Here is a 144179-nt window from a genome sequence, read left to right as displayed (position 1 = left end):
GGGGAAAATTATCAATAACTGTATTAGTGCAATATTTCTAATAGAACAATCGAAATCTTTGAATTAATGACTGGCTGTTTTTAAGTAGAATACGACAGAGTTGGATTAAAAATCTACTGTAAAAAGTGAAAATTGTAAGCACAATTGCCTATGGTTAAATAAAAAAAAAATCTGTTTTGTAACCTCACTTTTTACACAGCTTCTGGGATTCAGAAAAAAGGTACCCGAACAGATATTAAATGTGGCTCTCTTTCTCCCATACCATCCTTGAATTTCTGCAAGTTGTAGCCAATAGAAAAAAATCTTCCACAGGCAGATTGCAATGAACATGTATTTTCTCTAAGTCCAGAGAATGGTAGTAGCGGTGGGAGAAAGGACACAAGGAATAAAAACATTAGCATGATGGCCTTTTCCTATTTTTTTATATTTTTAAATTTTTTCTTTATTATTATTTGCAATTTATTCACTTTGTATCTGGGCTATAACTCCCTCCTTCATCTCCTCCCTGTCCTACCCTCCCTCCCTCTTTCCCCCTTACTTCCCCTCTACCCCTAGTCCACTGATAGGGGAGATCCTCCTACCCTACTATAAACCTAGCCTATCAGTTCTCATCAGGACTCTCTGGATCCTCTTTCTCTGTGGCCTGATTAGGCCACCTGGCCAGGGGGAGGTGATCAAAGAGCCACCCACTGAGTCACCTCAGAGATAGCCCCTGCTCTCCTTACTAGGGAACCCACATGGAGACTGAGCTGCCCATGGGCTTCATCTGATCCCAAGGGGGTCTAGGTCCACTCCATGCATGGTCCTTGGTTGATTATCTGTCTCTGCAGGAACCCCTGGCCCAGATTTTTTTTCTCTCTCTTGGCCTTCTTGTGGAGCTCCTATCACCTCCAGGTCTTTCTCTCTCCCCTTTCTTCCATAAGATTCCCTGCACTCTGCCCAAAGTTTGGCTATGAGTCTCAGCATCTGCTTCGATACCCTATTGGTTAGAATCTTTCAGATGCTCTCTGTGGAAGGCTCCTGTCTTGCTTCCTGTCATCTCCTACTTTTGATGTTTGCCCTTCTGTATGAGGATTAAGCATCTTCCCTAGGGTCCTCCTTGTTGTTTAGCTTATTTAGGACTATAGATTTCATTATGTTTATCCTATATTATAAGTCTGGTATCCACTTATAAGTGAGTATATACCATGTGTGTCTTTCTGCTTCTGGGTTAGCTCACTCAGGATAATCTTTTCTAGTTTCACCCATTTGCCTGCAAATTTCATGATTTCCTTGTTTTTAGTTGCTGAGTAGTATTCCAGTATATGTACTACAATTTCTGTATCCATTCTTCAGTTGAGAGACATCTGGGTTGTTCCCAGATCCTGGCTATTACAAATAAAGCTGCTATGAACATAGTTGAGTGCATGAAGGCTTTTATTACCTCTCCACCAATCAAAATAGTATCTATACACATCACATGTTTATGGGCATTACTTTATAAAATAATTCTTTAATATTATACTCCAATAATACATGTAAAGAATGAGGTGAAGATAAAACGAAAGGCAGTTCTGCTCTATCCTCCTACATATTGCTGAATAGTTTTCATTACCACATGAAGACTATGACTTCCTTAGAGATCAACTGTACAAAGGAAGGCAATGGTTAGTCACATACATACTAACTTATATGAAATGATCTCTACTTCCAGTACTGTGTAAATGTGATCATTTGAGCCCCTTTTAAGATTTTTTAGTACTTTCATGTTTCCTATTTTTTATATCAAAAAAATTTCAAAGCCCTAGAAAAATTTTTGAATATAGAAATTCAACTATTCTAGAGTATTGGTTTGCATTATTTAGAAAGCAGGATTTCTTAAAACTTTCGAGAAGAGAAAGAGAGAGAATCAAGAACACAAGATACAAAGTTAACAAACTGTAACTAATATTTTAAAAATTAAAATTAAAAAATGAATAAATAAGAAATCACATTGATTGTCTTAATCTGGGTTCTATTGCTATGAAGAGACACCATCAACACAGCAACTCTTTTTTTTTTAAAGCACTTAGTGGGGCTGGCTTACAGTCAGAGGTTTCGTTTGTTGCCATCCTGGCAGGAAGTATGGCAGCATGCAGGCAGCTATGGTCCAGGAGTGGAGCTGAAAGGACAGGAGCTCATCCGCAGACAGTGGAAGGAACACTGTGTACCACACTTGGCATAGCTTGAGAAATTTTTTATTATTTATTTATTTATTTATTTATTTATTTTTATCAGTTACATTTTATTAACTCTGTATCCCAGCCATGTCCCGATCCCTCATTCCCTCCCAGTCCCTCCCTCCCTCCCTCATCTCCACCGTGCCCCTTTCCAAGTCCACTGATAGGGGGGACCTCCTCCCCATTCATCTGATCCTGTTTTATCAGGTATCTTCAGGTCTGGCTGCAAAGCCCTCCTCTGTGGCCTAACAGGACTGCTCCTCCCTTCGGGGGTGGGAAGACCAAAGAGCCAGTCATTGAGTTCCTGTTAGAAATAGTCCCTGTTCCCCTCACTTTGGGAAACCAATTGGTTACTGAGCTACCACAGGCTACATCTGAGTGGAGGTTCTAGGTTATATCCATACATGGTCCTTGGTTGAATGTCAGTCTCAGAAAAGACCCTGTGCCCAGATATATTTGGTCCTTGTGGAGCTCCTATCCTTTCCCCATCAGACTAACTCCCCTTCTTTCTTATGATTCCCTGTACTCTGCCAAAGGTTTGGTCATGAGTCTTTGCTTTGAAAACACTGCTAGTTAGAGTCTTTCAGATGCGCTCAGTAGACTCCTGTCATATGTTCAATGCACATCCCATCTGTCTTTCTAAATGAGGATTGATCATCCTACCCTATGTCCGCTCAATTGATTATGTTTTAATATTAATTACAGTTTATTCACTTTGTATCCCAGATGTAGCCCCCCTTTCTTATTCCTTCCCAATTCCACCTTCCGTCCCTTATCTCCTCCCATGCCCATCTCCCAAGACAAGCCCATCCCCAGTGACACACTGCCTACCACAAGGCCATACCTCATAATCCCTGTAAAGTACCGCCATTCCATAATGACCAAACATTCAAATATATGAGCCTATGGGGCCATTATTACCCAAACCACCACATCTACATATTGGTCAATTTTCTAATAGCTTTATCACAAACCTGAACTTCTCAAGTAAATATGGGTCACCAGGGGAATTTTCTTCCAAGGGACGTTTTCTCTGTGGGAAACACACAGGATTCCATTTCCAAACTATAATGGCTGATATTCAAATCACTTAACAAAACACATTAAAATATAAATTGAACCATGACTAAGTTTTAGATTAATCTCTTATGTCTGTTGATGGGTTCATTTCACTCAGTTGCTTTACCCACCATCTTTTAAATCATGAAGTCACTAGACAGAGAAAACTACATTATCCTTATCTACTGACTTTTCAGTGAAACTAAAGCCAGATGACAATGAGTTGATGATGACCATGAGTTACACACGCCTCAACTGATTCCTGCCTGCCTGTACCAGTTCAAATTACTTCACTCTTTCTGAGTTTTCTCATTCACAAATTAGAGATATTAGCCTGGCAGTGGTGGCACATGACTTTAATACCAATGCTTAGGCGGCAGTGGCAGGCAGATCTCTGAGCTGGAGGCAAGCTTGGTCTACAGATTGAATTTCAAGACAGCCTGTCTCAAAAAAACAAAAACAAACAAAACACAGAAAAAACCAAACTAACAAAAACCCAAACAAAAACACTGCCACCAACAACAAAAAACAAATTAGCGATATTAATAGTAGTTATACATAAGAATTTCTGTCATGTTAATGTACATGTCCATTCATGTTTAAAGGGAAAAATTATTTTAAAAAAAGACAAGACATATAAGGAAAACAGGGATGAAGACACCCCTCAAAATGTATAAACCTAGTAACAACAGAACTAACAAAAAGTGATGGTGAATTCTTTCAACGATTCTTAGCACTTGGAGGAAACTCAGCAAAAAATAAAAATTCATTAGCATCCCAACCTTCCCTAACGTTCTAGTCATGTGTAGCATGAAACCTTGAGTAGTAGCTAAGTCTCCATCTATAATTCTTAGATGTGTAATGAATCCTTGAGATGTTAAGCTACATCTTCCTAAAACAATTTCTATTGTCTCTGGGGTTTGTGAACTCCAGCAGGTATTTTACAGTATGGAATTTTTGGTGATAGTGTGAGATTTTTTTTACTTATGGCTAAGTCTAGGGCAGCACTTTCTTCTGTAATATGCTTTAGACCTCTGATACCTAGTTTAGTTTTCTCTAGTTCTGTATATTGCTGACAGGAGACATCTGGCTCCTGTTATTTGTTGCCAGGGTACAAGCAAACCCCCTTACAAAGTTTCATATATTTAGATGATTATCTCCAAGGAAGTTTCTCTTCAGTAAGAAGTTACTCTGAATATCTCTTGCTAATCTGTATCCATAAGTCCAGTGTTTACCCTTAAAACACCTTCTACAAATCCTGGAAGACTGAGGTCTTTTAGAGAAAGTTCTAGTTATGCCTTGCCAACAATCCCTTTTCAAATGACCAGTGTCCTACAATTAAAACAGCAGACATTTTGATATCTAAGATTATTGCATATTGCTTGTCCAGTTACATATTAAATAGGGTCTATATCAGCAGTAGTTCCAATCCAGATTGAGCTTTTAAGGGTTTAAGAACTTTTTTTTTACACTCTGCATTTGCATTTTCAAAAGCTAAATTTTTAATTAATACCCATCTCATATCTTGATCTGATAGTGCTCTGTCCACAGTGGATGTTAATCTAAGAGATCAGTAAAAGTCTTTCTGAGGCTTTGTATAATCATTGTGAGTGGCATAAACCTTTTTCTTATTCCTCCACCTTATTCCAGGCTCTTAAGCTACTAGAGAAAGAGACAGATAGACAGAGAGAGAGAGAGAGAGAGAGAGAGAGAGAGAGAGAGAGAGAGCTTTGCCAGTTGTCTCTTGATTCAGTAAAGTCTACAAAATTAATTTATTACAACTACTTAACTTTAGATTTGTATTTGGAAAGAAGGAATTGGCCTGAGTAACCTATTTATGAATACAAAATAAAATTAAATGTCATGTTCTACCTTTGATAGTGGGAGGTTTGGATTTGGTTCTATTGTTCTATTTCTACTATTTTGATGATACCCCTGAGAGTTAGAAAAATTAGGTTCTATTATTAATCACTCACATCAGCTTTTATTTAATAATTTCTCTCTTAAATTTTCATGGCTTTCTAAGGCCAGAAAATCCAAAACTATCAAAACTATATATAAACCAAATCATTGTAGAATGGCTTTAATGCCCATCTTTGCATTTCACTCAGTCTTCCTACCAACATTTGGTGTTATATATGGGGCTCAGGGCACTGGCTGCTTAATCCTCTGTACATTCTGTTTTCTAGGAAAACTCTGAGCCCCATCAGCTTGTTCCCACTGGCAGCTACTCACTTGGACTTCATACAATATTGAATTACATGATTCAGTCACACTCTGGAATTGATGCTACCATAGATTCTATGAAGTTTTACTGTCCTTTTTTTTTTTTTTTTTCACTTGTTTCAGGGAAGGAAGAGAAATGCATTATCTTTGTACCAACAATTTTAAATCAATATTTTCCTTGTTTTATTTTAAGAAAGTTTTTGTTCTGTTTTGCCTTTTGCTCTCTGATTTTGTTTTATTTCCCTCCTGCAAATGAGCTAGTAACAGGAGGAAGAACATTATATTGAATCGCACTCTGCTGCAAATCTAACTTCTCGTTTGAACTGTTTTATTGATTGTATTCATTTTTTAGAGAGATGATATAATAAAATAATTAATGTCCTAAACTTCTCTACCTAATATAATTCTGACTTTTATTATTTTGTACATTTTGTACAAAAATTTAGCAATAATATTTAACTTCCTTAGCCCTCAGTTCTTATTCAAAAATTGGAATATAAATGACATCATCACATAAGATGCTTATGACACTAGAGTGAGTTAAGGCTTATAAATGTCATGCTTGAAAAAAAATCCTTTAGTACATACAAAATTCCCAGTGAATTTAACTTCAGTTTTTATCAGAATCATTTTCTGTACTTACAGGCTTGAGCATTCTTTACTTAATATACATTATCTAGTAAAGGCTTAATATAAAAGATATAGGAGTTAATATAATCATTACTACTTTATTGGTCACAAAACTGAGTCTTAAAAAAAGGTAGTTCTAGAAGTTAGAGAGTGGGATTTCATAGTTTAACTGGGGCCTCTCGGTGTCCAAAGATTGGGCTCAGTATCACTATCCAGAAAGTGTAAAAAAACTAAACCATAAAAAGATGATCTATTTGTTGGTTGATTGGTTACCTCCAAAGCATAACTTTCTTAAAATAAATAACTAATTTATTCCTAAGTATGTACCATCTTATTCTTGATAATTAGGTTGTGATATTCTTTGGACACTATCAAAAGTAACATGGCAATGTCATTAAAATATCATCTGGTTAAATTAATTTGTTTGTCAAAAATATCAATTCGTCAATAAACATATACCTTCATGTGAGATTTTTATTGAATCACCCTAATGTATATACATATATATGTGTGTGTGTGTGTATGTACACATATATGTATATTCTTTGAATTTTAGTAATTGACATGTATTCATATGTATAACTATATATACATTCACATACATATGTATGTATATATTTCAATTACTCAAATTCAAAGAATGTTTTTCTCTATCCTCTTCTTTCTCAATATCATGAACTCTCTAGGCCACAACATACTTTATTTAAAAGGTATATAAGTGATGAAAGTATAGAGATAAAAATATTTATAAAGGTAAAAGTTAAAGCATAAACAAATCTAAATCAAACAATAGCTTCTGAAGCTTCTGTAAAGCAAAAGACACTATCCTCAGAACAAAATGACAGCCTACAGACTGGGAAAGGATCTTTGCCAACCCTATATCTGACAGAGGGCTGATATCCAGCATATATAAAGAACTAAAGAGGTTAAAAAGCAATAAATCAAGCAATCCAATTAAAAAACTGGGGTACGGAAGTAAACAGAGAATTCTCTGTAGAGGAATATAGAATGGCAGAGAAACACTTAAAGAGATGCTCAACATCCTTAGCCATCAGGGAAATGCAAATCAAAACGACCCTGAGATTTCACCTTATGCCCATCAGGATGGCTAAGATGAATAATTCAAGTGACAACACATGCTGGAGAGGTTGTGGAGAAAGGGAAACCCTCCTCCATTGCTGGTGGGAATGTAAACTGGTACAACCACTTTGGAAGTGAATCTGGTGCTTTCTCAGACAATTAGGAATAGTGCTTCCTCAAGATCCAGCTATACCATTCCTGGGCATATACCCAAAATTGTTCAAGTACACAACAAGGACATTTGCTCAACCATGTTTGTAGCAGCTTTATTTGTAATAGCCATAACCTGGAAACAACCCTCAACAGAGGAATGTCCCTCAACAGAGGAATGGATACAGAAACTGTGGTATTTTTACACAATGGAACACTACTCAGCAATCAAAAAACGAGGAAATCGTGAAATTTGCAAGCAAATGGTGGGATCTAGAAAAGATCATTCTGAGTGAGGTATCCCAGAAGGAGAAAGACACACATGATATATAATCACTTGTATAGTCCTATAAGATATGATAAACATAATGAAATCTATACACCTAAAGAAATAAACAAGAAAGAGGACCCGGGATAAGATGATCAAACCTCACTTAGAAAGACAAATGGGAGGTGCATTGGACATAGGAGAAAACAAGTAACAGTAACAAGACAGAAGCCTACCACAGGGGGCCACTGAAAGACTCTACCTAGCAGTGTATCAAAGCAGATGCTGAGACCCATAACCAAGCCTTTGGCAGAGTGCAGGGAATCATATGAAAGAAGGGGGAGTTTGTATGACGTGGAGAGGATAGGAGCTCCACAAGGACCAAATATATGTGGGCACAGAGGTCTTTTCTGAGACTGTCACTCCACCAAGGACCATGTATGGATATAACCTAAAACCTCTGCTTGGATGTAGCCCATGGTAGCTCAGTAACCAATTAGTTTCCCATAGTAAGGGGAACAGGGACTATTTCTGACAGGAACTCAATGGCAGGCTCTTTGACCTCTCCACCCCCCAAGGGAGGAGCAGTTCTGCTAGGCCACAGAGGAGGACTTTGAAGCCAGTCCTGAAGATACCTGATAAACCAGGATGAGATGAAAGGGAAGGAGGTCCTCCCCAATCAGTGGATTTGGAAAGGGGCAGGGAGGAGATGAGAAAGGGAGGGAGGGATTGGGAGGGAATGAGGAAGTGGGATACTGCTGGGAGACAGAATTAATACAATGTAACTAATAATAAAAAAAGAAAAAAGAAAAAAGAATAAAGAAATTTATATACTACTTCAAATAAAAAACCAATAGCTTCTGATATTTAAAAAAGGCTATATACTTTTAACTTCACTGTTTCTGTTTGTGAATACACAAATAATTTCATTGCTCAAGCAATTAAAAACTAGCATATATATATATTTATATATCCTAGTCATATATATATCCTATGTCATTAACATTCCTTAAAACATGTTCTTCATAAAAATAAAAGCCCATTTTTGAAATATGCCATTATTTATTTTCTGAATATTTCATAATCATTTTACAGTTATACCTCTTAATATCTTTACCCTCAAAATAAGGCTACAATGTGTATGATATTTTTGTAAATTTCTGTGTGAAGTTCTAATTATGTCCTTGTCTCAAGCTACTAGGATTCACTAGCAATGATATTATAGTACAGGAGGTCTTGGTATATTTTAGTAAGTTAACCAGTATCGTTTCAACTTCTATATCGTTAATTATATATTTACCTTCACTGGACATTGTTACGTTGAGAATATTTGCTCTTTGCAGGGGATCTTTGCATACAGTCTCTTTACACATTGCACCATTGAGAATACTTCTCATTGTGACATCTGTACACGAAAGTGGAGCTTCCGTTCACCAATTTAAAACCTTCTGAGATACCACCTTCAACCAGGAACTTGCTCAAACACAGCAGGTGGATTTACATTTTCATCCTGTGCTGTGTCTTCCTCCCCTTGCCCTCCTAGTGCTCTTGTACAGACTTCAAGAAGTCTTCGTTTGCTTAGCTGTTAAGATCTTGAGTATTTCCATTCTGCATTGTAAGGAAAGGTGAAATTTTTATGACTATAATGCTTTTCAAAATAAATGTTCCATAAATTACAACAGTATGAATTAAGCTAAGGGATATACTCATTTATAATTTTTTTTTTACAATATCTGCCATGACTAAGATGTCATTTAAATGTTTTCCCCAGTGGTTGATTCTTCTGGATGTTTGACTCTTGGTGTGACAATAATAAAACCAGGTGGAAGGTTTTCAGTTCATTGGAGTCACTACATTCAGAAGACATCATTATAGTTGTTTTTTTTTTTTTTGTTTGTTTGTTTGTTTGTTTGTTTTAAGGACATCAGTCACTTAAAAAAAATGTGACCTGCATAAACCTCTCTTCTGTATAAAGCGCTCATCCTTTGATATTTTATGATAGCAACAGAAAACGTAGTAAGATCTCCAAGAAGAAAGTATATTTATAGAAACTCTATAGGCAAACTCCATTGAGGCCCAGGACACACACAATTAGTATTTCTAAACTAACACTGCAATAAAATGAGAAACTGCAAGTTTTGAGGGATTCAGGGTAACAAAAAATTTCCTTTTAGTTAAAGTCTGTAAGAAAGCTATGATTTTGTGCATCAAATATTTAAGCATTTGTGGTGTCCTCTGTACTAGAGGAAAGGAGTTCTAGATTCAAAATATACTTGCCAGTGTTCTGAGATCTCACTGTTCTGTTCCTGCCACCTTAGCTGTATGTCTCATTGCCTCCCACACATATGCAGCAGAAAAAGCAATAACTATATGGATGATAACTCATTCGACGTGATACAAACTTAGGAAGTGATTTATAAGTAAAAGGAAGACAAAAAGAAGGATTAACTCCAGATCCCCTTTTATAAAAGTTGAATACTTCAATGAAAGGTCCTTATAAAATAATATCAACAATTGCTTCTTTGTAGCAGAAACCTCTGAGGAAGAAATCATAGTCTCACTTGTAGGGGTGATTCATTTAATGGTTCTAAAAACAACCCCATATTCCCAAATGATTTAATTTCTTATATTCTCAACCAAGATAATATAATTTTGTACTTTTCTTTTTTGAAACTTTGCAAAATCTTCTCAACCAATTGAATATTGTTTAATCTTTTTTTTTATTTCAAAACAGGGTTTCTTTGTGTAGCCTAACTGTCCTGGCCTCACTTTATATACCAGGCTGGTCTGGAATTCACAGAGATCCACCTGCCTCTGCCTCCCCAGGTGTTGGGATTACAGGTGCGGGCCAAAGCACCTGGTCAAGAATGTTGCATCTTACTAGCTTAAGAAGAAAGAAAAAAATGCAAGGAAGTCTAAGGCAGCTGTCAAGGTTCTATTGTGGGCAATTAATTACAAATTTCAAAGATTCTAAGCATATACTAATCTTATTCTGATATAGAAAGGAGATACAAAAGTTAATTTTCATATTTCATTCAGTTTGTTACAAAGATACATAGAGTATTTGAGTGCCACATTCAATGTTTGTATGTTTATAATAATGTAATTTTTTATTTATTATGGTTAATCTTGGTTGTCCCCTTGACACACCCAAGTAGAGGGAACCTCTTCAGCCTGTATCAGATTGGTCTGAGGGACACTTTTTTTTGATTGATGATTTATACAAGAGGTACGAGTCAGCTGGGAGTAGTACCACTTCTAGGTAGATGGGCCTGAATGTATAAAAAGAGAGCTTAATGTGAACTTAGGAGCAAGCCAGTATAATAAATTCCTGCACTGTCTCTACTTCAGTTCCTGTCTCCATGTTCCTGCCTTGAGCTCTTGCTGTGGCTTCCCTGGATAATGGACTGTCGCATGTAAGCTGAAATAAATCCTTTCCTGCCCAAGTCGCTTCAGGTTGTGATGTTTATCACAGCAACAGAAACCAAACTCTAACCCCATTCTAGGAAATGTGAAAAAAAAAATGAAAGAACACCAAATGAATATACCTAGTTTCAAAACAAAATCTAACATGATCTTGTGTGGCTCCAATGAAGATAAGTATCTTCTGGTATCCTGAATAAGGGGGAAGGACCGTAAACCAGTGCAATACTTCCACCCAAAAGCATGCTAACGGATGTTCTTAACCAAAACATAAAGTAACGTCTTTCCAATACAATTTAAGACGCAAACTAACTTCCAAAATTGTTTGCAATAGATAATTAACTTTATCTACAAATGACAAACAAAGTGAAATAGCATGCATTACTGAAAGGTCATGATTTGGTAAGCCCAAGGTGTTCTTAATTCAGTGCCCAATTAATGGCTGTGAATTTTATGTTTGATGTGAGAGATAGTATGCTAAGTACATAGTAATTCAATTGAAATGTTTATTGTATACTCTACATTACTCATTATAAAATTAAATGTCTTATAGTTTACTTGGAAAGAGAAACAGGTAAATTAATACATGTAGGCTGTGTGGAAAGTGCAAAGCTTAGGTAAATAGAACGTTATAATGAGCTGTGCTGTCCTGAGAATTTCCTGTTGAAATTAAATAGTTGAAATATATGTAAATGCCAAGTATCTGATGCTGAGCCTTACAGTCAAACTTCGGTCAGAGCACAGGGAGGCTTATGGAAGAAAAGGGGAATAGAAGGATCCAGAAGGGACAGGAGCTCCACAAGGGGACCAACAAAGCTACAAGTTCTTACCCGGGGACCCCTGCACCAACCAACAACCATGCATGGAGAAGACCTAGATGCCCTGCTCATATATAGCTTACAGGCTGCTCAGTCTCCATGTGGATATTCGTGTAAGGGGAGCAGGGGCTGCCTCTGTCATGAACTCACTTGCCTGCTCTTTGATCAGTTCCCCCTCGCTATATAGCCTTGCCAGGCTACAGAAGAAGAGGATGCAAGCAGTCCTAATGAAACTTGATAAGTTAAAGTCAGATGGCAGGGGAGAACTCCCACTTTTAGTGGATGAGCAGAAGGAGAAGGGGGAAGAGGGAGGGAGGGTAGGACTTGGATGAGAGGGGGAGGGGGCTACAATCAGGATATAAAATGAATAAATTGTAAAAAAAATTTAAAAATAAATAAATATGTAGTAATACAGAAATATGGATCAAAGCAATCTTCCAAGAAGATCCAGAATTGTGAGTGCATTGCATATCAAATAATAGAATATTCAGGAAGCATATTAAGAAAGAAAACTCTAGTTTGACTGACAATTTGACAGTACAATTCTTCATGGCTGGGAAGTATTACAGGATATTAGATCAGATTGTGAATCCCAAGATTATGTTGTTTACTGGAGAAACCTATTTCTAGTTGTGGTGGGGCTCAGCCTTATCACATACCTTTAACTTTCTGCTTGAATATTATAAACAGGATTAAATAAAGTTAACCATAGTTCAAGAGCAGAGCAAACAACCAGTTGACAGGAAGTGAACATAGTGAAAAAACACAGAGTGTAAGAGGAAGTTAGAAGGGTGGATAGAGAGGCACACAAAGTAGAAGGAAGGGACATTTAGTATGAAGATTTTTAAAAACAGTGTGGGGAAGGAGCATGCCTTCTTTTGGGACATCGACTTAGGAGGAAGGTCAGATGGGCGTTTTCTCTGCCTCCCTGAACTAGCAGGTTTTCCCACAGGGGGAAAAATGTTTGATGAAGTAAAGAAAATTTTGCCTTGGTGGGGATTACAAATTTCTCCTGAAAAAAAAAAATACAAAGAGGAAATTTTATTATCTGGGATATACAATAGGTTTACAGAAAATTTGACCAGTACAAATCAGGAGAGATCAATTATAAACTCTGAATAATTTTCAAAACTTACTGGGAGATATTAACCGGCTATGGTCCACAATTAGATTAATTACTCAAGAGCTAAGTAACTTGTTTCAAACCTTACAAGGTAATAAAGACTTAAATAGTCCAAGAAAATTATCATCTGAGCCTGAGAAAGAATTGGCTCTGGTAGAAAAGAAATTACAGGATGTGCATGTGGATTGCCTAAATCCAAAGCTTAATTGTATTTTAGTTATTTTGCTACTACTTGTTCTCCCACAGGAATTCTTATGCAGAGAGAAGATAATATCCTAGAATGGGTATTTTTAGCACACAAGCAGACTAAAAAAATTAAATACCTATATAGAAAAAGTTTCTGAATTGATCCCAAAAGGAAAAATGAGCAATTGTCAATTAGCAGGACTAGACCCAGTAGAAACTGTGGTACCCTTTATTAATGTTGAAATTGCCTCATTACAGAAAGAAAATGAACATTGGCAAAGAGCTTTTAATAATTTTGGGGGAGAGATTAACAACAAAATATCCCCCAAAGGAAGAGACTGCAGTTTATAAAAAGAACTAATTGGATTCTCTCTTTCTCTCTTGTATAGTAAAAAGAACACCAATTTCTGGAGCCCCTACATTCTATTCTGATGCAAAGAAATCAGGAAAGTCAAATTATAAGTCAAGAAAAATATGTAAAGTGGCTCAAAGCCTTTATAATTCAGTTAAAAATTGAATGCCATTCTTATGGTATTGTTAGATTTCCCTGAATCTTTAAATATAGTTATGGACTCTCAATATGCAGAAAGAACTTTTTTACATAATAAAACCACTGAACTTATTCTAGATGATTCAGACTTAACTTCACTATTCATTCAACTACAAGAAGTAATCAGAAATAGAAATTATCCATTTTATATATATATATATATATATATATATATAATGTATAAAATGGATTTATATATACATATAAATACATATCAGATCCCATACAGGTATACCAGGCCCTCCGACACAAGATAATGACAAAATTGATCAGCTATAGGGAACGTGCTAGAACCTTCAGTTTCATCAGAAACATTATGTTAACAGCCAAAATTTGAAGACAGATTTTTCTACTACTTGGAAATAAGCCAAGGAAATTATAAGAAAATACCCTACTTGTTCTTTTTATAACAAAATTCTGTTATCTGCAGAATGTAAACCAAAAGATACCCAAAGAAATGAAATATGGCAAATGATATGCTTCATTTGGTACAGTTTGTAAAGTTAAAGTATGTGCACTATACCATAAATACATATTCAGAATTTCGATGGGCAACTAATTCACATTCTGAAAAGGCTGGCTCTGTAATTACACATTTATTAGAACTTATAGCTATTGTGGGGATACCTACACATAAGACTGACAGTGCCCTAGTATTTATCTCTAGTAAGATGAAACAGGTTAATTGCATATTACAACATAAAAAATATTATAGATATATCCCACAATCCTACAGGACAAGCAGTTATAGGAAGATCTAATGCGCTTTAAAAGACATGTTTAATAAACAGAAAGGGGTAATAAAAACCCCCAGAGACAGATTATATAATGTCTTATTAACTTCACATTTTTAAATGCTAGTGAGAAAAAAACAACAGGTGCAAAGAGAAATTGGATGCAGGCGGGTCTCTGTGTGTTCGAGGCCAGCCTGGTCTACAAAGTGAGTCCAGGAAAGTCAAGGCTACACAGAGAAACCCTGTCTCAAAAAGACACACACAGAGAGAGAGAGAGAGAGAGAGAGAGAGAGAGAGAGAGAGAGAAAATGATTGAGAGAGAGAGAAATTAGGAGGAAGAACTGCTAAATTAAGTCACTCTCTGATTTTAAAGATGTGAAAGTGGGACATACATTATCTGGGAGAAGAGGTTTTGCCTTTGTTTCCATAGGAGAGGAGAAGTTATGGCTATCAAAATTGATAAAGATTAGATTTGAACAAGAGAGATCTCCTGAATATGGAGAGGCGATAGTTCATTAGACAGCTTGGTCATCAGGCCAAACAAACTTATAAAAACAAACAAATGCCTTTCATTTGATAAGGCATATAAAAATAAAAGAATAATAACATTTTTGAATGATAATTTACCAAGAGCTTGCCTTGCTGGCATGAAATGAAAAATGACTTTTCTTAAACCACGTGTCTTAATTCTATCTTCAAATGTTAGACTGTAAATTCCTAAGTGGCCAACCCCATCTTGGACATAAACGTTTAAAAAAAGAATGTTTTGTTTTTTGGTATTAAAAATACAGTTTTTAATATCTGTCGTTTTTGATTAATTCTGAATTTGTTCTCTGGAAAATTTTACTAATATTCTAGTCTTAATTAAACATGATGCCAATTTCTCCACTATTTCATTGTTTTCAGGCATTTTTGTCTGTCTTGCCTGTATGAGCTACATACAATGAAAAGATATTTAAAATGTTTTAAGTAAATTCAAAGGGTTACTACAGTTCAGACTTGTTTTCTAAATCTCTAGAGTTGGAATGATTTGTAACTAATATTTGAGCAGGGCAGCGGAAGCCCAGGCCTTTAATCCCAGCAGAGACAGGGAGATCTCTGTAAGGTAGTTGTTTCCTTTTTTTTAATTTTTAATTTTTTATTTTATTATTAGTTACATTTTATTAACTCTGTATTCCAGCTATATCCACTCCCTCATTCCCTACCAATCCCACTCTCCGTCCCTCATCTCCTCACTGCCCCTTTCCAAGTCCACTGATTGGGGAGGACCTCCTCCCCTTTCATCTGACCCTGTTTTATCAGGTATCTTCAGGACTGGCTTCAAAGTCCTCCTCTGTGGCCTAGCAGGACTGCTCCTCCCTTGGGGGGTGGGGAGGTCAAAGAGCCTGCCATTGAGTTCCTATCAGAAATAGTCCCTGTTCCCCTTACTATAGGAAACCAATTGGTTACTGAGCTACCATGGGTTTCATCTGAGCAGAGGTTCTAGATTATATCCATTCATGGTCCTTGGTGGAGTGTCAATCTCAGAAAAGACCCTGTGCCCAGATACATTTGGTCCTTGTGGAGCATTTATCCTCTCCACGTCATACTAATTCGTCCTTCTTTCATATGATTCCCCGAACTCTGCCGAAGGCTTGGTTATGAGTCTTAATATCTGCTTTGATACCCTGCTAGGTAGAGTCTTTCAGAGGCCCTCTGCGGTAGGCTCCTGTCCTGTTACTTGATTTCTCCTACATCCAATGCACCTCCCATTTGTCTTTCTAAGTGAGAATTGATCATCTTACCCCGGGTCCTCTTTCTTGTTTATCTTCTTTAGGTGTATCGATTTCAGTATGTTTATCATATCTTATAGGTCTATATAAGTGATTATATACCATGTGTGTCTTTCTCCTTCTGGGATACCTCACTCAGAATGATCTTTTCTGATCCCACTATTTGCCTGCAAATTTCATGATTTCCTCGTTTTTTTTTTGTTTTTTTTTTTTTTTCAATGCAGTTTATTCAGGAACCTTGAACAATCATCTGACCCTGGGGAAAGCCAGCCCACAGCTTAAATAGCCTCTGGGTAGCCAACCCCAGCGTGCCATGTGGGCAATGCAGATAGGTCCACATACATGGAAGCAAGCCAGATCCTTGGCCTTGGCCTTAGCCAAATGTGGAGTTGTTGGTGACAGAGAGCACTCACCATCGGGAAGGTGGAAGGCGGAAACCAGCTCCATCTTTAAGGCGCAGCATTACGCAGCTCTCTGCAGTTCCCCCTTTTTGTTTTAGATGCATCAGGCAAGAGGAGAGGTCTGATCTCTGATATTAGAAATAAATTGGGACTTTGTACTGATGTTCATTTAGGTGTCATCCACCCAAAGAGCATCAGACCTGTCCGATTTCCTCGTTTTGATTGCTGAGTAGTATTCTATTGTGTAAAAATACCACAGTTTCTGTATCCATTCCTTCGTTGAGGGACATCTGGGTTGTTTCCAGGTTCTGGCTATTACAAATAAAGCTGCTACAAACATGGTTGAGCAAATGTCCTTGTTGTGTACTTGGGCAAATATTGGGTATATGCCTAGGACTGGTATAGCTGGGTCTTCAGAAAGCACTATTACTAATTGTCTGAGAAAGTGCCACTTAATAAAGTGAAAAAGAGTCTACCAACATTTGCTTGTAGGCTTCTATTGCAAACACTTTTCATCTACAGGGAATTAATATCTCTCTTTGAGAAACAAATCTGGACATTTTACAAGGCATGGAGAACCTTACACTCATTTCCAGTCACACGATGTCATAAAAGCGCCTCTTACAATGAGGCTTGGATTCATTTGAAGGCGTAGTTCTTCACATTCTTAGCCATGGCAGGAAAGGCCTTACAGTGGAAATGGTACCTAGCTGAATTCTTTGTGACTAGGATATGGTAGCAAAGGGCTCTGTGCCTTCCTGCACTGAGGAAATAGCTCAATTGCCTATAACCCCCATCCCTGGATTGTTCATCCCTCCCTCAAATGAGGCACCTATTGAACTGTGGAGACCAACGGAATGGTCACAATATTTGGCTTACACATGGTTTTCTGACGCTTCATCAACCACTGACAGAAATAAAACTAAGGGAAAATGGCAGCCTATAGAGCAGGGCATGGAATGGCCAATAATGGGGAAAGAACCAAAAAATCAGGGCAGCACTCTTGGCTATAAGACAGACAACTTTGACAGGAAAAGGAAAATCTCTATCTTCTCCAGTTCATGGTGCATGTATAATGGTGTAGTTATGTGGTTATCAAAACAGAAAATCATGAATGGGAAGATAAATGGCAAAGATATCTGAGTGGAAATGGCAAAACCTAGCAAAACTTTCAAAAGCCGTCTATGAATGGGGTACAGGGGCTTGTCTGAGACTGATTCTCCAACCAAGAACCATTCGTGGATATAATCTAGAACCCCTTCTCAGACGTAGCCCATGGAAGCTCAGTCTCCAAGTGGGTACCCTAGTAAGAGGGGAACAGGGATTGTCTCTGACATGAACTCAGTGGCTAGCTCTCTTCCCCTATGGGAGGAACAGCCTAGCTAAGCCACAGAGGACATTGAAGCCAGTCCTGGTGAGATCTGATAAACTAGGGACAGATGGAAGAGGAGGAGGACCACCCCTATCAGTGGACTTAGAGAGGGGCAGGGAGGAGATGAGGGAGGAAGAGTGGGATTGGGATGAAATGAGCAAGAGGGCTACAGCTGGGATACAAAGTAAATAAACTGTAATTAATATAAAAAATAAAAATTTAATTAAAAATTAAAATTAATCAAAGACATGAAATTTTATGTAGCTCATACCAACAAGATAGAAAAAAAATCTGAAAATAATAAGATAGTGTGAAAATTGGCATCATGTTTAAGACTAGAATATTAAAATTTGCCAGGGAACAAATTCAGAATAAATCAGCATTGAAAACTTGAAAGTTTACCCTTCACACTAAAAACTAAGGGAGAATGGAGAAACAAATTAAACCAGGACAACCCTATGAGAATAACTATTGAAAGGAATCCATAGCCAGGTGGTGGTTCACACTTTTAATCCAAGCACATTAGAGGCAGAGGCAGGCACATAAAAATTATGTGATTTATCCTATATTATTTCTAATATCCACTTATAAGTGAGTATGTACTATGTGTGTCTTTCTGCTTTTGGGATACCTCACTCAGGATGATCTTTATTAATAGTTCTATCCATTTGCCTGGAAATTTCATGGTTTTCTTGTTTTTAATTGCTAAGTAGTATTCCACTGTGTAACTGTACCACAATTTCTGTATCCATTCCTCCATTGAGGGACATATGAGTTGTTTCCAGATTCTGGCTATTACAAATAAAGCTGCTATGAACATGGTTGAGGAAAGGTCCTTGTTGTGTACTTGAGCATATTTTGGATATATGCCTAGGAGTGGTATAGCTGGATCTTTAGGTAGTACTATTACTAATTGTCAGAGAAAGTGCCAGATTGATTTCTAAAGTACACCTAAAGAAGCTAAGCAAGAAGGAGGACCCAGGGTAAGATGATCAATCCATACTCAGAAAGCCAAATAGGACAGACATCAGAAGAGGGAAAAAATAGGGAACAGGATAGGAGCCTACCACAGAGGGCCTCTGAAAGAATCTACCCAGCAGGGTATCAAAGCAGATGCTAAGGCCCATAACCAAATTTTGGGCAGAGTGCAGGGAATCTTATAAAAGAAGCGGGAGATGGAAAGACCTGGAGGGGATAGGAACTCCACAAGGAGAGCAACAGACCAAAATATCTGGGCACAGGGGTCTTTTCTGAGACTGATATTCCAACCAAGGACCATTCATGGAGATAATCTAGACCCCCTGCACAGATGTAGGCCATGGCAGTTCATTCTCCAAGTGGGTTCCCTAGTAAGGGGAACAGGGACTATCTGTGACATAAACTCAGCGACTGGCTCTTTGTTCACCTCCCTTTGAGGGGGGAGCAGCCTTACCAGGCCACAGAGGAAGACAATGCAGCCAGTCCTGATGAGATCTGATAGGCTAGGGTCAGATGAAAAGGAAAGAGAACCAACCCTATCAGTGGACTTGGAGAGGGGCATGGGAGGAGATGAGGGAGGGAGGGAGGGAGGGAGGGAGGGAGGGAGGGAGGGAGGGAGGGAGGGAGAGTGGGATTGGGAGAGAATGAAGGAGGGGGCTCTAGCTAGGATACAACTATAAGTGAATAAACTATAATTAATATAAAAATTTTAAATTAAAAAATTATGGAATTTAAATTTAAAAGCTGATTGCAAAAGGCAGTCTAAAATCCAAAGTGAATGTCCTTTGTGATCTAAAAACAAACATACTTAAACCTTGAATTTATATATAAAACAAAAGGGGGAATATAGGTATATTCATTCATATCTTCTAAGGTATATTTAGTTTAAAAATTTCAAGTCTTAAAGGTAAATGTCCATAGTCATGAAGTAGACTAATGCTACTACTCAGATTACTTTTTTTAAAAAAGTCAGTCCAGAACCTTGTCTTGTAGAATGAATGATATCATCTAAATTTAGGGTAGGTCTTCCCACATCAACACAGACTGGAAACCCCCTCACAGCTGTTCCTAGAAGTTTGTTGCCTGTATGATTCTAGATCCTGTCAGGTTGACATTTAACATTAACTATCTTAGAAGCATTGCCAGTAGCTTCATATAGTCAAAGACCATTCCAGGGAGCAGATGATGAAGTTAAAGACTCAACAAGTGGCCAAGTGTTGAATAACCTTGTTAGCCACTCCTGAAATATTTTTGGGAGATAAATGTTTGCTCTGGTTTATTCTTAGAAAGACCATGGTAGAGATCAAGGAAGTGCAACAAAAACCCAAGTGTTTCATTATAAGCCTGTAATGGAATCCACAAAAGAAGAGAGGGGAATTGATCTGTGGAAGAAGCACTGGAATATTAGTTGGGTTTTTTATTGCTGTGGTAAAACACTGTGACCAAAAGCAATTTGGGAAGAAAAAGATTCATTTGAAATACAAAGCCAGGGTCATAGTCCCTTGAGAGAAGCCAAGGCAGGAACTGAAGCAGAGTCAATGGAGGAATGTGTTGTGCCTAATGCCTCGGTCACCCTGCTTTCTTATATTATTCAGGACCATGTTATGAAGAGTAGCACTGCTTGAAGTGAGCTGTGCCCTCCCAAGTCATTAATAAAGTAAATGCCCTACAAACTTGCTAGAGGCCAATATTATGGAGGTATTTTTTCAGTTAATAATTCCTCTGCCCAGGTATGTCGAGGTTTGTGCCAAGTGAACAAAACCAACCAGCACAGATATGGATAGGAGAAAACTGATTAAAAAAAAAAACTAAAAATCACTTTAAAATATTCTACTAATAAATATTGGATTTATAGCATAAGGGAAAAAGAACAAATACAAAAGAATCTAAACCAATTACCAAGATTTTCGTTTAGTAAGTAAATTCGTCTAGATTTATTCCCTTATCAATGTGGGAAAAATACAACAGGTTTAGCACCTTAAAGATGACTTAATTTAGATCTTGAAGATGGAATGACAGACATGTTAAGGAGGATTTCCACAAAGGATCTGAGTACCTGAGAACAGGGAAGCAGTTTTGATAGCCCTTACATTACTAATAATGAAGACATGGATTTACACAAGATAAGCAGTATAAGCAAGAATTCCTATAACTTTTCAAATGCCAGTCATAAATGATAGATGTATATAAAACCTAAAACCATATTACTTAGACACTGGGAAAGAGACTCAAAGGTACGGTGTCAATAAGAAAGCCGTAAGAATTCTCTTGTGGGTAAAACTGTGAGGAAGAATGTGCTGCCACAATAAGAACCCGCAGTCTCTAGAAGGGGCTTTGGGATCATGCCACCTCTAGAGGTGGCAGAAGGCAGTAGATAGGGTACACCTTGAAGGGGAAACTATTAAACTGAAAAGATTGAGGAGTTCGTGAAATATTTACACATTTTTACTCTGTCCATACGGCAAAGCACAGAAAAGCTGTACTCCAAGTAAAATATCAAGAGATAAACTTTTAACAGAGGTCGATGTGTGATACATATAAGCTAACCACCTCAGCAGCAAAGTTGTAAAGACAGGGTAAAATGAAAAGCTGCTAAACCTGAGAGATTTTTATAGGCAAGGCACCAGAAAAGGCCTACTGTGGGTTCTCAGCTCAAACCACAGACAACCTTCCTAGAAAGGGAAACAATCCAAGGATGTCTGATAGATAAACAGTGCTTCCAGCTCCTTTTGTAGACAGGCCAGTGACATCACCTTCATGCACGAAGTATGACAGACTTAACACCAAATCCCCAGAGGCAAAAGCCAACAGGCCTTGGAAGGCTGAAAGACAGGAGCTGATATGGCCAATATAGAGCCAGAAGTTGGAGCATCAAGCCATAGATGTCAAATGTAAGGCTGTAAAATGTGATAGGTTTGTCTTGTTGAGATGACCTTGGAAGGATCTCAGTCTTCTAAATCCCTCTCTTGCCTGTCTTTTGGGATGGGAATGCCAAACCCATACCTGCGATACCATTCCAATTTTTGAGACGGATTACATCTTTTACAGTTTCAAAGGCCTGTGAATGAAGAGTAATTGGCCACATGAGAAACTTGTACTCACAGTCTCACACATGAATGGTTTAGATAATGAAGCAAGGGGATGCTATTCGTTTAATACTGTTAAATATTGCTAAATATTGTTTAAGATATTTTATACCTAGTGTTGATACTGGATTGGGTAAGACTTTGGAGCATGCTGGAATGAGATGGCCTGTTTTGCACAAGTAAAGGACATGAATCAGGAAAAAAATATACCACTGTAGACAGAATTGAGGCCCTCTTCCTCCCCTGAAATCTATGCTGAAGTTCCCCAGTACCCGTGAATACAATCTTTTTTTTAAGCTTTTGCAAAAAAAGACAGTTAATATGAGATATATAGGTCAAAGACTGACCTTATTCAAATGAATGTCTGAATTAATAAAAAAGGAAAATGTGAGCATTTTATTAAAATTTTATTAAAACCAGAAGAGAGATAAGAAAAGAATAAAATCACATCTGAGAGTGTGGGTATGGGTTTCTCAAAAGAGACTAAAAGCAAGAGAGAGATGCCTGGTAAAGGAAGAAGAAATGCACATGGAGGCATTGACTTCTCCAAGAGTCTCGGTTCATTTGAAGACATTGTGTAATGGTATGCAATGACAGAATTGAAATCTGAAGTAATCTTCCTACAAGCGTAGAGCATCAAACACTGTGCAGAGGAGTGAGAGACAGGCATGCAGCCAAGTCTCCCCAAAGAGAGAAAAAAAGGGCTTTGCCCATTCTATGATTTCAGACTTCAGCCTTTCCAACTATGAAAGAATACATTTCTGTTATTTTAAGCCACTTAGTTCATGGTTGCTGGTCAGGAGGAAATTAATTTAAATGTCAGGCATGACTGTTATAGGAATATAAAGAAAATGAACAGTGTAACATCACTAGTAGATTTAATGTGCAAATATTTGATAGGAAAGTGCAATTGTCAAAAAGTAGTAAGTGCTTAATATTTAGAGTGAGGAGTACATAAGCAGAAATGCCAAATGTACATATCTTGATAAAGAAATCCACTTAAGGACAAAAGTAGCGATGATAGTGTTTTAAAAGGAGTTTTGTTCAAGAAAGTTCTACCTGGGTAAATAATATCAGATACTTTTCAAAAGCAAAGAGAAAAGACAACAAAGGATGAGATGCTTAGGAGAAAAAAAAATGGTTGTTGAAAAAAAAGTAAAAATACAAATAATAGGACTTAGGTGAAGCAATAACTGTCCAAAATAGTAGAAGACAAAAAATGTACATGTAGGTGTGAAATTTCTTAGATGAGCATGTTTAATTTTATAAAATAAAGTGGAAGCTTAACATAAATGGAAAATGGAAGGAAAGAGTCAAGGAACATTTGAAGTTTATAATTAAGAATCTAATGTTAGCACAGGTGGAGAGACTGATATAGAACAAGAATTATTTTTCTTTTTATTGAAATAGGGTTTTTTTTCACACACTATATTCTGATTATGGTTTTCCTCCCCCAACTCTTTCTAGTTCCTCCCTCTTCCCCTCCCATCTAGATCCACACCCTTTTGCTTTCTGTCTCTCCTTAGAAAACAAACATCTAAGAAATAATAATAAATTAAAATATGATAAAACAAAAACAAACAAATTGGAATTGGGACAACATAAACAGAAGAAAAAGAGCCAAAGAAAAAGCACAAGAAACTTATATAGACACAGAGATACACATAAGACATAAGAATCCCATAAAACCATAGACCCGGAAACTGTAATATATACACAAAGGACCTATAGGGTTAAAAACAATTCCCTGACTTAACACTGTGAGATAAGGAACCTCTGAAGATGCCATTGAGTTCATTAGTTCACTGTTGTCTATCTATCTATCACTGGGCATGGGCCTACCCTTAAGAATGATTTCTTTCCCCAGTGAGACTCCCTTGGAAAAAACTAAGTTTTCGTTTGCAAGTGGTTGTCAATTGGAGATAGCTATTGCGGTAGGGATGGAGATGTGTGTCTACTTCTCTCAGCTCTAGGACCCTATCTGATGTAGACCCATGCAGGCCCTTGCTGACTCCATTTCTGTAAGTTCATATGCGTGTTAGATCTTTAGTGTCCGGAATACCTTTATTCCTTGGTGACCTCCCCTTCCTCTAAACTGGTACACACTTTCCGCCTCCTCTTCTGCAGAGTTGTCTGAGCCTGGAGGGGAGGAATTGATGCAGCTATCCTATCCCATTAGGATAATGTGAGCATTCCAAGTGCTCTCGGTCTCTGCACATCGTTCCATTGTGGGTATCTTGTTTTTGAGGAGGAAGCTTCTCTGACGATGGTCTAGCACTATAACAGGATGTTATCAGAATCCATGTAATTACTATGTTTCTTTAGCAGAGCAGCAACGTTTGGTTTTACCTTACCTCCATAGCCTATCTAGTCTCAAGTTCTTGGCTACCCAAATAGGGTCAGGCATGGGCCCTAGCTCACAAAGTGGTCCAGAAATCAAATGAGATATTGGTTTGTTACTCCCACGCTCTTTGTGCCACTATTGCCTCAGCATATCTTTCAGGCAGGTCACCATGTAGATTGATGGGTTTGGAGCTGGGTTAGTGTTTATGTTTCCCCTTTGGTAGCATGCAGAGTACTCTCCACTACCAGAAACTGAACAATGGTCCAGAGAGGTGAAGGCACCAGCTCAGCTTCTCCATATTCAATGAGTTGTACAGCTGTATTCAGCAACAGGGCCCTATCATCAGTTTGGGAAGAGTCGACAACAGCCTTGGAAACAGTCTGGACTGGACCCCTTTGGTCAACAGTTGACTGGATGTAATCCATTCCTGGTACTGGAAGCTTCATTTGGTGACAACAGATGTTCAGCTGGGGCTCTGTCTCCCTCGTACTTGTTTCTTTCATTTAGATTGCCTTCATATATGTATATTTTAGGAACCTTCTACTGTATTACGTTTCCACACTACCCCTCAAGTGGACCTCAGTTTTAGTTGTTCCTCTCCATATTCTCTCCCTCACTCTCTTTTTTGCTCTCCATCTCTGTTTCGTCTTGCCATCCCAGTACCTGCTTCTCATCCATTCATAACATCTCATCTATTTTCCCTTCCTAGGAAGACCCATCTCTCCTGCCTAGTCCTTTCCTTATGCCTACCCTCCATGGTTATACAAACTGTAGCTTGCTTATCAATAATTTAACAGCTACTATCTACATATAAGTGAATACATACTGTGTTGTCTTTCTGGGTCTGGGCTACCTCCATCAGGATGATTTTCCCTAGTTCCATTGAGTTGTCTGCATGTTTTCTAAATAGCTGATACATATAATTAGAGCAAGAATTTCACCTGTCTGCACAATGGAATGGAATTGGATCGATTAACTGGCTATCTTCATTGCTATTCTACTGCTGTGATAGGACACCATGGCGAAGGCAACTTACAGAAGAAAGAGTTTATTTGGGGAATATGTTCCCAGAGGGATAGGTCCATAATGGCCAGGTCATAAAGCAATGGATATGGAGATGGGAGCTGAGCTGAGCACTACGGGCTCCCATTTTGAAATGCAAACATGAAACCGAGAGAGAGAGAGAGAGAGAGAGAGAGAGAGAGAGAGAGAGAGAGAGAGAGGCACTGTAAAGAGTGAGAGCCATGGCTTTGGAAGCCTTAAAGCCTGACTCTGGTAGCCCAGTTCCTCCAGCAATGTATGAGATGTTCAGCGGGGCTCTGTCCGTAAGACTATGGAAACATAGCACTCACACCAACACATTGGCTACCATCAGTATTCACTAGCTCGATGCAAGGGAGCCAGAATTCAAAAACTGAAAGTGAATTGGTATCATTGCAAAGCAATTCTGATGAAATAGCAAAGAAAGTTGTGTAAATTGGGGACCAAAACATAATGAGAATCTGAAATTGATACGATAAAAAAATTTTCAACATAGAGGAAATGAAAATACTGAAAAGGAATTGTATGCAAAAGCTGCCAAATATAAGGTTATTAACAGAGACATGAATCTGGAATTTAGATAAATTCTTCTTTCCAAACAGCAGTTTTTCCACTAGCCAGCAGCATTGCCCAAAATACTATCTTATTATGCTTAATTTGGGAGGACGAGCTAAAATAAAAATTCACATATAAAGTATATGACTCTATGTCCACTAATACAGAAAATAATAATACAGGAAAATATTTTGTTAACAAATAGCTAGAGCCCATTTCCATTGTCCATCCTAAGCGAAAATGTGGCCAGCAAATAACGTGGAGTAGAAATATACTCTAGATATGTTACTTCATATTAAAATGCATAGATGCTCTTGACCATTAGCAGTAAGTAGTAAATATTCACATAAATGATGGAGTTTTATTTTACTTTTGTAATTAAATCATTTTAGTTTGCTGACATTTAAAAGCTATTAACACTTCAAGCCATGCTCTCGCACACCCCAGCTATCCAACATCCCCACATATTGCCATGGTTTGTGGTATAACACTTGCATACACACTCAAAGGTTTTTAATCACAAGCCCTGGTTCATATAGTTTGTTTCTGATGTTCTACCACCTACTGTGTTTCTATTCCTTCTTCAAAGGCTACAACTTTTGAAGTTCTTGAGAAGAGAAGGAAAAACGTATTTTAAAAACAGGTGAGTGAAAATACAAAAAAAACAAACCAGGCCAGTGGGTTCAGGTAACAGCAGGACTCAGGATCTGAAGCCACTCTGCGTTTCCAAAATTCCTTTAATCAGAAAATCATCCTCAGCCATAAGCTTTATTTTTCATATATATATGTATATATATATATGCCCTGTATAAATGTATGTATATGACATTTTGTATTTTAAGAACTTGTTCCATCCTCACAAACTAATATATTAAGGTTAGTTGAAAGAATCCTAAGAATACCTGTGGTTTTAACATCCTTCCACGTTGTTAAATATTACAGTATTTGTCTGTCTTCCTTTGTCTGTCTTAGAGGAAAATACCCTGCTAGCCCACAGGCCCCATCATCGCTGGCCACGTTCATGCTGCATTCCCTGTACCTGTCATGGCAGGTGGGAGGAGATGTTTGCATCTGAATCCTCCCAGAGAAGTTTTGCCTGAGAGCTCTCCAGTCAACTTCCTGTGATGTCCGAGTAAGCACAGACCACAGTCTGTGGTTTCTGCTCCACAAAGCACTCCACCGGCTTGCACCAAGCTCCGAAGTCAGGTCAGCGGGTCTGCTTGGAGAGTAGTGTTTAAGTCCTGAGCACAAGTGTCTGGAGCCACGTCAGCACAAGCGGACACGCACACTGTTCACCGGTGCACTTGACCCGGGGCAAAGAGACCTTCGCAGCAGCATCTGTTTGGTTTAGGAACTTTTACATTCCTGGTTTACATTCTGAATGCTGGCACATTCTAATCTGAGAGGTGAGAGGTGTGGATCGGGCTGAGGAGACGTAAAGAGAAGGAAAGGGAGCAGATTTCCAGTGACAAGGGTTAGGAGAGGAAAGAAAATGGACAGACGCTGAAAGAGGGAGCAAGAAGAGGAATCGCAGGCCGAAAGTATAAACAGGATCCAAATGTTGAATTATATCCCAAAGCCAGCAACACAGAAGTAAAGTTGGCTAGAGCATTCCTACATAGTCCCCCAAATTTACCTGTCACCTTGCCTTCTACTCACCGGTGAACTGTCTGTTGTTTTAGGAAAATGGATCTCACTGTAAAACCCTGAAAACAAAAACCCTAAAGTTAAAAAAGGGAAGACAGTATTAGAAAGATCTTGATTACAGGGAGAACGCTCGTCTTTCCTGGGCTCTCAGCCTGTTGGCAGTTGCCTGGAGAGAAGAGAATGAATGAAACCCAGAGTGTGGGCTAGAGAAGGGAAGGGCAGGAGCTTGCTGGGGGGTGGGGGGAGGGGGTGTGCAGGGAGGTGGTTGTTCGTCAGTCTTGCTACCCACGACGACGTCACCGAGGCTGGGGACTCCTGGAGACTATAAAGCGCGCCTTCAGCGCAGATCTCAGCTGCTGCCTGGGAGCGCCTCCCTGGCCAGACCCAAGCTAAGAGAGTCTCCGGCGGAGCAGCAAACTCCCAAGACAAAGTGAGGCTACCGCTCCACGCCCTCTGCCCCCTCGGAGCATCCCAGGGGGCGGTGCTCCCCCGACCTGCTACCAACAGTACCCGAGACCACCGTGCCCAGGGGACCAAGAACTTCGGGGGAGCCGGCTCTCGCTGCAGGGGAGCGTGGCAGGTCCCGGGCTGCAGGTGCTGACCATGGCCTCGGTCCCCACCGCCGAGAGCGAGAGCTGGACTGACGGGGCGGCGGGAGTGGGGACCCAGGTAGGAAACCTGAGCTCCGCGCTGGGGGTCACTGAGTGGTTTGCGCTGCAGGCTGGCAACTTCTCCTCGGCGCTGGGGGTGCCCGTGACATCCCCGACACCGTCCCAGGCCAGGGCCAACCTCACGAACCAGTTCGTGCAGCCGTCCTGGCGGATCGCGCTCTGGTCGCTGGCCTATGGCTTGGTGGTGGCTGTGGCGGTCTTCGGAAACCTCATCGTCATCTGGATCATCCTGGCCCACAAGCGCATGAGGACCGTCACCAACTATTTCCTAGTAAACCTGGCTTTCTCCGACGCCTCCATGGCTGCCTTCAACACCTTGGTCAATTTCATCTACGCTCTTCACGGCGAGTGGTACTTTGGCGCCAACTACTGCCGCTTCCAGAACTTCTTCCCCATCACAGCGGTGTTCGCCAGCATCTACTCTATGACAGCCATCGCGGTGGACAGGTGAGGGGAGAAAGGAAGACCGGGGTGTGTGTGTGGGGGGGGGGGGGGAGACCAGGCTACAAAAGAAATGACGACTTCAGGGTTTTAAAGGCGTTGGAACTATGGACCAGTTTCTGCTCCCACGACCTCTCCCACCCCAGCCCTGACTCCCTGGGATAGGGCATCTAGAGAGACAGCAGAAGGCAAAGGACTGCTGTGAAAATCTCTCATTCCCAGAAGGCAATCGGCTAGAATGACTGAACTATTATTTAGAGTTTGTGTTCCATGGAAGATTTTTTTTTTTTTTTTGGCCTTCTTTTTCTTTGTTGTTCAGTCACAATGCTGGCAAAAAAACAAAAAAAAAAAAAAAAAAAAAAAAAAAAAAAAAAAACACTAAGAGTTGCCCTTCTTTCTGGAATCCTGGTCTTAATCAGTCTCTGCTCTCTAAACCTGACCCAAAGCCAGCATTCCCCTGCCCTCCCTGCCAGGGTGCAACAGAAGCAGCAAGCTTGTCTGTTTCTACTGTGTTCCTGGTTAGATTTAATATCTAGCAATCCATGATCCATGGAAGACCCCTGTGCATGGGACACTACTTCATGTAGATAGATAGATAGATAGATAGATAGATAGATAGATAGATAGATAGATAATATCTATATATAGAGAGAGATGAAGTAATGCATCTTATTTTGTAACCACTTATTTTTTAAGTGTAATGTTTTATATTTTCGGATATTATATATATATATATATATATATATATATATATATAGAGAGAGAGAGAGAGAGAGAGAGAGAGAGAGAGAGATGTTCCTCACCTAAAGTGGAAGTTCTGAACTACTTAAACAATTAAAAGCTTATGAACCTCAAATATTTGTTACTATATTCAAGTCATTCACGTTTATATAAATCCTCCATGCATTTGCTTTCTCTCAGAGAACACTAAGAAATGTATATGCTTGTGGAAGCACTGATGAATCCTTATCTGTTCGTGAAAGGCGATTACATTTAAATTCAGTATTATAATAAACACGATCAGAACATAGCTGGGTAATTCTGCATTCAGCCTAGAGACTGACACTTGCATAGGGCTTAATGCCTACTTTAGCAGTCTCAAGGGTCTGGCAAAAGATTGCTTTTTTACATTAACAAAGTTATTACAAAGTCAAAAGGACTAACTAAATATTCGTAATTCTTATGCTCAGCTATAATTATAGAAAAATACTTGCTTTCTTGAAATATTGAACAAAGGGGATTGAACAGTATAAAGCTATAGAAACAGTTCACATGTCAGGCCCACAATGCTCAAAAGATGGAGCAATAACTGGATTAGATGTCTCTAACTAGGGTAAGCAAGTGCAGAGACCCCACTTTAAAGGGCTACACTGCTGTCCACTCTAGCTCTGACCTTGTGCACATTTCTGCTGGGGATAAACTTGAATGCAAAGACTAAACAAAATCAGGCCAAAGCTTGAAAAAGTGAAATTTCCCTTCAACCTTGCCCCACACAGCCAGAAACAAACGCTTCCTTAGGTTTGCAGATTGCCCTGTGCTATTTTTCCCAGCTTCTTTTTAAACAAATTTCTCCCATGTGAGTTTTTAATGTTGTGCTGGGTAAACAGTGTTCTCATATAATTCCAAAATGTGATCATAATCTTCTTGAAGTGTTAACAAGGCAACAAACAATTTGATGGAAATTCTAGTGTGAGTAAAATTAGTTTCTGAGGAGGAAACAACTTACTTTTCCAGTTTTGTCTGGTCAACATTTCTGATATGGCTTTGGAGTTATCTTACCTGTTAAAGATGATCTATTTCATTATACTGAGTGCTTTGAAATAACGTGGCTTTATTACTTAGCCTTTCTCATTTTTTTTTCATAGAAGACGTCATAAAACTAACTAAATAAAACTTACACAGCATACATTCTGCTATGAAATTGAACTGAACTCAGTTCATGTATTGCAAATCTCTTTTGTTTAAACTGTTATTTAAAAGAATATACTTATTTGAGCAGAATATACTTATTTGTTTACAAACCATGTATGTGGGAAAAACCCTATTTCACATATTTTTTTAGCTCAAAGAGTACAACAGTTAGTAAAATTCTTTGTCCCTCCTCCATGTACCCTTTCAACAATGATGTCAAACACAGAAAAAAAAAAAAAAAAAGCTGACCCTGTAGTGTTTGCGGCTCTGTCATAAATTAAGCTTTGCAATATTAGTCCTTCTGAGGTTGCAAGAGCATCATGCCTTTTCAGACTACGGTTACATGGACCTACTGCAGAACCACCAATATGTTCTCACAGAATGTACACTTGTCCATATAGTTAATGTTTGATTAAATAGCCGTAAAATTAAATCGTCTGTGAGTGGCTCTCGTTAATAAAGAAATATGTCACTAGGCATATCCAACCAGTGGCCACCAGGCTTCACACATCTCAGGACAGCTGCTTATGAGGCTCCACACTTTTGTAGACGACAGTCGACAAACATCTCATGACCACATGAGAGGCGGAGTGCCCCGACGTAAATGAAACACTTGTTGTCTCATGGTAAATGTTCTCCTCCCTAATACAATGCCAACAGGTTTATCTGCTCCCACTCTGAAGGGAAAGAACATTCACTTCAATTCATCTCTTTACCTAAATTAAGAGACCCCCTGAGTATACACGGAGAATAAGCTTTGATTCAGTCATGTGACCTCCTGTCAACTGCAGCAAATGTTTTCAAGGCCCCTGGTGACCCTCAGAAAACTCAGGCTTACAGAGGGTTACTTCCTTAATAGGCAATTTATAGGAATGTTCACACATTTATTCAATAAAAAAGCAGGCATCTCTTTGAAACACATTCTGTGCTAACAGAATTTATTGTGTTACATTTCCACTCTGTAAATAACTCCACCAAAAACTTGAATGTGAGATCACAGGTTTTAGCTCTCTACTGACCTGTGGAACTTGCTACGTTATTAAAAATCCCTGAAAGCCTGTTTTGTTGCCTGAAAGGCCACTTATCTGTCATCATTGCATCTTGATACCCAGACCCCAAACTTGAGGTACACTTACTTGCCAAGTTACATTTCTCCAAATTTCCATTTCTGATATAAAACAGTTGGCTATAACACATGTCTTTAAGGTGCCAAACCTTTTCCGAGATCATGCCGAGCAGCCAAGACTCAGACCACGTTGGTCTGATGCAGGCTACGCTCCTCTGAGCCTCCATGCTGTCATGCCTGGTACGTTAAAGCACATTGGCCTTCAGGACGGTTAGAATCCAGCACTTGTTTCTGCCCCATGTGTCGCAGGAAAGCACGTGACAAAGTTCTTTGTTACCTGTGTTTTCAGCCGAGAGTGTAAGAGGTAGAAATTTACTAATATAACAGTTATTGTAATAAAATGTGATTTCCGTTTATTTAGTGGATCCAGCACTTGATTTAGGGAAATGAACAAGCAATAAATATTTTCTTCCATTTTCTAGGCATGTATTTTGAAATTAAGTTAGAAATTCCAGGAAGTTTTATTAATACAGTAAAGGATTTTCTCTGGGTACATAGCCTTGTGTGATCTCAATATTCAAGTAAGTTTATAAAATTCAATTCACTGTCTCTTCCTGATAAACCTTAATAATATAATTTCATATATTTCATGTAGCTGTCCAAAAACAAAGTCAAAGAATAGTTTCTATTCTTTAGGCTCAGAGACAACCAAAATTCATATTTATTGAAAGGAATGCTTAAATGAACCAGGAAACAGTGTTTACCAAAATAAGTGAAAAATGAATCTATTTGCTCTCTTCTGCTTTTAAAAGTGAGCGTCTGTTTTACTCTATCATAAATTGTTTTACAAACTGTTACATAAATAAATTCATCCAAATTATTCATAAAGCATTTAGGGAGGGCTTTTAAGATAAATTAAACGAAAAGCCATATTGGAAAAGAGTGAAGAGTTGGTCTAAAGCTAACTCTGAGGGTATGATAAATTTTACATTATTGCTAAAAATAATACAGGTTTAATATTTTTTGTAAATATTTCTAGAAATCTTTTTGTTTGTCTGAGTTGAAAGCCCTGAGCCTGATTTACTCTAGTCTGAGGAAAGATACTCTCTATGCAGTTACAGTTCTTTATCATGATTCCAGTAACATGTGAAACAGTGTTTCGTCTTAGTCCATAAGACAAATTTGATGATGTCAATATAAGATCAAACACTTAATATCACCAAATTATTTATAAAATATTTATTAAAGCTATGTTTTTGGGAAATAATACTTTTTTGGAAATATCATAACCTTTGACTCTCTTGTAGTTCTTTTTTAAAGATTTCAAAAAATTCTTTTTGTATCTAAAAATTATTGGTCTATAATAGTTAATGGTAAAAGTTCTGTTACAGTGCCAATTTTTTTAAAGATTTATTTTAGTGTGTGTGTGAGAATGTGTGTGTGTGTGTGTGTGTGTGTGTGTGTGTATGCATGTTACAAGTGTGCACAAGGGCATGCAGGTGCTCACAAAGGCGAGAGGCACTGAATCATTGCCAGGTTCTGGGAACTGAACTAACTCACTAAGCACTCAACTGCTGAGCCATCTCATCAACCCTGTCAATGCCAATTTTTTGCCTTTTTTTCTTTATTGTTATTATTATTATTATTATTAACTATAATTTATTCATTTTGTATCCCAGCTATAGACCCCTCTCTCATCTCTCATCTCCCAGTCCCACCTTTCCTCCTTCTTACCCCACTATGTCCTTCCCTTAGTCCACTGATTGGGGAGGTCCTCATTCACTACTATCTGACCCTAGCCTATCAGGTCTCATCAGGACTGTCCACATCCTCTTTTTCTGTGGCCTAGGAAGGCCACCTCACCAGGGGGAGGTGAGCAAAGAACAGGCAACCAAGTTCATGCCAGTGACTGTCCCTGCTCTCCTTCCTAGGGAACCTACAGGGAGAGAGAGTTGCCCATGGGCTACATCTGAGCAAGAGGTCTAGGTCCTGTCCAAGCAGGACCCTTGACTCATCAGTCTCTGCAGGCCCCCTGGGCTCAGATTTTTTGGTTCTGTTGCTCTCATTCTGGAGCTTCTGTCCCCTCCTATCCTCCCCCTTCTTCCATAAGATTCCTTGCACTCTGCCCAAAGTTTGGCTATGAGTCTCAGCATTTGCTTACCCTGGTAGAGTCTTTCAGAAGTCCTCTGTGGTAGGCTCCTGTCCTGTTCCCTGTTTTCTCCTACTTCAGATGTCTATCCTGTTTTCCCTCCTGAATGAGGATTAAGCATCTTCCCTAGGGTACATTTACACAAAATAATACTACTCAGTAATTAAAAACAAGGAAATCATGAAATTTGCAGGCAAATGGTGGGAACTAGAAAGATCATACTGAATGAGGTAACCCAGAAACAGAAAGACACAAATGGTACATACTCACTGCTAAGGGGATATTAGCCATGTAATATAGGATAAACATATTAAAATCTGTAGTCCTAAAGGAGCTAAACATCAATGCCAATTCTTATAAAACTAATAATGAGTACATAACAAGAGCAATAAATGCATGTTTATTCATTAAATTAACATGTAAGGTCAGCACAACTAAGCTACATTCAGAGGTGTGTTATATAATGAGGAGACCTCCAGTTGATACCGAGATTATGCTAACAGTAGCCGGTAGCATACATCCCCGGATAACGAGTGGTAAATAGGTACTGCTGAGGCATTGGTGGCATAGCTGCCCTCCAACAGACACAGCTTCCAAAACAAGCCCTTAATGCACAACACATGATGCCAGTCTAACTCAAATGGAAAAGGAAAAGAGACAAATAGAACATTTCACAAAAGAAGAAATTATATATATATATATATATATATATATATAACAAGCATCAATCATATTCATTACTTACATTCAAATTTTTCATTTTCTTGTCAGCTACTTTGCCCGTTGAGCCCCTCAAACCTGGTTTCCTTTCTTATTTCTACTGAAGTGCCATAAACTCGGCCGCAGCGAGCATGTCCGTTCTCTCACCTTCTGGACCATTCAGCAGGGCTCATCTCGGGGCTCCCATCAGCAGCTTGCCCCTCAGGTTCCAGCTCATCTGGCCCCTTTCTTGTGCCCTGACTGCTTCTCTGAAACTCCACCCATGTGTGACAACTACATTTTAGGCTCTTCAGTTGAAATACTGAGCCTGTTTTTGTTGTTGTTGTTCTGTGTTTTGTTTTGTTTTTCTTGTTTGTTCAAAAGCTATCTCATCCAAACCAGAGCTTACATTTACACTTTGGAACAAAGTGGAAGTTTTTGTTGTCTTGTTTGTTTGTTTGTTGTTTTATCTATAACTAGTTTTCTTCAGATTATAAGTGACATACAGATACCATGCAACTATAGAAAAATTAAAGTTAGTTAAAGATTGAGAGTAGATAAAAATACTGTATGTGTAAACAAACATATGTAAATACACACACATCTGTATTTATACAAGCATAAAACATGAGTGGGATAATGCAACACTGGCAGTTGGGGCAAAAGGTTCTAATTTCTTGAGAAACTTCACTATCAAATATTCCTTTGTCATTCAGCCTCAGATTTGAGGCTTGTTTGGTGTTCTAATGACCTACATTTCTAATGACCTACATTGCCATATACAAAAGGAAACCAATTAGTGACATGGCTGACACTGTCCATTCACACAGCACATGTGAATTAAGTGCTGAAGAATGTGTGATACTCGGTTTTGAGGAATGCACTGTAAGGGCCAAAAAGATACTATCTATTACCAAATTTTTCATCAATATAAAAACAAATTCTCAAATGGGATGTGCACTGGACGTAGGAGAAAACAAGTAACAGGACAGGAGCCTACCACAGAGGGCCTCTGAAAGACTCTACCTAGCAGTGTATCAAAGCAGATACTGAGACCCATAACCAAGCCTTCGGCAGAGTGCAGGGAATCATATGAAAGAAGGGGGAGTTTGTATGATGTGGAGGGGATTAAGAGCTCCACAAGGACCAAATATATCTGAGCACAGGGGTCTTTTCTGAGACTGACACTCCACCAAGGACCATGTATGGATATAACCTAGAACCTCTGCTCGGATGTAGCCCTTGGTAGCTCAGTAACCAATTGGTTCCCCATAGTAAGGGGAACAGGGACTATTTCTGACAGGAACTTAATGGCAGGCTCTTTGACCTCCCCACCCTCCCAAGGGAGGAGCAGTCCTGCTAGACCACAGAGGAGGACTTTGCAGCCAGTCCTGAAGATACCTGATAAAACAGGATCAGATGAAAGGGAAGGAGGACCTTCCCAATCAGTGGACTTGGAAAGGGGCAGGGAGGAGATGAGGGAGTGAGGGAGGGATTGGGAGAGAATAAGGGAGCGGGATACAGCTGGGATAGAGAGTTAATAAAATGTAACTAATAATAATAATAATAAAGAATTAAAAAAAAATTCTCCTGGACCCAGCTCTTACCTCTCACTTGGGAGAGCGGGCACTGTACCTCACCTGGCCTGAGCACAGTAGAGCTGGCCGTGATGGCAGGGACATGGATGAGCCAGGCCCTAAAGCATGAAAGCAGGAGATCTGGCTCTGCCCCTCACCAGCTGTGGCACTGGATAGACCAAGCAGAGCGGGAGGACTCATGCAGTGGTGTGGGTGCAGGAGAGCTTGCAGGCTGACCAGTTCAGATACCTCTCAGGCCCAGATCCAGGGCTTTGAATGGGCCCACCCCAAACTCTACCCCATCAGTCAGTTGCTGGAGTGCATGAAGGGGCCAAAACTACAGGATCTCCACGACACAAGGCCACAATAGGATATCCAAGAGGAGTTCCAGTGAGTCTCCTGTATTGATAGCAGAAACCAAAGACCTCGCACCAGACCAAGGACTCAGAGCAACGAGTATTTGCAAAGAAATGTGGACAAAAAGGCGTACTGTGGGACACACTGACACATGCAGCTTCCACAGTGAGTCTCCTCTGCTGTGTGTGTGGAGGGGGAAGGTTATAAAGGTAGAGGGCAGGCACGATGGGATGGAGAGATGAGTTGGATTAGGAGGGGCGCATGATCATAAATATATATATATATATATATATATATATATATATATATATAAAGTTTTGTTTTGTTTTTTAAAAAAAAAGCACATTCTCTACAGGTATTCACTATCATCTGTCTGTGTGACAAAGGCAGAACCCAATGGAAAGTTCTTGGGGCTACGTATAGTTTCTGGGTGATCTTGCCTCACCCAAGGACAAAAATACAAAAAAAAAGGATAAAATACTGTTTCCTCTGGAAGTACTTGCCTTGTCTTCAGTTTGAACACAGTATGACAAGCAGAAAAGAAATCAAAGCTGTCACGCATGGCCAAAGCTTTGAAAGTCCTCTTCACTCTGGTCCCCGTCTGTCATTCTGATGAATCCACTTTCCCCCTGTAGTATTCATATTTGTTTCCACAGTTCATTGTAAGAGTCACATTCACAGTGAAAAATAAGTGTATGCTTGCAGTGTGTGTGCGTAGTGTGTGTATATGTGTGTGTGTAGTGTGTACTGTGTGAGTGTAGTGTGTATGTGTATGTGTAGTGTGGGTAGTGTATGTGTGTTCCTTGTAACAGAATTTCACTAAACAGTCCACACTGGTGGCCTAGAACCAATGCTGTGCTAATGAAAGTGAGAGAAATGGGCGTCTTCACTTCTGTGTCCAGCCAAATTTGAGTTTTCTTTGTTTGGGAGCATGAATCCAGTTTGTGTTTCTTTATTATCCTCAAGAGTGGGACCTTTTCTGGAGTGTGGTAACCTACCAGGGCTCTCATCATTAAAGAAAACTGACCGACACTGACACCCACAATTGCCCGGGGTGCAAAGATCTGATACTGAAGAATCTGAGTCCCTACAGGGAGCATGCATCCTGTTCCTCTCCTCCAAAGGCTCATAGATCACCGTGAGACCCAGAGATGATAGACGACTATAAAGAAACAGTGTCTTCTGGACACAGTGGGGACGCTGCACATATAAACTCACAGCATAGGACTGTGAAGCACATGTCAGAGCAAATGCACACGTGGAGAGGAGAGTTGGGCACAAGTTCCCTCCACAGCAAGGAGCTGTTAACAACTGTTCACTGTTGGCAAAGAACTTGTTTTCTCAAAGAGTATAGTCCCTGATAAGTCAACCGCAGGCCAAGTGTGGATGACCACACATCCAAGAATATTTGGGCATCCCAAATTGGCTTTAATAGGAGGGATCAAGAGTGACCAAGGGTAGGAAGAGAAGGGAGTTGACTCTCGGAAGAGTTGGAGGAGGGCAAGTGAAGATGATCAAAATTTGCTGCATAAAATTCTCTAAGAACTTATTTTTAAAAGTACAGAAGAAATCTGATTTTTAAAAAAGAAAACTGATTGCACCTTTCCTAGCAGCTACAAATGCCAACAGCTCCTCAAATAGGGGTGGGGTTTCATGTCCTTTTCTTCACCTCCATGCTGGGACTTTGTCTCAAACTTGTGCAGATAGTGCATATGGTGGCAAAATTGCCGTGAGTTCATCTGTGCTGCTGCCCTATCACGTGCAGAACATTTCCTTGAAATTATCTACAGGCACTGGCTCTTATAATGTTTCCAGCCATCTTTCTCTAAACTCCCAGAGGCTTACAGGGAAAGGACAACATATATATGCCATGTAGAACTCCACTGGCTCTAATTCTTTATATGTTTACCATTGGTGGTCTCTGTTTTAATTGTCATCTGCCACACAACCCTTCTTTGATGAGAGTTGAGAGATCCTTTGACCTATGGCATAGCAATAAGTCATTGGGAGTCTTTTTATTACAAAGTGCACTTAGCAGAATCATAGCATCATAGGTTCTCTCATAGCCTATGAACTATCTAGCTGCGGGTCATTGGCTCCTTCAACAATGCCCACTAGGGGATCCGCCTCATGGGTTGGACATCAGTCACAAAGTGGTTGCTCACTCCTGGAACGGTCTTGTACTATTGCACCAGCACGCATGCCTCCTCGGCCAGTTACAGCTCACATGAGACTGATGACCATGCTTCTCTGGTGGCAAGCTTAGCAGCTGCCAGTACCATGAAAGACAGCAAGCAGGGATGAAGCCTCCAAGTGAATACCAGATGATTTCTTTAACTCTGTGACTCAAGTATATGGTTCCTTCAGCAATAGGGTCTTATCATCAGGTTTGGAGGATACCCAAAGTATTGAGAATAGCGTGTAATAACTGGGGGTATATGGGACTGCATTGACCAACAACAACAACAAAAAAAAGTAATCCATTTCTGGTGGCATGGCTTTCATTTTCTACGATGCGTTTTCTGGTTGGGATATTATCTTCCCATTGTATGGTAACTTCATTAAAACTCTTTTTATGTGTGTGTACGCACATATTTAGGAAGTTTTTACAACATTAGTTTTCTATTTTACTCTTTTTAAAAAAAATTGTTTTTATTATTTCCAATCGTGTTGTGTGTATGTGTGTCTGCGTATGGATAGGTGCTTGTGAGGCCAGAAATGTCAAATCCCCTGGATTCCCTGGGGTTAGAGAAGGTTGTAAACTACCTGATATGGATAACAGGAATCTTTAATTCAGGTGCTCTGGGGGAAGAGCAACATGTGCTGTTAACCACTGAGCAATCTTCACAGCTACATATGACTTTTTCAAAAAGCCTTTAGTGTTAATTATACGGTCCCTTATTTTTTCCTCCCATCGCATCCCAATTTAACTCTCCTAACCCATTGCCCTTAATGTTTTCTGCTACTATGTTCTATCTCCCTTCCATTTAGACAACCCGCCATGTTCCTTTATTAATTTCTTGGCTTCTAAGGGTATTCCAAATCAAGATCACAAATGAGAGGAAACATTAGGCATTTGTCTCTTTGTGTCACAATTGCTTCATTTGGAATGATTGTTTCTAGCTATATTCATCTGTGAATTTCATTTTTATTAACAGGTTAATAATATTTCATTATATAAGTGTGGCACATTTGAGCTACACATTTATCGGGTGATGGACAGCTAGGTGTTTCTAGTTCTTCACTACTGTGAATAGAACAATACTGTACATGAAAAAGCAAATATCTCTGCAATAATATATACATTCCTTTGTGTGTGTCTCCAATAGTAGTACTGTCTTATCTGGACTAAACACCATGACCAAAAGCAACTTGGAGAGGAAAGGTTTATCTTATCTTATGGCTATGTAGTCTATCATCAGGGTAGTCAGAACTCAAGGCAGGGACCTGGAGGCAAGAACTGAAACAACGACTATGGAGCAGTGCTGTTCACTGGCTTCCTCAACTCATTTTTTTGGAGCATCGGGACCACCAGGCAACACCCACACTGGACTTGGCCCTTCCACATCAATCCTCTATCAGGAAAATGGACTACAAAATTATCCACGGGCCAATCTTGCAAGGACATTTTCTCAACTGAGGTTCTTTCTTCTAAAATGACTTTAGCTTGTGTTAAGTTGACATAAAACTAGCCAGCACAGTGGCATAACTGTGTTGTAGATATATTTCTGGCTTCTTTGGGAACAATCCTACTCCTTTTCATAGTGGCTGTACCAGTGTGCAACCCCATTAACAACAAATAAGTGCTCTCCTTCCTGCACATCTGTGCCAACGATATCTATATCAGCAACATCTATTCCAGAGCCTTCTGTCACTTGTTTTTGTTTGTTTGGTTTGGCTTTATTTTTTACATTGGCCATTCTGACTAGGGAAAGGTGAAACAGCAAAGTAGTTTTAATTTGCATTATTTTGATGTGTAAAGTTGAACATTTTTTATGTGCCTCTCAGCCATTTGAAGTTCATTTTTGAGGTCTGTTTGAGTCTATGTCCTGATTTGTTGTTGTTTGTTTGTTCTAATTTGGTCATTTTTCCTTGGTGTTTGTCTTTTTAGTTTTGTATAGCCAGGATACCGACCACCTGCCATATTTGTAGCTAAAAAAGATATATGTTTCTATTCTGTAGACTGCTTCTTCTGTTGAATGATGATGTCTGCTGAACAGAGGCATTCTGGTTTCATATGGTCCCATTTTCAACTGTTTCCTTAATGTCTGGTATACCAGGATTCTATGCAGAAATTCCATTCCGGTGAAGTTCAAATGTATCCCCTACTCTATCAAATAAACAGAATCAGTTCTTATGTTAAGGACCTTGATCTGAGTTTTGTGTACATGACAGATATGAACACATTTTCATTCTTCTATACATGCCCATCCGATCTGACCAACACCTATTGTCGAAGATATTCTTTTTTCCCTAATGTGTATTGTTGGCTTCTTTGTCAAAAATCATGTGGTTATTGGTACTATGGCAACTGTGTCTGTGTTCTGTCAGTACTGTGCTGTTTTTATTACCACAGCTCTGTAGTATGACTTGGAATCAACAGTTCTCTTGATTTCTCCGATGTTTTGGATGTTGGTTTTGTTGTTGTTGTTGCCCAATTCCACTTAAGAGCATTATTTCAATTTCTGTGAAAAACTGCTCTAGAATTTTGATGGGGATTGCACTGAATCTGTAGATTGGTTTTGTGTAGGGTAACCATTTTCACAACCACTAATCCACTAGCATAAGAGGTCTTTCTGTCTTGATATCTTCTGCAATTTCTTTCTTTAGTGTCTTAAGGTTTTTATTATGTAAGTCTTTCACTCCCTTAGAATTATTCCGAGATGTTTTTGAGACTTACTGTGAAAGGGCTAATTCCTCTGATTTATCACTTGATATGTTTGCCATTTGCATATAGAAAGCCTACTGATTTTGTGTGCTATTTTTTTATTCTGCTACTTTGCTGAAAGTAGTTTATCAGTTATTGTAGTTTTCTGGAGTCCTTAGAAGACTTTCTCTAGAGAATTAAATACTTTGCAAATATGGATAATTTGACTTATTTTCATATTTGTATTCCTTTCATCCATTTCATTTGTCTTATTGTTCCAGGTACAACATTAAGCACTATGTTGAACAGGAATTGAATGAGTGGACATCCTAGTCCAATTTCTGGTTTTTGTGGAAATGCTTTGAGTTTTTCTCTCCATTTAGTATGCTGCTGTCTGTGAGTTTGTCCTCTGTTGCCTTTATTATGCTGAGATGTTCTCACATATCCCTGGTTTCTCCAGGATGTTTTTTTGAAAAAAGGATGTGGGATTTTAGACATAAGTACAACTTCCAGCCTCATAGTAAAGTTCTGTAGGCTTAAAAGATCTTCTCCTCTGATCTTCAGAAGTTTGTAGGAGTCTCTCTGAATTCTGTAGGTGGTCATAGTGTCAGATTTGACCCTGTCTTGGTTCCAGAAAATTGGTAGATATTGTGACTGAGAAGCAGGCGGGAAAATTGATCCAAGTAACCTATCTGGGTTTCTGGTTTAGACTCTACTCAGTGTCTGTGTTAAGAGTGTTGGTGAGTAATAGAACTTTTTCTTTTCTTATGTATACATTTCTTTATTTCAAAAACATGTTTAAGGCAAATGTAACTTTTATAAGCAATAGATTATTTTTCCACACATTTACAAAGAACTGAATGTTTGCATGCCTCTTTTCATTCATTCAGCAATGACACTGACTTTAAGCATGACCCTTACAACAGAGACTATGTGTGTCCATTCCTACACACTTCTGAAATCATGTCAATAAAATAAGTAATGACATTGTGTAATATTTTAATTTATTCTTATATAGATATAGCTTAACTGTTGCCTTATTAATTTTTACAGGAAAGCAGACTAAAGAATTAAGGAAAAAAACCCTTCTTAACTAAAAATCCAATATGGCATTCTAAAATGAATAGATTTGTTCACATACATGTCACAACATTGTCACGGTCATTGTCATCATCACTATCACCATCATCCTCTCAGCAAACTTACTGCTCATAACGTACAAATTTCATGTTTACTAGTTTTATTATCCTGCTTTCTGCGTCCTTTGACTGCTAATTGGTATTATTTCTCATTTTGTTTCTCAGTTTGTTTTGTACACTCCACTAAACTCACCCAACGTGGTAGCTTATATCTTTCATCCCTTACGCTGAGAGGTTGAGGGAGGAGGACCATGATTCCCAGATCAGCAATGGCTATCCTGAGACTGAAGACATCCTCTGCTATAATGATACATCTAAACCAACTTCACACACACACACACACACACACACACACACACACACACACACACACACACAAATCCAGTTAAAACTCATTTTGATTGATGTCAAAAAAATCCAGACTGCTTAATGCACGAATAACATCATCAACATTGTCATTTCATAGAATAGTTTCATCTTCACAAAAGAACTACCCTCCATCCCTTTGTATTCACACCCTCAGCCTTTCCTAAATTCTGGCAGTGACTAATCCATCCTCCATCGCTTGGTCCTTCTGTGAAAAGTTCTTATTAACATAAGCATTCAGGGTGTGATCTTTGAGACTGGGTACTTTTGCTCACGAGAACACCTCTGGTATTATCTAACGGGCTGAGTAGTTCACAAGGCTGTTTACATTTTCTTCTCTATTGCATCCCATTGTGCAGTACTTACGGTTTCCTAATTTTACCGAGTTATAAAGAGAGCTGCTATGAGCATCTGTAGGCTTTGGTCAGCTGTCAGTTGAACAAAATGTGGGCTTTTGTTTCTGGGTCACCCATCTACACTGCCACACTGAGTCATAGGCTCTTTTTACAGAATTTGTAATAAGTCTTTTAATATTTTCTTCATTTTTAAGATTGATTTTACTTCTAGAACCTTTGAATTCCTGCATGACTTTAGGATGAGCCTTCATATTAAGGAATTGGATTGGGGAGATTTATACCGACAGTGTCATCTGTTCTGATCAATTTGGAGGATGCTGTCAGTTGAGGAATATTGAGCCTTCCAGTCCATATTCATTTCTCATGTTTCAGTTCATTCAGCTCTTCCTTAATTTCTTTCAGCAGTGCTTTGTAGACCTAGGTAAATGAGCCCTGAATTTATTGTTAATTTTTATCTTAAGTATTGGTTCTTAAGGATTGTTTTAAATGCCATTTTTCAACTCTAATTTCAGACAGTTCATAGCTGGTCTATAATTGGCAACCTTGTCCTAACGTTTTTCTTGTCTGATGTCAGTGTAGTCAGTCTGGTTCTTTATTTTTTACTCATTTATTCCAATGTTTCCATAGATTCTCTTTTTTTGTTGTTTTGCTCTCAACCCGCTAGTCTGAGTTTAATTTTTAGTTCATGTGGATTTGAGACAACATTTGATGCTACTTTTTTCAACCATCATTTAGCATTTATTTAAGGTGGATATAGTTCAGCAAATTCTCTCAGTCATGTTTATCTGAGAATTTCTTTAATTCAGCTTGCAATGTATTTTGTGTTTTAAATTCGGTTACATGCTTCTTTTTTAGTTAGTTATTTAATAAAGTACAAGGTTGAGATCAAGCTAAGTATTTTTTACATATGCCCAATTGTTTCAAAATATTTGTGAAAAGACTAGTATTTTCCATTTTATTTCCTTTTCACCTTTGTCAAAAATCAATGAGCCATATATTTGGAGGTCTATTTCTGGACTCTTGATTTTGCTCCATTGATCTTTGTCTGTACCAAATCCCACAGTCTTGATTACTGCAGCATAGACCAGGTCTTAAAATTTGAAAGTGTGATTCATTCTACTTCAATCTTGTTTGCACATATTTTTCTGTTCTACTTTTTGCCTTTTCATATTAACTTCAGAATGATTTCATATAGTTACAACAATCTCTTACCTTATAATAATTGCATTAAATCTATAGGTCAGTTTGGAGATTAACATTTTTCATGCTAAATTTTCCAAACAATATCTGTCTTCAGCATATTTAAGACTTTTTAAGACAATATTTTGGTTTTTTTTTTTTTCTCAGGGAAGTAGGTCTTGTATGTTTTGTTAAATTTTTATATAAATGTAGTTAGCTTGTGAAATGATATTTAAAGTTTTTGTTTCAAGTTGTTGATTGTTAATGTACAAATATCCTTGTTATTTTATTTACAGATCCTTGATGAACTTATTAATTCGTTTTAGGCAGAGACTTTTGTGGATTTATTTGTATCATTGAAAGCATTATTTCATGAGAAGAGAGATATTAATATTTTCTGTTGAATATATTTGTCTTCCAATCCTTATTCGTGGCTTATGTAAGTAAAGTAAGGTAATAAAATAAGGTAATAAAAGTGGACATGCTTGCCTTATTATTATAGTAAAGAAATGCGCAGTATTCTATCATTAAACATGTTATAAGATTGAAACTCTACACTCTCTATGAGGTTTAAGAGACTATTTTATGTTTTAATGTGCTGAGAGTTTATAATACATGGGTTTTTAATTTTATTGAATATGTTTTCTTTATCACTTGATGTGTTCAAATGGTTAGTTTAGGTTCAACTGATTAAATTTTTAATAAAGTACAAGCCAAATATTTTATTATTAGTATATTGTCAGGGTTCTCTAAAAGATCCCTAATATTTTCTCTAATATCTGTATCAAAAGAGGATTTGTTAGATTGGCCCACAGGATGCTGTCTAGGTAGTCTGACATTGGCAAGCTCAAACTGGAGAGACTGAGGATCTTATAGTTGCTCAGTCTACAAGGCTGGCTGTCTCATCACTTTCAATATGGCATTGAAGGCCTGAAGAATTCCTTGAGAGCTGCTGGTCTCTGGTCTATGTTGGAATTCCAAAAAAGTGGTTCTAATACTGGTGAAAGGATGCCATAGAAACAGGACATATGAGTTTGCCTGCAAGGATAAAGGCAAGCAAGTAAAAAGCAAAGTTTTCTTCTTCTATATCTTTTCATCTGGGCTATATCAAAAAAGATTTTGGGTGGCCTTTCTTGCCGCAACTATTCTGATTAAGGAACTTCCTGTCAGGTACGCCCAGCAGCTTGGATTTTGATTGACTTTAGATACAGTCAAACCTATAATAGAGATTGGTTATCAAAATTAGAAACGACAGACATGATATTGCACACATTGCTATAAACATCTGCTAAATATGCATCTTTACCTTCTGTCCTTGTATTGTTCAAGACTGATGCTGGAAAACCAGCTAGAGCCCCGGCTTCTCAGACCCACTTGGATGGACCTAAGCTACCATTTTGTCCATGTGATAGACACAGAAAAAGAAGAGTACAGAGGTGGTCCCCAGCCAGGTCATATTTTAAGTCAGGTTTAAGTTCTCATCTTGTTGAGCTACACACTGAACAAATTAGTATCTACCAAGCAGAGCTGTGTGAGGTTGGAGCTCATTTTCTTGTTGCTTCATGTTTTGTTAGTACCATGAAAGTTCAACCATGCAGCATCTAGCTTTTTGAATCTAGCCTTTTTTTTTTAACCTAGCATAACACTTGTGAGATTCATTCATGTTCTTGCAAGTATCAGTTGGCTTTTAGTGGATACAAACTACCGGTTGATGGATACATGATCTCACTTAAGAATATGAATAAAACTGGCATAAGCATTGCAGAGGCTGGAGAGATGGCTCAGTGGTTAGGAGCTCCAACTGCTTTTACAGAGGACTGGGTTCAATTCCCAGCACCAATATGGTAGCTCACAACTGTCTGCAACTCTAGCCCCAGAAGATCCAACACCCTTCCTTGGCCTGCGTGGGAGCCAGGCACACACATCATGCACATAAATACAGAGAGGCAAACACTCATACACATAAGAGAGAAATAAATAAATCTTTTAAAAAATAAGCCGATTTCTTCTTTCCTACTGAGCTTACCATCCTCTCTCCTTCCTCTTTCTCTCTTCTTCCTCCCTCCTTCCTTTCTACTGTCTTCCTCTCCTTCTCTAGTGCTTTATCCAAAATGAGATAGCCAATAACCTATGTCTTCTTAGACTTTTCCTCCACTGTAACTTAATTACCCTGTAAGCTCATCTCACTGATTTTCTTAAGAAAAGTCATAACAGGAGCTCCACAAGGACAAAATACATCAGGGCACAGGGGTCCTCTATGAGACTGTTTCTCCAACCAAGGACCATGTATGGCTATAACCTAGAATCCCTGCTCAGATATAGCCCATGGTAGCTCATATCAAAGTGGGCTTTTCTAGTAAGGGGAACAGGAACTATTTCTGACATAAACTCAATGACTGGCTCCTTTACCCCCACCCTGCCCAAGGGAAGAACATCCTTGCTAGGACATAGAGGAGGACATTGTAGCCAGTCCTGATGAGACCTGGTAAACTAGGGTCAGATGGAAGGGGAGGAGGACCTCCCCTATCAGTGGACTTGGAAAGGGACAGGGAGGAGATGAAGGAGGGAGGGTGGGATTGGAAGGGAAAGAGGGAGGGGGCTATGGCTGAGATATGAAGTAAATAACCTGTGATTAATATTAAAAAAATAAAAATTTAAAAAGTCACGAATTTGTAAATTATATGGCTTTTTATCTTAACTTCATACTATGACTGCTATTATTGTCAGCCTTTATGAAACAGTCCACAAAAATTCTTAGTCTCAAAAGAGCTAAAATTTCCACTGGTGCAAAGAATTCTGGGATAGAGTCCTGTTATATGGCTAGGAAAAAGAGAAACTTGTCATAAATAACCAGCCCCACACAAATGAAATTTAGAAGAACTGTAGGTATGGAGCCATTGAAAAACACTGTTAATCAGTGAGGCTTACTGGACCCATCCTAAAGACACTGAAAAAGGCACAGATGCATAAAGGTTGTGCTGGGTTTGTAGGATCATGACCCCTGTGATCAAGTTTATATCTAATACATCTAATCTAGTTTTAGGAAGAGCTACCTGTGGGTTTGAAGGGTTTTCTGTGTTTGGTTTGATTTTAGTACAAAGTGCTTTTTATGATATTTCTTAAAGGAGAAGACTCTGAACAGATTGAAAATCTGGCCTGCCTTGTTTTTTGTATTCTCCTAGAAGCAACTCAAAGATAAAGCCTTGATAGTTTTCATTTGGGAACTCATGCTAAAGGGTGGACACTTTCTTAGTAATGCTTACCTCCCGTGGAAAGAGGACTCTGAAGAAGGTAGAAGCAGAGAGAGAAACAAGCTCTGTAAGTGCAACGAGAGCTTCTGATAAAATGTATACCTCACCCGTCCTCACACTCCAGGAAGGCAGTGTCGTGACAGAGCCTGGGAGTCTGCTTCCCATTGAAGAAATACTTCAAAAGCGCATAAAAATTAATTGTTAGTGAAAGTGCAACATCCAAAGTGTACCCTCTCAGTTTCAGAATGGCAATTCTCACTGTGTAGAGATGTATATACCACAGAGAAAGTTGAGGTTCCCCTCTTGCTTCTCAGTTTCATTAGTAAAAGAATTTAAGGTGGACTCAAATAGAAATACAAGATAATTCCATGAGGCTTTAAAAGAAAAACATCAAGGCAGGCAAGCTGTAAAGCCTTGACTGCTGTCTAGAGGAAAAGGTGGGTGAGAAGGAAAAAAAGCTATACCATTTCAGCTGGTATGGATGTCAGCTCCATGGTGTACAAGCAGTCACATGGTAGAGAGGAAAGCTGTAGAGAAACAGTAAGGAAGCCCAAGCTGTTTGGGAAAGCATGGTTATAAAAGGGAGAGGAAGAAGGAAGGATTGCCTGCTGAACAATCCAAGCAGGCAGACACTTATGTGTCTGAAGTCCATATGCTACTGCTAATTGATTTGTTTTTTTGTCATAATGAAGCAAGTGTTGAGGAGCTAGGACTCTTCCTTAGTGGTATAATTTACTCTGAGCCTGTGTGAAAGCCTGGAATTGTCCCTAAAAAGCACACAAACACGTGTATGCTCCTATACAGAGTTGAGTTCTGAGAATAAATACTGTTTGTGGATAGAGCACATCTTTCAGGTCGGGGCGGGGGAGAGAAGAAGAGGAGGGAGAAAAAAACAAACAGAGAGAGTCATATAAATAATTAAAATTTATATTAGGGATCTATGTCTAATTTAAAAATAAATGTTGATTTATAGCTTTATTTTTTTCTGGCTCTTATCTGCTTTTAACATCAGACTAATAGGAGCCTCAAATATGAGTCGTATAGAGCCTCTAGCTTTCAGTATGCTGCACTGTGCTCATTTAGTTGTAGCTGGTCTTTGCTATTTTGTGGGCTCTTCTTCCTCTTTCCACCCTTATCCCCAAGGGGGCTACTAGAGGGGTGTAAACTGAATAAATAAATCAATTAATTTTTTAAAAGAATCAAAATTTCAGAATTCTTACTACATTTAGTGTTATTTTTCTTTGAATTTATCTCTTTCTTTAATTATTATTTATTACAATTTATTCACTTTGTATCCCAGCTGTGGCCCCCTCCCTCGTCTCCTCCCAACAGTTCACTCCCTTCATCTTCTCCTCCCTTACCCCTCCTCCAGTCCACTCCTCCCCTTCCATCTGACCCTAGTCTATCAGGTCTCATCAGGACTGTCTGTATTGTCTTCCTCTGTGGCCTGGCAAGGCTGCACTCCCTAGGGGGAGGTGTCAGAGAGCCTGCCACTGAGTTCATGTCAGAGACAGTCCCTATTCCTCTTCCTAGGGAACCAACTTGGAGACTGAATCTATGGGCTACATCTGAGCAGGGATTTTAGGTCTCATAGTGTGCAAGAGTAAAACCATCAACTTCTAGATAAATATTTAGATGTTTAATATAAACATGGTTGCTGTTTGGAGTGTGAGCATCTATAGTATTAAGGACTTTCTTCTAAAGAGCACTATCTGCTCTTCCAAAGGACCTGGGTTCAACTCTCAGCATCCACATGGCAGCTCACAACTGTTTGTAACTTCAATTCTAAGGGATTTGAAACCCTCACACCAATGTACATAAAATAAAAAATAATTTTAAACAAGTTTTAAAAAAACTTTAAAAAAAGTTAAAAAAAGAAAATATCTACAATATTCTCTGATGTTTTCAAGCACGTCTCCATAGTAATATCATTTATATGTTTAGAATTTTATGTGTTGCTTGTTCTTTGTGGGATTCCCATTGCATTAGCACCATTGTGTAATTTTCCAAAGAGTAAGCTTTCAAATTATTGATTTTATTCTACTGTTTTGTTGGACCTTTATAGATTCCCTCTCATTTGATTTCCTCTCTTTTCTCTTGCTGACTTTGCTTTTCGTTACTCTTTTCCAGTTTCTTAACCTTAAGGCCCTTTATTTAAAGGTTTTTCCTTATTTCTCCAAGACTAAACATTTGGTCCTGATTTTCATCAATGTGTTACTTTAGTTGCTCTCACCAGGTTTTATTTTTTTTCTTACCCAGTTCAACACAAGGTATTCTTTTAGATTACTCTGAGAATTTTTTGACCTATTTTGTGGCAGGCAGACTTTAAGGTATTTCTCGTTATCTCTTTCTCCTAGTCATATTCCCTTTAAAATTTACTTCTCTTAAGTGCTCACCCTCTGGTTTGCATCTGTCCAACAAGATATGGCAAATGCTATAAGATGTTATCATGATAATTATCTATCCTCACAACATGCACCTCACTAGCAGATATCTCCAGCAGTCGCCTTTATTCTAAAGAAACAAGTTCACAGGAAGCTTGTGGCCACAGGAACACAGGTGTTTTTGAGTCAGCATCCCATATGCAAATGTGCTCAAAGCTTATGAGATCTAAGTAGAACCCTTGAAGTTGTCCACAGATTTCTGAATCATAGAAATTGTGCCTTATTGAATCTGCGTTGTTGAAACTACTGAGTTGGTGACAGTTTTTGTTGTACATTCCATCAAACTGAGATATAAACTGTTGAGTTAGTGGCACTGTGTTGCACACCAACTGGGTTATAGGAGAGTTTTGTAACTCCCAAGCTTACAGATTTCCCTGTCTTGCGAAATGATCCTCCAAGCATCACAGTTGTCAAGACATCTGTGACTACCTGAAAGAAGCTTTGGATTGAATTTGTGCACTGTTGAAATTCTGATTAGAAGGAGGGATAGTAGAGGATTATGGTACCATCTCTTGAGTTTTTCATGCCCTCGCACCCAGTTGGATATAATTCAGTTCTAATTGCTTATGATATTGTGGCCATATGGTTATTTTTTAAGACTATAAAAGGTTGAATACTCCTAGTGTAACATATTACTAATGTGATTCTGGTACAAAAAAATTCTAGGATGCTAGTCTTATAAAATTATCGAATCTACAACTATGTTCAGTGTGTTATATTTGACTATGATTCTAACATATATTTCCCATACTATAATTTTTATTCTTGTCTTAGAGTGCAATCCTTCAACTGATCAAAAAATTTTATGGTCTGGGAAAGTAGCTCGGTGGCAGAGTGATTATCTTTCAATATTCTTGTTTTGATTACACACCACATATGCATGTGCACAACACAGAGAGAGAGTATACTAAAAAAAGTTGTAAAGGTTTACTATACAACTTTTCACCAAGTTACCTGACAACAGCCTTGTATATAAATATGGATAGTTAGCTTTTACTGTCTATGTGTGAGCAAGTGTGCTGTGTTATTCCTGGAAGCTTGGAAATGACAAATGCATATGTCAGAATGCATTTGTGTCATCAAGGGACCCAAGACTTTACAAAATTGATACGTGTAATAAATTTCTACTGGTATATTTAGGACATAGAAGTGAAAATGTTTTGGATAAATTTTATAACAATAAGTAAATGGAGTTGAAAGATCCCTCGATGTGTGGAAAAACAAATTTTGATGGGAAAGAACATAGAATAGTATATGCAATGTGACTCCTCTTGTATATGCAAAAACCTCCTTATTTTAACATTGCTTTATTCTCAGTTTGGCTAGTCAGTTTTTAAGTATCTTATTTCATTAGTTTGAAATGCAGACAAAATAAGGGTAACTGTTGTGCAAAATATTTTATAAGCAAGATAACAAGAAAACCAATCAATTAAAATAAAAATATAAAGGAGAAACAGAATAAACTTAGAAATGGAACTATGAAAATTACCAACAAATTAGAATCTCTTTACAACAAGTTTTCAGAAGTTTTAGAAGAAGTATCACGTAGGTGGTCATACAGAATAATTGTCAACTCTCTAATAGCTCTATTAATACTATGTGAGAATATAAATGAGCCAGTTATTCTAGACAGTTAAAAAGATCTTCACATGGTAAGAAAACAAAACTTGAAAATCTATAACTCTCATCAATAATTTCAGGTAATAGAGCAGCTAAGTAAAAGCTTCTGTGAACTGAGAAACTGGCCTCCTAATCAGGTTTCCATTCTTAGCTCCACTTTAAGGAACAGATAGAATCCTATTGTGTATATAACAATGATGACATGCTCTCTTAGTGATGATGAGAGAGCTATGTTCTTTAAGTTAATCTGGAAATTTGATGTTGAGAACAACATCAAAATATAAAATTTCCCATTTTAATATCAATATCTCAATATTCTGTATTTTAAAAGATTTGAAAATATGGCAGAATTTTCTAATTGGTCATGGAGTCACTGCCCCTCTGTCACAGCAGCCTTCATTTTATCCACAAGGGCAGAAAGAGGTTGGTCAGCAATGGTTAGCAACTTACTCAACAAGAGTGCTTATAGGCTGTGTTTGATCCATGCACCCTCCCTTCTGGGAAGGGGGAAGGTTTGGATATCAAAAGAGAATTTGTGTCAAACTGTGGCTAACTGACTAACTCAAAGTCTTCAAGTGCCTGAATATGGCATATAATTTATACTGAATACATAGGGGAACTTTATTAAGCTAATCAATCACTGTAGATCTTAATTGCTTGAAAATTTTAACCTGTAATTAACCATTAAGATAAAAACAGAAAAATATCTATGACAGTTTTTGCAATATAAACCACACAAGGAAAAGATTTGTGTATCCCCACTTGTCCCACAGTAGTCCCTAGGCACCATGAAGAGCACCCTTCATTTTTCCTCTCTCAAGCACCTGGGTTGGACACAGTCTGGCAGTATAATGTGGGCATAGTTAGACAGAAGTTAGGGAATGGTTTCAATTAAAGAATTTAAGAGAGACATAAAATAACACAGTTGCTTAGCAATATAATAATGCGCTTCTCCCTGAATGGAATTTAAGATCTTACAAATCCAACTTTATAACTCAAAACTACTCTATATGAAAAAGAAAACAACAATAAACTCATCACCACCAAAACCCTTAAGATAGTGGGATTTGCCTCAACTCCTCAATTCTTTATAGTTTGAATTTAAAAAAAAAAAAACACATATGACCTCTTACTTTCTGTTAAGAAAGAATTTTCATTATAAACCATTATTCTTTGTGTACCATAAGATTGTGTATGTTGTACCTTCATTTTCATTGAATTCTAGAAAATCTTCATTTTAGCTCTTTATTTCTTCCTTGACTAAGTGGTCATTGAGTAGAGAACTGTTGAGTTTTCATGAGTTTGTAGGCTTTCTGTTGTTTCCATTGTTGTTGAAGTACAGCTTTAATCCATAGTGATCTGATAAGATATGTGGGTTATTTCAATTTTCTTCTATATGTTGAGAATTGCTTTGCAATCCATTTTGGAAAAGGCCCCATGAAGTTCTTAAAAGAAAGTTATATTCATTTGTGTTTGGGTGGAATATTCTGTAGCTATCTGTTAGGTCCATTTAATTCATAATGTCTACTAGTTTCCTTATTTCCCTGTTTAGTTTCTGTCTCAGTGATCTGTCTGTTGGTGAGCATGGGGTGTTAAAGTCTCCCACTATTAATATGTGGGAGACTTAATTAATATATTAATGTGTGGTTTAGCTTTAGTAACGTTTCTTTCATAAATGTGTGGGTATCCTTGCTTTTGGGACATAGATGTTCAAGAATTGAGCCATCATCTTGGTAGATTTTTTTTTCTTTGATGAATATAAAGTGTCCTTCCTTATCTTTTTTGATTAATTTTTGCTGAAAGCCTATTTATGAAATAGAATGGCAACTCCAGCTTGCTACTTGGGTCCATTTGCTTGGAAACTCTTTTTCCAGTTCTTTACTCTGAATTAATATCTATCTTTGTTGCTCAGGTGTGTTTCTTGTTTGCAGTAGAATGGTGGATACTGTTTTTGCATCTACTTTGTTAGCCTGTGTCTTTTTAATTGAGGAATTAAGCCCATTGATGTTGCACAGTGCTAAGAGGAAAGTTTAGAGCACTAAGAACCTTCATAAAGAAGGTTGGAGAGATTGCGTACTAGCAACTTGACAGCACACCTGAGAGTTCTAGAACAAGAAGAATCAAACACACCCAAGAGGAATAGATGGAGGAAATAATCAAACTCAGGACTGAAATCAGTAACTTAGAAACAAAGAGAACAATACAAAGAATCAACAAACCCAAGAGCTGGTTTTTTTGAGAAAATCAACAAGATAGACAAACCCTTAGCCAAATAAGCTAAATGGCAGAGACACACTATGCAAATTATCAAAATCAGAAATTAAGCAGGAACATGACAACAGACAATAAGGAAAAACAAAGAATCATTAGTTCTTAGTTCAAAAGCCACAAAATTAAAAAAATCTAAAAAAAAAATGAACAGTTTTCTTGATAGATTACCAAAGTTAAATCAAGATCACATAAACAAATTAAATAGTGACTCCTAAAAAAATAGAAGCAGTCAATAAAAGTCTCTCAATTAAAAAAAAAAAACAAACAAAAAGTCCAGGGTCAGATGGCTTTAGAACAAAATCTTACCAGACTTCAAGAGAACAGTGAATACCAATACTCCCTAAACTATTCTACAAAATAGAAACAGAAGAAACAGTGCCAAACTCATTCTATGAATCCACCCTGATACCTAGACCACACAAGGACTCAACAAAGAAGAATTTCAGACCAATTTCCCTTATGAACATTGATGTAAAAATAATCGATAAAAGACTCAAAAATGGAATCCAAGAACATATCAAAAACATCATCCACCCTGATCAAGTAGGCTTCATCTCAAGGATGCATGGATGGTTCAAAATGCGAAAATCCATCAAAGTAATCCACTATATAAACAGAGTAAAAGAAAAAGCCACATGACCATCTCATTAGATGTTGAAAAGCCTTTGAAGAAATCCAACACCCCTTCATGTTAAAAGTCCTGGGGAGATCAGTGATATAAGCTGCATACTAAGACACAATAAAGGCAGTCAGTATGCAACAAGCCAGTAGAGAACATCAAATTAAATAGAGAGAAACTTAAAGCGATTCCACTAAAATCACAGATGGGACAAGGCTACCCACTCTTTCTGTATCTATTCAATATAGCACTTGAAATACTAGCTGGAGCAGTACAAGTAAGAAGATCAAGAGGATACAATTGGAAAGGAAGAAGTACCATTGCTATTCACAGATAATACGAGCCCCAGAATTCTACCAAGGAACTCCTACAGCTGATAAATACCTTCAGCAAAGTGTCTAGATACAAAATTAACTTAAAAAATCAGTCGTCCTCCTGTATACAAATGACGAATAGGCCGAGAAAGAAATTGGGGCTTCACAATAGCCACAAAATATAAAATACATTGGTGTAACTCTAACCAAGCAAGTGAAAGCCCTACATGATAAGGGCTTTAGATATCTGAAGAAGATATCAAAAGATGGAAAGATCTCCCATGCTTATGAATTGGTAGGTTTACCATAGTAAAAATAGCCATCTTACCAAAAAAATCTATAAACATAACACAATTTTCATCAAAACTCAAACACATTTTTTTACAGAGTAATATAGAAAAACAGAGAGGGCTTCTGAAAGGCTCTGCCCTGCAGACTATCAAAGCAGATGCTGAGACTTATGGCCAACTGTTGGGCAAAGTGCAGGGAATCTTATGAAAGAAGTGGGAAATAGAGAGACAGGAACTCTACAAGGAGAGCAACAGAACCAGATAATTTGAACACAGGGGTCTTTCCAGAGACTCATGCTCCAACCAAGTACCATGCATGGAGATAACCTAGAACCCCTGCACAGATGTAACCCATGGCAGTTCAGTGTCCAAGTGGGCTCCATAGTAATGGGAACAGGGACTGCCTCTGACATAAACTGATTGGCCTGCTCTTTGATAACCTCCCCCTGAGGGGGGAACAGCCTTACCAGGCCACAGAAGATGACAATGCAGCCACTCCTGATGAGATCTGATAGACTAATATCAGATGGAAGGAGAGGGGGACCTTCCCTATCGGTGGATTTGGGAAGTGGCATGCGTGAAGAATGGGGAAGGAAAGTGGGATTAGGAGGGGAGGAGGGAGGGGCTTATGGGGGAAACAAAGTGAATAAAGTGTAATTAATAAAAGTTAAAAAAATAAAAACATAAAAAAGAAAAACAGAAAATCCAGGATAGCTCAAACAATCCTGAACGATAAAAGAACTTCTAGAGGTATCACAATTCCTGATTTCAAGCTGTGCTACAAAGCAATAGTGATAAAAACCACATGATATTGGCATAAAAAAAAAAAACAGATAGGTTGATCAATGGAACCAACTTGAAGACCCAGAAATAAACCCACACACCCACAGACACTTGGTTTTTGACAAAGAAGCCAAAACCACACAATGGGAAAAAAAAAATCTTCAACAAATGTTGCTGATGTAGAAGACTGCAAATGATCCATATTTATCACCCCGAACAAAACTCAAGTCCAAGTGGATCAAAGACCTCAACATGGAGCAATATACACTAAATCTAATAGAAGAGAAAGTGGGGAATAGCCTTGAATGCATTGGCACAGGAGACGACTTCCTGGACACCCAAGGCTCAGACACTAAGATCAACAATTAAATAAATGGGAACTCATGAAAACAAAAAGCTTCTGTAAGGTAAAGGACACTGTCAATAGGAAAAAAAACAAAAAACAGAGCAGAAGCCAACAGACTGGGAAATAAACTTCACCAACCCTACTTCTGACAGAAGGCTGATCTCCAAAATTATAAAGAACTCAAAAAATTAGACACCAACAAACCAAATAACCCTATTAAAAATGGGGTACAGAGTTAAACAGAATTCACAACTAGAAATCTCTAATGACCAAGAAATACTTAAAGAAATGTTCAATGTCATTAGTCATCAGGAAAATGCAAATGAAATGACTCTGAGATTCCACCTTACACCCATCAGAATGGCTAAGTTAAAAAACTCAAGCGACAGCACATGCTGGCAAGGATATGGAAGAAAGGGAAACACCCCTTCATTGCTGATGGTAGTGCAAACTTGTATAACCACTTTGGAAATCAATTTGGTGGTTTCTCAGAAAATTGGGAATAGTTCTTCCTCAAGATCCAGCTGTACCACTTCTGGGCATATACCCAAAAGATTCTCCACGATACCACAAGAACGCTTGCTCAGCTATGTTCAGAGCAGCTTTATTCGTAGTATCCAGAAACTAGAAACAACCTAGAAGTTCCTCAGTTTAAGACTGGATAAAAACATGTGGTACATTTACACAATGGACTACTACTCAGCTATTAAAAACAAAGACAACATGCAATTTTTCAGGCAAATGGATCAAACTAGAAAATATCATCCTGAGTGAGGTAAGCCAGACCCAGAAAGACAAGCATAGTATGTACTCACTTATAAGCAGGTATTAGTCATAAAGTACAGGATAATCCACAGACCCAAAGAAGCTAAGTAACAAGGAGGGTCAAAGGGAGAACACTTGTATCTTCACTCAGAAAAGAAAAATAGACATTAGAGTTTGATGGAGGCAGGGAACTGTGTGGGATACAAGGTGGGGTGAGGCAGGGAAAAGGAGTGATCAAGTGAGGAGAAGACTGAGGGAAAGAGAACTTGGAAAGAAAACAGAAATTGGGGTGGGGCAGTTCTGGGATAAGGCAAAAACCTAGGACAAGGGAACTCCCAGGAATCTATGATGGTGAACCTAGCCAAGACTCCTAGCAGCAGGGGATTATGGAACCTGAACGGGCTACCTCCTACAACCAGGCAAGACTTCCAATGTAAGGATGGGGACTAATACCCACCCACAAAACCTTCGACCCAAAATCTTTTGTGCTTACAACATGCACAGGGATAAAGATGGAACAGAGATTGAGGGAATAGCCAGCCAATGACTGGCCCAACTTGAGATCCATCCCATGAGAAAGAGCCAAACCCTGACACTATTAATGATACTCTGCTATGCTTGCACACAGAAGACTAGCGTAACTGTTTTGGTGAGGATTCACCCAGCAGCTGATGGAAACAGATGCAGAGACCCACAGATAAACATTAGGCAGAGCTTGGGGAATTTTGTGGAGGAGGAGGACAAAGGAGCCAGAGAGGTCGAGAACAACACAAGAAAACCTGCAGAATTATCTAACCTTGGCCCATAAGGACACACAGAGATTGAACCACTAACCAAAGAACATACATGGGTTGGACGTAGGCCCCCTACACATATTTAATGGATGTGCAGCTTGGTTTTTACATGAGTTTCCTAACAACTGGAGCAGGGACTGTCTCTGTTGCCTGCCTTTGGATCCCTTTCCCCTAACTGGGATGCCTTGTCTAGCCTCAATAGGAGATGTGCCTAGTCCTACCGCAATTTAATATGCCAGGAAGGGTTGATATCCAAGGGAGGCCTCCCCTTTTCTGAGGAGAAAGGGAAGGGGTCATTGGGAAGGGGATTAGGAGAGAGGGAGGGACTGGAAAGAGGGGAAGCAGGGAAAACTTCGCTTGGATGTAGCAAATAAGTTGATTAAATAATGAAAAAGTAAAACATCATTCTACATAGCATAGTCCTCTAGAGCTGCCATTGCAGCTAGAATGGATTACATAAATTTAGATTACAATAATCTAGAATGAGATTACATAAATTTAAAATTTTATCTCATAAAGTTTAAAGGTATTTTATTTGACTGTTGTTAAGGAAGCAAAATTCAGCATAGAATATTCATATTCCTTAAACTCACAAGAAACTCCATACTGTGTTTGTTATTGACTATTTTTATTTACCTTTATAAAATTTTCTATACTGATATTAAATTTACATCATTATACCCCTCTCCTCCCTACAATTATCCCTATGTCCCTTCAACTCCTCAAATTCAAGCTCTCATTCTTTAATTAAAATTGCTTTACACAGATGTATAAATTATACAGAATATAGAATATATAACTACACCCTATTTCAATTCCCAGCTCTTGAAAACAAAATATAATGGCCCCCTCAGAATATTGACTATATGAATGAGAGACTGGATGAAGGCATTTTAAAATCATTTTGTCAAAATGTGTGCTCTATTCAACTTATTACTGAGACCAAGTCAGCTACAAAAACAGCTTCCACTTTTTTTAAGATTTATTAATTATGTATACAATGTTCTATCTGCATGTAGGCCAGCATGGCAGAAGAGGGCACCAGATCTCATTGTAGATGCTTGTGAGCCACCTGTAGTTACTGGGAATTGAACTCAGGACCTTTGGAGGAACAGCCATGCTCTTTATCTCTGAACCATCTCTCCAGCCACCAGCCTCCACTTTTAACCTTTATTTTGAGTTTTGATGTTTAATGACTGCTTTCATTACTTGCGCATTTAAATAAACATTTGTACCATCACAACTTAAAAACTAATATAATGGGAAATTCTACTAATAACCGTGACATTTGTGACTCTGAAATTTGCAGGCACATGTATGGATCTGGAAAAGAACATTCTGAGTGAGGCAACCCAAAATGACAAGCATGGTATACACTCACTTATCAGCAGATATTAGCCATATAATACAGGATAACTATACTACAACATGCAGAACTAAAGAAACAAAGTAACAAGGAAGACCCTAGAGAGGATGCTTAATTCTCATCCAGAAGGGCAAATAGAATAGACACTGGAAGCAGTTAAAGAGAGGGAACAGAAAGAGAGCCTACCATAAATGTCCTCTGAGAGACTCTACCTAACAGCTTATCAAAGAAGATGCTGAGACTCATAACCAAATCTTCAGTAGAGTGCAGGGAATCATATGATAAAAAGGGAGTTAGTATGACCAGGAGAGGACAGGAGCTCCACAAGGACAAAATATATCAGGGCACGGGAGTCCTCTATGAGACTGTTTCTCCAACCAAGGACCATGTATGGCTATAAGCTAGAACCCCTGCTCGGATGTAGCCCATGGCAGCTCAGTATCCAAGTGGGTTTTCCTAGTAAGGGGAACAGGAACTATTTCTGACATGAACTCAATGACTGGCTCCTTTACCATCCCCTCCCCTCCGAGGGAGAAACAGCCTTGCTAGGCCACAGAGGAGGACATTGCAGCCAGTACTGAAGATACCTGATAAGCTAGGGTCAGATGGAAGGGGAGGAGGTCCTCCCCTATCAGTGGACTTAGAAAAGGACAGGGAGATGAAGGAGGGAAGATGGGAATGGGAGGGAATGAGGAAGAGGGCTATGGCTGGGATACAAAGTAAATAACCTGCGATTAATATTAAAAAAATAAAAAGAAAACAAAAAAATAATAACTGTCCTATGAGAGACTCCACCCAGCAGGGGATCAAGGCAGATGCTGAGACTCACAGCCACACTTTGGGCAGAACTCAGGGAGTCATACGAAAGAGTGGGGAGATAGAAGGACCAGAAAGGGGACAGAAGCTCCACAAGGAGACCAACAAAGCCAACAAACCTGGGCCCAGGAGGTCCTGTACCAACCAAGGACCATGCATGGAGAGGACCTCCACCCAGATGTAGCTCATAGGCAGCTCAGTGTCCATGTGTGCCTCCCTAGTAAGGGAGCACAAGCTGTCTCTGACATGAACTCTGTTGCCTGTGCGTTGGTCACTTCCACAGGGCAAGGCGGCCTTGCCAGGCCACAGAGGAAGAGGATGCAGCCAGTCCTAATGAGACTTGATAAGCTAGAGTCACTTAGTAGGGGAGGAGGTCTCCCACTTTCTAAGGACTAGGAGAGGGAGGAAAGAAGAAGGACAGGGGATACTGGGATGAAAAGATGGAGGGGCCTACAATCAAGATGTAAAGTGAATAAATTAAAAAAATAAATTTAAATTTTAAAAGACAATATACTGGAACAACTACAGTCTGCTACTCATTTCAGAAAGAAATTTGATATGCATAGATCTATGCTAAAGAAAGTTAAGAGAATTGATTTCTTCTATACCCAATGAAATGGCAGTATCTTTAAATGTAACGTTATTTCTATTGAATCACTGAACACTAGAAGCATTTCTTGAAATTGCATAAAAGGTCTCATTAATCTTCATTTAAAAGGTGCCTTTTTAAAAGGACTCTAGATTAAAAGAAATTATACTACACCACCCCGATGAAACGGATTTAGATTGAAGGGCTAGGGGCTATATAAAAAGCACATTTCTTTTTTAACACTTAGATCAGAATTTAGCTACAAATATTTTCTTTCCATGCCAATCACAGTACCTAAGATTCATTTTAAATAAGTTACTCTTAGTTTTCATTTACATTTACCTCCATAGACCTTTTATTTGCAAATATAAAGTTAACTGTGTTTACTGTTATTTAGAATACCTTATGTTGAATCTTTACCACAGTTATGTAATCTAACTCTTTTTTTAAATTTTTAATTAATTTATTTCTTTGCTTTACATCCTGACTGCTATTTCCCATCCCTCCTTTTCTCCCAGTCCTCCCCATCCTTTTAAAAATATGTTTTATTTAGTATAATCTAAGAATTGGATAAGTGAATAACTGATTTATTTATTTTTAGATAATATTTTAACTTATTGTAAATTCATAGTAGTGTGTGTGTGTGAGAGAGAGAGAGAGTGAGAGTGTGTGTTTTAGTCAAAACTTATTGACTTTAAAATACATCACAATAGACCTGACGAGAGAGCTCAGCAGATGACACCTCTTGGAGCAAAAGCTTAATGACCTGAGTTCTGTCCCTGAAATCCACTATGGAAGGTGAGAATTCACTCTCCACAGTTATCTTCTGACCTCTACACAGTGTCATGCCACACACAAGCAAAGAAGAAGAGAAGGAGGAGGAGGAGTGAAATTTATTAAGATAACATGTATAAAATCTATTATCTCATTTCTTAACTTTTTGGAGTATTGAGGTAATTTAAAAGATATAAACTGACCTAGGAAGTCCAACTTCAGCAAAGATGTCTTGCCTCTTAGATGATGGGTCAAAGCAGAAGTTTCTGCACTCAGACATCAGAAGTTAAAATTTCCTGAGTCACTGTACATCGTTTGCAGCTGTAGATAGGTATGCAGGGTACATATGACATTGGGATTTTAGTCTAGAGCATTTACTATGGCCAGATGCAAACTGAGAGTAAGTGAAATCTATATCGCTTCAGGAAACTTCCTTACAGGATTGTGTAATCGAGTAAGCACCCGAGGACTGCATTCTTCAATGCCAAACTTTCAATGTGTAAAAAACACTTAAGGGTCAAGAAACATTATTTGAAATACTAGCAAACGAGTATAATTCTACTAGACACCTATAATAATTACGAAACAGAAAAGGCTGGCTTGTGGAGAGTAAATAAACAAGTTACATCAGAGCATTTGCTTTTCAAAAAAACCTCAAAGTAGACACAAAAGACTCCCTCAGTTAAAGCAGAAAAAAATGACAAGGAAAGATGATCAAGTCATCCAACAGAGGGCAATAGAGTCTATGTTAGAAACAGCCCCCACCTCCACTTGCCAGGCACCCCATATGAAGACCAAGCAGCCCATTGGCCACATTATGTGCAGGGCGCCTAGGTTTAAACCATGCATGCTCCTTAGTTGATGTCTCAGTCTCTGAAACCCCCCATGGGACTGGGTTAGTTGTCTCTGTTGGTCTTCTTGTGAGGCTCCTGTCCCCTCCAGGTCCTCCCATCTTTCTCCCAGCACTTCCGCAGGACCCCAGGAGCTCCACCCCATGCTTGGCTGTAAATCCCACCATCTGTCTCAATCTGCTGCTGGCTGCCTTACCTGGCCTCAGGGGATGAATATATGCTCAGTGACTTGATGTGCTTGGGAAGGTTGATATGGGGTAGGGTGTTCCCCCTTTCTGGGGAGAAAGACAGAGAAGGAGGAGGAGAGGAGGGGAGGCCTGGGAGGAGAGGAAGGAATGGTGACCTCAGAATGTAAAGTAAATAAACTAATATAAAATTTTAAAAAATTAAAAAAGAAAAAGAAAAAATAAAGATGATCTAGTATTAGAGAAGAAAAGGCAAACTGAAGATGTGAACAGACATCTGTGTCTGAAGAATGCCTACAAGAATTGTTGCATCTATAACAGAATTAAAAACTTTTCAAAGTGCTAAGGTGGCAAGCTAATCTGAATACTGAAGGAGTCTTACATACCTGTTACTTAGGAAACAACCACACTACAGACACTGGTTCATGGCAGCCTGGTGCAGAGGGGGACAGTGAGGGTGGGGGTTGCAGTGCCAGCTCGGCCAGGTGTCCAGGAGAGGCTAGTGTGCTCACCGGAAAGGTTGCAGTTCCTTTAAAGGAATATACTGCTGGCAGGTGTTAGGATACTGTATTTTTCATTTGGTCTTTTGTCTAGCAAGGTCCAGAAGAGTAGTGTTCCTCCCAAGAGCCTAAGCATGTATTTGCTCTATTCAGACTGGTGAGCAAATTACGATTGCTGGGATAAGATACAGGATAGAAAATGTTAGTGGCAGAATCATTTCCAACTGGTCTTCAGCAGTGAGAAATGTTTCTGCTCTTTGTCTCCCTTCTGCATCTTGTAATTTTGTTACTTTCATTAAGCTGTTCCCTAAATGCCTTGGTCAGAGACCAGGCTCTGTCTTTGAAGCATCCTCTCTAATCCAGAAGAAAACAGTCTCCACATAACTTACTGTCTCCAGTCTTTCACCAACCATTCTCCAACATAAACTTAGATGCCTTCTTTCCATTTCCTGTGTCTCTGTATTTCCATACTTCCCCCTTTTTATGACATCAATTATATTTAATGAGGGCCCATCCTGTCTACACTCAATATACAATATAATCATAGTTTAACCAGTCAATGGATTATCTTGGCTTTGCCTTTGTGGCATTCGCCACATTTGTAATTGATACCTAGTGAGATCATTTGATGAGCTTCTGCTGTGGTTTAGATATACTGTATGTTGCCTAGAGAATGGAGTCTTGGAAGTTCAGTTCTCAATACATGGATATCAAAGCATTCAGAACTTTTACATGTGAGCATAGCAGAGTGTGATTAGTTCAAGTCTGAGAGAGAATGATGAAATAAAAGCAGCATCTTCAATGGTTGCTTGCCATTGGCCCTGAGATCTCTTTGCTCCCAAGGTGTCCTACCACCGTGGGGCCCCACCAGGGCTTTCACTAGCTGCTAGCAATCCCATGTCTTTGAGCTCCAGCACCATAAGCTAAATAGACTTTTCTTCTTTATGAAACACCTAGATTTGGGTTATTATTTAAAGCGATAGAAAATGGATCAATTCAATATCTGTTCCACAGGCTGAAAGCAATTAAAGTGGCATTTATGTTCACCGCTATATTATCACTTTGTTCGGAATACCACTCTAGGCTTCAACCTGATATTTCATCGAATAACTTGAGTACTTATTAATAGACTAGAAAGGGCAAACCTGCCTTCTTTAAGTCCCAAGAGCTTACAGGTTGGCTCCACAAGTACAAGTGACTTCTAGTCCCAGAACACACCGTGATGCAGAAATGCAAACAGGCTCCCTGGAACTGTCTTCTGACACAAATATTATACTCACATGATACAAATAATAACAAAAAAGAAAATGCTTTAAAAGCCTTTAAAGTTTCAAGATTCCATGCCATTTTGTGAGAACACAAATTGAGTCCACATAATTCAGATGAAATGATGGTCTACCTATCAGGAAATAATTTATCTAAAGTTAGGGTAACTATACAAAACTGTGGACTTTGCTTTGACCCATCTGTGTTATAGAACCTTGGAAGTTCTCTAAGCATATAAAACCAATTGTGTAAATACCCAAATGGCATTTATAAACCTCCAGAGCCACCAAAGAAGATAGATTGTGACATAATTAAATAATACACAGTTCAGTAGTACAGCAAACTTTATTAACAAGTGTTCTTGGCTCTAGAAACACCAATAAAACCAAAACTGAAATATATTGTGATAAATACTTTGAAATTTAGAAGCAGCAGCAGCAGCGAGAACAAAAGATATCTAGACATATGAAAATTCTACTTCTTTCTGTCCCCGCATAAAAGACTGACAAAGATTTTCCACTTTTGTGCAACTATGAGTGATTTTGATAAATCTCAATTTTCTATGAAGTCCTCCTTGTGGTGAAACTTATTGATGAGATTATTTCAGGTGTTTAACATACACACAGTGAAATGCCTGGCTGTAGTTAGTACTCAGTGAGTGTTGGTAGTGTTATCTTCGCCATGAAGATCATGAGGTGTGAATTTAAAGTAACCTTCCTGAAGATACCTGATAAGCTAGGGTCAGATGAAAGGGGAGGAGGTCCTCCCCTATCAGTGGACTTAGAAAGGGGTAGGGAGAAGATGAGAGAGGGAGGGTGGGATTGGAACCAAATGAGGGAGCAGGATACAACTGGGATACAAAGTTAATAAACTGTAACTAATATTAAAAAATAAAAATTTAAATAAAAAAATAAAGTCAGCGTCTATTCCAACTTCGCATTATATTATCTTGTGTGGTCACTTTGTTTTTTTAACCTACTCTACTATTTTTATGGTCATTTCTTTTTTTTCTGTTTTTAATCTTCAGTAATGTATAACTGATATTGTTTCATATGTGTGTGACTATATATTTAATGTAAAACAATCTGATGAGTTTGAGACAATGTATTTAACCATAATACAGTTCCCATAACCAATTTGCTAAATATATCCAACACCTCCAAAATTCCGTGTGCTTTTTATGTATGTAGAGGGTTTTTTTTTTATGGAAGATGCACTTACCATGAGATCTGACCACTTAACACATTTTCAAGGTTTTTTTTAATTTTTTATTATTAATTTTTATTTTTTTATATTAGTCACAGATTATTTTACTTTGTATCCCAGCCATAGCCCCCTCCCTTATTCCCTTGAAATCCCACCCTCCCTCCCTCATCTCCTCCCTACTCCTTTCCAAGTCCACTGCTAGGGGAGGTCCTCCTCCCCTTCCATCTGACCCTAGCTTATCAGGTCTCATTAGAACTGGCTGCCATGTCCTCCTCTGTGGCCTAGAAAAACTGTTACTCCCTCGGGGGGTTGGGGGGAGATAAAGGAGCCAGTCATTGAGTTCATGTCAGAAATAGTCCCTGTTCCCCTTACTAGGGTAAACCACTTGGATGCTGAGCTACCATGGGCTACATCCGAGCAGGGGTTCTAGGTCATAACCATACATGGTCCTTGGTTGGAGACACAGTCTCAGAGAGGACCCCGTGCCCTGATATATTTTGTCCTTGTGGAGTTCCTTTTCCTCTCCCAGTCGTATTAACTCCCCTTTTTATCATATGATTCCCTGCTCTCTGCTGAAGGTTTGGTTATGAGTCTCCACATCTGCTTTGATACACTGCTAGGTAGAGTCTTTCAGAGGCCCTCTGTGGCAGGCTTCTGTCCTGTTACTTGTTTTCTCCTACTTCCCATGTCCATCCCATTTGTCTTTCTAAGTGAAGATTGATCATCTTGCTCCGGGTCCTCTTTCTTGTTTATCTTCTTTAGGTGCACATATTTTAGTTTGTTTATCCTATCTTATAGGTCTATATAAGTGAGTATATTCCATGTGTGTCTTTATGCTCCTGGGATACCTCACTCAAGACAATCTTTTCTAGATCCCACCATTTGCCTGCAAATTTCAGGATTTCCTTGTTTTTAATTGCTGAGTAGTATTCAATTGTGTAAAAGTACCACAATTTCTGTATCCATTCCTCCACTGATGGACATCTGGGATACTTGATTTTCAACAAAGAAACCAAAACCATTCAATGGAAAAAGATAGTATCTTCAACAAATGGTGCTGGTCCAACTGGATGTCTACATGCAGAAAAACGAAAATAGATCCATATTTATCACCCTGCACAAAATTAAAGTCAAAGTGGATCAAAGACCTCAACATAAAACCAGATATACTAAATCGGTTAGAAGAAAAAGTGGGGAAGAACCTGGAACTCATTGGCACAGGAGACAACTTCCTGAACAGAACTCCAAACAGCACAGGCTCTAAGAGCAACAATCAATAAATGGGAGCTCATAAAACTGAAAAGCTTCTGTAAAGCAAAGGACACTGTCATCAGAACAAAACGACAGCCTACAGACTGGGAAAGGATCTTCACCAACCCTATCTCTGACAGAGGACTGATATCCAGAATATATGAAGAACTAAAGAAGTTAAAAAGCAATAAATCAAGCAATCCAATTTAAAAATGGGGTATGGAGCTAGACAGAGAATTCTCTGTAGAGGAATATAGAATGGCAGAGAAACACCTAAAGAGATGCTCAAAGTCCTTAGCCATCAGAGAGATGCAAATCAAAACAACCCTGAGATTTCACCTTACACCAGCCAGAATGACAAAGGTTAAAAACTCAAGTGACAATACATGCTGGAGAGGTTGTGGAGAAAGGGAAGCCTCCTACACTGCTGGTGGGAATGTAAACTTGTACAACCAGATTGATTTGGAAATCAATCTGGCGCTTCCTCAGACAATTAGGATTAGTACTTCCTCAAGATCCAGCTATACCACTCCGAGGCATATACCCAAAAGAAGCTCCAGTACACAACAAGGACATTTGCTCATTTTCAAGTTTCTAATATCACTTGGTACTATAGATTCTATGTTGTTCAGCAGATATTTAGGGCATTATATCTTGCGCAAATGAAAGTTTATGCCCGTAATCGTCAACTAGCCATTTCCTTCACCCCTCCACTATCCTATCTTCTATTTCTATGAATTTAACTCTTTTAGATGCTTCATATCTGTGTAATAGTGCAGCAAAGCAAGACAATTACAGATAGACAAATACGATGTTTGTATCTAAGGTTCTTACATATCTGTTATCTATCACACATGCTAAATTAATTTTCCTTGAGGTTAATGTGGCTAATGTTAATATTAATATCAGTTCATAATTTTCAGTGTGTCTACTTAACTGAAATTTGCCTTATAACTAAATAAACAACTAACAATAAACAATTGCATTCTCCTTACTTTCAAGGTTATAAGGGTTAGTGTGTGTTTGGAGGGGTCTGGGTGTATGTCTGGGTGTGTGTACATGTGCAAACCAATATTGTAACATTTTCTTCTTCACAATATTATTCCTAAACCTGAAGTATAATCTTTGAAAATCACAAATAAATAAAATTATATTTGCAAAATACAAAATGAACCACAGTAAAAATGAAACAATATGTTTTGTTCATTGGTAGAAACATGAATTAAGTTGAATGTAAAAATAATATTTTCTCTCTAATCACTAGGCAAAATCTGGCAACTAGCCATATTTCATCCAATTGAGAGCTGAAATGGGTTTTCTGAGATGCATATTTCCTGTCTAGACTTCAGGAATAAAATTACTTTTCTTCCCCCAAATGCAAAGAGTGGGCTGCAATAACTGTGTGAGTGTGTACTTTGGGCTGCAGGTGCACATTCCCAAGCTAGGCTGTGGATGATTACGACATGAACAGCATGAATCTTCCCGGGGTTCCATAGAAACTCAACTCGTTTCGTGGATAACATGAAAGCCAAACCTCCAACCAGCTTGATCTGGCCATCTCAGTTGAATCCTGAATTTTTTTGCTGCCACAGCCTTCACATTGGGGTTCTCTATCTTTGTCAAACATCTGCATTATCCATGTTACCTAACCCTGATTTTCTATCCAGAAGTTAAGCCAGCAGACACAGAAAAGAAATGACAATTGGTGGCTGGGAATATAGCTCAGTGGCAAAGCACTTTCATGGCTAGCAGCAGCCAGGCCCATGCTTGACACTCACCATTGAGAAAGAAAGAAAAAGAAAGAAAGAAAGAAAGAAAGGAAGGAAGGAAGGAAGGAAGGAAGGAAGGAAGGAAGGAAGGAAGAGAAAGAAAGGAGGGAGGAAGGAAGGAGGAGGAAGGAAGGAAGGAAGGAAGGAAGGAAGGAAGGAAGGAAGGAAGGAAGGAGGAGGAAGGAAGGAAGGAAGGAAGGAAGGAAGGAAGGAAGGAGGAGGAAGGAAGGAAGGAAGGAAGGAAGGAAGGAAGGAAGGAAGGAAGGAAGGAGGAGGAAGGAAGGAAGGAAGGAAGGAAGGAAGGAAGGAAGGAAGGAAGGAAGGAAGAGAAAGAAAGGAGGGAGGAAGGAAGGAGGAGGAAGGAAGGAAGGAAGGAAGGAAGGAAGGAAGGAAGGAAGGAAGGAAGGAAGGAAGGAAGGAAGGAAGAGAAAGAAAGGAGGGAGGAAGGAAGGAGGAGGAAGGAAGGAAGGAAGGAAGGAAGGAAGGAAGGAAGGAAGGAAGGAAGGAAGGAAGGAAGGAAGGAAGGGAGAGTTGCTGAGGTAGCAAGCCCGTACTGCTAGGCATTCAGTAGACGCCTTTCCGTCCCGCCTCGCAGACATTCATGGATTCAGATAGTGGGCTAGGCGCAGCACCAAGTAATCAATGCTCCCACTTACATTGTTACCATTGATTCTCAGTGCACCCCGAGGGCGTGGATGTTCTTACTTCTATTTTTAAAATAATGAAGCTGCGTTTTAGATGGTTAAGCAAGTCTCAGAATAGGATTTGACCCCAGACCTGCCGATACCTGGGACAGTGCCATTATTATCTATCCACCGTGGAAAATGCTCATCAACCTGAGTGCTGAGACACATCTATTAAAGCACTTTGAGGTTTCATTTTAAATTCCAATAACGAGGGAAATTACAAAATGGTCTTGTTTATTTCACATAGGTATATGGCCATTATCGATCCTTTGAAACCCAGACTGTCTGCCACAGCCACCAAGATTGTCATTGGGAGTATTTGGATCTTGGCATTTCTACTTGCCTTCCCTCAGTGTCTTTACTCCAAAATAAAAGTCATGCCAGGCCGTACTCTGTGCTATGTGCAGTGGCCAGAAGGTCCCAAGCAACATTTCACGTAAGTTAATTCTCCTTGATGATTTTCAACTGGTCTGTCAAACGCTTAGAGAAACGGAGATTGGGAGAAAAAAAAATGCAGTTAAGACACAGTCATTCCCCCTGGGGGGGGGGGAGGCATTGATTACTTGAGGAAAGAAATGTAAAAACAAACTATGGTGTTTTGGTTTGTAAAGGTGCCAAGGTTTTCACGTGCAGATGTGATGATTTTTGTTGGGGAAGCACCAGCATTTCCTAAAGAGAGGAACAAGAGCTGGAAGCAAAGTGCCAGGGACAGCAGGGTGGTATTGACTAAGGAGCTCGATGGGTCCTGGAGCACAATGTGTTGATTGCTCCTTTAGGAGGTCTGGCTGGAGTGCAGGGAAGTCCTGGCAGGTGTATTAATTTTGCTTTGGTTTCATTTGTATGTATTTGTTCATTTCAGCCTGAATAAACCTGGACGCTAAATAAAAAAGGAAATACATATGCCGTTTGATAGAATTGAAATTTCATATTTTTATATTAATTACAGTTTGTTAACTTTGTATCCCAGCTGTAGCCCCCTCCCCCATTCCCTCCCAATCCCACTCTCCCTCCCTCATCTTCTCTATGCCCCTCTCAAAGTCTACTGATTGGGGACGTCCTCCTCCCCTTCCATCTGACCCTAGCTTGTCAGGTCTCACCAGGACTGGCTGAAATTTCGTATTTTAGACCTAAGAAAAGTAATGGAGAAAAGCAACATAATTGTGTAATTAATATTTTCTTCCAGTAAATTTCAATAAAATTGTTTTTTTTTTCCTATTTTTAAATGACATTTAAAAATAACAAATGTCGCCAACAGCTATCAATTCTTTTTGAGACATGGCTGGAGTCAAATGCATGTGCAACCATGGCAGGCCTTTGAAGCAGTTATTTTATTTAACTCTACTCTTGCAAGAGTACAGACCTTTTTCTTTCGAGAACAAAAGATAGTTTATTCTTGACCCATTAATTAATTTAAAGCTTTCAAAAGATAATAGAAACCACATAAAATGTGTGAGACTATGTATCAGCCAGAATATTGTATGTTATATTCCCATTTCTCCCTAAGGGCATCCTTATCATTTTGACAAAAACTGTGGAATCAGGACCAAATTTGGCATCCTGTCGAACTGTGTGTTTATCATGCCTGTTGCTGATATCCTTGTATGTAATTTACCGAGGTAATAAGGCCATCAGTCCCATGACTGTGGAGACACGAATGCATATGTTTTTATCTGATTTTTTTGAAATCTGCTGTGCAATAAAATACACATCATGGCTGGCTTATTTTATCTATCCTGTATCCTGACCTTTGAGGATTCCATTCAATAGTTTAGTTCAACAGTTACTAAACAGAGTACAAAGGGATGGGGATATTCAGGCTTGGTTCTACATGACAGGAATATGTATAAATTAAGAGAGGAATGTATTTATGAATTTTCATTCATAAAGCGCATTTTGGAAATGAACAATTAAAGTATTTGATGCCTGACTCTAGGTTAAATTGTTCCTAAGCTATTTGATAGGTTTATGAAATGAGGAACTAGACATAAGGTAAATAATAATAATATTAATAATAATAATAATAAAGTGTTGGCATTTGTATCATGATTTAAAACCCGATCAATTCCAAGTCCCATATATTTCATTCCAAAGGCTTCTCAACATGGGTGTGTATTTCTCTGCAGGTACCACATTATCGTCATCATCCTGGTGTACTGTTTCCCATTGCTCATCATGGGTGTCACCTACACTATAGTTGGAATTACGCTCTGGGGAGGAGAGATCCCAGGAGACACCTGTGACAAGTACCATGAGCAGCTGAAGGCTAAGCGAAAGGTATGGTCCATACAATGGACTTTGGTCCAGACTGGGCCACTTCCACAAGGGAAGAAAGAACCGACTGATGTTATTTCATATGATGTGTTTTCACATCCCACTCCAACATTTCTTTTTTTAATTAAATTTGTATTATTTTTATATTAATTATAGTTTATTTACTTTGTATCTCAGCTGTAGCCCCCTTTCTCATTCCCTCCCAATCCCACCCTCCCTCCCTCATCTCCTTTCTGCCCCTCTCTAAGTCCACTGATGGGGGAGGTCCTCCTCCCCTTCCATCTGATCCTAGCTTATCAGGTCTCTTCAGGACTGGCCACTTCAATATTTCTAAATTTGGTCTTTGTTTGGCAGGCAGGACTGTTCTTTTATGTAATCTTTGTGTTGCTGCTGGCACTCTGCAAACCTCCAGCCCTGGAAGGTTTGTGTCATCAGTCCCCGGTTGTAGCTCATTCTCAGGTACTTTACCTGAAATTGTCAACATTTTGCTCAATTGGAATCTTGCTGATTTTATTTCTGCATGTGTGGACACTTTCTATGGTGCTGGATTAGAGCACCTCTGCTATACTCTGAAATCTGCTCAAAGCTGCTTCTATCACAGCTAACATGGCTCCCTGAAAGTCAGAATACTGGAATTCTCCCCCCCCACACACACACATTTTTCTCCCTCTTCCTCTGCTCCACCTTTTTACTCCTTCCCACCTGTCCCTCCCCTCTTCTTCTCCTTTCCCTTCCCTTCTCTTTTTCTTCTTTATCTTTTGTTCTTTCCATTCATCAGCAAGTATATGTAAGGGTTGAGAATTTAAGGAGTAATATTCTTCAATTTACTAAATGAAATGAAAAAAAAATCATCTTTGATCATTCACCTTAAATACTAAAAAATCCTTAAAATATACTAGAAAACAGACTTTGTTTTTGTGTCGTTTGATGAACGTATTAGGCATTGTTATTTGTTCCATTTAGGACTGATTAATATATTCATTGAATCACTACCTACCATATGAGAGTCCCTTTAAACTTTTGTTATAATCTTAAAACATCTTACCTACTACTATGTCACTAGATCAATCCCAATTTTTAAAATATCATGTAGCAAGTGGCTCCATTTTGACACAATATCTTTTCCCTAATTATAATAAATAATGCTAAACAGTACTTATATCTAGTTAATAGACATAGCAATGTTTTATATTTAAAAAGAGAAAATAAGCAAGATCTACTTCTAACTATATACAGATATGAAATATACATATAATTTCATTTTATGGTTTTCAAAAACTCATCTTAAAAACGATGTGTAAAAACAATTAATACCAGAGGGGGAAACCCCTAAGACGCTTCAACAGTATGCTCATTTTACATGTATCTTTATTTTCTTTTAATTTTTCTATTATTATCTCTATTATTATTGTTGTCGCTGTTGTTAGAGATACCACTATGTGTCACGGGCTCTACATGAAAGGTTAGAGGAAAACGTTCAAGAAATCTAAGTCTATTATTACAGATTTTAATTTCACATTTATTTTTCACTTTTATTTTTTAACATAAAGTCTCATTGAGAACAAAACCAAGAGGAAGTTTGTTTCTTTTTCCCGTTTTCCCAATATTGGTGAAAAGACATAAATATGACCTTGATTTCACTGTCTTTGCTTTCAGAGTAGAAATATCAACCCAAACAGGAACACGACTTTTCTAAAACATTTCAGGAAAGATGACACTTAAAAGTACTGATCCATTTATATTTCTCTCAGATTTTTTACTGACTGAAATAATGTGAAATGACATCCCGGCCATGAACCAGTCACTTTGACCTTGGATTTTTTTTTAACAATTTATTCATGATTCTAACAAACAGTGTCTGCACAGAAATTCTCATTTTACCTTAATTTTAAAGAATCAATATATCTTAATTTCTTCTTGTTTTAAGAAATGGCTACTGAATTTATTTTATCTGACACACAATTGTATATGTTGTATATATGTAATATATATGTATAATAATATAATATATAACATGCATATATATTTTATGATTTATACAAGTATATACATATATACAATTATATACCTACATAATATTTGTATATTATATACCTAATAATTGTATATATGTAGTATATATTATATATAATATAAAAATAATGTGATAATGTATTATCCAATTTTTAAAATATATAGCAAATAGTTATCTCCACTTCACATATATATTTCTTTTATATATATTCATATATATTCATATTCATATATATTTCTTTTATATAGATGTAGATATATATATATATATATACTAGTATAGCTTTAAATACCATATAGTGTCTCTATTCAACACAATGGTTTCATGTTTTTTATGTCATAATATCTGCAAATCTAGCTTTAGATATTCATTTTAGTTATGGTCTATATCCCAGAGAATAAATACATCATTGATAATATTAATTATACTTGAAATAGATACAAAACTGCTGAATATAGTGGTGCAAATTAATCATGACTATTTAGGAAAACAACTCCATAAGCCACTCTGACCTAGTCTCTTAAAAATAAAAGATTGAGAAAAACACATGTGGTATGTACCCACTTATAAGTGGATTTTAGCCATATAAAACAGGATAAGCATACTACAAGGGACAGGTCCAACAGAAGATAAATAACAAGGAGGATCCAAGGGAGGATGCATAAATCTCAGTCGGAAAAAGAGATAGAATAGACAGAGGTAGTGGTTGAAGAAAAGGAACGAGCTGGGAGAGGGGGTGCAGAGAGATAAGAGGGTGAAGATCAGACCTGAGGAGAGCAGGGGTGAAAGGACAGAAGACCTGTAGAGAAAAAAGAAAGTAAGGGTTGGGGTATCTCTGTAACAAGCTGGAGACATAAGTCAGGGTAAGCTCCTGGGAGGAAATGAGAGAGATTGAAGCAAAGGCTACACTAGCAGAGGCCATAGAAACTGAAGAGGACATGCACTAACTAGACTAGTCTCCTAGTAAAGGGAGAGGAACACCAACCCATGCACAAAAACTCTGACCCCAAATTTACCCCGCCTACTAGATGTGCAGAGATAAAGGCAGAGCAGACAAAACAGAGACTGAAGGAATGCCCAGCCAATGCTGGCCCAATCAAAGACCCACCCTATGAGTGAGTGCCAACACCTTGACACTATAAATGACACTCTGCTAAGCTTGCAGACAGGAACCTGTCAGAGCTGTCCCCTGAGAGACTCTACCCAGCAGCTCCCCAACACAGATGCTGAGACTCACAGCCAAACATTGGACGATGCGTAGGGAGTCTTATAGAAAAGTGGGAGGAAAGAGAAAAGGACCTCAGGTGACAGGAGTGCCACAAGAAGACCAACAGAACCAACTAACCAGGGTCCAGAGGGGCTTGCTGAGACTGAAGCACCAACCAAGGATCATGAATGAACTGGACCTAGAACCTGCTACAAAGATGTAGAAGATGAGCAGCTTAGGCCTAATGTGGGGGTCCTCTAGTAAGGGAAGTGGGCACTGCATAGGACATGGACTTACTTGTCAGCTTTTTGATCACTTTACCCTGGCTGGCCAGGGTATAGAAGAAAAGGATATGCTCCGCCCAAATAAAACTTGATGATCTGGGGTGGATGAAAAAGGGAGCTCCCCTTTTCTGAGGAATAAGTGAGGTGGGAGGAGGGAGGAAGGAAGGCAGAGAGAGGGGGGACTGGCAGGGGAGGGGGAGAGGGATGGGGCTACAACCAGGATGTAAAGTGAATTAAAAAAATAAATTAATTTTACAAAAATAAAAGATTGACAAATCTTTACTGACTTCTAAAAACGCATATATAAGAATAAACACACCAGCTAGGCAGTAGTGGCTATACCTTAAACCTCAGCACTTGGGAGGCACAGGCAAGAGGATCTCTGTGAGTGTGAGGACGGTCTAGTCTACAAAGTGAGTTCCAGTTACCGGACAGCTGAATCTCCACAAAGATATCCTTTAAAAACAACAACAACAACAACAATAATAATAGTAGTAGTAATAAATAAACACACCTTAAATATACTTAAATAATATTAGTTAACCAGGCATGATGGCACCTCTAAACTCAACACTCAGAAAACTAATGTCAGAAGACAATGCCAGCCTGGTCTACAGTGAATCCGAAGACAGCAAGAGTTCAAAAGAAAGACTGAGGCATTCTTTTCCATAATCTGTAGAGCTGTGCTATATTGAATCCTTTGAAGAATAGCTTATACATTGTGTGGCTAAGTTTATGAGACCTAGTATGCTTAATACTTTGAATGACATGAAACTTTTAGATAAGTTGGGATTAACTACCTCTATCAGATTTTACATGTATATGAACCCCGAGTGTCATAGCACTGGCTGTTATCAGCCCCAGGTAAAAGACATTAGTCTTGGGAAGTAAATGAACAGCCTCCCTCTGAAATGACACATTGTTAACACTGTAGTGTTGAACCTGAAAACTGGTGCCTATGCTTTATGGGCCTATGGAATTTGTAGTAACTAAGAAGCATAGTAAAATCAGAAGCTACACCTATAAAGTCTCACAAACATGGCTGCCTAAACATGCACAGAGCAAGAACAATGACGATAGACACACTAAGGTGGACAGAGGAAAGCCAAAGAGGCCTCAGCCACCGAAAGAAAGAGAAATAGTCTAATTTATTATCTTATACCAAATAGCCAGCCCTATTGTATGAAAAGATACATACAAGTAACATTATAAGACTTGACAAATTGTACTTATGTACTTAGGAACGTACATGGATGCTTATATACATATAGTAACAATTAATGGAGTAAAAGGCCATAAATTTAAAACAAAGCAAGGAGGGGTATACAGGAGAGTTTGGAGTGAGTAAATGGGGGAGGAAGTTATGTAACTATGTTATAATCTCAAAAATTAAAAATAAGTAATAAAAGGAAAAAGAAACAAAAGAGAACTAAAATGCAATCTGTGTTATTGCTCCAACATTTGAATCACATATAAAAAAGCGGACTTTAATGGAAGAAAAGGAGATCTGAGCAGCACAACACATTAATAAACCTTCTGTATATTTTACAATTTCAAAGAAATGTGTATGCCTCATAACTAAATATATCTCTAATTATAGTAAATATTCTGGTTTAAAAATTTGTACATTATATATCTATGGAATTCGAATATGTAGCTTCATATATTTATATTTGTATATATATATGTGTGTATATATATATACAAATATACATATATATGTATATATACATATATATATGTATATATATAGATATATATATATATACACACACACACAAACATATATGGAAAACCCATACAATAAAAGTAGACTCAGCCAGATACAAAATACAAATATCAGACATATAACAAAATTGCTAAGGTATGGCTACATTTTTATTCTGTTTTTACTCTCAGTTCTTAGAGGCATGTGGACTATTCAGAACACTACTGTGATATTCAATTTAAAAACTAAAATGGTCAATCAGTTCATGTCAGAGACAGTCCCTGTTCCCATTACTAAGGAAACCCACTTGAACACTGAACTGCCATGGGCTACTCTTTGATCACCTCCCCCTCAGGGGGGTACAGCCTTACCAGGCCACAGAGGAAGACAATGCAGCAGTCCTGATGAGACCTGATAGGCTAGGGTCAAATAGAAGGGGAGGAGGACCTCCCCTATCAGTGGACTTGGAGAGGGGCATGCATGGAGAAGCAAGAGGAAAGGTGGTATTGGGAGGGGTGGAGGGAGGGAGCTACAGGTGGGATACAAGGTGAATAAACTGTAATTAATAAAAATAAAACGCAGTACCCAATACCAAAAAAAAAGAAGGAAATGGTATCTTTATAACGTCTCAAGGAAAATGGCTTTTGACAGCTGTCTCACATTTGTATACCTTCATTCCTCATTTGTTTGCATTTTTGCCAAAAAGTTTATTAAAATATCTGTATCGTCATTTTTCTTATTTTTTACAGTAGACATGCTTTTCTGAATGGGTTCTCTTTGTCATTGCTCTTTGGACTCTGAAAATTGTACTAATATCCTGTTATTTTAGATCATAGTAGAAAGAAGTGCTGTTGAACACCTGTATGTCTTACTCTTTAAGTATGTATAATCATATGTGTAGTTACATATAATCATATAAGTATACAGAACTAATGTAAGAGTAAATTTTTTAGGAAAATGAAGCTAAGAAGTACAACTTTTGAAGTCTCTGCCACGTATCAAAATGTCTCCAACAATGAGAAAAGACAAATACCATAAGAAGTTTAAATCAAAATTGATTTTTTTATCAAATATTTTTCATTCAGCTATTTTATGAAATGTTTTTGTTTGGACTGATGAACACTGCTGGAATATATTTGCTTCCTATCTTTGTGAAATTATGCAAATAATTTAATCCAGTAGGGAAAGATCAAACATGCAGCTGGTTCTTCTAAAACTTTTTTTTTTTTTAACTGGAAAAGAAACAAAAACAAAGCCATAAACATCTAAAGTTTCTGACAGGGCTGAATAACAGTACCACTCTGTGTTTTTAATTGCGACAATGAAGCTTAACAACAAATAGCCGTCTGAACACTCTGGCCAGCTTCCTCTGCTGTACCTTGTGCTGCACGCTGAGATCAAAGAACGTTTTGCAGTAATGCTGTGCATTGGTTGCCAGCACCGTATGTCTAAAAAAATCTAATTGACTAGTCTCCCTGCCTCCACGGCTAACAGTGGAAAAGATTGCTATTGGAAAGCCTAGAAAAGTTTCTGTGTTTCTTTCAGGTTTCCCAGTAATGCTTGAGAAGTAAAAGTGGTTTTATTCTTTATTTAAAAATAATTAAAAAGATATGGTGAATGTAGGTCTTGACTGTGCAACAATGACTTGAAAAGATTTCTTGAGATTATTCGCAGCATTTCTTATTAGGCAATTACAGGGGCAGGAAAGACAGATTCAAGTCTGAGCATCACGGATTTCTATCAAAAAATAAATCTTAATGCATGACATATATAACAATTGGCATAATTATAAATACTTCAGGATACACAGTAACTGAACACAATGTGTTCTCATGTTGGTGAATTAAAATTAAAAATATGCATAGCTAAGACATAAAAAAAAGTAGGAAATGATTTATTACCTGAAACTAGCAAGAACACAGAAGTTATTTCCAAGAAGCGAGCAAGGAAAGATGCTTGACTCTCACTCAGAAGAGGAACCACAACAGACATCTAAAGTAGATGGAGGGGGGCACTGAGGGGGAGATTGGGAATGTTTAATCCATTAGGATCTATGGGAAACTGTAATAGCTATCACTAGCAACGTCGGCCTCATATTGCTCACATTGTGTGCTCATACTGTAAAGCTTGGAATGCTTTTAAGCAGAGAATGTAAAAGAAGGAAATTTAAGAATCATTTCATAATTTAAGAAAATAGGACATATAAAGAAATTTGGAGGGTTTCCCATAAAAACCAAAGCTCGGGATTTTGTTTCTTTGTTCTGTAGTCAGTGCTTGATAGCAGTACCAAGAGAGAGGAGGCAGCATATTAGGGTCAGTAAGTGTTTTCCAGTTTTCTCTTACAGTCTTGTCAGGCTTTCTTCTTAGGCAAAGCTTTATAGCAAAAGTGGAAAGCAGTTATGAGGTACGGAATTATTTTCAGTGGTACAACTCCAATTCTTGATAAAAATATTTTGCTTACAATAAAAAAGAAAATAAATAAAATTTAAAATAAGCATAGCTAAGACATAAAAAAAAAAGTAGAGAATGATTTATTACCTGCAACCAGCAAGAACACAGAAGTTATTTCCAAAGCAATACTCTCCTTGACAAAGAAAGCATGAGGATTTATTCATGGAGATTATGTATATTTACAAAGAGGTTGGCATATTCCTAATCAGGCTCAGTTTGAAATCACGGAGCTTGAAATGCTGTGGAGGAAAGCGTACTTTAATGACTTGCTAAAGCAGAGCGTCTGCCCTTAAAAGTGCTTGCCTCATTTGGCCTGCGTCATTTTATTCCTCCTTCTTGAGCAGACCATGGATGGCTGTCATTCTTATGGCTGGTAGGGATGCTGTGTGGTGGTATGCCCTATCTGCCGGTGGCGGTGATACTTCGGGACAGGGGTACCATAGTTCTGTGATGGGCATAGTATGTTCTAGGCATACCCTACTTCTAGATGATGAGGATGCTATGTGACAGGGATACCATACTTCTGGATGACAGGAATGCTGTCTGATAGAGATACCCTGCCTCTGAATGTCAGGCATACTGTGTGGTAGGGATACTCTACTTCTGGGTGATAAGGATAGTATATGACAGCGATACCCTGCCTCTGGAATGCTGTGAGATATGGATGCCCTGCCTCTGGATGATGGGATGCTCTGTGATAGGGATGCCTTACCCTTGGAAGTCAAGGACACTATATAATAGAGATACTATATTTCTGGATGACAAGGATGCTGTATCTTTCTAGTTAAGGGACTGAATTCTCCTGGTGCTAAATCAACATAGGTGTCTGAATAATCTGGAACAGCCTACCATCACAGCTGGAGAAGGTTATGTATCATTTTGTTTTATAGACATAATATATGTAGTAAAATATTTTAAGTCACATTTAAAATATTAAATAAATAATGAGTTATGAGTAAACTGAAATTTGTAATTTGTGCAGATTAAAACATACTAAATGTACCATTGCTAACTCTTATGCTATAAATGTATTACATATTAAGTTTTTATTAAAACATAAAAGATCCTACATATTTAGATTAAAGCTATGTAAACAAAAGTGTGAACTAGACTTAGACAGAAAGAATAATTTATTGCATCAATTTTCTTATTATTTTACTTATTTTAGAGTAAGAATAGGTAGTGGTACAAAGGCGTGGACGTTTTGAGACTTCTTGTGTCTTTCCACTTATGACTATTTCCTTCCTCTGGAATAATGAAATCAAGAAGTAACACTTTTTACTTTCAGAGAAGAATTCATAGTTAATAAGATTAAATAACTGTTGTCCTAAAGAAGGTAAACAACAAGGAGGACCCTAGGGAAGAAGCTTAATCTTCATTCAGAAGGGCAAACAGGATAGACATTGGAAGTAGGAGAAGACAGGGAACAGAACAGGAGCCTATCACAAAGGGCCTCTGAAAGACTCTAACCCAGAAGAGTATCAAAGCAGATGCTAAGAATCATAGCCAAACTTTGGGCAGAGTGCAGGGAATCTTAAGGAAGAAGGGGAAGATAGAAAGACCTGGAGGAGATAGGAGACCAATAAAGCCAAAAAAAATCTGGGCCCAGGGGGTACTGCAGAGACTGATGAATCAACCAGGGACCATGCATGGAGAGGACCTTGACCTCAAATGTAGCCTATGGGCTGTTCAGTCTCCATGTGGGTTCCCTAGTAAGGGGATCAGGGGTAGTCTCTGGCATGAACTCACTTGCCTGCTCTTTGATCACCTCGCCCGGGTGGGGTGGCCTTACAAGGCAACAGAGAAAAAGGATCCAGACAGTCCTGATGAGACCTGATAGACTAGGGTCAGATAGTAGGGGAGAAGGACCTCCCCTACAAATGGACTAGGGGATGAGGGTAAAGGATAAAGAGGGAGAAATGGTGGGACCAGGAGAAAAGGAAGGAGAGGGCTACTGCAGGGATACAAAGTGAATAAATTGTAAATTATTATTTTTTTAAAATAAGATTAAATAACTGTTGTCCAAATAGGGTTAGGTTAAACCTGGCAGGACCCTGTTTTTCAAGTTTTTAATATTCTTAATCTCCTGGTTTGAAGGAATGAAGTCATACCTCTGTAGAAAAAAAAAGAACTTTAGGTTTCCATGTATGTGAAGGGTCAACATCATCTTACCTAAATGGATTATGGTTTATTGTCAGTTTAATTTTTACATCAGTCTTCTGTCTTCTTGTTTGGTTGATTTTTCTTGGACATGGCCTTTGGAAGATTGATTTCCTTTTGGGAAAGTGTCTAATGTAGTTCAAGGCAATAGATAAAGTTTTAAAGAGCTTATAATACAGCTTGGCCAAAGTATGTATACTTATGTGTATGAATGGTGTCTTTATGTTACATGTAAAGCTCATTTTATACCTACCATCTAGAAAATTGTAGCTATTGCCTATGAAACAAAAACAAATCCATTGTCATTTTGGATAGAAATAATCTAAAGTATCTAAAAGAAGTATCTAAAATACATACTAAAATCTGTAACCTAAAGAAGCTAAGCAAGAAGGAGGACCCAGGGTCAGATGATTAATCCTCACTCAGAAAAACAAATGGAACAGACATCGGAAGAGGGAGAAAACAGGGAACAGGACAGGAGCCTACCACAGAGGGCCTCTGAAAGACTCTACCCATAAGTATATCAAAACATATGCTGAGGCTCATACCCAAACTTTGGGCATAGTACAGGGAATCTTATGAAAGAAGGAGAAAGAAAGACCTGGAGGGGACAGAAGCTCCACAAGGAGAGCAACAGATCAGAAAAGTGGGCACAGTGGTCTTTTCTGAGACAGATACTCCAACCAAGAACTATGCATGGTTATAACCTAGAATCCCCACCCAGATGTAGCCCATGGCAGCTCAGTATCTAAGTGAGTTCCCTAGTAAGGGGAACAGAACGGTCTCTGACATGGACTCATGGGCTGGCTCTTTGATCACCTTCCCCTGATGGGCAAGCAGCCTTACCAGGCCACAGAGGAAGACAATGCAACCAGTCCTGATGAGACCTGATAAGCCAGGGTCAGATGAAAGTCCAGGCCAATTTTTCATAATCTTCTCTTTCCTATGTGTTATTTAATTTCCCCCTGAAATAAGAAGCATACTGTAAACAGGGATCTCATGCCCAAAGAAATGGATTAGAGCCCTGGCAGGACAGAGGACATATTTTAAATTCAAAAGAGGGATGCTTCCTTCAACTACCAAATTGTTACTTCTCTTTTCTTTAACATTTTTTTTTATTTTAAACCTGCAAAAATCTGTACATCTAAAGAAACTAATCAAGAGGGAGGACTCTGGCTAAAATACTCAATCACCATCCTGAAAGGCAAAGAGGATGGACATCAGAAGAAGAAAACAGGGAACAAGTTAGGAGCCTGCCACAGAGGGCCCCTGCAGGCTATCAGAGTAGATGCTGAGACTTATGGCCAACTGTTGGGCAGAGTGCATGGAATCTTATGAAAGAAGTCAAAAATAATAAGATCTGGAGAGGACAGGAGCTCCACAAGGAGAGCAACAGAACCAAAAACTCTGAGTTACTTCTCTTTTTAACTTAAAAAAAAATGATGTATTTAGCAGTTATGCAGAAGTCAGCGCTATAGTATACTTTAAAGAAAAGGTACAAAAGGTTTTACCCTACATGATTAGAAAAAGAAAACCGGACATAATGGGGGCTACCTGGGTTCCTTCTGCCACAATAAAGAAAGTTGGGTCACAGCTTTTGGGCTCTATTTTGAGGTTTACTGTAAGCTGCAAGGCTGCCATTGGTACAGTGGAGATAAATGGTCTCTGTCTCTTCTTAGATTGTACAAGGAGCAGAGATGGCCAAGAAGGCATATCTGGGAATCTGTATAGAAATTAATGTCCTTCCTTTTCTTAATTTGAGTGTTTTAGGTCGGGGTGTTAGTTCAACTTTTTTGCTGATATTCTGGAGGATAGGAAACATTCGCCTCAGTGTGAAGAAGCCACTGTATAATCGACATTATGGGAGCCATTAATTAGAAAATTATTTTTGCAGACAACCATACATTTTAGCATTTATCACAGGCTTATTCTAAATAGACTTTTTGTTTGAATTTGCCAAATCTCTGAGTTCTGGGAAATGATGTATTAGAAGCTCTGATGACATAGACAATTTAAAAAAAAAAAATCTCCTTAATTGTCAAGCAAGGTGTTACTTGTCCAATGGAGGGTTTCAGGGACCAGATATCTGAGTCAGAAACGGTTACTTTTAGCTGCTTGAGAACATTAGCGAGTGGGTGTGGGGTTGTAACTACCCCATAACGTAAAGGAGCACTTAAGAAACTGGGGCACTCAGCAGAATAGAAATTAATGCTCTAAGACATTTGAGCGGATTTTAGAAGTCAGAGGTTAACAAGCAGTTGTCCTCCCTCTCTTGGTATCACTCAACACTATGTTTCCTTGCTGGCATTCAATATAGAGTATGTGTTAGTATGTGTTTCCAAAATTGAATAGGCTCAGTATTACCTTCATATATATTTATGGTGACCCAATGCCTCCACAGAGAAAATCTAGACTGCGCCAAAGGAACCGAAGGGGGCACCCTGTGGCCGCGTCAATTGTGTCTGCCTTAAGGAGGGAGTAGTAGTCAAATTGGCTCCCTTCCTTCTTCTAGTGTCCATCCGGCTAATGGATATACCTTGATGTGGACAGAGCAATACTGGTAGCTAATGGCTCATTCTCTGGGAGCTGAGATGATTTCTTCCTTCCTTTGGCATTCCCAGGAAGGAACTGGCAGGCAGCTGCCGGGAAGGAATCTCACCCTTTCTTTCCCTCTTTAGTCCGCGTCCTAATGTTGTTGAAATGCTCGGATGCAGACTCTTCGAGCTCAGAAGACTAGTCTGACCCTACAACACTAGAAGGAATTTTCTGTTGTGCTTTCTTTCTTTTCTTTCTCCTTTTTAAAGATGGAAGCGCTCTGGGTTCTGAAGTAAGACTGTAATCACCAGGGCTGTCTAATTATCATCTTTTATAATCAAATTTTACTGACTTAAGCCTTGTTTCTCGTTTTACTTCAGGACAAAATCTTATTTTGTTACAAAATGTTTTGCAAAAATTTATTTGCAATAATTGCTTTTCTAAAAATATATATCTTTGTTCTTTGAATTTTTTAATATTTTCTCACCATTTGCTCTTCCTTTTGGCCCTATTTTGATTCACTTTTTAATTGATATTTTGAAGCAACATTTTAAGAAATTTTCAATTTGTACTTAATCATTTTCCCAAGGGGAGAAAAACATTAACAGACATATTTTATCATATCAATAGCTTTTTGTATATGAAATTACATGTCTCAATGTGAAATTAAAGTGGCAATAATTTATAATAAAGTTCTAAGAGAAAGGCAATTTTGAACTATTAGCCACATGTCGACATAAGACAACAGTAGAGGGAGCGGGATACAGGTGGGACACAGAGTTAACAAAATGTAACTAATAAGAAAAATAAAATAAAAAAACATTTTACATATAAAAAAAACAACAGTAAATCATGTTTTCTAATAAGGGCAAATATATGGTTTTTTTTTTTTTACAACTTAAGAAGCTATGGTTGATTGTGGATGCCATTTGGGGACAAATGACTGATCTGAGCTACCTTGACCTCAGAGCAAGGTGGCCATTGCCTTTGAGCAGGATAGCTTTCTACTGAGAAAGAGTTAGCCATTACAAGCCCCAGCTGCAGGCTCTCTTTTTTTATTTTTAATTATTAGTATTTATTACAATTTATTCACTTTGTATCCCAACTGTGGCCCCCTTCCTCGTCTCCTCCCAAACCCACCCACCCTCCCTCTTCTCTCACTATGCCCTTTCCTGAGTCCCCTGATAGGTGAGAACCTCCTCCCCTTCTATCTGACCCTAGCCTATCAGGTTTCATCAGGACTAGCTGCATTGTCTTCCTCTGTGGCCTGGCAAGGCTGCATCCCCCAGTGGGAGGTGATCAAAGAGGCAGCCACTGAATTCATGTTAGAACAGCCCCTGTTCTCCTTTCTAGGGAACCCCCTTGGAGACTGAGCTGCCTCTGGGCTACATTGGAGCAGGAGTCAAAGCATCTTTGCTCTACTTGAGATTTCTACACTTTAATGAGCAATACCAGAGCATCTAAAGTCTGACCTCTACTGGCCCATGATGGTTTACACAGAGAACCAAAAGGAAATAGCTCACAGTGTGAAACCTATTTCTCAGCAAAATAATGAGATGTCTGCCTAACCATTTACATATGAACTCTACACAGGAGTCCCACCCAATAAGATACAAGGATATTCTTTTAACTACTGTGAAGGGACCTTTCTAGCGATCAAATGGTGTAATCTCCTGTGTGGATACATGGAAAGCGAGGAACGGAGTCACTTAAACATCCAATGGAGAGATATACCCCAACCAACCACACGGGCAGAACAAATGCTAACAATTCTAAAGACATCTTTTTGGGTTTGTTTGTCTGTTTTTTGACTGTTTGTTTTGAGACAGGGCCTTACTATGTAGCCCTGGTAGACTTTGAACTCACAAAGATCTGCCTACTTCTGCTTTCTGAATATTAAGAATACAGGTGTGAGCTATGATACCTAGAAATCCTTATTCTCCCAACAAGTCGAATTTAACTTATTTGACATACAATTGCCTATACACATAAACACACACCAACTACTCCACTACTTAACTTTTGCATACACAAGTGAAATCACGTGTCATTGTCTTTCTGTGGCTTCCTTTTTTTAACCTGGTGCAATATTCTATAGCTTCCTACAATGGAAAACATGCTTATTTTACCAGGATAAAAGTATTCCATTGTATATATACTACATTTTTAAAACCAATCACCCATTAAAGTATACTTATGTTGACTGCTTATCTTGACTGATATGAACAACTTTGCAATGATATAGGAATTCCAAGAATGCTACTTCTAACTACTTTGGGGTTCCTCTCTCTCTCTCTCTCTCTCTCTCTCTCTCTCTGTCTCTCTCTCTCTCTCTCTCTCTGTGTGTGTGTGTGTGTGTGTGTGTGTGTGTGTGTGTGGCGAGAGAGAGATCTCCAGAATTAAAATTGCTAAATAATATGATACTACTAACTCTAGTTTATGGAAGCACCAACATACTATTCTCTATAATGGTGTACAAATGTATATTCCTACTGATAGCATACAGGGTTTACTTATCTCCACAGTGTTAATTTTCATCAAATGTGAGGTCACAGTTCACTATGGTTTCATATCACTTTCACTGGTGATTAGTGATGTAATACATTTTAAGCTAAGAAAATAATCTGGGGGCATCATAATACTTGAATAAAAACAGATGTGTATGCCAGTGGGATATGTAATGAGCTCAGAAATGAACTCACACATGTTTCAACCAATTGATTTCCATGAAGAAAGGATGTTCTTTTCAAAGCTGGCTGATGAAATTATATCCACAAGCCAAGACGAAAATCAACAGAAGCACTGGACCTTATTTAATACCATTCACAAAATCAGATGAAAAGAAAAATGAACTCAAAGTTGAGGGGAAAAATAAGTGCAGGGCTAGAAACTGAACCTACCCACAGAATTTGTAGCAGGAAAGCTTCACACTATTGTCTGGATAATGACATTTTTATTTTCTTCCAAAAACACCAGTAATAAAAGCCAAAAGGACAGCAAGGACTCCAGTGAACTGAAAAAGTTTCTGCACAGTAAAAGCGGAAAGGTGTGAGGAGGGGATGAAATGTATGTACTGGGTGAACTAGAAAACTGTTAATAATGTCATAATTTGGTGAGTGTTTAGGTATAGTCACAGATAGAAGAAAGGAAAATATTCTCTTCCACTATTCAATTGTTGAAGAAATGAACACAGCACTGACAGAAAGTAGAAAGCCTGAATCAGATATGATGGCTGTTATCTGCAATCCCAGTACCTAGGAAGATGAAAGAAGAAAATTAATTGCCTTGGCTACAGAAAACTGAGGGAGATAGAAAGAGAGACAGACAGAGAGGAGAGTGAGGAAGAGTGAGAGAGGATAGCTATATGGCTATCCAGCAGGTTTTTGTGGTAAGGAGGATAAATTTACTGCAGGAGAATTCAGCAAGTTTGAAATGACTATGTACAAAGAGTCCTCTTCAAATTCAAGAGGAAAACTGATGATAACCCATGTACACAGGGTCATATTAATATATCCTTTTCTCTGTTTAGACAGTTTCCTAAGAAGACCTTCCTACCACACCTCTAAATTGCATCACAACCATGAAGACAAATATCTAGCCTGCTAGGAATCATGAACACCAGTTCACTCCTGCACCCCCCATCAGCCTCCAACCCCCTGGAGCCTAGATTAGAGGGGGGCAGAAAACAATCATTTTGCTGCACTATTTGTATTTTCTCACTATTTTTTGCATTTTATTTATAATTAAGTAAAAGAAATATTTCCAATCAACATAAAAAAAATCCAGATAGAATTGTATTATAGAGGTTATCAGTTGGAAACTAGTTATACAGTATTCCTGGGGAAAGATAAGTTAATCACTGATCATGCAGCTACTTGGGGTCTTCAGAAATAGGAAAGTTGGTACCACCTGCCTCATATTTTTTTTTTGGCCTGGTAATTATAAGGCTTGTGTGAATAACACTGTGCAGTCTCTTAGCCCCTGATCCAGTGTCAGCAGGAATTGCGTTTGTGGCTGTTTATTCAGCATGGTGATTAAACTGATTGGCATTGACTAATATCTTTGTATTTTCTTCAGCTTCTATTTTTGCAAGATTGTTTGAAAAGCACTGACTGACTTTGAGGAAATCTGTGATCACAAGATAGAACAAGTATAATCAAACTGTGTGAAAATTAAACCCCAAGACTGCACTGGGTTCGAGGAACTATCTGGCTAACTTTTTAGTGGCTCAATCAACAATAGAAATTAACATATTAAAGGCATAGTCATAATCTATCCCATGAACCTCTGTTACTTTAGCCATTAGGATGATAAAATATGGATATTTTTTCTTTGAGATGTTCAGTTTCTTTCCTTAATTATTTTGAGTTAAAAAGATGTCATATACCAAATTACCTCTGGTCACATATGTTCTCTGACTGAAGCCTGTTACCACAGTGAGAGAACGTTTAAGTCGATGGTGTAGTAAAGGCTCAAAGTGTTTGACTTGCTTGAAGTTATGGTGTCCAGTAAGTGGAAGAGATTGGTTTGGAACTTTACCACTAAAGTCAAAGAAAGGATTAACTGCCTTTCTACTTCCTTTCATAGTGCACTGTGGTTAAAATGAATGCCAGGAAAAATGGAGGTGGGGATGATCTTTTGAAGGTGGGCAAGGGTCTGGAGAGATGACCAGGTAGTTAAGAGTGCATGCTGCTCTTGCAGATAACCCGGCACCCACCTCAGGTGGCTCACGACTGCCAACAGCTACAGTTAAAAGGGCCCAATGTTTCTGGCTTCCTAGGGCACATGATCGGTCCATACCCTTGGGTGTCAGTCCTCCTTCTGACTCGTTCTGAGACAGATCAGCTTTTGTTATTTGATGAGAGACATACACAAGGCCTGTGCGGAGCAGAGAGGCTCCTGCCTCGGTCTCGTGCTCCCACACCTGGCTTCACAATGTGTCTGCGAGTCCAAACCCAGATCCAGCACTTGCGTGGTTAGTGCTTTAATCACTGAGGAATCCCTGATCCTCTATTCAAGTTTTACTAAAAAATAAAAATAAAAATAAAATTCCCATGTGATTGAAATATAAAACTCCAGCAAATGTTCCTCTTATTTAAATTATGTGAAATTTGGCAGTCTCAATCTCATCCATTACTCTGCTCACGAGCAAAAGCCTTCTACATTTCCAGTCTTTGTCTTCTTCAATCTGGATGAAGACTATAAAGGAAGAAGCCATATTTCCCTGTCACGTGTTAAACGAATACTTTATTTATGTGATTACAGTTATTTACTCTCTTGCCTTTCAGTTGTCTTTTTCCTATCTTTTGCCCTTTCGCAGATATCAGAAAGATCTTCCTCTGTAACATTGCTTAGATATTAGCTCCTCCGAGAATTCTAATTCCTTGCACAACTCCAGTTCTTCCTCAGGGTAGTCCCAAGTTTATGACTTCATCAAATCATTCATATGCCTCCCAACCCATCTTTAATCTGATTGTATTTAGAAATCATGTGGTGATTACTTCATTCCGTTAGAATTATCCTGGGATGACTTCTGTGTTTCCGTCTTATATAAACCTCTGAGATAGGATTTCTAAGGCTTCTTGCTATGGCTAGGTAAGCCCAGATGAGGAAAATGTTTTTTATTGCTACACATGAAGAACACACACAGCTTCTCCCAGAGTATCAGCAAAGGAAAAGGGCATCCTAAGCCTAGTGAAAATGATTTCTAGAACAGTGGTTTCATACCTAAAGGGAACAGGAACTTGAGCATAAATTAAAAACAACAAACAAACAATACCTTCAAATGCTACCCATCTTGATCAAAATGCAAATAAAATCCCTTCATATAAATATGCTGAAAGCTGGTGAACGGTGGTCAAAATTTTATATGTCCCCTTTTTTAACTCCCTTTTGTTTTTGCTTCCAAATGTGGCTTTATAGAAAAGGAAAAGGCACTGTGAATACAAGCCAGTTCCCTATCCTCTCAACATCTTTGAACAATGAGATTTCATGGAGATCTATTCACACACTTCAACACCGTATCAAAAATTGACCAGGAATGGCTCTTTATAAATACCCCTAAATGGTGCTGTAAGGTGATGAGTCAGCTTACATGTATTTACAGCTCACTGAAACTGTGAGCGGAGACTGCCTCTATTACCCTTCTCTACCTAAAAGATTTCCTAGTATTTAAGAATATTTAACCAAATGACTGAAAAATAAATAATTTTCACTGTTCCATCCTCAAGAGTCACAGCCTAAAAAAAGAAGCTTAATTCAGAAACCTCTTTGCTAAAGTAGTTTTTATTAAAATTTTAATATGTACTTAAATCACAAAAAAATGCATTTTATTATAAACCAAAAGAAAAAATATATAAAATAAGCAGAATGGGTTATAATCTAACACATAAAATGATACTTCTTGTGTCTATCCTGTTTGCCCTTCTGAATGAGATTTAAGAATTCTCCTTAGGGTCCTCCTTCTTGCTTAGCTTCTTTAGGTCTGTAGATTTTAGTATGGTTATCCTATATTACATGGCTTATATCCATTTATAAGTGAGTATATACCATGTGTGTCTTTCTTCTTCTGGGTTACCTCACTCAGGATGAGTGGACAGATAACCTTGGTTTTTTTCTTAGACCGACTTCACAAGTAGTACAAATATCTTAAATATAGAGAACGATTCTGATGCTTTGTGCTTTAATTACTCGTGATATAGCTTTAGCAACTGGACAACCACTGGATGACCACTGGAGTTCCTGCACCTTTTGACTTTTAAACAGGTTTATTCGTGAGACTGGAGTTAACAGTGGTTAACAGCATACATTGCTCTTGCAAAGGACCCAGATTCAGTTCCCAGTACCACGTCAAGTGACACAGCTTCCTGCAAACTCCAGCCCCACACTCACACGCACATGCCCACATATGGACACTTATACATGATGAAAAATAACAACAAAAATTTAATTCGTCATTTTATTATTCAATTAGTGTCTTATCACATACATTTCACGTACCAAGTTTTCCAAGTCTAGAATTTTCTTGCCTCCAGAGACAACTATCAATCAGCATGTACCTTTTTTTTGTGTGTGTTTTGAGGTATTATTTAGTTAACAGTGATCCTGTTTGGTAAGTAGTTTTAAAATGCAAAAGTGTCCCTTTTCTGAATTCTTTCTCACAGATCAACGTAAAAAAAAAATGTTTCTTTCTGCCACTGTTGACATTGAGAAAGGGCCACAGTCGTTTCTGGAATATAAACAATATTAAGTAACACTTACTTCGGAGCATAAGTAAATTAACCTGAAATGGTATCACATTCTACAACAGTAAACCGGTACTTTAAAATGATGTTGTAAAACTGCTGAGATCTAATCTATTGCAGAGGACAATGCAGATAGGTAACAATCCTTCTCTATTAGCAAACAAAAGCCCAAACCAACAGCATGATGAAGCTGGGCTATGTCGTTTGTCATTCTGTGCCTGATACAATGCCATATTTTATTACTTCCTTTAGAAGTAGCCCAATTTATGACTTTCAGTTTCTTATAAATATATAATATGGACAAATTCATAGTTTTTATTCATTTTATGTTCATCCATCAACAACTTTGTTGAGAATATTCTACATGCTGTCTACTTTCCTAGCCACACTGCATGCAAATTATTAATAAATAAAGATATCAGATGAAATAACCCCAGTCTTCTCATTGCATCATCCACAAATCTACATAACTAGACATATCTAATAAAAGTACATATCTTAACCACATATTCCAATTCCAGTACAGAGAAGAATTCCTGGTCTCAAAAAACTGTAAATTGCTTTCAGATTTAATCTTTTCATAAGCCTGAAACTCCAGTTTTACTGCAGGACCTGCAGGCTAATCACTGCAGCATTCAAATATTGTTCAAGATGACTAATTTTGGAAAAGTATCCTTTGATTTCATTTCTCTTCCTCCACGTAGATTCCAACCTCCAATATAGCCGAACAAACTAAAAGTCATTTTAAAGTAGATTCCCTTTGTCCCTCTTATTCATATTGTCACTTGTCGTCATGGAAACTAAATTCTTCCCTTACTAATAGTTTGGCTGGCATTCTACAAGATTAACCGTGCTCTTTCCTACAGGAGAGAAAAATTCTCAAATTGACTTGCCTTGGGATATTTCAGTTACTTTCTGATCAGCCTGTTACTTCCTTACATTCTTTCAACTCTTTCCCTCCATCTGCCATCCAAATATCTGAACTACTAAGGGGCTAGTGAGGATAGTGTCTCACTCTTAACTCTCTGTGGTTTATTTCATCTTCCCTGACATAATTCATCTTCCCATACATAATCTGTATATGATGAAAAGAAAATGTGTGGTTCAATCCAATTCTTCCTCTAGGGGCAATACTTTTACAGTTACAGTTAGAGACTTCATATTTTCATATGTATTTTAAACTGTAGTAAAACTGACCTCTGAACTTTAGTCCGCATGCTTGGCACAAAACTCTCCTTGCAACTACCCTAACGTCAGTAAATAGCATTTCCACTCACCAGACAGTGTAGGCATCCAGGAGCAAATGCAGAAAAGAGTCGATCCGAAACGTTCTTTTTTTCTTTCTGGGCCTCATCTAATTCATCACTAAGATCTAATGGTTTTTCTTCCCTAGAAACATCATTCATCCTTCCCACCAACACCATTGCAATTCTTCTTATCCTGGATACTTGTACTCCCTGCCAGGACTCTCTGAGAAATCTCCTCAACCACACGCCTAAAGCCAGCTTTGTTCTCAAATTCACTGTCCAGAAGCCAAAGTGATGTTCTTAAAATGCACATGCCCATGAATATTTGAGTGGTTTCCTAATGTATTTAACAAAGCAAACCAAACACGTTTTATTTGAAGATAATAAGTAAGACCCCAGGGAATCCTGTTACATCTTACTCTGCCAACTTAATTTCTTTATAACTTTATCACTTCCACAGCACAGCCCAGGTATGTCTGCTCCATCAAGCTTTCTCCCACATTACCCACTCATTTTAGTGTTAGGGCCGGCAGTGATGGGCAAGTCTTTTCTACCGGGATATTTTCTAGGTTTCAGATAGAATAGTCTTTCCTCCACCATCTATACATGATTACTTTCTCTAAAAAGTTTACCATAACTTTAAATACATTCACACATTTATTATTCAATAATGATATAAAGTGTCTTTATTATTAGGAAAATATTGTAAAAAATAGTTATCTTCTTTTTAAATTCATTACTGTATTCCTAGAACCCAGGGTCTTTGTTGCTTTAGAAGCACAGCATTATTAGACAGCAATTATAATCTATAATATGAGAGATGAAACAAAGAAAAATAATAGTTCATTTTTAGTATATGCTCTTATGTAGTTCATAAGTTATTCTTTCCAAATGCCCAAATAACCCAAAACAAAAGAGTGATAAAGATTAATTAAATTTAGCTGTAAAACATTTAAAAACATTTTATTTGGTTCACTTAAGTAGTTTTAGGGTTCAGTCAGGTGTGGTGGTACATGCCGTTAATCCCTCACTTGGGGAGGCAGAGGCAAGCAGGCAGACCTCTATAAGTTCAAAGCCAGCCTGGTTTACAAAGCAAGTCCAGGACAGCCAAGGCTACAAAGAGAAAGCCTGTCTTGAAAAACAAAAAACAAAACAACAATAATAATTTGGGATTCACGTAGTGGACATTCTACAGATAAACACTGGTCATGTAGAGTATAGCTAAATAACAGTTCTTTCAGTAAAAGTGCTCATAGCACGGTTTGGAGAATGTAGATGAATGATACATGTGTCTTCCTCTGGACTGGAAGAACAGAAAACATTTGTCATGTTAGCAGATACATGTGTTAGAAAACATAAGAGTAATATGCTAAGTCTCCTTAGACACTCCTTGCATTCTCTGAAGAGAGAGGGAAGCGATGCAGGAAAGAGAAATGAGACACCCACAGGAAAGTACTTTCCTGTGGCAAAGAGAAATGGTCAGAGATTCTGGGAAAATTGTGTATGTGCATCATGTAGCTTTACTCCACAGTAAAAAGAAGTAAGATCATTACTTACACATCCTGCTGACTCAGTTCACTGGACAGTGGAGAGAAATGGTTTCATTTTCAGTAACCAATCTCATTTTCTACTGGATTCAGTTCAGGGATGACTAATCTTAAATATTCTATGTTTGTGCAACTTCAAAAAGCAAAAGAAATTAAGGTTTTACATGTTGAAAATGAAAGGCCAACTTCAAAAGCCCATTAAAAAATTAAACAACAACAATAAAGTCTAGCCTCCCCCTCTAAAGAAAAATCACACTGAAGCAATAGTTGGCTCAACAGTGCATTTCAGACCACAACATATTGATCATGCTATATTTCTAAACAGAACTAGCTGACCCAAAGTCCCTAAAAGAAAGATGAGTGATTTGTTTGTTGTAAGCTGAGCAGTCCACAGTCACTTTTAAAAATAATTTGTTTTATTTTATTGTTTTATGTATATGGGTGTTTTGCCTGCATGTCTGTCTGTGTAGCCCATTTCTGCAATACCCACAGAGACCAGAGGAAGGTATTCGATCCTCTGAGACTGAAGTTGCAGATGGCTGTAAACTTCCACGTGGGTGCTGGGGATTGAACTCAGGCCCTGTGGAAGAGTAGCCAGTTCTCTTAGCCAACGAGCCGTCTCTGCAGCCCCACGCCATAGACTCTTATTCTCTACATGATGAGTAGTTGAGAGTCTCTGTGTTAATTGTCATCTACTGCAAGAAGAAGCTTCTCTGAGGAAGGCTGAGAGACACTCTGACAGATATGAGTAAGATAGGGTGGGAAAATTATAAGAGCCAGAAGTTGTAGATAGCATCATGAAAAAAGTATTTTTCGGACAAAACAAGGCAGTAGTACACATGGACTCAAAACAGTTGTGATGGCTTGCACAAGACCTGCACAAGCTCAAGATAGACAGAATCCTGGCATAGACAGGGGAAGGTATACACATACACAAAATCCCACTGCTAGCTAAGGAGCTACTGGTATTTGATAATTTGCTATGAGAGAGTCAATTTTCTTTAATGATGTGAGCCCTGGTAGGTGAACTACATTGGGGAAGACCCCCTTTCCAACACTAGATGGGAAACACAAACTGGAATCCGTTGGGGAAAGAAAAAGAAAAACAAAGCTCAAAGCTGAGTGAAAAGAGAGAAGAGGGAAGCGGGGGTTATTTCATAGGAGTTAGTTAAGGAAGGGGTGAAGTTGTTCAAAGTACATTGTATGAAATTCTCAAAGAATTAATAGAAAACAAACCATTGTCTTTAAACTTAAAAAGAGATAACCAGCTGATATCAGCATCTAGGAGAACAATCTGTGATTTTGGCTCACAGTGTCAGCACAGCCTTTTTCTGCCCACCTGAGCTGTTTTGAACTCATACATCTACCCTTACAGCTCCTGGGAGACAGCGATGGGAAATCTCTGTCTCACTTCCAGCAGCAGAGAAGAGAGTGTACCCCTCTTCTCTATTGCACTGTCTATTAAAAAAAAAAATGAACTGAAGCTTGTCTTCCTTTTGTGCATCTCAAGCCCTGACAGCAGCTATTTATCTGGGTCTAAAGTCGTCCTTCCAGAAAACCCTCTGTAGGGCTTCAGGTTACAGTTAGTATATGTGAGATTGTCAAGGATTTACAGATCTGATCTGTTTGTCCTCAGATAGACGTATAATGTGAAACTGCACTGTACTAACCAAAATATTGCAAGTACAGTCCCTATTTCACAATTTTTATTCAGAGATATCTGTTCATATTCATGAAGATTAACAGCTTCCAGCCACCCTGCCCACACCATCTCAACTACTTTTCTCATTCTTTTATCTTTTTTTTTTAAGCAAAATATCTCAACCCACCCCGAGGGGTTTTTATGTATTAATTTTTTAATTTTATTTTATTCATATATTTATTTATTATAATTTATTCACTTTGTATCACAGCTGCAGCCCCCTCCCTTGTCTCCTCCCAGTCCCACCTGCCCTCCCTCTTCTCCCACTATGTCTGTCCCCTAGTCCGCTGATAGGAGAGGTCCTCCTCCCCTTCTATCTGATCCTAGCCTATGAGGTCTCATCAGGACTGGCGGCATGGTCCTCCTTTGTGTCCTGACAAGGCTGCAGCCCCCAGGGGGAGGTGATCAAAGAGCCAGCCACTGAGTTCATGTCAGAGACAGTCCCTGTACCCTTTAGTAGGGAACCCACTTGGAAATTGAGCAGCCAATGGACTTCCTCTGAGCAGGGGTCTAGGTCCTCTCCATGCATGGTTGTTGGTTGGAGCATTGTTCTCTGCAGGTTTTTATTTGAATATTTTGGGAGAGGAATATTCTGTAGACTCCCTTCCAATATAAGATTCTGAAGACTGTGATAAGGGAGAGAAAAAGCAAAAGACTAAGTAAGGGCTTTTTCTAAAGGTCTTGTGAAAATGCGCTTGATAAAAGGGGGTGGGAGGGTGCTAGCTAATGAGGAATTGAGTGCCAGTGATAATAGCATGGATCTTGCATTTAGGATCTACACATCCTATTTTTAACTCTTGATTGCAAAAATTAATATATATATATTTTTTCTGTCAAAGATTTGCCAGGAAAAATTAAATGAGCTCACACATTTGAAAGATTTTTTTTAATTTAATTGTTAGGTTGGTATTTTCATAGATATGTGTTATAATTTGTTATAATTGGTCTTACTCATCCTCCTCTCACACCGCCCATACTCATCACCTATCATAGCCAGTATTCTAATGCAGTGAACAGACACCATAACCATGGCCAGTTTATATATAAAAACATTTAATTGGGGCTGGCCTACAGTTTCAGAGGTGTAGTCCATCATCCTCATGGTGGGAAGCATGGCAGCAGGTAGGCAGACATGATAGCTGAGAGTCCTATATCCCAACCTGAAGGCAGCCGGAAGAGGGAGACACTGGTCATGGCTTGAGCATTTGAAACCCCAAAGCCCACCCCCAGTGACACACTTCTTCCAACAAGGCCATGCCTCCTAATTCCTACCAAGTAACACCACTGCCTAATGATCAAGCATTCAAATATGCGAGCCTATGAAGGCCTTTCCTATTAGATTTAAAACTATGTAGATTTAAAGCTCTTCCTCAACCCTGAGCTGCCCACACCCTCTCAACTACACATCTCAGCCACATCACATCTAACCCAGATCCATGGTCCCACTACTCCCAAACAGTCCCCCACTTCTACTTTCATATAACATATATTCCATGACTTTATTTTTCCCTCCTCTTTCTCTGCTAAGATTATTCCTTCTCTCTATCTGGTCCAAGTTTTAAGGAAAAAAAAAAAAAAGAGGCCATGAATTTGAAAAAAAAATCATGAGAGGGTTTAAAGGAAGGAAAAGGAAGGAGTAAACAATATAAATAATTCTCTTATGACCTTAAAAATAAAAGAAAAAATTTAAAACTCTAGAAATGTCAGAGCTGCCGGATCCATGAAATCTCATCAAAATGGCTGCCTTAAAAACACTGGGACTGACACCCATAGACATGGTGATGTGAAAATCTCACGTGGCTTCAACCCTAGACAAATGTTTATTAAAAAAAAAAAAAAAAACTTTATTCAAGGCAAAGAGGATGGACATCAGAAGAAGGGAAAACAGGGAACAGGACAGGAGCCTGCCATAGAGGGCCTCTGAAATGCTTTTTCCTGCAGGGTATTAAAGCAGATGCTGAGACTTATGGCCAACCTTTGGGCAGAGTGCAGGGAACCTTATGAACGAAATGGGAAATAGTAAGATCTGGAGAGGACAGGAAGTCCACAAGGAGAGCAACAGAACCAGATAATTTGAACACAGGGGTCTTTTCTGAGACTGACACTCCAATCAAGGATCATTGATGGAGATAACCTAGAACCCTTGCACAGATGTAGCCCATGACTGTTCAGTGTCCAAGTGGGTTCCATAGCAATGGGAACAGGGACTGTCTCTGACATGAACTGATTGGCCTGCTCTTTGATTACCTCCCCCTGAGGGGGGAGCAGCCTTACCAGGCCACAGAAGAAGACAATGCAGCCACTCCTGATGAGATTTGATAGACTAGGGTCAGAAGGAAGGAGAGGAAGACCTCCCCTATCAGTGGACTTGGGGAGGGGCATGCATGGAGAAGGGGGAAGGAAGGTGGGACTGGAAGAGGAGGAGGGAGGAGTTTACAGGGGGATACAAAGTGAATAAAGTGGAATTAAGAAAACAAAATAAAAAAAGAAAAAAGAAGTTAAAAAGCAATAAATCAAGCAAAAAAACTGGGTACTATATGCAAATTAAGAAAAGTACAATCTACCTCTTGGATGTAATTTTTATTAAATAGTAACTCAAAATTTAAAAAAAAAAAACTTTCTGCTCCTTGGTTAGGTTTGATTTTGTTTTGTTTTTAGCAACTGGGAGTTTTTCCTTTTACTATTCTCTCATTGTTCATTATTGGTATGTAGAAGTCCATTGACCTTTTTTTTTGCATGCTGATTTTGTACCCTGATAATTTACTAAAAATATTTATCAGACTCAAGAGGTTTTTCTGTGGACCATTAGGAATTTTTAGGCATACTATAATATCATCTGCAAATAGGAATTTTTTTTATTTCTTTGTTACATAAATATATCCCTTTTATTTCTCTTGACTTAATAATCTAACATTTTAAGAATCAAGTTCATAGTGTCCCTTCCATTTCTAGTATATAGAACACTTTGATAAGCATTGGTGTTAGCTCTTCTTTAAAAGTTTGGTGAAATTTGGGGGCAAACATTTTAGTTACATTATTTCTTCATCATCATTATTTAATACAGATCTAATTATGTTGTTCATATCCTTTAGATCTCATATATGTCTTCAAATTTATTTTTTCTCTGTGTTTTCCAGTGTGAGAACTATAAATATTCAATGTACTCTTTAATGATTATCTGGATTTTATTTGGATCTGTTGTAACCACCTCCTTATCATCTCTATTTTTATTAATTTCTGTTTTGTCTGTCTTTGGTAGATTTAGCTAGGGGCTTGTCAATCTTGTTTACTTCTTAAATAAAACTATTTCAATGCATTTTATTCACTTTGCATCCCAGCTGTAGCCCTCTCCCTCATTCCCTCCCAATCCCACTCTCCCTCCCTCATCTCCTCCCATGCCCTTCTCTCAGTCCACTGATAGGGGAGGACCTCCTCCCCTTCCATCTGACCCTACCTTATCAAGTCTCATCAGGACTGGCTGCAATGTCCTTCTCTGTGGCCTGGCAAGGCTGCTCCTCCCTCGGGGGGGCGGGGTCCAAAGAGCCAGCCACTGAGTTTGAGTTCATGTCTGTCTCTGTTTCTTTATCGTCTGCCTTAACCTATCTTTTTTTTTTTTTTTTTTTTTTTTTTTTGCCTCTACCAAAATTGGGAGTTTAACTTGTCCCCGTATATCTAATTTTTTTAGATATAACATTAGGTTAGGTTTTAGAGATTTTCCTGACACTTTAATGTAAACACCAATAGATATAAGCTCTTCAGAACTGCCTTACCTACACCACAATGGTTCTAGTAAATTGTACCTTTTTAAAAATATCCTGCCTGATTTCTTCAAAGATCTTTCAAGAATGTTCTGTTCAGCTTCCAAGTATTTGTAAACTTTCTATTTGCTACGAAATTCTGAGTTCTACTGCACAGTGATCTAATAAGAAAAAAGAAACTATTCTGAATCCTTTGTATTGTTTAAGAGTTGATTTTGGGACCAGAAAGTAGTTTGCTTTTGAAAAGATTCCATGGACTACTGAGAAGAATATCTATTCTGTTCGTGTTGGATGGAACATCCTGTAGATATCTGTTAGTTATTTTTGATCTTTAGTGTAAGTTAAGTCTAAAGTTTGTTGTTTTTTGATTTAGAAACCTAATCTAAAGATGAGTGTGGAGTTTTGAAATCATCTATTATCCTTGAGTCAGGATTTATCTGGCTTTTTATTTCCATTACTATTTGTGGCATAAAATTGGATGCCCCTGACCTGGTCTACATAGAGTTACATGACAGCCAGGGTTACATAGAGAGACCCTGTCTCAAAAAAAAAAAAAGATACTAAAAAATTGAAATTCCCAATATTTGATTTATATTTATAATTTTATATCGTTTGATGAGTGATTCTCTTTTATTAATATGTAGTAGCCTTCTTTTCTTCATGCATAATTTTGTCTAGACCTCTATCAGAATGATCATGTTGTTTACTTTTTGCCCATTTCCTTAGTAGATTGACATCAACTTTTTTACTCTCAAACTGTAGTTGTATTTACTGGTGAAGCACACTGCTTGACAAGAGCAAATGGTTGGGTCTTGTTTTCTAGCCAAGTCAACCAGTCTTGGTCTGTATTTGTAAGCTGAGGCCACTTAGAGTTAAGGTTATTACTGAAAGAGGTTCACTAATTGCTGAGAATTGGTTGTTTCGTGATTGGCTGCTTTACTGTTTGTTCTCTATTCCCTCTCCCCTGTGACTTATAAGTGATTGCTGCTATATTGTGTTGAGCATGGTGGATTCCCTCCTTGGGCTGCTTTGTTCATATTCTCCTCTAGTGAAATCCATTCTTTCTCGTGCTTTCATGATGGAGACTCTCATCCTCTATGCACAACATTCCTTTACATGTCTTCTGCAGTGCTGGACTGGTATTCATGATCTGTCTTACTCTGTGGCTGTCTTCACTGTATTACTCCATCAATTTTTTTATTTTTATGTTAATTACAGTTTATTTACTTTGTATCCCAGCTGTAGCCCCATCCCTCATTCCCTCTAAATCCCACCCTCCCTCCCTCATCTCCTCTCTGCCCCTCTCTAAGTCCACTGATAGGGGAGATCCTTCTCCCCTTTCATCTGACCCTGGCTTATCAGGTCTCATCAGGACTGGTTGCATTGTCTTCCTCTGTGGTCTGGTAAGGCTGCTTCCCCCTCACGTGGAGGAGATCAAAAAGCAAGCCACTAAATTCATGTCAGAGACAGTCCCTATTCCCCTTACTAGGGAAACCCACTTGGATACTGAGCTGCCATGGGCTCCATCTGAGCAGGGGTTCTAGGTTATATCCATGCATGGTCCTTGGTTGGTGAATCAGTCTCAGAAAAGACCCTGTGCCCACATATACTGGGTCCTTGTGGAGCTCCTGTCCTCTCCAGGTCTTACTAACTTCTCCTTTTTTTATATGATTCCCTGTACTCTGCCTAAGGTTTGGTTTTGAGTCTCAGCATCTGCTTTGATACAGTGCTAGGTAGAGTCTTTCAGAGACCCTCTGTGGTAGGCTTCTGTCCTCTTTCTTGTTTTCTCCTACTTCCAATGAACATCCCATTTGTCTTTCTAAGTGAGGATATACCATAAAGTACCTTGGTGTGACTCCAACCAAGCAAGTGAAAGACCTGTTTGAAAAAAAAAAACAAAAAACAAACAAACAAAACAAAACAAAACAAAACAAAAACACGTTAAGTCTCTGAAGAAAGAAATTGAAGAAGATATCAGAAAATGGAAAAATCTCCCATTCTCATGGATCGGTAGGATTAAAATAGTGAAAAAGGTCATTCTGCCAAAAGCAATCTACAGATTCAATGAAATTCCCATCAAAACACCAACACAATTCTTTACAGATCTTGAAAGAAAAATTCTCAACTTCATATGGAAAAACAAAAAACCCAGAATTTCCAAATCTATCTTGGACAATAACAGATTATCTGGAGGTATCTCCATCCCTGATCTCAAGCTGTACTACAGAGCAATAGTAATAAAAACTGCCTAGTATTGGCATAGAAACAGAATGGTGGATCAATGGAACCCAATAGAAGACCTAAAAATAAACCCACACACGTATGGATACTTGATTTTTGACAAAGAAGTCAAAACCATTTAATGGAAAAAAGACAGCATCTCCAACAAATGGTGCTGGTCCAACTGGATGTCTACATGCAGAAAAATGAAAATAGATCCATATTTATTACCCTGTACTCCATCAATTTTAAGAGGTAGATTTACTGAATATTATGATCTCCGTTGACTATTCATTTTCAGGCCTTGAACTGTATTGTTTCATTCTTTTTTTGGCTTTAAGAGCCATCCATGGAGAGCACCTAGACCCCCTGCTCAGATGTGGCCACTTGGCAGCTCAGTCTCCATGTGGATCTCTGAGTGAGAGGAGCAGGAGCTGCCTCTATCATGAACTCAGTTTCCTGCTCTTTCATCACTCACCCCTGGTGATATGGCCTTGCCAAGCCATGGAGAAAGAGGATCCAGACAGTCCTGATGAGACTTAAAGTATAAGCAGTTGTTAAAATGCTTCTTTGCTTTGTATTTTGGCACCTTACATGTAGAAGTTGGTCTCTGGACCTGTGTATCGCAGATTCTAAACCCCTTTTGTGTTTGGATATTCATTTTTTTTCCTCTAGAATTTGAACATTTTCTGCTATAATTTCATTGAATATATATTATACATATATTATAATACATATTTATAAAATATAGTATATATATTTTCTATGATTTTTTAATCTCAAGCCTTTCTTGTATCTCATGTATTCTTAAGTTTCATCTCTTGATCATACTCCAGAGTCTTAAGATGTTGTGGTCATGGTTTTCTATTTCCAAGACACTACCAGGATGAGTTTCCATGGTGATTCTCAAAAGGGGCACAGGAACTACCTCGGTGGTGTACGGAGCAAACAGAGAGATTAGTACTGGATTTCATATAACTCCAAATATAATTGAAGTTATTACTTGAGCTTAGACTGAAGAGTGATTCCTTTTATGTACTGAATAATACCTTCAGCAGCACAGAGGCATGAACAGAAATTTGTTCAGAAAATATAGTAAGGAGGGAAATGCTATAATAGCTGTTCAAATGGTGGAATGGCAAACCCCTAAAATAGACCATGAGATGATAATATTGAAAATATTTCTGGCCCATTCTGAATTTATTAGAGGAAAAACCTGGAAAAAAAATACAGTGACTGTCTATTTCATTTGTGACCACATAACAACCTAGCCATCTCCATGAGTAATGCAGAACTGTGGTGCACACCTGTAAAACCAGCACTTGAAGAGGAACAAGAAGAAGCATGTGATCAATACCAGCTGGGATGCAGAAAGACATGACAAAAACAACAAAACAAAAAGGAAGGAAATACATACTAAAAATGGTCAACCTCACCAGCCAAGACACGCTCATTGGTGTGACCATGCCATGAATATCTTGAAAGAAAACAGCCACTTTCTTATTGGATTTAAGTCCTACTCCACAAATGAAACCCATGCATGGTACCATTATCAGAACAAGAGCCTGTGGCTACACAGGTCACAGGCCCCAATGTAGAGCCTATCATTATTATTTTGCTAAGTAGACATAGTCTAAAACCAACGCTTAGTTGCTTATTATTATACCCAAAGATGCATCGCTCAGCTCTCATCAGAAAAGCTTCTATTTTTCAGTAGGTAATGATTAACATACAGACCCACAACTACAAAAGTACAGAAAGTAAAGGACTGCAGAATGCTCAGCCCTAAATGGAACATCCACAAGAATCCCTTCTGCCAGGGCTCAGGGATCATTAAGGAAGACAGAGCGGAAAAAATATGAGCCAGAGGCAGTGGCTCTTAGAATATAAGGAAACAGTATCTTATGGACGCAGCAGGGCAGTGACACATATGAACTCAGCGTTTATGGCAGCATGCCAAGTCCTTCATGAACCCAAGGCCAAATCCCAGCACAGAGAAGGAAGTTGGACATGAATCCCACCTCAGGAATGGAACGATCTATTAGTAATTGTTAGCTAATGGATGGGAGAAGCGGAGCCAGGCTTTCTCTAAGAGTGGAGCTCCTGGTAAATCAGACATGCTCCACAAGAATACCACACGTCCATCAATACTTAAAGAGCAAAAAAATGTGTCATAATTTCTTTAAGGCTATTCCATTGTGTATATGGGAAGAGGAACTGGATCTGGGAAGAGTTAGAACAGGAGGGGTGACATGATCAAAACACAGCATATGAAATCCTCAAAGAACAAATAAAAATTTTAAAACATGCTCCATCTGCTATTCCTATTACAGGACTTTGCATTTGTGCTGTGATGTATTTTACACATTTTGACTATATACACTATGATTAATGTATACTTATCACATGCTTACATTACCCGGATACATACCTTCAAAATAGACAGCACTTTTAAACTATATTTGACATTTTAAAAATATTAAACGCCTCAAACAAGAATCTGTCACATCCTTATCATATTTAAGAACTTCATCTAAAATTTACTGTTGAAATTGCTTTCGGATTGATGCAGTACTGGTAAATAAATCTATGTCTGTAGTTTTAAAATTATGGAGGTTGCACTGCCTGTTTTCTATTTTAATTCTTTTCTGACAGCAAACATTGTCAGAGGTGAATACTTCAGTGTGATATGAAGCCTTTTGCATCATCAAAAGGACTCACGCTCCAATCTGAGCTCAAATGACAGATTCAATTTGATTTCCAAGTTGTATGAAAACCAAGACTAATCTATTTCCACTCAGAAAACAAGCCTTCCGGGTTGCTTGTCATTCCTTCTTTTATACAGGAATTAGCACGGAAAATGGATTTTGTGAGAAAGACCGTATTTAACCTAAAAGAGGCCATCCTGATAGGAATAGATCCCCGCTCCTCTGTAGACCCAGCTGCAGGGGGGTCTACTGGTCATCAATGCCACCAACCTACACTTCACTAGGACCCTGTACAGGAATTTACTTCCTGTTTTACTTGAATGAAGCCACAGAGATTACTGACCAACACAAGCATGATGTTTCAGATGCCTGCTCAGGCTACGGTAACAAAACACAAGGTGGCTGCCTTAAACGATAAATTTATTTTATCACGTTTGAAGCCTGTGAATAGAGACCAAAGTGTCATGGGCCCAATTTCTTACAAACAGCTACAACTTTGTTTTTTTTTTTTGTTTTGTTTTTTGTTTTTTACAGGGTCGTTTGTCCTTCTGTGGTGTGTGTTAACTCTCAGATTGATTCAATGCCTACTCCAGTGACCTTGCCTTAGTTCAAATATCTCTTTAATGAGCCTTTGTGCAAATATGATCATAGTCTGAGTTACTAGAAACTACGAGTTTATCATGATTGTGAGGAGACTTCAATTCAGTCTGTATGAGTCTATGCTCTAGTTCCTCCAAATTCTGCCTCACATACAAAATGGATTTACCTTGTCAATTCTTAAATTCAAATTCATATATAAGTATATATATTTGTACATATATTTGCATATATGCATATATATTATATAATATTAACTATATAATATATATTTGTATACATATATTCAAATATGTATAAATATATACAAATATATATACATATAAATGCAACATGCATTTACCTTCTCGATTCTTTTTTGTTCTTTGAACTTAAAACTATTTATTTAACTTTATTTTTTTATTAGTTATATTTTATTAACTCACTATCCCAGCTGTATCCCGCTCCCTCATTCCCTCCCAATCCCTCCCTCCCTCATCTTCTCCCTGCCCCTTTCCAAATCCACTGATTGGGGAGGACCTCCTCCCCTTTCATCTGACCCTGTTTTATCAGGTATCTTCAGGACTGGATGCAAAGTCCTCCTCTGTGACCTAGCAGGGCTGCTCCTCCCATGGGGGGTGGAGAGGTCAAAGAGCCTGCCATTGAGTTCCTGTCAGAAATAGTCCCTGTTCCCCTTACTATAGGAAACCAATTGATTACTGAGCTACCACGGGCTTCTTCATCTGAGCAGAGGTTCTAGGTTATATGCATACATGGTCCTTGGTGAGTGTCAGTCTCAGAAAAGACCCTTGTGCCCAGATATATTTTGTCCTTGTGGAGCTCCTATCCTTTCCACGTCATACTAACTCCCCTTTTTTCATATGATTCCCTGCACTCTGCTGAAGGTTTGGTTATGAGTCTTAGTATCTGCTTTGATACATTGCTAGGTAGAGTCTTTCAGAGGTCCTCTGTGATAGGCTCCTGTCCTACATCCAATGCACATCCCATTTGTCTTTCTAAGTGAGGATTGATCATCTTACCCTGTGTCCACTTTCTTGTTTATTTCTTTAGGTGTTTAGATTTCATTATGTTTATCATATCTTATAGGTCTATATAAGTGAGTATATACCGTGTTTGTCTTTCTCCTTCTGGGATACCTCACTCAGAATGATCTTTTCTAGATGCCACCATTTGGCTGCAAATTTCATTATTTCCTTGTTTTTGATTGCTGAGTAGTATTCTATTGTGTAAAAATACAACAGTTTCTGTATCCATTCCTCCATTGAGGGACATCTGGGTTGTTTCCAGGTTCTGGCTATTACAAATAAAGCTGCTACAAACATGGTTGAGCAAATGTCCTTGTTGTGTACTTGAGCAAATTTTGGGTATATACCTAGCAGTAGTATAGCTGGGTCTTGAGGAAGCACTATTTCTAATTGTCTGAGAAAGCACCAGATTGACTTTCATAGTGGTTGTACAAGTTTACATTCCCACCAGCAATGGAGGAGGGTTCCCCTTTCTCCACAACCTTTCCAGCATATGTTGTCACTTGAATTTTTGATCTTAGCCATTTTGATGGGTGTAAGGTGAAAACTCAGGGTCCTTTTGATTTGCATCTCCCTGATGGCTAAGGATGTTGAGCATCTCTTTAAGTGTTCTCTGCCATTCTATATTCCTCTACAGAGAATTCTTTGTTTGCTCCATGCTCCATTTTTTAATTGGATTACTTGTTTTATTGCTTTTTAACTTCTTTAGTTCTTTATATATGCTGGATATCAGCCCTCTGTCAGATAGAGGATTGGTGACAATCCTTTCCTAGTCTGTAGGCAGTCATTTGGTTTTGATGTCAGTGTTCTTTGCTTTACAAAAGCTTTTCAGTTTCATGAGGTCCCATTTATTGATTATTGCTCTGAGAGCCTGTGCTGTTGGTGTTCTGTTCAGGAAGTTCTCTCCTGTGCCAATGAGTTCTAGGCTGTTCCCCAATTTTTTCTTCTAAGCGATTTAGAGTATCTGTTTTTATGTTGAGGTCTTTGATCCATTTGGACTTTAGTTTTGTGCAGGGTGATAAATATGGATCTATTTGCATTTTTCTACATGTAGACATCCAGTTGGACCAGCACCATTTGTTGGAGATGCTGTCTTTTTTCCGTTGAATGGTTTTGGATTCTTTGTCAAAAATCAAGTATTCATAAGTGTGTGGGTTTATTTCTGGGTCTTCTATTTGGTTCTATTGATCCTCCTTTCTGTTTCTATGCCAATACCATGCAGTTTTTATTACTGTTGCTCTGTAGTACAGCTTGAGATTGGGGATGGAGATACCTCCAGATGATCTGTTGTTGTACAGGATCGTTTTGGAGATTCTGGGTTTTTTGTTTTTCCATATGAAGTTGAGAATTTTTCTTTCAAGATCTGTAAAGAATTGTGTTGGTGTTTTGATGGGAATTGCATTGAATCTGTAGATTGCTTTTGTTAAGATGACCATTTTTACTATGTTAATTCTGCCTGTCAATTCTTAAGTCAAATTCATATATATACATATATTCATATATGTATACCATATATACATATGTAGGTAGCTTGTTTGAAATATGGATTGAACTTGAAGAAATTATATCCATTCTGACATAATTTTTGTCTACATCAAAAAGCTATTGTAAAACAGCTTTTTAAAAAAATGCTGTTGTGAAAAGTTACATGTAAAAACTGTCCCCCCACAGATAGGGAAGGTCCTTTTTCCTATGACCCCACCCTATCAGGTCTCATCAGAAGTGGCTGTATTGTCTTCCTCTGTGGCTTGGTAAATCTGTTCCCCTTTAGGGGGAGGTGATCAAAGAGCCAACACTGAGATCATGTCAGAGACAGTCCCTCCTCCCATTACTAGGGTACTCACTTGGATACTGAGCTGCCATGGGCTACATCTGAGCAGGGATTTTAGGTTATATCCATAAATGGTCCTTATAGACTTGGAGAGGGGCAAGGGAGGAGATGATGGAGGGAGACTGGGATTGGGAGGGAATGAGGGAGGGGGCTACATCTGGGATACACAGTAAATAAACTGTAATTAATATAAAAATAATTTTAAAAAAAAGAGAGAGAAAAAGACTGTTCCCCCAGTAGACACATTCCCTCCAGGATAGAAGAGAAAACTCAAGGAGACTCAGGAGGTAAACAAAAGGTCACATGGCTAAAAGAACAGATAGCATCTTTTTTTTTTATTTCTTTTTTATTACAATTTTTTCCCTTTGTGTCCCAGCTGTAGCCCCCACTCTCATCCCCTCCCAGTCCTGATAGCATCTTGATGGTCCCTGTCCCACAGTATACAAAGGATTAAATACTTGCTTAGGGAGGCTACTGGCCAGCTGCAGACAGAAGTTGTAGCTATAAGAAGAGATTTCCTGGGACTGTGGATTGCTTGCAAGATGTCCAGAAAGCTCCAGGCTTACAGATTTTGTGAGTCTTCCTTCACCTATGTTGGGGTAGGCTTTTCACAATGAACCTGATTTATTTTAGGCACCTCTGTTCTTGTAAGTAACCCCTCAACCATACTCCAGTTAGTAACCTCCAAAAAAATTCACTGGTTTGCCAAGTTGGACATTTGTACAATCATTATTTGGGGATTTCATGGGCTCTCTCCCTTTCTGGAGTGAATAATATCTCTCTCTCTCTCCTCTCTCTGTCTCGCTGTCTCTCTCTCTGTCTCACTGTCTCTCTCTCTGTCTCTCTGTCTCTGTCTCTGTCTCTCTCTCTCTGTCTCTCTGTCTCTCTTTGCATCTCCCCAGGAAAAGTCTGTCACACAACAGTTGTGATGCCTGATAGGGTACCTGCTTTTAAAATACAGGGTCAGAAAGAACACAGGACAGATATTTCCCCTATACAGGGGAGAAATCAGGAAAAGAACAGGGATGGGCCCCAAGATTCTTAGCATTTTGAAATATTTATTACATCAGCATCCAACCCTTCATGAACAAATTCCACACTTGTTTCTCTGGTAATACAATACCAGACTGGAAGGGACAAATGGCAAAGTTCAGCTTCTCAGAGCTTGGAGGGTTGGGAAAGTTCCAAATCTAGGAGGACAAATTCCATTGCATTTAAATGATTGAACAAGGTGCTATAGATCTGTGCTCTCTGGGCTGGGTGGTGGTGGCAATTCGGTCTCGGTTGGTGGTGGCAATGTGGTCTCGTTAACCTCTGAACTTTCTTCCTTCCATTTTGTTGAAAGGAAGCACAGGTGTGCTATAGAAAAGGTCTACTGATTGACCTATAGAACACCCTGTGATCCCATCTCTGATCCCAAATCATAGCTGACAGATTTTCTTCTGGTAAAAACTCTTCCCTATTTCTGCCATCCACTGAGACACCCAATCAAATCCTCATGATCATATCTCCTGTAACCACCTCATCAAATGATGGTGTGGCCAGGTGCCTGTTCTCTCCAGAAAACCCTTCCACATTTTCTTGTGGTATAGATAGCCTTGCAGTTTTCATTTGAAATTCCTTCTGTGTCTATGTCCTCTCATGTTTTCCCAGAAACAGCAACAGAACATAGGCCATGCCTTTAAGCTGTTTAGGATTCTCTTCCCTTAATATCCAAGCCCCTCACTCACAAGCTCCACCTCCTATAAACATTAGAACATTAACTGGTTATATTGTTGGCCAGCTGACAAGAATAATTCTTTCCTCCATTGTCCAATAACAGTGTTTGAAGTTTATCCCAGAGCTCATCAAATGCAGCTTAAATATTTGTATGAACATTCTATCCACGGATATAGATGGATATCTCTACAACTATAAAACCCTTCCCTAGTGCTCTAGTCTCTTTATGATCCCTCACTAAAGTTCACTTTTATATCTGCTGTTAAATCAGCAGTCTTTTAGAGGAAATCCAGGCTCTTGATTACATATCAAAAATTCTTTCGCCCAACATCAACAGCCTAGTTCCAAAGCCTCTTCACATTTTAAAATATTTATTACAGTGGCACCTCACTCTTCATGAGCAAATTCCACATTTGTTTTTCTGAGGCAACATAATACCAGAATGGAAGATGTAAATATCGAAGTTCACCAACTCACAATTCTGAAGGTTGGAAGGGCAATAAAAGAGCAGCATGGGGAGCCTTCTTCTGAAGCTATTCTACTTGAAAGCAGGAGGCATTTTCTCCCTCTTCCATCACATACTCTCCTGCAGATATGTCTGTATCAAATCAATTCTCCTTATATAAAAATAGAAGTTGTGTTGGACAGAGACCTGCTATTGTGCATTTTAACCAGGTCACATCTGCAAAAACCATCTATCTAAACGGGATCACAGTTGTGGGACATGGTATTCAGATTTCAAGATGTAATATTTGGCAAGTATATAATACAGTCTAGGGAAAATCTGTGTAAGTTATCTAAAATTTATTGTCATAATTCCATAAAAAATAAATCTTTATTCCTTTTGCTTTAATGTACTTTATAATGCCACAGATCTCCTTACTGTGGGTGTATCCTTTCAATTATTTTAATGTCATGCTACTACTAAAATCATTAGGACTTACTTCAAAAGTCTATATACCACAAAATTTGAAAATCTAAATGAAATGGACAATTTTCTTGATCGATTCCACTTACCAAAACTGAATCAAGACCAGGTAAATCAATTAAATAGTCTTATATCCCCCAAGGAAATAGAAGCGGTCATTGAAAGTCTCCTACGCAAAAAAAGCTCAGGACCAGAAGGTTTCAGCACAGAATTCTACCAGACCTTCAAAGAAGAGCTAACACCAATTCTCTTCAAACTATTCCACAAAATAGAAACAGAAGGAATATTACCAAACTCATTCTTTGAAGCCACAGTCACCTTGGTACCTAAACCTCACAAAGACCCAACAAAAAAAGAGAACTTCAGGCCAATCTCCCTTATGAACATTGATGCAAAAATACTCAACAAAATACTCGCAAACCGAATACAAGAACACATCAAGGATATTATCCACTATGACCAAGTAGGCTTCATCCCAGGTATGCAGGGGTGGTTCAATATACGGAAATCCATCAATGTGATCCACCATATTAACAAACTGAAAGAAAAAAAACACATGATAATCTCCCTAGATGCTGAAAAAGCATTTAACAAAATCCAACATCCATTCAGGTATAAAGTATTGGAGAGATCAGGGACACAAGGCACATATCTAAACATACTAAAGGCAATATACAGCATGCCTATAGCCAACATCAAACTAAATGGAGAGAAACTTAAAGCAATCCCACTGAATCAGGGACAAGGCAAAGCTGCCCACTCTCTCCATATCTCATTAACATAATTCTGGAAGTCCTTGCTAGAGCAATAAGACAATTGAAGGAAATCAAGGGGATACAAATTAGAAAGGAAAAAGTCAAATTATCACTATTTGCAGATGATATGATAGTATACTTGAGTGACCCCCAAAATTCTACCAGGAAACTCCTACAGCTGATTAACACCTTCAGAAAAGTGGCTGGATACAAAATTAACTCAAAAAACACTCAGTAGCCCTCCTGTATACAAAAGACAAAAGGGCTGAGAAAGAAATTAGGGAAACAACGCCCTTCACAATAGCCACAAATGACATAAAGTACCTTGGTGTAACCCTAACCAAGCAAGTCAAAGACTTGTATGAAAAAAATTTCAAGTCTCTGAAGAAAGAATTAGAAGAAGATATCAGAAGATGGAAAGATCTCCCATTCTCATGGCTTGGCAGGATTAACATAATAAAAATGGCCATCTTACCAAAAGCAATCTACAGATTCAATGCAATTCCCATCAAATTACCAACACAATTTTTTACAGACCTGGAAAGAAAAATTCTCAACTTCATATGGAATAACAAGAAACCCAGAATTGCTAAAACAATCCTCTATAATAAAAGATCTTCTGGAGGTATCTCCATGCCTGACCTTAAGCTGTACTATAGAGCAACAGTGATAAAAACTGCATGGTACTGGCATAGGAACAGAATGGTGGATAAATGGAACTGAACAGAAGGCCCAGAAATAAACCCACACACTTATGGACACCTGATCTTTGACAAAGATGCCAAAACCATACAGTGGAAAAAAGATAGCATCTTCAACAAATGGTGCAAGTCCAACTGGATGTCTACATGTAGAAAAATGAAAATAGATCCATATTCATCACCCTGCACAAAACTAAAGTCCAAGTAAATCAACATAAAATCCGACACATTAAATCGGTTAGAAGAAAAAGTAGGGAATACCCTAGAACTGATTGGCACAGGCGACAACTTCCTGAACAGAACACCAACAGCACAGGCTCTAAGACAAACAGTCAATAAATGTGAGCTCATGAAACTGAAAAGCTTCTGTAAAGCAAAGGACACTGTCATCAAAACAAAACAACTGCCTATAGAATGGGAAAGAATCTTCACCAACCCTTTATCTAAAAGAGGGCTAATATCCAGTATATATAAAAAACTAAGGAAGCTGAAAAGCAGCAAACCAAATAATCCAATTAAAAAATGAGGAACCAAGCTAAACAGAGAATTCTCTGTAGAGGGATATCGCCAAATGGCAGAGAAACACTTAAAGAAATGCTCAACGTCATTAGCCATCAGAGAAATGCAAATCAAAACAACCCTGAGATTTCACCTTACACCCATCAGAATAGCCAAGATGAAAAACTTGAGTGACAACACATGCTGGAGAGGCTGTGGAGAAAGGGGAACCCTCCTCCACTGCTGGTGGGAATGTAAACTTGTACAACCACTCTGGAAAGCAATCTGGCGCTTTCTCAAACAACTCGGAATAGCGCTTCCTCAAGATCCAGCCATACCACTCCTAGGCATATATCCAAAAGAGGCTCAAGTACACAATAAGGACATTTGCTCAACCATGTTGTAGCAGCTTTATTTGTAATAGCCAGAAGCTAGAAACAGCCCAGATGCCCCTCAACTGAAGAATGGATGCAGAAATTGTGGTACATCTACACAATGGAATATTACTCAGCAATGAAAAATAAGGAAATCATGAAATTTGCAGGTAAATGGTGGGACCTGGAAAGGATCATCCTGAGTGAGCTGTCCCAAAAGCAGAAAGACACACATGGTATATACTCACTCATATAGACATGTAATATAGGATAAACCTACTAAAATCTGTACATCTAAAGAAACTAATCAAGAGAGAGGACCCTGACTAAAATGCTCAATCCCCATCCTGAAAAGCAAAGAAGATGGACATCAGAAGAAGAAAACAGGAAACAATCTAGGAACCTGCCACAGAGGGCCTCTGAAAGGCTCTGCCCTTCAGACTATCAAAGCAGATGCTGAGACTTATGGCGAACTGTTGGGCAGAGTGCAGGGAATCTTATGAAAGAAGTGGGAAATAGTAAGATCTGGAGAGGACAGGAGCTCCACAAGGAGAGCAACAGAACCAGAAAATTTGAACACAGAGGTCTTCCCAGAGACTCATACTCCAACCAAGTACCAGGCATGGAAATAACCTAGAACCCCTGCACAGATGTAGCCCAGGGCAGTTTAGTGTCCAAGTGGATTCCATAGTAATGGGAACAGGGAAGGCCTCTGACATAATCTGATTGGCCTGCTCTTTGATCACCTCCCCCTGAGGGCGGAGCAGCCTTACCAGGCCACAGAAGATGACAATGCAGCCACTCCTGATGTGATCTGATAGACTAAGACCAGAAGGAGAGGAGGACCTCCCCTGTCAGTGGACTTGGGGAGGGGCATTCGTGAAGAAGGGGAAGGGAAGGTGGGATCTGCAGGGGAGGAGAGAGGGGCTTCTGGGAGGATACAAAGTGAATAAAGTGTAATTAATAAAAAAAATCTTACCATGGCCTCAAAAATTATGTTTCCAATTAGCAAATAAACATGACATTAAAATTGTGACTAATGAAGTATAGAAAATAGTTCGCAAGTACGTCATGAATGTGCAAATACTTCATCTGATACATGAGCATAGATGTCTCTGTTCATGTGGGCTTCCTATATCTTCTTATAGGCAATATTCTAGGCTTCTTTTATTTAGATGTCCATGTTGGATTTAGAATAGTGTCTAATTTCCTTGATGAGCTTAACATCAATCACTATCATAATATGCTTATATCCTTACTTTTTCTGAACTGACAACATTCAGTTGCTTTATTTTTCCTTACTTAGAGTGAAATTATTAAGCTCTGTTTTTGAAGCTGAAATGCCAAATCCAAGCTTAAGTAACTGGAAGATCTAGGTCTTCTCCATGCATGGTCTTCTGTTGGTGCATCAGTCTCTGCAGGACTCCCTGGGCTCGGATCTTTTAGCATTTTTGGTCTCCTTGTGGAGCTCCTGTCTCCTCCATGTCCCTCTAATCCCACCCCTCTCTTCCTCCATAAGATTCCCTGTGCTCTGTCCAAAGTTTGGCCCTGAATCTCAGCATCTGCTTCGATCCCCTGTTGGGTGAAGCCTTTCAGAGGACCCTCTATAGTAGGCTCCCATCCTGTTTCCTCTCTTCTATCACTTCCGGTGTCTATCCTGTTGGACATTCTGAGCGAGATTTAAACATCCTCCCTAAGGTCCTCCTTAGTATTTAGCTTCTTTAGGTCTGTAGATGGCTGTCCTATATTATACAGCTAATGTCTGCTTATTAGTGAACGTATACCATGCCTATCTTTCTGTTTCTGGGATACTTCACACAGGATGAGGACCCAGACCCCCTGCTCAGATATGGCTGATTGGCACCTCGGTCTCCATGGGGATCTCTGAGTGAGGGGACCAGGAGCTGCCTCTATCATGAACTCAGTTGATTGCTCTCTGATCACTGGCCCCTGATGATGCAGCCTTGCCAGACCATGGAGGAAGAGGATCCAAGCAGTCCTGATGAGATTTAACAACCTATAGGCAAATGGCAATAGTGGAGAACTCCCCTTTCAGTGGACTAGGGGAAGGGGATGTGGGTAAAAGGGAGGGTGGGATTGGGGGATTTGAGGGAGGGGGCATCAATCGGGATATATAATGAATAAGTTGTGAAAAAAAAACTAAAAAGTCAGCAAAAAATTGCCTGGTAGAATCATACTTTATATAGATGCTTTCTTTTTGTTTCTCTTGATTAGCCATTTGTAGTTCAAATAAGAAGCCTTCCATTTTTCAATGTTCCAATGTTTATTTGGATTTTTAATACAGAGTGCATGTACAGGATAGGCTGCAGTCTACCAACCAGTTCTGCAAAGTGTATGCTCATAGAGATGCTAATCAAGAAAAAAAAATCTTTCTTTCACACAATATTGACTATTTAGGCATTCAGAAAAAAATATTGTACTGAAAAATATGACTCCTTCATTTTTTTCTGATAGCTGGCAGTATTTTAATTTCCTAGACTGATTCTTTCTTTGTGACCTAAACCACAAAATCATCCATCCTGCTATAATTGAATGTGAGAGAAAAGAACAGCTGCAGGCATTGCAGTCTAACCTGTGCAAGGATAGAAATCTAACATTTTTCCCTTTGATAGATAGATAAAAAGTGGGCACTTGTCTCACCAGTGTTTGATCTGTGTTTCAAACCTGTGTGGGTGGCTAAAGTGGATCTTTAACTACTAAAAATAGACACTGGGCAGAAGAGATGGTTCAGTGGTAAATGTGCGTGCCACCAAGCCTGATGACCTGAGTTGAATCCCAGACTCCCACATGGTGGAAGGAGAAAAACAGCTCTCAAAGATGTCCTCCGATTTCCACGAATGCCATGACACACAAGTGCCCACATGCATACACACAAAAATAGATAATAGATGATAGGAGATAGATAGATAGATAGATAGATAGATAGATAGATAGATAGATAGATAGATAGATAGATAATGATGATAGATTAGATAGATGATAGATAGATAATAATGATGATGATAGATGATAGATAGATAATGATGATAGATTAGAGAAAGAGATGATAGAGAGATAGATATTTAATAGAAGGTATGTAATTAAAGTAAATAAAAGCAGGCATCGCAGCCTTTTAAAATATGTCACTTGTCTGTGCATCTTTCCTGTTGCTAGTGAAATCTTATCCAAAGACAAGGGGCTGCACACCACACATACTGCCATTGAAAATCCCATTGCCTCAGAAGCAGTATAACCTTTTCAATTTTAAAAAAACAGCCACTCTCGAGCAGCCTCCCAGGCTAGTTGTGGTTTCCTGAGTAAGGGGAGCAGGAGCTGCCTCTGTCATGAACTCAGGTGCCTGCTCCTTGATCACTTCCCCCTGGCAATGAGGCCTTGCCAGGCCAGAGAGGAAAAGGATCCAGGCAGTCCTGATGAGACTTGAAAAGTTAGGGGTAGATGGCAGGGGAGGAGAACTCCCCCTTTCAGTGGACCAGGGGAAGGGGATAGGAGGGAAGAGGGAGGGAGAGACTGAGGACGGGAAGGAGTTGAAGGAGGGGGCTACAATCGGGATGTAAAATGAATAAATTGTAAAAAAATAAAATAAAATAATTAAAAAATTGTTAAGGCATGAAGCAAGATTTTATTGTCTCCATCCCAGACTCTCATCTTACCAGAAATTCACAGGAAATGTAGGGTCCTACCAGCTGGTTCTCTTTTCTGCTTGGCTTCTGCGTCCGGCCTGAGCTCCAGCCCCACCAGCCCTGTACCATGTGGTGGCAGCTGTTCACAGCACTCGTATGTTTGTCATTGCTTAAACTTGTGCTTCAAAAGTGCTTTTTCTTTCTTTAAGTTTATGGGATTTTAAAAAGTATTTTGTTGGTTTGTTTTTTTTTTTTAGTTCATAATATAGTTATATCATTTTCTTAATCCATTTTCTCCCTGAAACCCTCTCATAGAACCCTCTTTGCTCTCTTTCAAATTTATGGCTTCTTCTTTCATTAAGCTTTTTATATACACAAATATTTCTAAAAGCATAAATACAATCTGGTCAGTCTGTACTTCTCGGTATTTTATGAGGAACACAGTTATAAATTTTAACTTTAGCACTTCATGCTGCAAAATAATTTCTCTCATACAAAGGTCTGCTTTTGTATTTATATAAAAAACGAGAGCATGGGTGAGACGGCTTACCGTACTACGGCTAACCCCTGAGCCAGGCTGACTGGATCCCACAAGCTGTCCTCTGACCTCCACATGCACACAGTGGCATGTACACATGCACAACACACACATACGCATGTACACAGAGAGATATATTCATTTTCTAATATGAATTATAAAATATAAAATTATAAAATATAATTCATTTTATGTGTTAAAAAGATGCACACGTGCAGAATCCTCAAAGTTCTGTAACTTCAAGTTATTTTTTAAGCTGGGAACTAGGTAACTGTATTTTCTAGAAGTAAATAAGGTAAAATATAAGGATTATTTTCACTTTTGAGCAATCTTTTACGGTCTTTCGGTTTTCTTAAGATACACTTCTTATACACTTCAAATACACTTCTAAGTTCTTTGTGAGGAGGCCTGAGGGGCCTACACATGTGGGCTAGACGTTATTTCAAACTTTTGCTCCATCTCCACACACATTTTAGTTGTGTCCATCTTTTTCAAAACCTACAAAGAACTCAAGTAAACTCCACATTCCAGTCTCAAGAATGGCTTTCTGACTCTTTACATTTATTCACAGTAGAACATACTGCCTCACCCAAAGAGTATATTTTTATATTGATTTTATATGTTTTCCCTCTCTTTACCTAGGTTCATTTGTCATAAAAAAATAACAGCAAATATCTTGTGAATTGTATCTTGTGTGTTAAACAACTTGAAACTTAATGACTAAGCACCACACACCACTCATTACTATGTATAATCTTAGACACCATTTAACTGTGCGTCCTTTCCCATCATTCCTTTTATATTCATTTTCATTCTCTTATTTTTTTTTTAAGTTTTGAGCACTCATTCTGTGTAAGTGCTGTCCGTGTGTCTAGACTACATCAGTAAACTAGTAACGAAGAAAAGAACAAAGCTAAACAAATAAAATGAAAGTAGGCACAGACTGAGTGGTTCTGGCCATGCTAGAATGGCAGCAGGTCACATTACTAAATGAGAGTCTTGGAAAAGATTGACAGCTGTGAAAAGGCCTGCGGGAGGTGAGAGCATTAGTCACTGAAACATCTAGAGGCAGAGTGTTTGGTGGGGGGAGGGCAGTGATCAATAATAGCGCAGGGTAGAAGCTTGCATCATCTCTTCAAGGCATAGTAGGATGTTCTTAAACTCAACCTCATTCAGTCCAGGATCCATTCAGCAGAAAGCTAAGTCTTGCATTCAGCTAAGTACTGTAATACCAAGTTCACGTTCATAAATGTTTTTACTTTATTGACAAATGTCTGTATCGTTGCATTACTGTGCATTTTACGAGGCTCTTATATTGTTGTTATTTTCATTATCCTGTAAGCGTCAGAGTAAGACACTTGTCCTCTATATTTTCCAATGTATTTTTCTGAACTTAAGAAATGGAAGAAATGTTTCAAGCTTGAAAAAAGAATGAAGTTGTAAGTTTGAGTATAAAGACCCTAACTTCATTCCACAAATGACAGCAGTTAAATCTTTTCATTTGTAGTTTCCTAATGAATAACAGAGAGACTATAACCTGTTGAAATATATAATCTGAATTAATTCATTAAAGTGTGATCCCTATTTGAGTTCTACAGTTACAAGAGTAAGAAGCATGAGAGTAACTGCAGAAATTTGATTTTCAGATAAAATGAAATTTAAAAAAAAAATGACAAAAATCAAATGACTTCACATGATGGGGCCAATGACCACATTCTTTGAGCTATTGACCTGGATTTTCTGCTCCAATGGCCAATTTCCCACCAGGTTGGTAATAACCCCCCTGCACCATGAAGTGTTTAGGCCCTAAGGGAAGCGTTACCTTCCACCTTGATCCATTTCAAGCTTTGTCTATTTCTAGAATAGTGTCTCTCATGATTCTTAACCTTGCCAACTCACATCTAAATTCACAGCTTGCAGTCAAATGGCAAGTTGAGCTCATAAATAATGTATTTTTCTACTTCTAAGTTGCCTCGTGGGCCATATATCAGGATCTTCCTTTGAGTTTTGTTCGTCTGAAGGTGGTTATGCCTCAAAATTGTTATATTGGATATATCTTATGCTGAGCTTATTTCTAAATTCCTCAGGAAATATGAAGAGATTTACATGGCCTGAGTAATGAGAAATATTAAAGAGATAATCATACCCAGGACAATATGTGTGAAGTGATTTTCATTCTCTCTTTCTTATAAACACGTAGATGAGATTTTACTTCATTTATAGACACATAAAATCTATTCATTTACTTTCATTTCAGATCATCATGCCTACATTGTTTGTCTGCTTATTTATCTCTAAATCCATTAGAGACTGATCTTGTGTTGGGTTATCTCTGTGTTTCATCAACTCAAAGGCAGGTGGAGGCGAAATAGAAGCTTGCATTTATTGTGAGACTTTCCGAGGAGAGACACGACACAAACTTCTATTGACTCCAGATAGAAAACCAAAGACAGACCAGAGTAATGATTACACCAAAGTCCAACTGGTGAACTAGTGAGTTTATTTAGCTTAGTTATGAGAGTATGGATGAGGCATTACTTACAAAAGAGACCAGTCAAAGGCAGCTGCATCACTGAAAAGCTCACCCCTCCCACCCTGTGAGTGATGTTGCTCTCATGAAGGCTGCATCCCTAGAGCTCTCTCTGTGACTTGCAGGCACTCAGTATGGCAGAGAATCTTTTCTCCAGTGATTGTTGAATACTTCTATAGCCTTGGGGAGGTTTACAATTTCAACTTCCCTACGTATGTGAAGTTTGTTCACTTCCTGAGTTCTCTAAACTCACTTCCTCCTTCCCAGAGGCCATGTTTCAGGCCTTAAAGAGCCTGACATCAAGACAGAATATTTTAACTAGGAGGAGATTGCTATGCAGCCCTTCATCCCTTCCTCCAGATCTTACATTTCTGTTCTCTGTCTTCTATGATATTCTGTAAGCCTTGGAGGGGGTATTGTAGGTGGCCATATACCATCTTAACCAGTGTGTGTGTGCTTTACTGGGGATTGAACTCAGGGCCCCTTGCATGAAAGGAAAGTACTGTACCACTGCGGCTATATCACCATCCACATGTGCGTCGAAGCGTAAGCATTGGACCACGAGGCCACAGCAACAGTCACTTGTTCTAGGGGCTTTACCAGTGGTTATGAGTCTCTATGAGAGCCCATCACCAAACAGTGACCTGTGAGTATAAGCACAAATGTTTAGGGGGCAACTGATAAAAACATAATAGCCATTTAACAAAACAGTATTGGTGGTACAGGAAGAAGCATTGGCTCAGGACCCCCAAAACCAAGGTCTCAGAAAAAAAAAAAAAAAAAAAAGATCAATTTGCCCCAGAGGAACAGAGGGCAGGGAATATGAGACAAAGACAGGAGACAGAAAATGAGGGAGAACGGGAAGGGAAGAAGGAGGAGGGAGGAAGGGGGTTGATCCCAGGGGGACAAAGGGCTGCCTCTGGATAGATGGGAGACAGACATGGCCCAGAGGCAGGTTATAAAATGGGAAACCCCTTGTTAGGATGAGGTGTTTAATTTTACTTTGGCATGTAAATTGGGTGAGCCAAAGGGGGGTTTTGATTAGTGGACTTCAATACTTTGATAGCTGGACTTTGGCAGTCAGCCTCAGTGGGAGTAATTGACCAAATAAAGGATAGACCTTGGAGCTAGTTTCAGGAATGTAATCTAGCAGTTTTTAGCAAGGCACAGGGAACAGGAAGAAGGCCATGCTAGAGCCATGTTTGCACATGCCAGCTGGCCAGAATCCCTTTAGGTGTATTTCCCACTCTAGTCATAAGATTTGTCCTAGTTTACAATACTAGACACGAATTTCCTCCTGTCGAGAAAACCTTAAGTTCAATCAGAAAGCTGTTGATAGGCACACACAGTAATCATGCCACCTTGGCACCAGCAGACACCTACTGTAGGGTGTTTTGGAACTATAGTATTCAACGACCATAGCTGATGGGCTGTTGTTGACAATCACAACATTTGGCAATTTCAACAGTAGTTCTTACTAACTAGTTCTGGTGTACCACTAACAAGAGGGGTAATAGCCTTTATAGTTTGTGGGGCCTTGGGAACCTCCCTGGCCAATAACCCATACTTCTGACACTATGATTTTCATTCCTCAAACCCAGCGGTGCCCATTTCCAACCATTCAGGGTGCCTCCTTAACTCAAACTCTAGTTTGCTTGTTTGTTTGTTTAGGGTGTTTTGTTGTTTGTTTGTTTGTTAAGACTAGGCCTCACCTGTGACTCTGACTAAACTAGAATTCACTGTAGAGATCTCTAACTTACAGAGATCCCTCTGCCTCAGCCTGCTGAGTGCTGAGATGAAAAGTGTGCACGATCACCCCAGGATACGTAATTAAGCTCTTTATCTATTGTTCCAAGAACCCGTTTATTCTTTCAGTTAACCCAGCCCCAGTAGAGTGGTAAAGCAGATGTAGGTACCATTGCTCCTGGCTGTTCTTTTGCCCCATTCTGTACATCAGTGTTTGTGAAATGGCTACCCTTGTCACTGCCAGTGACAATATGACAATTGTGAGTGCATATTTGAGTTTCTTGTTGGCAGGCATAGACCCGACGACATCTGTTTGGAAGTCTCTTGTGGCGTTATCAACTGATGTACATATCCAGTTAGAGTATGTGCAAAGGTTGCAATCAGAAACAGGCCTCACACGACTAGACAGGACTAAAGCATTAGAGTATTTTACCAGCTTGCCAGTAGCTTTGACGATCCTCCATTTTATGCCGGTTTCCCTGTGAGGAGACTATTTCCATGAACCTAGTGAGCAGCCTCTCGTGGTGCCTAAAAGCAGAAAGCTTGTACTTTAGGTTTCCAGGAGGACGTGGTGCGCTGTGGGCTGCCAAATGGAAAACTACTAGAGGCCCTGATTTCTGTTGGACTCGTGTTTCCCTCCACGTCTATTGTCCACACAGAGCTAATCCAGAATCTACCAGTCCTGTTTATCCATTTGGGCCATTCATAACCAGAGGTCTCTGAATATGGCCTGTCAGTACAGATCGTCACAGGGCAAGCCTAGGCTCGCTGGTTACTTTTTCATTCTTTCTCCAGCTCCCTGGTGTCTCTTTGCATTTATATTGCAACCACTAACCATTTTTGAGTGATATTTGTAGTCATACCATCTGTGTTCCTGACATCTACAGGGATGGATGCTGTCCTTTTGAACATTTCTTATGACTTAGCTATTGGCTCAACTATTTAAGGATGTCTTAGAAAACCATTGACCCAGGTTGGAGAGATAGTTCAGAGGTTAAGAGCACTGGCTGCTCTTCCAGAGGTCCTGATTCCAATTCCCAGCACCCACATGGTGGCTCCCTATCATTTATAATGAGATCTAGCACCCTCTTCTGGAGTGTAGGCATGCATGTACGCGGAACATTATATACATAATAAATATTCAAAAACATTAACCCAAGACAGCCTGTAGGGCGTTAACTACATGGTTTGCAAACACCATACCACATTGATTTAAATATGCATGCCACCTTTGCAGAATTTGATTATGTGTCTCCCCAGAAAGAGGTTTCACCAAAAATAAAACCTTCAGTCCAACCCTTAATTAGATAAGCTGTTTGTCCCGTTACTGAGGTGGGACCAGAGACGGGTTCTACCAATTGTGGCACTTCATCTACAGCCGACAAGTGCTCTTTAGGTGCTGTACACTGAGACTCTGCCCCCGTCCACTACCAAGACCAAAACCATTTGTTCAGGTGGCTATTCCCCAGCTACATCTCAAATTCTGACGTCTTTTAGCATGAAGGAACTGGAGTTATGAGGCACACGGATGTTTAGCTTCCCCTCCAAAGATCGTTGTGTGCTCAAAAGTATCTTATGCCTTTCTTTCTCATTCTATATGGAACCCCCCTTTTATAAAATCATACAGAGGATAGGTAACTTGGGGAAAACTTAGTGTGAATGCCCATCCATATCCCAGGATCTCCAAGAATACCTGTCGCCTTTTTATGTTTACCATCATAGGATTTTTTCTAACAATATTGTCAGATATCATAACCATGTTCCTGGACTATATACTCCCGGGAATTTACAGCTGTACCTGCCCTTTGCACCTTGACTGGTTTGATCTCCCTTTTTGCTTCCTTAAGGCCCATATATGCCCATATATGTTTTTTACCTTTTCTAAATCTGCAAAGTACCCTAAAGTTAGCATTATACCAACTGTACATTGAGACCTTTTTACAAAGGAATTGCTGGGTAACAAAGCAAGGTCCCAGGTATGTCATGACAGACAGAAGAACTGTGGGAAAAGTACTCAGAAGGTCCATTGTTGATCATTACAAGTAAATGAAAATTTATTTTGGAATACAGCAGCTGAGGAAATACAGAAGGAAAAATGTGGTAGTGAGGCCTGATAGAGTGCCAAAGGTACAATCCCTTGTCTGGGTTTTTCATCCTTGCATAGCTCTGTGGACCACATGTATTTCCCCCACACTCATTATCTCGGTAAGCTGGCTTACGTTGTTTGATGTTATACCCTTAGCCTGACTGTGTTCACGTACTGGGGGTCTGGTAGACTCTTGGTCTGAAATGTAACTGCAGCTTTTCCCATTGTACCTCCCTCAGACATGAGGCTGTGGAGAGAAGCCCAAGGTAAGAAAACAGTTTCCACACCCAGCATACTTTCTGCAGGTTTTTGTCTGAATTGTTTCATCCTTATGTCCAGTAACTATTGCCATTGTCCCTCGTGCTTTGGATGGTTGGCATGAACTAAGGAAAACTCAGCTCTAGAATCCACTGAAGCCTCTTCTACTTTATAAAAATCATGTTCTACCACAGAGCTCATAAAACCCTCTAAAACCCACACAAATTCCATGATTGCTTCTTATATAACTGTGGTCCTATCTGGCCTGCTGGACTGAACCTCACAGATTTTCTTATTATGAGCTCCTTTCCTATCACTTACCTCACAGCATTACCTCCCTCGACTACCCAGCACTTCTCCTTGGTCCAGGTTTTTGTTTGTTTTGTTTTTTTGATCCCAGGAAAGACTCTTTAGCACTGATACAACTTGTGTTCTCTTTTCCTTACATCCTGCCAACTACAAGGAATAAAAAGCTAATACTTTCACCTCATTTTTAATCCAATGTCCTTCCCAAATAACAGACTAATGCAGAGATGCTAAGCACATTTTCCCTACCTAATCCCCCTTAACATGAACAAGTTCCCTTTGGGCTGCCATATTGGTCTCAAATGTGTTTCTTAGTACACATATAATGATCCAGGCAACCTCACCAATGTCAACACTCATGTGTCCCTTATATGTCCCTGTAATATTTGTTATTTACCTATTTTCATGACATCTCTGTGATCCTGCAGTAGACTACACTCATCAAGCTTAGTTTCAAGCAGGTATAACATCACATATCACAAAAAGGAAGAAGGAGAAGAAGAAGAAGAAGAAGAAGAAGAAGAAGAAGAAGAAGAAGAAGAAGAAGAAGAAGAAGAAGAAGAAGAAGAAGGCATCCCTACTGGGATTGTCCCTGAGGAATCCCAACCCAGACTTTCCCTCTGGGTTAAAGACTCAGCCTTGATTGCATGACTTGTCACTCAAAGCAAAGCCCATGAAGCTAGCACCACATCAGGAAGGTATATTGTTCCTTTCACATCATATGGAGAAAGGTACCACCCTAGGATTTCTCCTATGGCTGCCCCACCATTACATAGACCAGCCTCAGCTCATGTCTCAGCTCTCACTACAGAGGAACCATTGCTCCCCAATCCATATTTGGTTCTCTTGGTCCCTGTTTAAGGACCAAGTGGGTTGTATGGACATTAGCTGGGGAGGCATGACACAAACTTCTATTCACCGTAGATAGGGAACAAGTAACAGACCAAAGTAATAATTACAGCACAACCCAAACTGATGAACCAGTAAGTTTATCTGTGTTACTGGCAGTAGTATGGGTGAAGGGCTATTTGTGGGAGCAGAGGCAACTCAAGGCAGCTGCGCCATCAAACACAGACTCATGATAGTTGAGTGCCTAGAATACTCTGCATGACTTGCAGGCAGCTAAGAGGTCAGACCTCTTCTCCCGCAACTGTGTACTATTTCTATAACTTTCAAGGAGCCCCAGGAACTTGCATTTTTTTACTTTCTGGGATATGTGGATTCTTTACTTTTTGAGTCCCATGAGTCTCCCATCTACCTCCTGAAGGGAACATTTCCACTTAGAACTTTTTCAGCCTTAAAGGGGCTTCCTCCAGGATGGAATGCTTCAACTCTGAGGGAACTGACACACAATAGCATCCTAATCAAATGGAATTTCCTAGGACACTAAGTTTCAAAATTGTGAAAACAAAAGAAATGAAACTGTGTTTCCTAGAAGATTCTGTTTAAGATTATGTGGTAAAGACAGGAATTCTCCTTGCTATGAAAGCAACATCTAACTCCATCTACTAGTAAATGATGCTAACAAATCAATCATATAAGTCAATTGCTTACATATAAATTAAAAGTTAATGCAATTTCTTTCTATTTTTATGTTAATAATCAGTAAGCAGAGAAAGTGTCTCTAATATATGGAAATCAAAATAATATCCAGACAGTTGCCTAGTAAGTATAATAGTAACACAATTGAAATAATCTATATCTCTGAGAAGACTGTGATAAATAATGAAGAACCAGTTTATCCCTGGTAGAATAATATACCTCCATAATGACTTAGTTACAGACCATCACAGCCTAACCTAGCTCCTGACTACCTCTGCATAAGTTTCTGTAAACACTTTCTCCAGATCAATTTGTGTGTGTGTGTGTGTATTATAGAAAATTGAAACAAGCTTTTATTGTGCATTCTAGGCAAATAATGTAACACTGAACTACATCCCTAGCCTTATTCCAGATCAATGAAACATTAGTATGTGTTAGGTCACTTACTAGCAGGTTAAGATGAAATTGTGGCACAATGTCCCTTTTGATATTTAGCTTAGCTAAGCATTGTGTGGTACATGTGTGTATATGTATGTATATATGTATGTATAGAGTTGTGTGTTAATCTTTACCATTTACAGTGCTTCAGCTATTCATTAAGTATGCTATAATTTTATGCATTCAGCTATATTACTTAAAAAGTAATTTGTAGAGAGCTATTTAAGTTATTCTAATGACTTTTTAACTTGCTCAGGGTGATTTTGTTCTTTCTTTCCAGGTTGTAAAAATGATGATTATTGTCGTGGTGACATTTGCCATCTGCTGGCTGCCCTATCACATTTATTTCATTATCACTGCAATCTACCAGCAGTTAAATAGGTGGAAATACATCCAGCAGGTCTATCTGGCTAGCTTCTGGCTGGCAATGAGCTCAACCATGTACAATCCCATCATCTACTGCTGTTTGAACAAAAGGTAAAAACAGTAACGCCGGCATGGACGGACCTCCCAGCACCCCCATCTTCCCGGAAGCACACCATTCTGGTTTATCGGTGCTGATTTAAAGTCCAGAAATGGAACTCAGAGGGAAGCACAGAGCTTGCTTCTGCAGGCTTTTCTTACTTCACAAAATACTCCACCTTAAAATTTAGTTTTTCAAAGGTGTCCCAGAGCAGTGCTTCACAACCTTTCTAATGCTATGATTCTTTCATACAGTTCCTCCTGTTGTGTTGACCCCCCCCAACCATGACATTATTTTGTTGCTAATTAGCAACTGGAATTCTGCTACTTGTATGAATCGTAATGTAAATATCTGTGTTTCCCGAGGTGTTAGGCAGCTCTTCTGAAAGGGCTTTGGACCGCCCAAAAAGGGGTTACAACCCACAGGCTGAGGAACACTGCACTAGAGGTTTTTACTAGGTGGAGTTTACATGGCCAACTTCTTCCCTCAAAACCTTCAGAATTTTATCTACCAGTGGGGGTTGGAGGGGGGACCCTTATGAGTGAAGGTTCATCCACATTCCCAAGGACATTAGAATTCTTCAAAGAAAGTACAATACTTTTCCTATGGTGGAAGAAATAATGGTACATGTGATGGATGCTCCTAAGAAAGCTCTCTCATCAGTAGCTTTCCAAGTAGATGTTCCTGCCAGAGCAAGGGGAAAATCTCTGTCTTCCCATATAACCATGAAGGGAGATGGAGGGAGCCATAGCTATCGTAGGGTGGCTTGTGAAATAAAAGATCTGGTTCTAAATAACATCACTCAGACCACCTGTGGTGGCACATGTCTGTCATCTCAGCAGTCTGGAGATTGAGACGGAGATTATGAATTCATATTGAGCTGGGGCTACATAGCAAGATCCTGTCCAAAAAAAAAAAAGGAGCATTTATAATTATACTTAATATTATAAAGAAAAGTAACTGTGGCCTCCATATAAAAAAAAATAGAAATTCTAAAATCAACCCCTCCCCCGTGTTGGTGTGTTGGTGTTAAATTTTAGATGGTTAACCGTCCCCTCAACAAACCAATGAATTTTATGCACCAATAGAAATGGTTTTTCTGTGTAGATTACATAACTGCACAGTCTAACTTCTCAGCTTGGGAAGGCATCAAGAGACCTGTGCCTTAATTTGGTTAAATACTTAATTAACTCTTTTTAAACTATTTCCATAAGCCATATGTCAGTTTAAGCCACTGTACCAGCAATAAATCTTTGAATAACTTCATCTAATGGTGTACCATTACAAGGGTTTCACATGTACATATATGATTATATAAAGGTTAGCAATTAACTCTAACATTAAATGAGACTAATTTATAAATGTGTGATTATTTGCAGGAAAGCCTGGTGAGATTAGTTATATAAATATATGAGACCAATGCCAACAAACAGTTGGCGTGTTGATAACCCTCATGCTATGCTTTTCTGATTTGATGAATGATTTTCCCAATGATGGGAAATGTTACTTTTTGAACATGAACTCACAGGACTGATACTGTAGCATAGACTCAAACATGTGTAAAAAGTCAAATTCAAAGCTGGAGTTAGTGTACATGCTTTTGGGCCAGCAAAAGGAAAAAAATAATGCCCACTTGACAATGAACATGCATGGACTGGACCTAGGCCCCCTACACATATGTAACTGATGGGCAGTTTGATCTTCATGTGGGTCCCCTCGTGAGTTGAGCGGGTGCTGTCTGTGAGATGGAGTCTGTTGCCTGCTTTCGAACACTTTAACCCAACACAGCTGCCTTTCCTGGCCTCATTGGATGAGGACTAGCTCTGTCCTAATGCGACTTGATGTGCTGGGGGGGGTGGGGAGAGAAGAGGCTTCTCTCCTATTCTGAGGACAAGGGGAGGGGAGATAGGATATGAGAGTGGCAGGGAGGAAGGGACTTTTGGGGGAAAGGAGGGATGTAAAGTGAATATATAAATAAAAAATAATAATTTTTAAAGCTAAAATTAAGAAATGACTTCTCTATCCTGTTTCTCAGATTCCGTGCAGGCTTCAAGAGAGCATTTCGCTGGTGTCCTTTCATCCAAGTCTCCAGCTACGACGAGTTGGAGCTCAAGACTACCAGGTTTCATCCCACGCGACAGAGCAGCCTGTATACCGTGAGCAGGATGGAGTCAGTGACCGTGCTGTTTGACCCCAATGATGGGGACCCAGCCAAGTCCAGCCGCAAGAAGAAGGCAGTGCCCAGAGACCCCAGTACCAACGGCTGCGCCCGCAGAGATTCCAAATCCGCCTCCACCACGTCAAGCTTCATAAGCTCCCCTTACACCTCTGTGGATGAATATTCCTAAACCCATGTCCTGAGGTGAAGGCTGTGGCGAGGCCACAGTGATGCCAGCCTAGGTCCCCCATTCTCCTAACCATGCCAAGTCCCGTTCTAGGTACTTTAGGGAAGCAGAAAGGCAGTTCTTAGATGGGGATACTTAATCCCAGAAATGTGGAATATAAATATAGCAAATCTACCAACATATCCGCCATCACAAAGAAAACATGGTCTTCAGCTTGCTCTTTAAAAACTAAATGATCACACGCAACAAGCACAGAGCATGAATCTGATAAATACCCTAAAGCAGCCAGTGTCTTTCCTTTAACAATGGCAGTGCGCCTTTATGACACAGGAAGAGGAGAGGAGAGGATGCAGTGCTGAGCAAAGGGGAACAAGGCCTCTATAAAGCAGCGGAAGTTACCACTTGCTGTGAAGTAGAAAGGGCAAATGACTGACGTTCCCACGCAAGGGATGGGAAATCAGCCGCAAAGAGTAGGAAGATACGGAAGTCTTTGCTCAATGAGATTCATTCTGTAGAAGGAAAACTTTCAGAAGTTCCCTCCAAGACAGTTAGCAGAAAAGGATATATAGCCGAATCGTTGCCACACATAACATGTCCTTCTCTTGGTTATTTTTCCCAAGAAAATAATTACAAAAGAAAAAAAAAATGATTTAACTTTGACTACTAGGTGTTTTGGGTTCTAAGCCAAGATGTAGTCAAATTTAGCACCTTAAAGTAAAAAGAAAATTCTTATGATCATCTTTATTGTTCACCCTTTTTTCTTTAATTAAGTCGATTTTAACCACTGAAGATACCTTGTAATGTAGGAGAGGCTCACATTTGCCTTTGAAACTCACTTCTTTGATTTAGGAAACAACTGAACAGTACTTGTAAGTTATCAAGCCAGACACTAGTACCTCCAGATCCCCAAGCCAGCTGCTTTCCCCTGTAGTCCAAAGAAAAAGTCACAGTCTTCACTTTTATTGGTTGTGTCATGTTGTTCTCCTGCTCTTTCCTCACTGGGGAAAAGTGAAGGCCAGAGGTTGGGGGCCAGGATATCACAATGTATTTCAAGTGAAAGTCCAGTTACAAAAGGACATATTGAAAAATATTAATACGTTTATTGATAAATGGGAGAAGAGGCAGACCCGTAAGTATCTGGTCAGAAAAGGAGGCTGTGTAATGGTCTGGGGACAGGAGCTAATTACAGACGAGTGAGAGCACAGCACACATGGTTCCGGGCACAGGACTCTGATTCTCTGTGCTTAGATCATGGAAAGTCCCTGCAGAAAGAAATGAGGTGGTGACACTCATGTGTATGTGTATGTGTGTGTCCCTTTCTACAGCTTGTCTGACTTACCTAATGTATATTAGTAATTTGGGGCAGTCTTCTCTCTTACCCTTACAACTTCTTCCCTTATTAACTTATGCCTAGAATATGTTGTGATGTTGGCCCTTTCCAGTCAGGGCATCTGTCACATGTAGACACATTTCTGAGGCCCAGAACGAAATCAGGAACATCTGGAAATGTAGAACGTATTTTCCAGATTATATTCTTTACAGGTCACCTTTCCTTGGGTTGCTACAATTGTCGATTAAGTTCACAAAACCTCAAGCTTCCTGGGAATGAGATATGTCCTACAAACTTGTCTTTTCCAATATTCAAGTGGGTTTTTTTTAGCTGTCTAAAATAACTGCCTCTAATAATATAAGAAACAAATACATATTTTGAAGAGTGGGGGTGAAAACAATTATCTGATGGTAAATGATGGTGGATAATCATCATAACACTAGTCTCCAATTTCGAGTCTCTAAAATACCAAATCGTATATGCTTGAGTTTACTTTAAAAAGACGCCAGTAAACAAGCAGACAGCCAGATGCATATATGTGTGCAGATACATGCTATCAAAAAATGAATATAACTACTTCAAAGATTAAAACTCAAAATTAAAACTAAAATAGCAGCTGGTCGCCACAGAATTTCCCCATGACCATTCAGTGAAGCCTAGGAAGCTTTGTGTGCATGTTTCAACCTAGCAATTGTCCTAAGTGTCTCGTTGTTTGAATACAGTGTTTTAAAATGTTTATTCTTAAAGTCCGCAAGTGCTTATCAAATGTAAAATCACAATGAGAAAACCTAGTATGTGTCGTTTTCTTCTTAATTATGTATACACAGAGCTGGTGTAATGATGTTCACGGTACAAGGGGACATAGTCAGCCTTAGGACGTGAATGTGAAGTTGCCCTTCAAATCCAATGTAGTCAGCTACCACCATAACACATCTGAAAAACCTAACTCCTGGCTTTCACATCAGGCGAGTTTTCTAAGGCCTCCCTGAGACGATGGTTGCCATCATCAGTTGTCTTTACTTTTGTTTGGATTTTTTAAAAAATCTGTTCTTGCTTTGTCTACCATCTTCCCTTCTGCTTGGTACAATTGTCCACACACTAGCTTTTTAGGGCCTTTTCAGGCAAACTGACACCATTTGCTCAAAGCACATGGTTAAACCAAGATTTAAAAGGCAGACATTTTTAAGTTCAGAAGTTTAAACAATAAAAGAAACCAAATAAATGGATAGAGAAAAAAATAAGCCCTTTTCATTTAATTTCAGCACAGAACTTAAGAATAAAGCATGTGAGGGTTGGATTCAACAGTACTGACTTTAAAGAAGGTCGTGTTTGAATTTGACAGAGTTTACATTTTTGCCTCCAAAATCCAATCTACCCTCTAATATTAAAGTTCAGACTGAATCTTTTTCACTTTTTGCAAACACTGGCTCAGAATTCTAGACAGATGGATAAAATATCCCAGGTTTTTATATTTAAGTATCACAAAAAAAAAACTAAAATAGTTTAAGGAAAATATAAAAAAAATAATAATTGACTAGTACTTTAACTTTCTTTTCGAAAAAAACCAGTGAATCAAAAATAAGCATCCTCTTTTGTTATTTTAAATTTGTAGAAAGCAACAAACCTAGTTTCTGTAGAACCCCATCTAGCATACTTTTTAGTGCTTCGGTAAAGCGCTGTGTTATTCCACCTCCCAACATCAGGGTGCTGACATTTCTAACCCAGCAGCCAGTTCACATTCTCTTTGGTGTCAGAAAGCTTCAGAAACAAGCATCTGACTGACTTCAAAGCGCTTCCACCCTCGCACCGTACACCAGATGCCAGAAGGCTTGATACCAGCCCCAAGAAACACAAAACAAATGTGAAAACAGCGCTGGCCGTCTCAGGGTCTATACCGGATTTCTATTACTTACTTCACAATATCCTCAGAAAACTTCTGACTACTCTCTGGTCAATTATTCCATCAAATAAAGTGACATCAATTTAACAACTAACAGGAACAGCCAGCTTCCTTTGTCTTTAACCATGTGCCAAAAGTTAAGAAAATCAAGCGTGGCTCTGGCCATGCAGAATAATACAATTGGAGTAAATTACCCTCAGTTCAAACGAGAATTGAGAAGATATCCGTTGGGGCTAAATAAGGTCTCTAATTGTCTGGCTTAATATATATCAGTGAAAAGTCTGTGTTTGTAAAAAGTTCACATATATACAAGTTCTACCTGGTGAATAGAGTATTGTCAAGTTGTGATAATTATGCTGAGTATGCCTAAGAAGTCCATACCCTTTGCCTATGTGGTAATAGATAGCAAAATTGGTTTCTATGTTTTCATTTAAATGTATTGAAATAATACAAAAATGTTGTATCTCTAATATCTCCCTATGTGGCTATTAAAAACACATCTTATGAAGTCTTCTATCAGTTCTAAGCACACTCAGACAAGCAATCATCTGTCAAACGACATTGCAGTTTCTCACTTGCCTCTAATTGGTTTTTTTTAAGTTGTTTTGAAGTACAGTTATCAAAGTATAGAGGATTACCCTTCAGAGAGAGCAGCAGTGGAGGAATTGAATTACTGCCAAGTGAGCCTGGCTCAAGGTAGAACATTGTGTTTCAGAACTGTGGGCTCCAAGCTTTTCCAACTGAAAGACTAGGATTAAGTCCAAGCCAATAACAACTCTCTGGCACTTAGAGAAAAACATTATCTGTTCTGAGCCCCACTTAACTTATCAATAGAAATAGAAAATAACAACTTCCTTATCATGATGATGTGAGGGTTATTCATTAACACATAAACAAGACAGAGCTAAACAGAGAAGTAGCCAGAGGCAGCTCAGTCTCCAAGAGGGTTCCCTAGTAAAGGGAACAGGGACTGTCTTTGACATGAACTCATGGGCTGGCTCTTTGATCATCTCTCCCTGATTGGGGAGCAGCCTTGCTAGGTCACAGAGGAGGACAATGCAGCCAGTCATGATGAGAACTGATAGGCTAGGGTCAGAGGGACGGGGAGGAGGTCCTCCCCTATCAGTGGACTAGAGAAGGGGCATAGGAGGAGAAGAGGGAGGGAGGGTAAGATTGGGAGGAGAAAAGAGATGGGGCTACAGCTGGGATACAAAATGAATAAACTAGTTAATAAAAAAATAAATAAAGTTTTAAAAATAGTTTTAAAAAAGAAACAGAAAAGAGAAGTGAATTTAAAACATCTCATTGTTGCACATGCAGTGCAACAGGGAAACCCTATTTTTTTTTTTTAATCTGGATCATTGTTTCCCTGTGCTAAGTTCTTTCAGGGCCCTTCAGTTACTGCACCTGAGCTGTTTCCAGAGCTCTTGTATGGCCTCATACTCTGTACTTAAGTGTTCCCATATTTTGCTATTGTACCCTGGCCTTAGAGAGGGAAAGCTGTACAAGGGAAGAGTCGTCAATGGTCAATTAACAAAAGAATAGCTTGGAACATACAAATCTAACTTCTTTCTTTACAAAGAAGCAGTTAGTTACAGTCATATTTGGGTTCAGGAATAAGAAAGTCAAACTTCATATGATAGCAGATGAATAATGGAAAACAGAGAATTCTCCTCAAAAGTTTGCTTGGAAGCTCCGCTGGCTCCCTTCATGTGTCTGGCATGATTCCATGAGTAGTGCCCAGTGACATTGTCATGTCAGGAGACAGCACGGACTTACCAGTTTCAAAAGTTGCAAGGACATTTTTCTTTACTTAGTCTTTTATCCTCATTTTGACACAAACCTCATGTCCAACCAACTCAATATAAAGAGGGTAGAAGAAAGCAAGACCTCTCCCACCTTAAGCATGCAAAGCACAAGAAATTATCTACTGTATGGTATATATGGATGTGTGCATATAAATGTATACAGACATGTATGAAGTTAAATGTTCTTCTGCGGTGCACAATATGACAAATGTAGCTTAGCTTGCAATCATCTCCTGTCTGGATTATTAAAACAACTTTATCCCATTCCCTCTACACTCACATTACAGCATGCACAAGCTCTCTCAGGCATGTCATAGATTTACACATACACACATGATGATGATGACATGTAATTTTTTTTAAAAGAAAAACGTCATTGCCCCAAAGCTTGGGGGGAACATGGTAGAGAGATTGACCTTTGTAAATCAAGGCATTTCAAAGCATCTGTGTACTGGGGTGTTTAGAAGAGACAAGTCCATGTCCTAAGCAAAGGAAGTCTGGATCTACTTGGGTAGCTGTAGCAAAACACCACAGTTGATGGGCTTACAAACAACAGAGATACAGTTCTCATGGTTCTGGTGTTTTTAAGCTTATATGAAGTTGTCAGTATATCTGATTTCATACGCAACCCGTTTTTGTTGTATATCTGTCAATCTTTCACTGTTCAAGTGGTGAGAAAAATAAAAAAAATTCCAACATATCAGTTCAGTACACATACAAATATTCAGTTTAAAGTGATGCATGAACATATGAAATTTTACAAGACTCTGAGCATATATGTCTGGCTGATTTCAAGGCTCAGTGGATACTTAATAATGTCCAACAAGTTCCAGCACAGATCTATTCTGTAAAACCCTTCTTTAAAAAAAAATAGTACACCTTTATTTAATATCTATTAGTCAAAGAGGCTATCACTAAACACTAGATGAACATAATCTAGATGTAAATGGATTGAGCTCTCCAAACATAAAGCAGATATAGACATAATGAACAGAAACTGTAGCCCAACTAGACCTTGTCGACAAGAGATTCACCTAAACTCCAAAGTCATGCATGAGTGGGGTGGAAAAGTATATTAAAATAAACCATGAAAGAAATTAGTTATCTATATAAATAATAAACAATATAGATTTTAAGTCAACATTTATTAAAAAATACAAAGGAGGATGATGCATCATAAAAACACAATTGTAAACACATAAACATCTGTCAACAAATCACAAAATATATGGAAAATTAACAGAACTAGATACATGAAAATCTTCACAGTAATATTCTGATACTTCAGTACATTCTACATTTAATAATGGAGTTTCGATGGATAAACCATAACAAAAGAGAGAACATAAATGCTATAAACAAACTAGATCTATCATGCAGCTATAAAATCCTGTTCCCCCAAAATAACAGACTATATATATTCTAGGTATATACAGAACAGTCTTCAAAATAAGCCATTCTTTCCTTAATTCAATAAGTCTCAAAACTTAAAAAGATTGACATCATAGCGAATATCTTCTCCAGCCAAAATAAAGTAGAAATCAGTGACAAGAACTTAGTGGTAGAGGTTAAGCCCATATTATTAACCAGCTGCAATGGCTAACTGAGTCAGCTTGCTGGATTACTGGGTGCCTATAAGTTTAGCCAAACATTGTTTATTGGCATAACTGGCAGTGTTTCCAGAGAAAATTTTGAATGTGATGACTCAGGGAAGCAGGGCTGCAGTTCCATTGTAAGGGAGCACCATCTGCTTAGTTCAGGATCTAAAGAGAGCAAAGGCAGGAGGAATAACACGAGCTTTCCCTCCGATTGGCCGATTGTCTCACGGAGCTAGACCGTTGTGTCTTCTGGCCTGTCTTTATCATACACTTGGATGCTTCCACCGCTGCTCCCATTGTTTCTCAGGCATCAGGCTAGGACAGAAAGATACCCATAGGTTCCACGAGTCCTCGTGTTACAGGCAGTAGAGAATGGGATATCTCAGCCTCCATAGTAATTTGAAACATGAAGAAATACAAATCAAATCTGTAAAGAGAGAGAAGTTCAGATCAAGTAGGGTGGCTACAGTCAGAAGGCAAATAATAGCCTGGTGTGGTGGTTCACACTTTTAATCCCAGACCTGGGAGGCAGAGGCAGGAGCATCTCTGTGAGTTCGAAGCCATCCTGGTCTACAAAGCAAGTCTAGGACAGCCAAGGATACACAGAGAAACCCTGTCTCAAAAAAAAAAAATTAAAAATGGGGTGGTGCAAATAATAATATGGCTTAGCATAAGCAAACTGATATGAGTTTGTTGAAATTACATTGAGTGCAAGATGGTGAAGTCACGCTAACAAAAATGTGACAGTGCCTTCTTTGTGCTAAATGTAGTTACCATAGGACCTCAGACATTCTTACAGGTAAAACAAATGAAGTCTAAAAGAACCAAAAACATGGACAAAATTTGTACTCAACTGCTCATTACAACCTCAGTCTTCATACCCAAAGTGTCAAACCAATCTCAAATGTCAATCAACAGAAGCATGATAAGCAAAACATGGTATTTAAGTAAAATCAAATATGCTTGGCAAATAATTTTTTAAAAATTTAATACTGATCTATGCCAAAATACAGGTGAATCTCAAAGCCACCATGCTGAATGAAAGAAGTGAGGTGCAAAAGACAACACAGTGATATATGTAGAATAGACAAATCTACAGAGAAACCACCTGTCTGAGGATGCTGGACAGGAGACAAGACAGTGAACAGAGCAGGGATTGCTGAAGTGCGTGGAATTTCTTTGGGGGCCTATGAGAATATTCTAAGATTAGGCTATTTCGTTAGATGCACAGTTTTATAAATGTGCCTGAAACTGCTAGATTGGATCATTTAAATGTGAGATCATATCAATAAGCTATTTTTCCTTAACGAAAAGAGATTTTTTTGAAGCACTGGACTGATGACAGTATAGACAACATACATTATTAAAGCAGTCTGTGAAAAGCGTCTTCACATCCTCCAGCAGAACATTTAACTGAATAGACTGTAACAAGGAACTGAGAAAAAGAGTAGAAGGATGAATTCAGCTCTTCACAAATAAAACTGACATGTAGAGTTCAGCAGCCCACCCTTAATTATGAGTGCAGCCCTAGAATTACACAAACAAATTTCCTTCTGATAGTTTGAGTCCACAGAATCTATCCAGGATACATTAAAAATAATCCCTGGGTAAGGGGAGGGGCTCTCCTTTTCTGAAGGGGAGGGGAGGAAGATACAGGGATGAGGGAGGAAGGGTGGGACTGGTAGGAGAGGAGGGAGGGGACTATGATTAGGATGTAAAGTGAATAAATAAATAGATTTAAAACAATAATCCTTGGGGACTGGAGAGGTGGCTCAGATCATTTTCTGTTCTTGCAGATGACCCAAGTTTGGTTCCCAACACTGGTGTTGGGCAGCTCGGAGCCACCTGTGGTTTATCTTCTTCTGGCCTCCATGTGCACCCACATTTAGTATTCATAAACACACCAGTACACAAACTTATACAAATAATAACAATAAATGCACTAACTTGGTGTTTTTATTTGTTAAGTAGTAGATACCAACTCTGATAATTTTAACCTGATGGGATTTTATAAAGCATACTAGTACCTCCCAAATGTTTTCCAAATGCTAGAACAGCCTGGGGCTATGCACTCACTGGCCACACCCAGGTCACAACCCAGGATAATACTATGACAGTACAGCTACCAGAACTATGAGGCAAAATCACTATTGTTTGCAAAACGTTTCTCCCCAACCCCAGGGCTGCTGCCGGAAGTGCTGCTGCTTCTGTGTCTGGAAACTGGGTCTTGATCTACTGCTATGCCAGCACCACTGAAACCAATGGCCCGTTTTTTCTGTTGTTTTGTTTCACAAGCTTTCAAGGCCCAAGTTTATCTCATCATTCTGGTGCAGCCTAAGATAATATGTTTGCTCCTCATCCCAAGAGTTTCTATTTGTAAAATGGGAGGGATGATCTGCCTCATACAGTAGAAAATCCCCAATTACTGAAGATGTGGACAAAACGCCTGGACAAAAACAAATTACATTTGAGTTAAATGGGTGTCTTCAATTGGTAGAACCACAACTTGTAATTTTCTTTTTATTCATCCATGTTAAACCAGAGTTAAACCTACATATTTTTCTGTTATAACTACACAAGTAACAAAAATATTAAACAATATTCTGAGGTATAAGTACTCTGCTTAAATTCAATTCACAGAATACACCTGCAGCTTTTCAAGGTCATTTTTACCCTGACTTGCAAACATGAAAAACAATTGTTATGAGTTTTAAAGGTTAAAATTGCCTGTTGATAGGCAGCCGCTGATACTACAATTAGGCATAATTAGCATAATTGCATCTAAACAGAATGTCACTTTCACAAAGACGCTGTATAAATTAAAAGGTAACTACTGTGGTCCTGAAACTTCTCACAGGAATTATGAAGCACCCAGTCTCCTAAAGAGCTTGAAGCTGCTACCTCCAAGGTTTTAGGACATGGTACAGACCTCCTTAGACTACTCGTTTTATTGTAATACAGTGTTCTCACTTCATAGCAGGATGATCACAGTACATTTTAACTGTATTGGGAAAACCATAAAAATGATCTTCATTTATGAATAAAAAGTCATTATAATATTATCCTACTTACTGGAACATTGATCTTCTCATAAATATTTGACTGTTTTACAGTGTAAATACACATATCAAAGATCACATTGTACCCCATAAACGATTATTTTTTTTTCAAATTAAAACAATCTTTTTAAAACTCTAGTTCATAGTAAAAACATCAATCATGTTTAGTTCCTTTCCCATCGCCATCCAAATAACTGAGAGTAAACTTTTATGGGGCTACCCTGAGATTCTTAGAGGGAAAAAAAAATGAATTTCAAGGCGTTCAACTCTGGGGTTGCATAAATACACCAGGCCCAGAACAACGCTACAGCAGGCTTCAGCTCTACCCTCCACAGAGAATGTGGCTTCAGATGATACGGCCTGTACTTGGGAGAGCATCATAAATTCTTTACAGGAATATATGGTGGGTAAGGTGCATAACTGGCTGAAATGGTTTCAGAATATGTACTAGTAGCAACAAATTTTGAGCATACAATAATGCACTGAGAATCTGAAATGGAAGAAAAACCAAGTAGTGGTGTGGGGTTCAGAAGAGACTCTGTATCTTTGAAGAATAAAACAGAGGAGAACAAAGATTTATTATGAAAAACTGTATAACGTCAAATTGGAATACAGAAAAGGCATCTTGTAAAATTCAATACCCTTTAATGAAACAAACCTGAAAAATCCTAAGTATAAAAGGTTCATACCTCAACATAATAAAGGCCATAAATAATAAACACACAACCAACATCACACAGAATAAAGAAAAACGGAAACATTTCTTTTAAGATTGGAAACAAGTCAAGACTTTCCATCAGCACTCTTATTCACGATAGTACCACAAATTTTAAATTAGCACACATGCACACACATGCCTGTACACAGACACACATGTATGCATGTACACACTCACACACACACACACAAACACACAGAGTAGAATATCATTTGGCCACACAGAAAAGTAAATTCCTGTGATTTGAAAATAAATAGATGAAGCCAGAGGATAACCAGTTGTGAGAAATAAACCAAATACAGAAAGGCAAGTGCTACATGTTCTCTTTCCTATGTGGGAGTTAAGTTAAAATTTAGTCTGGAAGGATAATGTTCATTACTACTAACTAGGATGGATATTTGGAAAGAAAATGGAAAGGAGTGGTTAGATTTTATTAGCCCTATTGTATGCCTGTATGGAAATAGTACACAGAGCTGTGTTAATACCAAGGTGCATTTGGCTCCTCACTGCATCGCATTGACAAGAATTAATCGCATGCTGTCACACATAAGGAAGAGATTCAGGGTAGTTTAGAGTGTCACCAGGCCCCTGTTCTCAGCAGCAGCTTTGCATTAAAGGAGCACAGCACAGCCCTGAGTGTAAATCTATCCTTATGGTGTAGATTCTTTTATTGGATACCAAATATCTGAGCACAATTTTCATTCACCACAGAACTTACTCCGACATTCCTCCGTTTTGACATCCCCGAGCAACACTCACTGACCTCGTGCAACTGAAAACTTGGACTATCTATCTGATAGAAAACCTCTCCAAATGCTTGACCTCAGCTATCTATGATTCAGCAATTTACCATCTAAAATGGCAAGCCATGTCTTCTACCTCACATGCAAGGAACAATGGTGAAGAAGAAAAAGAAGAAAAAAAAAACATCATATGATAATAAACTAAATCCCAGAAAGAAAATATTGAGCAGTACACTGCAGAGTCTGTAACAGTGATGAGATTCCATGTGCCAGCGTTGTGTCCCCTCCTCTGATGGCAGACATGTATTCCAGCACCTGGTTACAGTGAGCATCAGTCCAAAAACACATGCATCATAAAGATATTGGATGTAGGAGTAAACAAGAAACAGGACAGGAGCCTACCACAGAGGGCCTCTGAAAGACTCTACCCTGCAGAGTATCAAAGCAGATGTTGAGACTCATAACCAAACCTCTGGCAGAATGCAGGAAATCAAAAGGGGGGGGGGCAATACAACCTGGAAAGGACAGGAGTTCCACAAGGACCAAATATATCTGGGCACAGGGGTCTTTTATGAGACTGTTTCTCCAAACAAGGACCATGTATGGATGCAACCAAGAGCCCCTGCTCAGATGTAGCCCTTGATAGCTCAGTATCCAAGTGGGTACCCTAATAAGGGGAACAGGGACTGTTTCTGACATGAACTCGATGGTGGGCTCTTTGACTCCACCCCCTCCCTCCAGGGAGGAGCGGTCTTGCTAGGCCACAGAGGAGGACTCTGCAGCCAGTCCTGAAGACACTTGATAAACCAGTATCAGATGTAAGGGGAGGAGGTTCTCCCTTATCAGTGGACTTGGAAAGGAGCAGGGAGGAGATGAGGGTGGGAAGGTGGGGTTGGGAGGGAAAGAGAGAGTGGGATACAGCAGAGATACAAAGTAAACAAACTATAACTAATATTAAAAAAATAAAAATTAAAAAAAATCTGATTAAAACAACCTAAAAAAAGAAATAAAGATATGTGGAAATACATAATTATACAACTTTAGCTTCTCCTATTACTTATTGGTAGCTGGTATTTAAACATAAAGTATGCAAAATATAGTCCTTATAAATGAACACATGAAATGACTCTTAAATAATAACATATTTTTATACTATTATGTGATTTTTAATATCAGAAATGCCCATAATCTTCTGTTCAATCACATTTTTATAAATGCAAAGGTATTCCATACTATTTTTTTTATTAATTACACATTATTCACTTTGTATCCCCCATAAGCCCCTCCCTCCTCCCCTCCCGATCCCACCCTTCCTCCCCTTTCTTCACGAATGCCCCTCCCCAAGTCCACTCATAGGGGAGGTCCTCCTCTCCTTCCTTCTGATCTTAGTCTATCAGTTCTCATCAGGAGTGGCTGCATTGTCATCTTCTGTGGCCTGATAAGACGCTGAGACTTATGGCCAACTGTTGGGCAGAGTGCGTGGAATCTTATGTAAGAAGTGGGAAATAGTACGATCTGGAGAGGACAGGAACTCCACAAGGAGAGCAACAGAACCAGAAATTTGAATACAGGGGTCTTCCCAGAGACTCATATTCCAACCAAGTACCATGCATGGAGATAACCTAGAAGCCTGCACAGATGTAGCCCATGGCAGTTTAGTGTCCAAGTGGGTTACATAGTAATGGGAAGAGGGACTGCCTCTGACATAATCTGATTGGCCTGCTCTTTGATCACCTCCCCCTGAGGGGGGTATTCCATACTATTGTAGAAGATTTAAGTGCCTCCAAAAATTTGTATTTAGGTTTTGTAAGAATGTACCTTAAGAAAGGTTTTATAGGAAGTGTCCTTCTTTGCTCTTGAAATATAAAACTTAAGGCTTACAACCCAAAACTCAAGGGAAGGGGATGAAAGGGAGAAGAAGGAGGGTGGGTAGGACTGGGAGGAGATGGAGGAGGCTACAGCCGGGATACAAAGTAAAGAAATGTAATAAATAAATAAATAAATAAATATAAATAATAAACTATTAAAAACAGAAAATACAGGAAAAAGGAAAAAAAAGAAAAAGGAAAATCTAGTGACTGCTTTGAAAGTCCTTTTGGCCTTGATTACGATTATTAAAGTACAATGCTCTACAGTTGAAAAACCCATCATCTGCTCTTAAGTTCAAAGAGATGGCCAATTCCTCTCTACTTAATTGACCTTCCTTAGATTCCACCTCTTTATTCCTCCCAGGAATTGAGGAAAACTCTGCATAAATAAAATAGCTATTTCTCTTTTATGCTTGTCAGAGTCCTTGGGAATCCCAATGTTTAGAAGGCTGTCCACCTGCTTCATAAAAGCTGACTGGGAATACTGACGATAACCCTTTAGTGGATGCGGAGGACAAACACTGAAAATTGCTGTGCACAATACAGTGCTACTGCTAATGCCAGCAGTCACATGAAATTTTACTGTTAAGAATGGGTTGTGGAGAAAGGGGAACCCTCCTCCACTGCTGGTGGGAATGTAAACTTGTACAACCACTCTGGAAATCAATCTGGCACTTTCTCAGACAACTAGGAATAGCACTTCCTCAAGATCCAGCTATACCACTCCTAGGCATATATCCAAAAGATTCTCAAGTACAAAGTAAGGACATTTGCTCAACCATGTTTGTAGCAGCCTTATTTGTAATAGCCAGAAGCTGGAAAAAGCCCAGATGATCCTCAACTGAAGAATGGATGCAGAAATTGTGGTATATCTACAGAATGGAATATTACTCAGCAATAAAAACCAAGCAAAGCATGGAATTTGCAGGTAAATAGTGGGATCTGGAAAAGATCATCCTGAGTGAGCTATACCAGAAGCAGAAAGATGCACACGGTATATACTCACTCATATAGACATATAATATAGGATAAACTTACTAAAATCTATACATCTAAAGAAACTAATCAAGAGGGAGGACTCTTGCTAAAATGCTCAATTCCTATCCAGAAAGGCAAAGAAGATGGACATCAGAAGAAGGAGAAAACAAGGAACAAGTCAGGAGCCTGACACAGAGGACCTCTGAAAAGCTCTGCCCTGCAGACTATCAATGTAGATGCTGAGACTTATGGGCAACTGTTGGGCAGAGTGCAGGGAATCTTAGGAAAGAAGTGGGAAACAGTAAGATCTGGAGAGAATAGGAACTCCACAGGAGAGCAACAGAACCAAAAAATCTGAGCACAGGGGTCTTTCCTGAGACTGATATTCCAACCATGGACTATGCATGGAGATAACCTAAGACCTCTGCACAGATGTAGCCCATGGCAGTTCAGTATCCAAATGGGTTCCATTGTAATAGGAACAGGGACTGTCTCTGACATGAACTGATTGGCCTGCTCTTTAATTACCTCCCCCTGAGGGGGAAGCAGCATTACCAGGCCACAGAAGACAATGCAGCCACTCCTGATGAGACCTAATTGACTAGGATCAGAAGGAAGGAAAAGAAGTCCTCCCCTATCAGTGGACTTGGGGAGGGGCATGCATGCAGAGGGTGGAGGAAGGGAGGGATTGGGACGGGAGGAGGGAGAGAACCACAGGGGGGATGCAGAGTGAATAAAGTGCAATTAATAAAGAAAAAAAATTAAAAAATCAATAAAAAAATAAAATAAAATAAAATAAAGAATAGGCTTCAGAAACAATGACTGGTCCAACCTGAGACCCACCCCATGGGAGAGAGCCAACTCCTAACACTATTAATGATACTTCTGCTATGCTTGCAGACAGGAGCCTGCATAACTGCCCTCTGAGAGGCTCCACCCGAGCAGCTGATGGAAACAGATGCAGAGACCCACGGCCAAGCATTAGACAGAGCTGGGGTAGTACGGCAGGAAGAGTTGGGGGAAGGTTAGAGGGACCCAAAGAAGACAAGAATCCCCCAAGAAGACCTACAGAGTCAACTAACCTAGGCCCATAGGAGCTCACAGAGACTGAATTAAGAACCAAAGAGCAAGCATGAACCAGACTTAGTCTCCCCTACACATATGTAGCTGAAAGGCAGCTTGATCTTCATGTGGGTCCTCTAGCAATTGAAGTGGGGACTGTCTCTGACATAGACTTTGTTACCTGCTTTTAAATCACTTTTCTCTAGCTTGCCCGCCTTGTCTGGTCTCAGTGGACGAGAATGTGATTCATCCTGAAGAGACTTGATTGGCTGGAGTGGGTTAGAGTTGGGGAACAGGGAGAGTTTCCCTCTTCTAAGAGGATGGGGAGGAGGGACAGGAGGAAGATGGTGGAAGGGTAGGACTGGAAAAAGAGGAGGGAGGGGGCTATGACAGGATATAAAATGAGTAAATAAATAATGAAGAAAAAATGGGCTTGAGAACACCATAATATTTCAGTTTGTCATTGTGACACTCCTCCAGAAAACAAATATGTATACGGGTATAAATATCCATGATGGTAATAAGAGCTCTTTTTTCATTGTCCTGGTGATTGCTCAATTTAT

The 144179-nt window shown here is 38.8% G+C and overlaps 1 protein-coding gene across 1 annotated transcript; it reads left to right on the top strand.

Annotated features, from left to right (window-relative positions):
• Positions 1 to 27933: 27933 nt before the first annotated feature.
• On the top strand, positions 27934 to 130669 carry Tacr3 (tachykinin receptor 3). Its single transcript, XM_060392667.1, has 5 exons — positions 27934 to 28759; positions 69423 to 69611; positions 71299 to 71449; positions 126025 to 126221; positions 128243 to 130669. The coding sequence occupies exons 1-5, from the start codon at positions 28245 to 28247 to the stop codon at positions 128553 to 128555; spliced, it is 1365 nt and encodes a 454-aa protein (XP_060248650.1). The 5' UTR covers positions 27934 to 28244; the 3' UTR covers positions 128556 to 130669.
• The last annotated feature ends 13510 nt before the right edge of the window (positions 130670 to 144179 follow it).

Source organism: Meriones unguiculatus, chromosome 10 (genome assembly GCF_030254825.1).
Source record: "Meriones unguiculatus strain TT.TT164.6M chromosome 10, Bangor_MerUng_6.1, whole genome shotgun sequence".
NCBI lineage: Eukaryota > Metazoa > Chordata > Mammalia > Rodentia > Muridae > Meriones > Meriones unguiculatus.
This window is presented reverse-complemented; position numbering and strand designations above follow the sequence as displayed.

Bases quoted from the DNA above. Each gene is read 5' to 3' on its own strand.
- Tacr3 (XM_060392667.1), top strand. From the start codon at position 28,245: ATGGCCTCGGTCCCCACCGCCGAGAGCGAGAGCTGGACTGACGGGGCG. The intron at 71,450-126,024 runs GTATGGTCCATA...CTTTCTTTCCAG, and splicing joins AGCTGAAGGCTAAGCGAAAG to GTTGTAAAAATGATGATTAT. The intron at 126,222-128,242 runs GTAAAAACAGTA...CCTGTTTCTCAG, and splicing joins TACTGCTGTTTGAACAAAAG to ATTCCGTGCAGGCTTCAAGA.